Here is a 144,179-nt window from a genome sequence, read left to right as displayed (position 1 = left end):
ACTAAAAGCAGACGCATTTTACTGAATAGTTGACTTTTTACAGTCTCATGCTTAAAAAAAAGTAACTAGTTTCAGTTTTTGATCACATGGTTACTGAAAACAGTTGACTGTGCACACACATTACAACAGCAAGCAGCAATCGATTTTGTTTTTTTCCAGCAGCCAAACGAATCAGCAGCCGCCATGTTTCAGTTTTCAACTCTACCGAACTGATTACACGACTTCAGCAGCAAAAACATTTCTGTGTGTGCTGCTTACGCATTGTCAGTTTCGAGTTTTGTTTTTCGTACTACGCAGCGTAACAAAAACTGCTAGCTCGACTGAATAGTACGACTGGCTAGTTTGGCTGGTTGCATAAAATGTGTGTACAACAACACACACTTTATGCAGCTAGGTTGAATCGTATGATTTTTTGGTTTTTGTGTTTACATATCACAGAGGAAATTTAAATGTTATTATTGTTAATAGAAATAAATAGGAAATTCTTATATTTATTATATCTTAATTAAAAATACTAAAAAATAAATTTAATAAAATTATTAATTAATAAATTTAGAATAAAAAATTATTGATATTTTTTTTATTATATTTTATATTGACTAACACAGTACAACATTTTTCAGTCCATTGCGCGTGAAAGTAGCCCCAAAAATAAGGACTTCTGTATCATTAGTTTTGTCAAGTTGGCTGCCATAATAATTTAATGGTCATACGAATTTTTTTCCTCAAGGTGGATTTTTATCACTTTTTCTATATTTTACCACGGTTATATCTCGTATGGAATATCTCTTTTGTGGCTGAAGCAAAGTTGTATATATTGAATAGTAGAAGAAAAGTACGGAACATACCTACCCGAAAAAGTTGCATCCAGTGCCTTAAAAATCGCAAAAATTAAAATTTTTACAAATTTTTCACCTTTTTTGCTCAATAACTGGATTACAAATCCAATTATGGACCGAACACCATGAAATTAGGTCGTGTGATTTGTGTTTATATGAAAGTTATTTATCATGAATTTTTCTTGTATACCATAATTTTTAACAGATTTATTCACTTTAAAGTGATTTTCGGAAGCGGGGCTTATATGGGAGCTATGAATAATTATGGACCGATCATAAACAAATTTGGTACATATAATTTTCTCGGCACAAGGACGAAGCCTGTTGAAGTTGGCTGAAATCTGTTCATTATTTCACCTAGCCCCCATACAAATGTCCTCCCGAAATTGGACTTTATCGGTCATAAATGTTTAATTTATATATGTATCTACACAAAATTTCGCTCCAAATAAGTTTTATATATACAAAATTCATGTCACCAAATTTTATTATGATTGGTCCATAATTATTCATAGCTCCCATATAAGACCCGCATCCGAAAATCACTTTAAAGTGAATAAATCTGTTAAAAATGATGGTATATAAGCAAAATTCATGGCATTTTTGCGATTTTTAAGGCACTGGATGCAACTTTTTCGGGTAGGTATGTTCCGTACTTTTCTTCTACTAAGGAGTGAGATCGAAAAATTCTTAACATACATATATGTTTATAAAAAAGAAACCACTAAACTTACAGCTTTAATTTTTTTTTTATTTGATTGAAATTATTATTACAATTTACAAAAAAAAATATTTTTATAGTTTTAATCACTAGTGATGAAATTTTGAACCTTTTTCGGAAACCCTTCCATTAACGTTTTTATAGTGCTTTCTGTCACTTTGCTCGAACATGTAGTCCATCTCCGTTTAAAATCTACCACACTTTTGGACACCTTTTTTGTACTCTTCAATTCTCTTTTAACAAGAGCCCAATATCTCTCCACTGGCCTTAGCTCCGGGCAGTTTGGAGGATTTGCCTCTCTTGGTACAAATACCACATTATTGTTCTTGTACCACTCAAGGGCTTGTTTGCCATAGTGACAGGATGCCAAGTCAGGCCAAAAATAAGTGGACACATTATGAAGTCTTATGAATGGAAGCAGCCTTTTTTGTAAACATTCCTTGATGTAAATTTCGGTATTTATAGAGCCCGTTGTAACAAATGAGTGGCTTCTTTTGCCGCAACTGCATATTGCTTGCCATACCAAGAACTTTCTGGGAAATTTTGTCTGCTTTTGGGTCCTAAACTTTTCTTCAACATTCCCTCGAGCATCAGCAACATAAAATTTTTGACCTGGAAGTTGCGAAAAATCTGCCAGAACATACGTTTCGTCATCCATTATGCAGCAAGAATATTTTTTTATAAAACTTGACTTCAATTTCCGTGCTCTGTTTTTGGCCTCTAAATTTTTAGTAGCGTTCCTGTCAGGAACTTTTTGAGCCTTGTATGTTTTTAAACCTGCATTAGCTTTAACTTTTCGTACCAAATAGTCCGAGCACTGAGCTAACCGGGCTGCTTTCCTACCGGATGTGTTGGGAGCTCTTTTGAAAATGCGTTCTATTTTTTTGGCTTTAGAAACATCATGTGGACCATTCCTTCTACCTGAACCAGGTTTTCTATCAACTGACAAGTTCTCCCGGTACTGTTTAATAACATTGGAAACAGTTTGACGGCAGACCTTTGTATGCTTGGCCAACTTTTTGTAAGACCAAGTTGGGTTTTGTTGAAAATATTTAATAATTTCAGTACGCACTTTTTTCTGGTCACTCATTTTAATCAGATTAACAAAAAAATTAATATAATTGACATTACACATAATAACTGACATGTTTTTCAAAGGTAACTTGATCAAAAAAAAATTCAAATAATACTTGGGTTAAAAAATGTAATGAAAAACGTGTGTTAAGAATTTTTCGATCTCACTCCTTATTCAATATATACAACTTTGCTTCAGCCACAAAAGAGATATTCCGTACGGTATACGAGATATAACCGTGGTAAAATATAGAAAAAGTGATAAAAATCAACCTTGAGGAAAAAAATTCGTATGGCCATTAAATTATTATGGCAGCCAACTTGACAAAAAAAATATATCAATGTAAAAAGGGTATATTAAATAACTTCATTGAAATAAAAATAAATATATTTTAAATGAGAAATAAAATGTGAAGTGTCTTCTTATTCAAAATTGCATTAAAACTTTTCTTGTGTCTAAAATTTTACGGATTTTATTAAGTTTTTTCCTTCTCCAGTAAATTAACAAAAAATCGAGTTACGCCTTTTTTATATTAAGCCATCGATATGTAGTAATTTTATTTATTAATTTAATTTTTAATAATGAAAAATTATGAAATTTATAAATGTAATGAAATCAAATTTAATGTTAATCGAATATATATATGCATATTGAATTTTTTTCTGAAAAAACAAGAATTTTGCATTTATCTCTATTAACAATAACAATACTTAAATTTTCTCTGTGAAATGTAAACACAAAAACCATACGATACAACTTAGCTTCACAAAGTGTATACAAAAACAAATTCTAACCAACCAGCCAAACTAGCCAGTCGTACTATTCAGTCGAGCTAGCAGTTTTTGTTACGCTGCGTAGTACGAAAAACAAAACTTGAAACTGACAATGCGTAAGCAGCACACACAGAAATGTTTTTGCTGCTGAAGTCGTGTAATCAGTTCGGTAGAATTGAAAACTGAAACATGGCGGCTGCTGATTCGTTTGGCTGCTGGAAAAAAACAAAATCGATTGCTGCTTGCTGTTGTAATGTGTGTGCACAGTCAACTGTTTTCAGTAAGCAAATTGTTGAAATTGAAGACTTAAACTTTTTTCAGTTCAGTCGTTACATGAGGCTATTTATTTTGGTGCTGAATATTAAACCCTGAATATTTGTGAGTGTACAAGTGTATTTTTTCTAGAGTAAACTAAGAGTCTTAGTAAAAGTTATGTTAAGTTATGTTTGTCTTAATTTTACTGTTTTTGTTATTGTCGTTGCTATTATAATAATTGTAGGCTCATAATTCGTGTTGGCATTTAAAAGTTGTCGTTTGATTTTCGTTTCATTTTCTGGGGGGAGTTTTGGAGTATTTTAGACTTTTCAGAGGCTTTGTTGTTAACAGAGATAATAAAATCTACGATTTTTATTCGGGAACTTCATAACTCATTTAAACAGGAGAGGAAGTGGGTTCCTAGATGTGTCTAGGCTCTGCAAAGGTCTGCTTCCTTTGAAATATTTACCGCAGAGCTGTCTTGGATCTTTGGAATATGTTTGTTAATGGGCGAAACTTCTAATAGAGGATTCGACGAGATAAACGATTCCAATACAATTGGTTTGTTTATTGTGTAACATGAACAATTATATTTGCTGGTGGAGTTGAGGGAATTTCTACAATTTTTACTTTAGACGGTATAGGGTTTTCTTCGCCAGCTTCATCATCATCGTTGTCTTCAGCTTCTACTTCTTGATCTTTCACCTCTTCTTTCTCGAGAGCCTCATCTACTTCAACAACTTTTTGATTCGAGATCGCCTGCATTGCTGTTTTCCGAGGATAATACCACTGTTTTATTTGCCGATTGTTGTTCACGGTTATTACATGACTTATCGCATTACAAGGGCCTTGGATGTCATTGAACGCAGTTTTTGCACTCGTGAAAAATGACTCCAAAACATTTTCCTGGTTTGGTGCTATGAAACTCCGATTTACGGACGGGAATAAGTTTTAAATACCAAGACCCGAAACATTCAACCCAACACCGTCGATACTTAACTCTACTTGTCTTCTTCATAGGAAGTCCATTCCTTAGATAACTGGCTCAGCTAAGTTAGGTAAATCCGATGCCAGCAAATGAGTTGGTTGTCCGTTGAAATTTACGCTTATCTGGTAAACGTTCACTTTCTCGATACAAGTTCCATTCGCTAATTGTACGGCTCTATGCCTTATACGCGGACGAATATGACTTTTCTGGAGATATAGTCGCAAGATTTCACCTAAGTAAGTTAATGTAGAGCCTGTAACTATTAAAGCTCTGATCGGTAAGTCATTTACGATTATGGAGAGGTAATAACGACCGTCACTTCTTGTCTCCTCTTTCGCTAGAGGAATAGACTCGGGAAAATACGTCGTCCTTTCCACATCTAGAGTAGACGAGTCGTTGGCCGTTTTTGCATTGTGTTCTATAATGCCCTTGTTTGCACCACCAACAGGTATTAAGGATCACTACCATCCTTCATTACCATCAGACCCCATCTTCTTATGGTGGAGATAACATCGCTATCACTTGGTGAACTTTGAAACGTATTACTGGGTACCTTAGATGGAACTGGTTCCTCATTAACGGGTTTCCTCTCTTACTCTAATGCTTTCTCCTCCAAAGTTTGCAGTAAATTTTCCGATGAAGCACGTTCTCGCTTCCTACGAATCAACTCTCCCAGTACACGTCTAAATTGATCTACTGTTGCTCCTTCCATTTGTCCTTTCTTAAGAGGTAAATCCACCTGACCTAGTCCGTTTGAAGGGTATAAGAATTTCCAAGACTGCTATGGTGGTTATTCTTTGGATCCACTAGATTCGGGTTTGGAGTAGGGTGCCTTTTGATGTAGTTTTTGTTTCCATCCGGGGTATGCTTAGTCTGTACAGTTTTTTCAAAGGTCTGCATCCTTTGAAATATTTACCACAGAGCTGCCTGGAATATGATAGTTAATGAGCGAAACTTCTAACTTCGGTGAGAAGCATTCAACAACAATAATCCATTAAACAATATGGGTTTAACAACTACATTAAAGATCCAATTGATACCTTTCGGTTCAATACCCCATTTAGTACCAATTGTCCTCTAGTAGAGTAGATGGCCTTGTTAATCCTCTTCTGAATATTTAAGTTCCAGGATAATATTTTATCTAGGATGATGCAAAGGTACTTTGCATTATCCCTGATTTCAAGATTGATTTCATACTTTTTGTACCTCTTTGTTGCGTATTCTCAGGGCTCACACAAAAACCACTCGAAACACTCCGCCTTATTAATGCTTTTCTGAATATTCAGGTTCCTGGATAATCTTTTATCTAGAATGATGCCGAGGTACTTTTTATTATCACTGATTTCAAGACTGATTCCATTTAGTATTGGTGGTCTAAAGTTATCAATTTTGTAAACTTTGTACCTCCATGTGAAGAGAAACAGTTCCTTCTTTTGGGAGTTCACACCATAGAGAACATAGAGCGGAAACTCGAAAAAAACTCAAACAAAAAAATTACTCAAAAAAGTTACACATACGAGTGTTGTTTTTGTTTTCACATATTTTTTTAACTAATACATTCTCACCACTTACGTTTTTGACAACTGAGTTAGGTCTTTGACAGGAGAGTTTCCGCTCTATGTGTTTTCTCTATGGTTCACACTAAGTCCACTCCATCAGTTGCTATTTTTAAAAAATTTCAGTTTTAACATTTCTTAAATTAAAAACTAAACACACATTTTCCCTAGACTCAGTAGAGTAAGCTTAATAACAAAATTTAAAGTATGTATTTTCATTAAGGTGAAAAATTATCATCCATAATTTGTTTTCTCATACTTCTAGCTACTCGTTTAGTCAGGTCTAGTCATTGGGGTATAAAAATAACAATTTAAATATAAAACTGAACTCCATATGTCCTTGGCTTAAGCAAATTTGTTGCCTCTAACTAATTTTAATTTAAGAAATTCTAAAATGTGTTCCTTGCTGCTCATAATATTTTATTGGCGAATATATTTTGTTGTGCCTTTTTGGAGAGTTGGTTGTTTGGAACATTAGACTATCACTTCCTATGGGCTGTCATCATAAATCTAAGTCTTTTTGGGTGATGTTTAATTTTCTCCTAGTAACATACATATATGTGGGTTTCACCTTATTTAAGTCTTAAGTTTATGGTTTAATATTACTATCAAACCCACCATAGATATAACAAGAACTCCTTGTAAATTTTGTTTTACCAGGCAGTCAGTTGTGAGAATACCAAGAAGAAAAAAAAAGAGCAAAGATGGATCGTTATCGTTTAAAGATAAGTATTTTAAAATGTTTTAACATTTCTTGAAGTCGTTGTTAAATTATGTAGGCAAAATGTGTGTGTGTGAGTGTCTGTATAAAAGGTTTCTTTATCATAAATAAATGTTGTAATTTGATTATGGCTTTTGGTTGTTAGGCAAGTAGTAACCCCTGAATTGTAGACTGCTGTATGGCTTTTCCATATGGTTGTCTGTTGGCTGTGTTATTTAGTGTTTAGTCTCGAAGAAGTTGGTATTTTTGCTTCTATGAAGAAAGACCTGAATGGAGGTGATAAAATATTTGGTTTTTTTTCAAACATTCTTCTTTGAGTAAAAAATGGGCAAAAGCCTAGAAAATTATATAATTTTTAAGGCAGCATTAGAGGCAACTTGTAAGAAAATTAGGCAAAATAAATGTTTAGTGGTTCATAGAAATATTTAAAAAGGTCTTGTTCAAATTTAAGAGACATTTATATTGGAATTATTAAAGGCAGTTTTAAAGCAGGAGTGATATTTATTAATTTCAAACAAAATATTAGTTTTGCTTAATAAAAATATTTCGAAAAGTTAGTTAAAACAGCTAAATAAAATTAGATATGTTACCCTAAGTTTTTACTAAAATTTATTATAAGAGCTCATCGTGTGAAACAAATAATTTAATGTTTTTCTTAAGAATTAATTAAAATTCTTAATTAAATACTCCAAGGAAAACGTAAATAAAATGATTTTATCAACCATGTATTTAAACTGTCAGTTTATGGATTTTCATACAATTGCATAAATACAAATGACATACATACGTATGTACGAAAAAAATCTATTTAGAAGCATTTGAAATCCCTAAGCGCCAAAACTGTATAGAATTCTATATGCATTTGTATGGTTATGTAGTAACCCAGCAGTTAAGCAAGTAGTCAATGTATCCTTTACAGACAGTAATTGTCACTAATGTTTGATCACTTGACTGACTCCAATTTATGTATTTTGGGTAATTAAATAAATAAAATAAATTAAAGAAAATAAATTTAATGTGTCTCTTTGTAGTGTAGCTACAAGTCAATTGATTACTTTATACATCCCAGGTAATTTAGCGTGAAGACAATTGTCACTTAATTGTCTCTAAGTAATCTAGAGTGTGCCTGCCGAAATAAGGCGTAGAAGAATGCATGATCCAATAGTCATCGGAGGAGACTTCAATGTCTGGGCACAGGGTTGGGGTAGTCGGAGAACAAACACAATATGAAGTCCAGGATGCCTTTTCAAGGCCAGATGTTGTCATCGCAAACAGAGGGGAATGTAACTTTCCACACTCCGATTTCGAGAGACTAATAGACAATTTGGTGAGGGGGGCGGTTCATCGGAGGAAACTTCAATGCCGGAACAGTGGAGAACAAACATAAGAAGAAGAGCTGGATCAAGGCTGGATGTTGTTCAGTTCTAGTTCAGTTCTAGTTCAGTTCTAGTTCAGTTCTAGTTCAGTTCTAGTTCAGTTCTAGTTCAGTTCTAGTTCAGTTCTAGTTCAGTTCTAGTTCAGTTCTAGTTCAGTTCTAGTTCAGTTCTAGTTCAGTTCTAGTTCAGTTCTAGTTCAGTTCTAGTTCTAGTTCAGTTCTAGTTCTAGTTCAGTTCTAGTTCTAGTTCAGTTCTAGTTCAGTTCTAGTTCAGTTCTAGTTCAGTTCTAGTTCAGTTCTAGTTCAGTTCTAGTTCTAGTTCAGTTCTAGTTCAGTTCTAGTTCAGTTCTAGTTCAGTTCTAGTTCAGTTCTAGTTCAGTTCTAGTTCAGTTCTAGTTCTAGTTCAGTTCTAGTTCTAGTTCAGTTCTAGTTCTAGTTCAGTTCTAGTTCAGTTCTAGTTCAGTTCTAGTTCAGTTCTAGTTCAGTTCTAGTTCAGTTCTAGTTCAGTTCTAGTTCAGTTCTAGTTCAGTTCTAGTTCAGTTCTAGTTCAGTTCTAGTTCAGTTCTAGTTCAGTTCTAGTTCAGTTCTAGTTCAGTTCTAGTTCAGTTCTAGTTCAGTTCTAGTTCAGTTCTAGTTCAGTTCTAGTTCAGTTCTAGTTCAGTTCTAGTTCAGTTCTAGTTCAGTTCTAGTTCAGTTCTAGTTCAGTTCTAGTTCAGTTCTAGTTCAGTTCTAGTACAGTTCTAGTTCAGTTCTAGTTCAGTTCTAGTTCAGTTCTAGTTCAGTTCTAGTACAGTTCTAGTTCAGTTCTAGTTCAGTTCTAGTTCAGTTCTAGTTCAGTTCTAGTTCAGTTCTAGTTCAGTTCTAGTTCAGTTCTAGTTCAGTTCTAGTTCAGTTCTAGTTCAGTTCTAGTTCAGTTCTAGTTCAGTTCTAGTTCAGTTCTAGTTCAGTTCTAGTTCAGTTCTAGTTCAGTTCTAGTACAGTTCTAGTTCAGTTCTAGTTCAGTTCTAGTTCAGTTCTAGTTCAGTTCTAGTACAGTTCTAGTTCAGTTCTAGTTCAGTTCTAGTTCAGTTCTAGTTCAGTTCTAGTTCAGTTCTAGTTCAGTTCTAGTTCAGTTCTAGTTCAGTTCTAGTTCAGTTCTAGTTCAGTTCTAGTTCAGTTCTAGTTCAGTTCTAGTTCAGTTCTAGTTCAGTTCTAGTTCAGTTCTAGTTCAGTTCTAGTTCAGTTCTAGTTCAGTTCTAGTTCAGTTCTAGTTCAGTTCTAGTTCAGTTCTAGTTCAGTTCTAGTTCAGTTCTAGTTCAGTTCTAGTTCAGTTCTAGTTCAGTTCTAGTTCAGTTCTAGTTCAGTTCTAGTTCAGTTCTAGTTCAGTTCTAGTTCAGTTCTAGTTCAGTTCTAGTTCAGTTCTAGTTCAGTTCTAGTTCAGTTCTAGTTCAGTTCTAGTTCAGTTCTAGTTCAGTTCTAGTTCAGTTCTAGTTCAGTTCTAGTTCAGTTCTAGTTCAGTTCTAGTTCAGTTCTAGTTCAGTTCTAGTTCAGTTCTAGTTCAGTTCTAGTTCAGTTCTAGTTCAGTTCTAGTTCAGTTCTAGTTCAGTTCTAGTTCAGTTCTAGTTCAGTTCTAGTTCAGTTCTAGTTCAGTTCTAGTTCAGTTCTAGTTCAGTTCTAGTTCAGTTCTAGTTCAGTTCTAGTTCAGTTCTAGTTCAGTTCTAGTTCAGTTCTAGTTCAGTTCTAGTTCAGTTCTAGTTCAGTTCTAGTTCAGTTCTAGTTCAGTTCTAGTTCAGTTCTAGTTCAGTTCTAGTTCAGTTCTAGTTCAGTTCTAGTTCAGTTCTAGTTCAGTTCTAGTTCAGTTCTAGTTCAGTTCTAGTTCAGTTCTAGTTCAGTTCTAGTTCAGTTCTAGTTCAGTTCTAGTTCAGTTCTAGTTCAGTTCTAGTTCAGTTCTAGTTCAGTTCTAGTTCAGTTCTAGTTCAGTTCTAGTTCAGTTCTAGTTCAGTTCTAGTTCAGTTCTAGTTCAGTTCTAGTTCAGTTCTAGTTCAGTTCTAGTTCAGTTCTAGTTCAGTTCTAGTTCAGTTCTAGTTCAGTTCTAGTTCAGTTCTAGTTCAGTTCTAGTTCAGTTCTAGTTCAGTTCTAGTTCAGTTCTAGTTCAGTTCTAGTTCAGTTCTAGTTCAGTTCTAGTTCAGTTCTAGTTCAGTTCTAGTTCAGTTCTAGTTCAGTTCTAGTTCAGTTCTAGTTCAGTTCTAGTTCAGTTCTAGTTCAGTTCTAGTTCAGTTCTAGTTCAGTTCTAGTTCAGTTCTAGTTCAGTTCTAGTTCAGTTCTAGTTCAGTTCTAGTTCAGTTCTAGTTCAGTTCTAGTTCAGTTCTAGTTCAATTCTAGTTCAGTTCTAGTTTAGTTCTAGTTCAGTTCTAGTTCAGTTCTAGTTCAGTTCTAGTTCAGTTCTAGTTCAGTTCTAGTTCAGTTCTAGTTCAGTTCTAGTTCAGTTCTAGTTCAGTTCTAGTTCAGTTCTAGTTCAGTTCTAGTTCAGTTCTAGTTCAGTTCTAGTTCAGTTCTAGTTCAGTTCTAGTTCAGTTCTAGTTCAGTTCTAGTTCAGTTCTAGTTCAGTTCTAGTTCAGTTCTAGTTCAGTTCTAGTTCAGTTCTAGTTCAGTTCTAGTTCAGTTCTAGTTCAGTTCTAGTTCAGTTCTAGTTCAGTTCTAGTTCAGTTCTAGTTCAGTTCTAGTTCAGTTCTAGTTCAGTTCTAGTTCAGTTCTAGTTCAGTTCTAGTTCAGTTCTAGTTCAGTTCTAGTTCAGTTCTAGTTCAGTTCTAGTTCAGTTCTAGTTCAGTTCTAGTTCAGTTCTAGTTCAGTTCTAGTTCAGTTCTAGTTCAGTTCTAGTTCAGTTCTAGTTCAGTTCTAGTTCAGTTCTAGTTCAGTTCTAGTTCAGTTCTAGTTCAGTTCTAGTTCAGTTCTAGTTCAGTTCTAGTTCAGTTCTAGTTCAGTTCTAGTTCAGTTCTAGTTCAGTTCTAGTTCAGTTCTAGTTCAGTTCTAGTTCAGTTCTAGTTCAGTTCTAGTTCAGTTCTAGTTCAGTTCTAGTTCAGTTCTAGTTCAGTTCTAGTTCAGTTCTAGTTCAGTTCTAGTTCAGTTCTAGTTCAGTTCTAGTTCAGTTCTAGTTCAGTTCTAGTTCAGTTCTAGTTCAGTTCTAGTTCAGTTCTAGTTCAGTTCTAGTTCAGTTCTAGTTCAGTTCTAGTTCAGTTCTAGTTCAGTTCTAGTTCAGTTCTAGTTCAGTTCTAGTTCAGTTCTAGTTCAGTTCTAGTTCAGTTCTAGTTCAGTTCTAGTTCAGTTCTAGTTCAGTTCTAGTTCAGTTCTAGTTCAGTTCTAGTTCAGTTCTAGTTCAGTTCTAGTTCAGTTCTAGTTCAGTTCTAGTTCAGTTCTAGTTCAGTTCTAGTTCAGTTCTAGTTCAGTTCTAGTTCAGTTCTAGTTCAGTTCTAGTTCAGTTCTAGTTCAGTTCTAGTTCAGTTCTAGTTCAGTTCTAGTTCAGTTCTAGTTCAGTTCTAGTTCAGTTCTAGTTCAGTTCTAGTTCAGTTCTAGTTCAGTTCTAGTTCAGTTCTAGTTCAGTTCTAGTTCAGTTCTAGTTCAGTTCTAGTTCAGTTCTAGTTCAGTTCTAGTTCAGTTCTAGTTCAGTTCTAGTTCAGTTCTAGTTCAGTTCTAGTTCAGTTCTAGTTCAGTTCTAGTTCAGTTCTAGTTCAGTTCTAGTTCAGTTCTAGTTCAGTTCTAGTTCAGTTCTAGTTCAGTTCTAGTTCAGTTCTAGTTCAGTTCTAGTTCAGTTCTAGTTCAGTTCTAGTTCAGTTCTAGTTCTAGTTCAGTTCTAGTTCAGTTCTAGTTCAGTTCTAGTTCAGTTCTAGTTCAGTTCTAGTTCAGTTCTAGTTCAGTTCTAGTTCAGTTCTAGTTCAGTTCTAGTTCAGTTCTAGTTCAGTTCTAGTTCAGTTCTAGTTCAGTTCTAGTTCAGTTCTAGTTCAGTTCTAGTTCAGTTCTAGTTCAGTTCTAGTTCAGTTCTAGTTCAGTTCTAGTTCAGTTCTAGTTCAGTTCTAGTTCAGTTCTAGTTCAGTTCTAGTTCAGTTCTAGTTCAGTTCTAGTTCAGTTCTAGTTCAGTTCTAGTTCAGTTCTAGTTCAGTTCTAGTTCAGTTCTAGTTCAGTTCTAGTTCAGTTCTAGTTCAGTTCTAGTTCAGTTCTAGTTCAGTTCTAGTTCAGTTCTAGTTCAGTTCTAGTTCAGTTCTAGTTCAGTTCTAGTTCAGTTCTAGTTCAGTTCTAGTTCAGTTCTAGTTCAGTTCTAGTTCAGTTCTAGTTCAGTTCTAGTTCAGTTCTAGTTCAGTTCTAGTTCAGTTCTAGTTCAGTTCTAGTTCAGTTCTAGTTCAGTTCTAGTTCAGTTCTAGTTCAGTTCTAGTTCAGTTCTAGTTCAGTTCTAGTTCAGTTCTAGTTCAGTTCTAGTTCAGTTCTAGTTCAGTTCTAGTTCAGTTCTAGTTCAGTTCTAGTTCAGTTCTAGTTCAGTTCTAGTTCAGTTCTAGTTCAGTTCTAGTTCAGTTCTAGTTCAGTTCTAGTTCAGTTCTAGTTCAGTTCTAGTTCAGTTCTAGTTCAGTCAAGAAGGCAAAAAGCGGCGAAGGCAAGGAAAGAAGGTACTGCGCTGTCATAACACTTGATATTAAAAATGCTTTTAACACTGATGGAAGAATATAGTTGATAAATATTAATGCTCCAGAGTAGAAAGTAGCTACTTTACACACCAGAAGTAATCTATTGTAAAGTTATCGGAGGAATGTTTGTTTACGAGCAATCGGTAATTGCACTGTCCATGAGATGTTTTTTTAACTGACTATTTGAGATCAACTTGCAACCATAAATGTTAAAAAAACTAGTTATGCAGCTGATCAAGTAACCAGTTAGGTAACTAGTAGGGAAACAAAATCTATGTTACCCATATGTCTCATTGTAATCCAAAAGGTTGAATTGACCCTTGCTTAGGATATACACGTATTAAAATAACTAGTCACGAAGCTAGTTGTCACTCTAAATGAGAGGTAAATCAATAGTTCGGGATAGTCTCCTAGAACTGTTGGGATATAAGTATTTATAATTACATATTGTATTTGTTTAGTTAGAACACGACTGTCATTTCAACGTTTTCTATTTATATTTGTTTTACCTACCCTCCTTCCCAACTCCATCGCCGCCACAATAGTCTCTATAGACAAATGCAATTAAAAATTGCATTATTCTACAAGTTGGTTTTGTAAAGGAAGTGAGAATGAGAATATGAGAAAACAAACTGAAAAAAAGAGAAAATTATTTTTCTAATTACAGTTATTATTATCATCATTATTATTATCTTTCTTTATATGACTTTGTCAAAAAATGAAAATCTGAGTACATTTTTATTTTATTTCTTACTGTTTGTGTTTTGTCTGAAAAGGTTCAAGGAATAGTTTAATGGTGTTTAAATGTTGGCTATTGGTTGTATTTTAGTAGTTTAAGATGCTTAAAAATGACTTCAGTTATAAATTTATTATGGTTAAAAATATTTTCTACAGAAAATTTGATTATTCGCAGGATTTTCAACAGAAAATGTTCGTTCGCATTTAGAGAAACAGGCAGTTGATTATTTCAATATCTTCTATAGAAAACTTGATTTTTTAAAGAGAAATTTATTTTCTACTAGCTCATCATTAAAATTTCCATGATTTTCCATTGAAAAATTGTTTTTCATTGAATACTCGATTTTTGAAATTTTTTAAAACTTGATTATCGGCTAAAGTTTCTATAGGATACTTGAACAAATTCGAGATTTTCTATAGTTAACTTCAGCAACCATAAAATTTGTATAAGAATACTTTTACAAACGAATTACTTTCTATATTAATCTTGGATCGATTGATGTGGATCTTGGATTGTAGTAGAATTTTTTAAATAAAGATTCACGATTGATGAAATCCATGATTTATACAAAAACATATTCACAATTTAAGTAAAATTTTTATTAAAAAAGATACACGATTGATATAGATTCTTAGTCGGAGTAACATTTCTACTTAAAAGATTTACGATTGCTGTAGATTCTGGATTAAAATAAAATTTACACTTATACAAATGCACGATTGCTGTAGATTCTGGATAAAAGTAAAATTTTTATTTGAAAAGATCCATGGTCAGTAGACCGTACCACCTTACTCGCCATACCCCCTAATATGAAGTATTTCAGCAAGGTAGTTACGAAACATTTTTTTATTTTTTTTGCCGAATGTTCTGTAAATGGAAAAGATATAATGAAAAATGTAAAATAAAAAGGCATCCCCTACTTTCGGCAAAAGAATAAAAAAAAAATTTGTTGGAAACTGCCTTGCAGAAATACATCATATTAGAGGGTGTAGGGGGAACTTTTTTTTGAGGTACGGTCTAATGGTCAGTGTACAGAGAAAACAGATTCGTTGTGATGACCAAATTTGTGGCCAATAGACAGATTATATTGGTCTGGCAAAAGAATGTAAATTGAGAAAGAGGAATTATAAAACCGTTACAGACGTCCGAATTTCTGTTTGACCAATGACATGGATTGCTGTTGTTTGTGTCTTATTCCCATAGACCAGCAACTTAAGAACCCCACGAGCTCGGTTACCATTTCACGTCTCCTCCACGTGAGATGACCATGCCCTTAAATTGCTCCTTCTGAGTGCCCAATGAGCTGTGTGACATGTAGCGCCATCCTATTGAAACCGCCTGTCGTTGGTGTCCATATCATCCAAAGGAGTTGGTATTTATCGACCTATAGAGCTCGTCGTTGACGGTGATGGCCTGGCCAACGTTTCTCTGAAACAAATATGGACCGATGACATTGGATTGGTATCGTCCCAAATTCGACAATTTTATTTGTTGACGTACGAATTTATCCAGAAATGGGACTCATCGTAAAATAAGCGAAGCGCGCGGAACGTTGCACGAACAGAAAACCCATTTTGATGAAACAATTTTGTCAGACCATGGTGATCTGGCAGAACAGACTGAATAAATGACAGCCAATTCGACAGATGTAGATTGAACAAATTGACCGCTATCAACTGTCAAAGTTCGGAAGATCCTATTGGAAGACCCTTCAGAGAACTCAAACATCCTGCCAAGATTTCCTATTTGAAAAGTGCCATTAGAAGCAAAAATAACTGAGCTGGTAATAGGCAGTAACCAGATATAAAAAATCCAAGAAAATGTTGAAAATAGTTTTTTATTTATTAAAAAAACAAAATTTTTATACTCTTTACAATGAGTGGCAAGGGTATATATAAGTTTCTCATTCCGTTTGTAATTTCTACATTTTTTATTTGGGACCCCACAAAGTATATATGTTCATGATCGTTATAGATATTGAAGCCGATATAGCCATGTCCTCTGTATGTTGAAATCAACTGTCTGTCTGTATGTCTGTCTGTATGTTGAAATCAACTGTCTGTCTGTATGTTGAAATCAACTTTCTGTAGGCCTCAAATAACTTACATACATGATTCATACATCAATATATCGGTAAGTCTTCCGTCTCGGTTGCTATTTAAAATCGTAAAAATCGGCCCACAAATAGCTGAGATAAAAAAAAACGTGACAACCTCCATATATATCAGAATTACTAAGTCATTAATATAGACAATATGGATATCTAATGATAGATATTTTAAAGTCCATTGCAACGATATATATAAGACTATAGTAATTGGAAAAAATATTTTTTAATCTTTTTTTTAGATCAAAAAAATTTGTTTGTCATAAATTCTTTTTCCAAAAAAAAATTTGGAAAAATCATTTTTAAAAAAAATTATAAAACAATTTCGAAAATAAAATTTAAAAAAAAAATTAAATTTAGTTTACCTAAAACTATTTAAAAAAAATTGAATTCTAAGTATAATTTGGTGAATGGTAAATAAGATTCGGCACAGTTGAATATAGCTCTCTTACTTGCTTTTTAATATAACGCTACATTATTTCCCTAAAGCAAATTAAAATTTGTCAATCAACTACAATTACATCTCTTTCAGATACTTTATTGATAAAAATACATTTTAATGTTTGAACTTAAACTCCAGTAATATTATGTATTAAGATTTAAGTATCAGCTGTTTAAATTAAGTTTTCTGCCACACATTGAAAATTATCAGCAAGAAGATGCACCAAAAAAAAAACATCTTCTAACACATTTTTCAATTCTAATCAAAATCTGTTACTTTTGAACTCGAACGTATGCTGTCGTTTGTACACAAACATAATCAACATACATATTTAAAATACATGCAGTAATTTTAGCTCAATACCTTGAAAAGAAATGAATTTTTCTTTAATCACCCACCTTAGCTGTGGAAAAGGCGGTAAAGTCACAGCAAAGGTGTTTTGCTTAAATTTTGCACTTCACTTCAAAATCTCAAGGAGGTTGGGGATTCGTGATACAAGTCATTGCTAAACGTTGTTGTCATAATATTCATGTACTTTGATCGGAGGAAAAGGGCGGTTTGAAAAGATAATAGTTTGAATTACAATGGAATATTTCTACTGATTTCAATATTGATAGTTAAAGATGATACTATAATTTGAGGATAAATGTACGCGTTTGTCAAATAATTCAATTAAACATTTAACAAGTGAATTTCATTATTGCTGGTAAAATTTTAATGTGAATATTTTGTTATAACAAAACACTTCCTTCTGATTTTCCCTTTGTGTATTTGATTTCGCAAAAAAAACAAAGGTTGCACATTTTGTGCGATTTGCATATGCATACTTGCTTGTATTTTTGTTTGCTATAGAGGGAAGATAAAATATTTATGTTTTTTCTTACTTGATTCTCTTTTTTTTTTGTTCTTGGAATTTTAAATTCAAGTGGGAATATGTAAATTTGTGCAGTTCCATGAGGGGAATGTATACACTGAGCTGAGCTGCAAACACACACACGAAAAGCTCCCTAAACAATTGTGATGTAATTATATGCGACAGTTAGAATGCGTGTTAGAAAGTGTGTTTGTGTGCATGTGAGCGAGCGATAAAATATGTTACCGTTTAATTTTGTTACGCAGCAGATAAATGACAATATAAAGTGTTGCAATTTAAAGTGAAACATTAAATTAGTTTTTATTAAACATTTCAAATTAAATTTAATTAAATGTTCGAGAATAAATAAGGGGTGCATTACAAGATACTAAGCGTATGATTGATGTTGATTAAAAAACAGTAAATTAAATATTACTCATACGTATGGTTTTAATTTTATCATATAAACAAAGTTACTTCATGCAATATTCTGATTTGAATGGCATTTTTTATTATTTAAGATTCCCGATTCAGGTAGATCCACGACTGAAGTAAAATTTGTACTAAAGAAGATCCACAATTGAAGTAGATCCTTGATGTAAACTTTGTAGTAAATAATATCAATGATTGATATAGATCCTGAATTGAGGTAAAGTTTGTACTAAAACGATTTATGATTGGTGTACGTCTTGGATTGAAGTAAAATTTGTACTAAATAAGATTTATGATTGATCTACATCCTGGATTGAAGTGAAATTTGTAATAAAATAGATTCAGGAGTAATGTAGATCCTGGATTGATGTAGAATTTATACTAAAATAGATTCATGATTACTGTGGATCCCCGATTGAAGAAAAATTGTACTAAAATATATTAATGATTACTTTAGATCCGGGATTGAAGTAAAATTTGTATTAAAACAGATCCACGCTTGATGTAGATCTTGGCTTGATGTAAAATTTGTACTAAAAAAGATCTGCGAATCCACTATTATGAATTGAATTAAATTTTGTACGAAACCAGTAATATTCGGTTGTGACGAATCTTATGCCCTTCATCAAAATATACTTTAAGACAATAATTGATATTTTAAGATGAAATATTTTTTTTATAAACAAAATTTTAGTAGAAAAAAAATGATCGTTAAAATTTTTTTTTTTGGTAAAAAAAAATTCGATTTAAAAATATTTTTCGATATTTTGACTCATTGCTGTGGCGTTATACGTCGATGGAAAGATCTTTGAAATATCTGTAGTTAGATATCCATATTTTCTATATTTCTCAGCCATTTATGAACCGATTTTCTCGATTTTAAATACCAACCGAACCGGAACTATAGCAGATATATTGATGTATGAATCATGTATGTAATTTATTTGAGAGTTTCGAAAAATTGATTTCAGCAAACAGATGGACAGGAGAACAAGGCTTTATCGACACCGCTATCTGTAATGATCCATAATATTTATACTTTATGGGATCGTAAATGAAATATGTAGAAATTACAGACTAATGGTGAAGGATATAAAAATATCCACGATTGATATAATTCTTGGATTGAAGTAAAATTTGTACATAAAAAGATCCAGGATTGATGTATGTATATTCTTGAAGTGAAGCGTTTCCCAGAAAGAGCGTTCAATATCGAACCAAACAAATAGTAATCGGACGGAGCTAGGTCTGGACTTTAAGGCCACTTCTTTTTAAATAGTTTTAAACAGGTATGCCCGAATATGGTCTAGCGTTGTCATGATGAATATTACGGTTTCATATCTGGCAGCATATTCTGCGAGTTTTTAGGACAAGGCTCACTTCAAATACACATCGAAAGTAATGATTCGGTGCAAAACTGATTTTCTTTTACAGCGTTAAAGTTGCATTTCAGACATACCAAATTGTCTTTCAAGGTATCTTAGCTTTAATTTGTATAGTACCCAATTTCCCTGCTGGCTGATGAATCCAGTTGCTTGTAAACGTTTTTAGATCAATGATTTTGCAAGCTCTTATTAAGTTTGACAACAATCTGCATAGAGTAACGCCTCCAATTCTTGGTCTTCAAACTTGTTTGGCTGCCCTGGGCGAAATTTGACTTCCGTGTCAAAATCACCACTTCTGAACAGCACAAACAATCTTTTGCACATTGAAACCGATGGAACACATTCACCATAAGCTTCGGTGAGTAAAAACGTAACAATATTTTAAAAGATTTTTGGAAAAAAGAATAATAATTATGTTTGATTTCATATTTATTTGTATATTAAATCTAAAGAAAACTTTAATATCAAATCTATATATATACAACAAGTAAGGAAGTACGGTCGGTCAAGCCCGACCATATAATATCCTACACTAAGTAAAAGAGCAAAAACATTTTTCATTTAAAATTTCAATAATTTATATTTTTGAGTGACTTTCGGAAGGGGGCCTTATATGGGGGCTATGACCAATTATGGACCGATCACCATGAAATTAGGTAGTGTGATTTATGTCTATATTAAAGTTATTTATGTTAAATTTTGTGTGTATACCAAAATTTTTAAGCGATTTATGCACGTTATACTGATTTTCGGAAGCGGGTCTATATGGGAGCTACGACTAATTATGGACCGATCATAACAAAATTTGGTGACATGAATTTTGTGTATATAAAACTTATTTGGAGCGGAATTTGTGAAGATACATATATAAATTAAATATTTATGACCGATAAAGTCCAATTTCGGGAGGACATTTGTATGGGGGCTAGGTGATATAATGGACCGATTCCAGTCAGTTTCAATAGGCTTGGTCCTTGGGCCGAAAAAGTAATATGTACCAAATTTGATCGAAATATCTTCAAAATTGCGACCTGTACTCTGCGCACAAGGTTTACATGGACAGCCAGCCAGCCAGCCAGCCAACCAGACGGACGGACGGACATCGTTTAATCGACTCAGAAAGTGATTCTAAGGCGATCGGTATACTTTAAGGTGGGTGTTAGACTAATATTTTTGGGCGTTACAAACATCTGCACAAACGCATAATACCCTCCCCACTATGGTGGTTTAGGGTATAAAAATGAAATGGTCCATGTATATAATGACATCACTTGAGAACGGCTGGAGTGATTTGGCTGATTTTTTATTTATTCGATTAGAAATTTTCAGGAGATGGTTTGTAAAGAAAAAAAATTAAAAAATTCCGTGTAAAACTCCGATCTTTTTTTTAGTCCAGTCAACTGTAATAAAAAAGCTCCCTAAAGTATGCAGTACAAATTTAGATATTTTATTTGCAAATAAATAAAAACAGGCAGGTGTATGTGGGTTGGAGAAACTTGAAGAACTAACATTAGTAAATGCTACCGGGCGAAGCCTGGGCGGTCAACTAGTATAAAATAAAAGTGAAATATTTGAATCATAATTAAAATTTATTCTTGGATGATATTTTGATTTGCTTAATTTTTGGCGAATTTATTTGAATTTAGAAAGGGTTTTAGAATGAATTATAAATTACTTTTGTTTAATAAATAGCGAAAATTACATTCACTTTGATCTAGTGAATTCAAAATTTATTTATAATTTGCTAAGTAGTTTTAATATTACACTTACGTATACTTAACATTAATTCATTTAAATAAATCATATACGCCACATAGTGAGATCTATGGAAAAAAGTTATAAACAGGGTAAATTTAAATATGCACACAACAATTTAAAATAAGCAAGCAAAAAAGCTAAAAAAACATATGCAGAAAAAGAATGGATATTCATAGGAAAAACCAAAAATAAAAGTTTAAATTAATTTTTATTGTATGAAAAGTCACCATTGCATTTCTCTGTGAGAAAAATTAGCTGAAATGTGCCCTTCAGGACTAGGATGCCGCTTAGTAGTTGCATTTAATTCATAGAAATTGGGTCTAATCACTTAATATTAATGAAAAGCCATTTATTTTTATATAGTCCTGAGCCAAGTCTACTGCTTTTTAATTTTTTTTATTGTATATAAAATAATTCCTAAATCACTGAATCATAAAAACTTTAAATATTTGTTTTATTTAATTAATTTTTCCATGAAATCAAAATTCAATTTAATTTTTCTAAAGTCTTTAAAGACTTAAAGGAACAAAAATTTACATAAACTTAATCACCTGGTCTTCTGTTAAATTTCATTTCCTGCTACAAAAAATAAGAAAATCTACATCTACATTTTGAAGCCACATCCTCCGCATCTTAAGCAAAAAAAATAAAAGAAAACCAGAAAATCCTATTTCTTCTTGTACAACTATTTTGAATACATTTTGAACATGGTCACGTATATTTAACGTCATTCAAATACACTTAATCTTACAATCACACACGAACGCATTTAAACACTTGCATATATACAAACATACACAGAAACACAGACGGACGGACAGACAATCACTACAAAGAAAAATAACGGTCTTTAAGTTTAAAAGTTGTTCTCAAGTGTTTTTTGTTTATTTATTTACACACGCACCACTCACAGACACAGTTCCACATAAAAGGCAACAAACATTTACTAAAGCAGAGAACAGGAAGAGAAAAAAATACCACAAGATGAAATAAATATTTACTCGTAAAACACTTTTAAATGTCAAGGTAATTTTTAAAGTGTTTCCGAAAATTTAAAACCAGTGTCACAGAAACTGTTTTTAAATCTTAAAATAATAAAAAGCGGCTTTTGAACTTTCTGAAAGAAAGTTTATAAATGTTTATTTATTTTAATATTTTAAACAAGTTTTATTTATATTCAACCTAAATAAATATTTTACACAAACTTATTTAGAGGAAGAGCAGTGTCAGCAGATTAGGGAGTGAGTTAATGTTCAATATGACGCCACTTTATAATATTCTTGAATGCTATATTTTTTTGTTTATTATTTGAAGGGTAATCACCCCTACCTACTTTGCTTGCCAACTATTCAAATGTGTTTTTTATAAAAGTTTGTCTATTTATATTTCAGACATAATATTTCTTTACTTACACACTCCTCTACTCATATTTGTATTGGAGTTCATATGTTTAAACTCATATTCGTTTCCTTGTTTTAGTTACATTTTGAAAACGTGCTGCTGAATCAAATGTGATGCTCAAGCGTGTGAAAATACCAAAAAGACGTGTTACAACCATCAAATGTTTATTATGAAATGATGTTTAAAGTATCAGGAATATGATATGATACATACAACTGCTTGCTATATTTCTATGTATTTTATTATATTTCTTAAAAAAGGATTGTGTATTTTAAAGGAATATATCCACAAGAAAACATTATAACATTTGTCGTTTGTTTGTAAGTAATTGAAGATTTTATATGGTAAATTTGTTTTATTTAAGATTTTATGAGAATTTGACTTAAAGAGGAAATTAAATTGTATTTGTATTTGAATGCAACTATAACTATACTGCTGGTTTAAAGTTGCATCATGTTTTTAGAATGAATTGTAATGTACTATTGTTTAAGAAGTAGTGAAAAATACATTCACTTCGAATTACTTCCAAATTTTTTTTTCTGAGTAGTTTTAATATTACACCTACGTATACTTAACATTAATTCAATTAAATAATACGTATACGCCACATATTGCTAGCTATAGAAGAAGTGGTTACAAACTGTTGCAAGTTTATATATGCACACAAATTTAAAATAAAAAACAAAATGCTAAAAAAATCGGAAAAATATCCACACAAATATTATTCTATGGATATCGGAGAATCATATGTATAGGAAAAAAATGAAAAATAAAAGTGTAATTTAATTTTATTTGGTCTGTTCAATAACAAAAAACTATTACGAATTATCACAAATTGTTTATAAATTTTTCAGTTTTTCAATACAAATTTAAAATTTTTGTGTGAATATTTGTAATAATTCGTAATAGGTTTTTGTTATTGAACAGACCAATTGTAATAAATTTTTTTACAAAGAACAGTAAAGTGTTTTTCCACATTCTAAACTAAAATTATATTCATTTGCTATAAAAATAAAATGTTTTAAAAAAAAACTTTATAAAATGAAATTTTATGACAAAAATTATTTTTTTATTTGTATTTTTTATTTGGTCCTTATTTCCATAAGGACCCAAAACTATATATTGTGGGATCTACAACCAATACTCAACCAATCAAATGTCTGGTTGTGACTAAAAAACTCAAAAGCAATGTTTTCATTAAATAAAATGTAGTCGATGTGTGAAATATGCATAGTAGGGTATTCATTCGACTAATGATCGTTCGATTGATCGAATAATTTCTTACGAATAATTATTCGAACAATTTAAAAATGGCCATTTTCGAATAACGAATAATTCGAACAATTTTATGTAGAATAATCGAATAAAACGAATAAATGTTCATATATATTTAAATTTATTAAATTGCTTAAAATTTTTCATAATTTCAAATTTAAATAAGTAATAATGACTCACAAAAATTGTACTGTTTCTGAAATTCGACAAATAACTAAAGACAAAGGGACCTTCGATCACTGTAAATGAGTGTTCCTTCTATAAATATTACTGCAAGAAGTTACAATTCTAAAAAAAAATCTTTCAAAATTTTTAACTTAGGACTTGAACCAATGAAAATAAAAGGTACGGAATAAAATATTTGTTATTTAGCTGGCGAAATATTAGAAGAATCGCAATTAATAATCAAAATATTAATTTAGATTATAGTGAAGTTGAATGTGATGGTGAATGTGATTTTGAAACGGTCGTCGAAAGTGATATTGAGAATGACACTCATAATGATTACATTGAAATAGATGAAGGCCATGATCTTAAAATATATGTATATAAGTGACCTCAAATTAGCCACGTTCACTGACAATGATATCAAACTTTGGACAGATTCCCTTTATTATGTAATTCCCCAAGACCACTTTATTAAGCAAAGATTCGGCAACGTTGAAAGAGCTTGATGTATAATACAATTTGTTATAAATAATTTAAAAAAAGTGAATAATTAATTTATTAAGGAGTTAGTTACTCAATTTAAAACCCGAATTAATGAACGACATAAAAAAGTCCTTAATACGTTTATATTGTATTTGAATTCAGGATCATGTCCAACTAGCTCAAATTTTTTAAAGCATAGCTCCAAAACGGAAACTAAAGGGTTTGCTAGTCAATTGTTGTGTGCAGATTGTTCGGGAGTTAATCTGATCAGAATATTTCTGTTGAAAATTTAAAAGTCCATCTTTTTCGAATGTTTTTTAACATTATCAATACTAGAATTGTTAACTTTAACGTTATTTTTTGTTTTTCCTTATCAATAAAATATTAAAAATCCGACATCACAACTTCATTCTTCACTTTTTTTAAAAAAAATTTAAATTATTCGAATAATTCGATTAATTTTAAACGTGTGATCGAATTATTCGAACAAGTTAAAATCTCTTATTCGAATTATTCGTTTTATTCGAACAAGAGAAAAATCGAATAATTCGAATACCCTAATGCATAGGTAGTGATGGCATACGTAACCAAAGATGAATTATGTTACCTCACATCCGTTTTTAGCCTAGTTCAAAGACACAGTCAGGAGCACTTCATAGTTAGATTCTTAGAATAATTAAATCACTGTAAACTATATAAATATAAGGGCGGCATGAAATAACCCCCCACGAAATAACACCCCGAAAAATAAAATAAAATAACCCCTCAAAATTTGAGGCCTTATTTCATATGCAATAAAACTCCAATTTTGAAAATGAAATAAGACCCCAAGGAAATGAAATATGACCCCAACGAAATGAAATAATACCCCGTTATTGCGATCTTACTTCATATGAAATAGAACCCCAATTTTTAAAATGAAATAAGTCCCCAAATACGGTGAATGTGATCCAAAACAATCACCCTAACTATAAAAGAAATTTTAAAGTTAATTTTTGTTAAAGTCGACTTTATTTTAAAATAGAACTTTTGTTTTTTTCGTACTATAAGAAATATTACAAAAAAAGCATTCAAAACATTTTCTAACACATGCATTCAATTAAATGAAAATATTTTTCAATGAATGTAAAGAAAAAAAAAATTTCAACAATTAAAAAAACAAAATGTAAATCAAAGTTAAAAACAAAAAGTTTTTTTTGAAAATAATAAAACAACATTTTAAATTATATTTGAAATTTGTTTTATGGTACGAAATTTAAAATAATTGTCAACTTTATGGACTTAAAATTGAGTTATGGTGAATGTGTTTCATAGGCTTCAATTTGTGCGGTTCAGAAGTGGAGAGATTTTGACACGGAAGGCAAAGATCGCCCAGGTCAGCCAAAAGCGTTTGAAGACCAAGAATTTGGGGCATTAATCCATAAAGATTGTTGTAAAACTCAACAAAAGCTTGCAAAATCATTGGGAGCTACTCAAGCAGCTATTTCAAAATATTGGCGAGCAGGAGGATTCGTCAAAAAGTAGGGAATTTGGGTACCATACGAATTGAAGCCGAGATACATTGAAGGAGAAAATATCACGAATTTTACGAAATATAACTTTAACAGAACCACAATTTTCGTAATTGTTTTTCATTAGTTTAATGAGATTTTCCATTAAAATTTAATTTATTGTAACAATTGCCAATGCATGTACTACTAATAAGTCTAAAAACTAAATGTCAAAGCTATCATATGGTTGGCATTGCCACAATTGAAAAACCAAGTTTTTGTTGAAAACCCCTGTATTATGAGCTGCTGAAATCTAGCCAAACCATCACAAAGAACTTGTATCGAACGCAACTGATTCGTTTGAAGCGAGCATTTGCCAGATGAAATCGTTATATTAAATCATGACAACACTCGGCCACATGTTGCAGTACCTGTTGAAACTATTTATAATGAAGTGGTTGGGAAGTTTTGCTTTACTCGCATTATAGCCCAGACCTTCCGACTATAATTTATTTCGATCAATGCAAAATGCTCTTACTGGGATACGCTTCACTTCAGATCAGAGTATCTTGATTCGTTCTTGGCTTCAAAAGTTGAGCAGTTCATTTAGCTCGTAATCTATATGTTGCTAGAAAGATTTAAAAAGGTCATAGCTAACTTTGAATAAATTTATATTGTATAAATGTTTCAAAATAAAAGCTAACCATTTTAAAAATCCCGCATTTTTAAGTCATGGACCCAATATATAGAGAGAAGGATGATGCAAAGATTGATATAAATGAAAAAGAAGGAAGATCTATCACAATCATCGGTAATATATGCCCCTGATTCCCTTTGTATACATTTTGATTTTTTCTAGGTTGCTACCAGATATTTCCTCAATTCCATCGGAAGGACTACACAGGCATATAAGTCAACGACAATAATATGTTCTATTGTCTCTATTTCCTCGACATCCTCACACATATTGCTAAAACTAATTCTGACTCTTATCAGGCAATGATCCATAATTGCCCCTTCTATAATTGTAAGGCTAATTTTGTCCAAACCTAAGAGTAACTTACTACCTGCAAGTATTGTTATGTTTGCTTTATCGACTTGCGGCTCACATAATGGCTATATCCCTATAAAAGTGACAATTAATTGGAAATTTGTTTGCATATGATGCGAAAATTGCATATTAATCCTTAATACCAAAATATAAAATGATTACGTCTAAGAGGTGCATAATCTATGTATTTTGGACTCATACAAACGTGGTCATCTTACTGATCATGTTCATATTTTACATTACTTAGTAATATTGCCAATGGAATATCACTTGTTGCTTGTAACCAAACATAATTTATATAACCAATTCCCTTTGCATAAAATCAAATAATCAGAACTTACTTTTATTACAAATGCTAAACTAAATAAAGTATCCCATTTACATAATTGATAATAATTTTGACACCTAATTACCCCTGAAAAAAGAACAATAAAATCCAATTAAATGAATTTATTTTACAACTGATAGCATCACTCGAATTAATACAACAACACATGTTATCAATTTTCACTTAAATTCGTTAAGCTCTTTCCGGTTTCCTTTTCTCCTTTCGCTTTCTTTTTTGTGTAAAAACTGTTTACATACAAAAAAATGGTAGTCGTAGACTTGTAAAATACCTGAACATGCATAAACAGTATTTAAGCTTTTTATGGTTCGTTACTTCTTAAAGAAGTGTGAAAAATTGAAATTATTTGTCCTGCGGGATTTACTCACACTTTTTTTTGAGCCGTTTTCGCACAGTGCTTTTTTGTTGTTGGTGTTCTTTTGTATGTAAAGGGTCTTGCAATAGTTACAACCGAAATGCATTTGTCGAATAGGCTGTCCTTTATTCCGTAAATCAACATGGATGGATATAGTGTTGCACGAAAATGACATGTGTTTGCTCAATGGGCCCTGGTGCAGTTGGAAACTGACCCTAATTTTCATCAAAAACTCATATTCAGCGATGAGGCCCATTTCTGGAAGAAAAATTACGTCAACAAACAAAATGTTCGGATTTGGGGCGATACCAATCAACATGAGATCCAAGAGCGTCCAATACATGCCGAAAAAATCAATGTTTGGTGTTGATTTTGGGCTAGCGGCGTCAGCGGATGAATAACGGCGATCGTTCTAGGTCACCAACTTCATTTGTTGGGATGATATGGACAATAATGTGGTTTCAACAGGATGGCGCTACGTGCCACACAGCTCACGCCAAATTGGACATTCTACATGAGCGATTTGAGGGCATGGTCATGTCACGAGAAGGTGATATCTGTTACGCGCCGGCTAGAATCTCGAATAATAAAAATTGCAAACAATTTCTAGCATATTCAAACATACATAACCGAACAAGATCCTACAATGGTTAAGGGGCATGAAAATGTTAACCCGCTAGCTCTATACTATGTATCGTTGGTTCTCAACCCGAGTCTTGACGCGTAAACACATAACATACTCTCACACCCATAGAGTATGCAAATTGAACAGAGAATAATTTAATTAGAAAAACAAATTTTAAGAAATGAGTCTATGGCGAGATGGTATGCCAATTAGGGTACATTGTTCCCTCCCAACTGTTCAAAAACAGACACCTATGACAGATCTAATACCCTGAAATTGAAATCTGTCCCTATAATAGACATAATTTTTAAACCATACTTACATATATCCTATAGCTATCTTTCCCATACTAATTAATTTAGAGTTTCATTTTCTTAAAAATCAAAATTAACAAATGTTTATTAAATTAAAGGGGAAAAGAATAATGGTATATAATAAAGACATTTGATCGTTACTCATTGAGTAAAACGTTCATACTAAATTAACAATATTTAATTAGAATGTAAAGAGTATTGTTTTAAATTTATAATTCGGACTATGGGGACAAATATGAATCGGACTGACAAAATAAGAATTTACAAAATAGGAATAATATAAAAGAGATAATCAAAAATAAATAATAGAGAGAAACATCACTTACAAAAACATTGTTTATTTCATTCCACTTCGATTGAGATGATGGGCCCAGCAATCAATGAGTGTTGTTGTTGTTGATGGTGATCTCTGCTACTTGTAAAGAATTATTAGTTTTTTATGATATTTACATTTTTTTACAAAATAAAGAAATAAAGATAATAAAAAAACTTAAGTAAAAAGTAAAGATATATTGTACACTCGAAGTGAAAAGTTAGTTAATTATAATTATATTATATAAATGAAAGCAAATAATGATTATGACTAAATATCCAAATTCAAATAATGAAATGTTATAAAATATTATAACATTATATAAACTAGGAGAAAATAGTTAGTAATTAATAATATTGAATTCAAATTTAATTACATTAAAATTTAGCAATAGTGTATATAAATATAAAAAAAGTAATTATAATAAGATTATCATTATAGATTTGAAATAGTTCTTAAATTCTAAATTATGAAAATGCAATTTAAATATAATTAATATTCAATAATATAATAGTTATAATAATATGTTAATAGATATATAAATGATTTATAGTTTTAATTAGTGAATAAAGAATAGTTATAATTAGTTAATTAAGATTAGGTTGTAAGTATTTTAAATAATTTTAATTAGTAAACTTAAGATCAATTGTATATAAATGAAATAGATATAATTAGTTAATCTAGTATAGGTTTATAGTATTTTAAATAGTTCAATTGTAGATTTTTAATTAGCAAATTTAGAATAGTTTGTAAATATTTCAATAATGTAATTCATTTTAAGGTAAATTGATTTGATTTAGAGTTGACAATTTGCATAAATTTGGATTTATATGTTAGAAAATTTGTGCTAAATACGAGTATATAATGATGTGTAATATTTTATAGAAAATTTTGTGAAAATCAGAATTTGATGATTTTGGAGATGTCACTTATATTTGAATAGACTTTTGCCTTTGGTGAAAATATGGATACTTTATAGTTGTTAAATTTTGGTTTCTATCGGTCAATATGATGTGGACTTTTGGACGTTTTATACCATGTGGTTTTTGCTACTTATGCAAATTGACGTGAATATATAACACCTACACATGGTTCCACATGTAATACAAAAATGATATCGAAATAGATATATGTCAATATAGCTTTTCCAAATACACGTGTGCAACTTCTTTTGTGGGATTTTAGGTTAAGATCGAGGTGGTGTGTTACACCACTAGATTCGTGGGACCTTTTTCCTAGGTTTGTGGGACCTTTTTCACCCAGTATAACGTTGATGTGATACACAGCGCTCGCAAATGTATGAAAAGAGGCTCCTTGGAGAAGGAAAAATGGTCTTATTATCACTCGCGGACAACGTTTAACAATAAACTTCTTACCTTTTGAAAAAATCACTTTATGATTTAAATATTATATTATTGTGGCTTGATTACACAATTTATATTAATTAAATTTAATTAATTTGATTAATGTCACTATTTTATTTTATTTAATTGACTATAAAAAAAAACTTTGAGAATATGATGGTTAAGTTAAGCACATATTTAAAAGATCTTTATTACTTGTTGACTATACCACACTTTTCTTTGTAATGATCTCAACTTGACAACGATAGAAATATTTAATATTGTTCTTAATTGCGTTTTATATTTGTCAAGGAGACTTTAATGACAATGGAAATATCAATAAATCCCTTAAGGTGGAGAAAGACAGAGATATTACCATAAAAGGAATGAAGTTTTTAGAGTGTAACACTCTCAGTATAAACATACATACGTATATAAATATCTACATGCAAATATATGTATGAACTCATGTTCATTTAGTTACTCTTTCTCCCGTATTAAAAGAATTTGTAGCATGCTAGAAAAATATTTGTATTAGAATAAATGAGGTATAATCATAATAAGTAAACCACCCAGCGAACAATTTTTATCAGATACAATTTGTTATATGTTTTCATTATGATTTATTTTCTCTATTTCTATACAAATAAAAGCATAAAAAAAATCATTATCTTACAATTTGCAAAGGGAAAAAAAAACGTTTGAAATAGGTACATGAAACAAAATTCGCAACAAAACTGCTTCGTTCCGAAAATATACTATTTTTAGGACGAACAGTAAAAAGATTTTGTTTAAACGATTTTGTGCAATTTTTATTATTCGTTTGTACACGTGGGGCACGACCCACAAAAGCCGTGTAAAATATCATGTTCTCAAATCTGAAGTATGGTATTTGCCAACATATTTCCCTTTTAAATCTTCTATGCCATATAGATTGTTACCAATTTTTTTGCTAATTTTGCACTTAACGAATTTGGGCATGAATTTTCGATTTATCTGCTTTGACGTATTGCTAAGAATGTGGTTTTTTCTATATACGGTCTGGCCCACCTGGAATTCTATTGGCCTACTCCTCAGGTTATATGTTTTCGTGGCTTTCTCATGTGCAGTGTTTAAGTTTTCTCTAATTCTCTCTCTTATTTTGGTCAATTTGTCAACATTCTGTTGCACACTAAAATCTTCACCAGTCAAACATCCTATTTTCTCCAAAATTGTATATGATGAGCCATGCTGAATCATGTTCTGACCAAATGCAGCATAGTAAGGGGAACACTTAATCGAGGAATGGTAGTCGCTTCTCAGAATTGCTAAAATCTGGGGAATGAATTTATCCCAATCTGAATGTTCTTTGTGGTCCTTTAAAAAACATCGAATTTTAGTGATAACTTCTCGATTAGCCCTTTCGGAGGCGTTTGAATGGGGTGCATAAAATCCTGTGGTAATATGTTGTATTTCGTACAGCTTAAAAAAATCAGACATTTCTCTTGATATAAATTGTTTTCCGTTATCACTGTGCACATATTTCGGAACGCCATATGTTGGAAATATTTCCGTTTGAAAAAACAGGATAACGCTGGCAGATGTGGCCGATTTAAGTGGTTTTAGAAAGATAAATTTTGTTAAATGGTCCAAACAAATAAAAATTACTGAGTTTTTAGCTTTCGTGAATGGATATGGTCCAAGAAAGTCACAGTAAAACCTTTCAAACGGTCTGTTTGTCACAAATTGTTCACCCATAAGAGGTCTCGAAATTTTATTTGTGGATTTAACACACTTGCATATGTCACAATTTTCAATAAACAATTTAACGTCCTGTACCATTTTGGGCCAAAAATACTTTTGCCGTATTCTGGACAAAGTCTTAGCGAAGCCACCATGACATGAAATGTTTGTGTCATGTGCTAATCTTATTATATTTTGGGAAAGTGATTTTGGAATCCAAAGACGCCATAATTCATCTTCGCTTTCTTCGCCACTTTGCCTAAACTTAACCCTCTTCAGCACATGATTCCCTGAAATCTTAAGATCTGGCAGTAAGTCTCTATTTTTGGAGATAGTTTCCCTTAGGTTTTTGTATTCTTCGTCATTGAACTCTGGGGACAATAGATCAATTTCAAATGCTATGTCAGTGAGTGTCACCTCGTTGACATCCATTCTCGATAGGCAATCTGGTACCACATTCAGAGAACCTTTACGGTGTTCAATGACGAAATCGTATCTTTGTAATTGAAGACTCCAGCGGGCCAATCTTCCGCTCAAATCCTTTTGTGACATGAGCCATCTTAAGGAGGAATGGTCCGTTACTATACGGAAAGGGAGTCCATCAATATAAGGACGAAACTTCTTAACACACACTATTGCGGCCAGGCATTCAAGTTCCGTAACAGTGTAATTAGTTTGTGATTTGCTCAATTTCTGAGAGACATATGCGATTGGGTGTTCTTTACCATAGTCATCGTACTGAAATAAAACCCCACCAACTCCAACTTTAGAAGCATCACACTGTACAATGAATTCCTTCTGAAAGTTAGGCTGAGCTAGTACAGGTGCGCATGAAAGGGCTGACTTAAGTTTCTCGAAAGAGCACACTGCGAGATCTGTCAAATGAAATGGTTTCTGCGATTTTCTCAAGCAGTCCGTTAATGGACCAGCAAGATCCGAAAAATTTTGTATAAAGGACCTATACCAGTTGGTCATGCCGATAAATCGACGTAACTGTCTCGGTGTTTTCGGCAAAGGAAAATCTACAATTGATTGCACTTTCTCAGGATCTACTTTTAGGCATCCGTTACCAACTATGTAGCCTAAATACCGAATTTCCTTTTGGCAAAATTTACTTTTACCGACATTAATGGTCAATTTGGCGGTCTTCAAACAGGAAGCGACTTCGGACAAAAGTTTCATGTGGGATTTAAAATCTGGGCTACATACGAGCAAGTCGTCGAGATATACGAAAACATTTTCCCTCATACGCGAAGGAATGACCTTGTCCATGAGCCGACTCATGGTTTGTGGCCCATTACAAAGCCCGAATGGCATATACTTGTAGTGGTATAGCGGTTTTCCCGGAATCGCAAAAGCCGTTTTCTCTTTTGAAGATTCGGTAAGTTTTATTTGTAAAAAGGCATCCTTAAGGTCGATCCCACTTATAAAAAACGTGTCTTTCAGCCTACTTAACAAACCATTAATGTGTGGCAAGGGGTATGAGTCTTTTTTTGTAACTGAATTCAGTTTTCTACAATCTATACACAACCTTACCTTACCCGGTTTTTGTACCAAAACGGCAGGAGAACACCAAGGCGAATTCGACTCTTCTATTACTCCCATACTTAATAATCTGTCAATTTCTTTATATGCTTCTTCCTGTCTCGGTGGTGACAGTGGATAATGTCTACATTTAATTGGGACAGCATCACCAGTATCAATGTGATGTTCCAAAAGATCTGTGCAACCTAAACCGAGTTTTTCATAAGATGGGAATGATAGAATTGTCTTTTCGAAAATCAATTTCTCTTCTGCAGAAAGGTTATGAAGATTGTCATTATCGCTTGAATCAGCACAACGCAACTCGGAAACATTATATGTAACACAAGGAACTATTTCCGGTGCCAAAGCAAATTCTCGCCAAAAGTCAATTCCGAAATACGCATCCTGACTTAATGATGGGACTAAATAAAAATTTATATTTTTGGTAACACCTTTAAAATATATTGGTAAAGTACATAATCCAATAACATTCTGTTTTGCATTATTAGCAGTTCTAATTGATGAATTCATAGATTTGTATGAAATATTAATTTTTCTCAAAAATTCTAAGCAAGATTTCCCTAAAACGGACACATTTGCCCCTGAATCCAGCAGTCCAACTAAAGTCTCGCTAATAACATTTACCTTCGCAAAAGGCCTGTCATCAGTACCATGAATAATGGTTGATTCCAACATTTTCCGAAAATGCCTTCGCTTTTTATACCGAAGCCTACATTTAATTATCTTGAGCTTGGTTTTCTTTTTTAACGAGTACTTGAAATTAACATTAGGTAAATCAGTTTGTGTAGATATGCAATTTGTTTTTCTTACTGCAGAATTTTCAGGAATGTTATTAGAATAATTTAAAATGTTAGAGTCTAGTTTAAACTCGGGGTTTTGTGGGATGGACGAGTGTCCCCGGTAGCCAGTACGCCCATTTTGTTGTTTCCCTGATTGTGGTTGTTAGGACACTTTGGTGTCAATACGCCCTTATTACCACATTTGAAACAAAAAGATTTCTTTATCTCTTCCGGACAATAAATGTACGAGTGCCCATATGAAGAGCAATTCCAACAGAGAATTTTTGAGTAATCATACTTTGATCTTCTCTGTGTAAAAGTAACGGCCTCAATTTGAGGGTCTGAAAAATCAGAGTCCTCCGACTCGGATAATGAAGCCTCAATCTCATTTACGTTCCTAGACGATATTGCAGGATTTTGAAATTTAGTGTCCCTTATTACTTTCTCAGCCTTTCTAGCTGTATCACGAAATTGATTAATGTCTATTGAATCGGCGTTAAACAACAAAAATCGTAAATTGGAGTTTAGGTTTTTCTTTAAAATATCTATAATTGTCACATCTGGTAAGGGATTTTGAAGTCTAAGATTCATTGATGTAATCGCTGAATGAAAGTCATCATATGACTCCTTCAATTGTTGTTTACGTAAAGACATTTTCAACAAAATGTCATGGTCAGACTCCAAATGACCAAACTCTTTTGTAAGAGCATGACGTAACATAGGATATGTGACACTTCTGTTCTGTCTGGTGAAAAGCCAGTACCAATTTTCAGCCTTTCCTTCTAAAAGGACATGAAAATTTGACAACAAGTGTTCGTCTGAGCACTTGGATCGGGAAGAAAGTGTTTCTACTTTAAAAATGAAATCGGCAACTGACCCCGAACCATCGTACGAGATTTTCCACTTTTCTAGCTTTACGTTGTTGTCTATATTTCGGTATACGTCACTTTGGTTATTCGAAGATCTATTAGTATTTGAAATGGGTGTACCTGAGTTTGTATAATTATGCGGTAATTCTGGTGGTCTAAATGCATTTGATTGATTAGTGACGCCAATTTGAGAAATACTGTCTCTTATTGAACTAAGCTCTTTTCTGAACTCTTCTCGAGTATTTCTCATTGATTGTTCCATAAGAGCTATTAGAGAATCAAAAGGTGTACATGTGTTTGAATTTATATTATTGTTTGAAACTATAGGAGCATTGTTATCTTGACCCACAGGTAGTTGATATTGGGGATTTGTAACAATGTTTGGAACTGTGTCCGAAACTCTTCCACAAGGTGGAACAAAAACATTTGCATTAGCGGATAACTCTGGGTTGTCCATGATTGCAATGTCTTGAAAAAGTGAGGATGAAGGTAAACTACCTGAACTCTGACTTCTTTCTACAAGTTTCTGTGCAGATGTACTGGCAGAATTATTGCTTAACCTATTAGAGCTCTGTGTCCTTTCTAAAGAAGCCGATTTACTGGCGGAAAATAAATTCAAACTATCTGAGCCCTGAGTTTGCTCGACCGGTTGATTTTTTTGCAATGGTGTATTGGTTTTTGGGGAGTGTAGAACTTTTGGTTTCGGTCTGGGTATATTGTCTTGCAGTTCTATGGAAATGTTGTTTCTAGAAGCAGAAGAACTTCTTGCACTTCGCCCTCGATTACCAATATTGCTTATATTGCCACGAGCTGTATTTCTCGTATTCATTACGATTATAAAGAAAATTTAAAAAATCTAAGTCAAGTATGACAAAGATATAAAAATGAAATCACGTAAGTCGTTCTTTACAAAGAAAAATCATAAAAATACCAAAATTGCACGCAATTAAATTTATTATAAAAAAAAATTAGAAGAAGTTTACAAAAATATAAAAATGTAAAACAAATTTGTTTCAAGAAAACAAAAACCCACAAAAATTTTCAAAAATAATCAAAGTAAATGTTAAATTTTCAAAAAAAAAATCAATATATATTGATACTTTAAGATAAATATTTCATGTGAATAATGGGAAAGATAAACTATAGAATAATGTTTATAAGGGTTAAAAATCATGTCTCAATTGAAAAAAAGTGCAGCGTGATTCTATTATTTTTATACAAAATCACGGATCTACTTATTCACAATTATATTCTGTGCTATAAATTGTAATCTACAACATTAACTACCCTGATATAAGTAAGTCTAACGGACTTTACTACTATCTACAGCATATAGAGCTTGACTGTATTAAATGCAGCAAGATTTAAATTTATAAATTCAGAACTCTTTAAAACAGACAAACTACTTATGGTTGGTAATTAATATCTACTTCAATACTAAATTTCTAATGTCGCAAATAGGTTCAGAGATTTTGTTATCTATAAGAAACCTATGACTTACATAAAAAAAAAATCGTATTGATAGTAAAATTAACAGGAACTTTACTATTTAAATACTGAAACCAACTTGAAATATCATTTAATTAAAACTGTTTATTCTATCACCATAAGATTTTGTTTTGGTGCTATAAAAACTAAGCCATATACACTTTAAAATTATAAACTCTTTTTTTTATGCTTTTGTTGGCCTTACAAAAGCCTTTACGTTGGGCGCCATATATGTTACGCGCCGGCTAGAATCTCGAATAATAAAAATTGCAAACAATTTCTAGCATATTCAAACATACATAACCGAACAAGATCCTACAATGGTTAAGGGGCATGAAAATGTTAACCCGCTAGCTCTATACTATGTATCGTTGGTTCTCAACCCGAGTCTTGACGCGTAAACACATAACATACTCTCACACCCATAGAGTATGCAAATTGAACAGAGAATAATTTAATTAGAAAAACAAATTTTAAGAAATGAGTCTATGGCGAGATGGTATGCCAATTAGGGTACATTGTTCCCTCCCAACTGTTCAAAAACAGACACCTATGACAGATCTAATACCCTGAAATTGAAATCTGTCCCTATAATAGACATAATTTTTAAACCATACTTACATATATCCTATAGCTATCTTTCCCATACTAATTAATTTAGAGTTTCATTTTCTTAAAAATCAAAATTAACAAATGTTTATTAAATTAAAGGGGAAAAGAATAATGGTATATAATAAAGACATTTGATCGTTACTCATTGAGTAAAACGTTCATACTAAATTAACAATATTTAATTAGAATGTAAAGAGTATTGTTTTAAATTTATAATTCGGACTATGGGGACAAATATGAATCGGACTGACAAAATAAGAATTTACAAAATAGGAATAATATAAAAGAGATAATCAAAAATAAATAATAGAGAGAAACATCACTTACAAAAACATTGTTTATTTCATTCCACTTCGATTGAGATGATGGGCCCAGCAATCAATGAGTGTTGTTGTTGTTGATGGTGATCTCTGCTACTTGTAAAGAATTATTAGTTTTTTATGATATTTACATTTTTTTACAAAATAAAGAAATAAAGATAATAAAAAAACTTAAGTAAAAAGTAAAGATATATTGTACACTCGAAGTGAAAAGTTAGTTAATTATAATTATATTATATAAATGAAAGCAAATAATGATTATGACTAAATATCCAAATTCAAATAATGAAATGTTATAAAATATTATAACATTATATAAACTAGGAGAAAATAGTTAGTAATTAATAATATTGAATTCAAATTTAATTACATTAAAATTTAGCAATAGTGTATATAAATATAAAAAAAGTAATTATAATAAGATTATCATTATAGATTTGAAATAGTTCTTAAATTCTAAATTATGAAAATGCAATTTAAATATAATTAATATTCAATAATATAATAGTTATAATAATATGTTAATAGATATATAAATGATTTATAGTTTTAATTAGTGAATAAAGAATAGTTATAATTAGTTAATTAAGATTAGGTTGTAAGTATTTTAAATAATTTTAATTAGTAAACTTAAGATCAATTGTATATAAATGAAATAGATATAATTAGTTAATCTAGTATAGGTTTATAGTATTTTAAATAGTTCAATTGTAGATTTTTAATTAGCAAATTTAGAATAGTTTGTAAATATTTCAATAATGTAATTCATTTTAAGGTAAATTGATTTGATTTAGAGTTGACAATTTGCATAAATTTGGATTTATATGTTAGAAAATTTGTGCTAAATACGAGTATATAATGATGTGTAATATTTTATAGAAAATTTTGTGAAAATCAGAATTTGATGATTTTGGAGATGTCACTTATATTTGAATAGACTTTTGCCTTTGGTGAAAATATGGATACTTTATAGTTGTTAAATTTTGGTTTCTATCGGTCAATATGATGTGGACTTTTGGACGTTTTATACCATGTGGTTTTTGCTACTTATGCAAATTGACGTGAATATATAACACCTACACATGGTTCCACATGTAATACAAAAATGATATCGAAATAGATATATGTCAATATAGCTTTTCCAAATACACGTGTGCAACTTCTTTTGTGGGATTTTAGGTTAAGATCGAGGTGGTGTGTTACACCACTAGATTCGTGGGACCTTTTTCCTAGGTTTGTGGGACCTTTTTCACCCAGTATAACGTTGATGTGATACACAGCGCTCGCAAATGTATGAAAAGAGGCTCCTTGGAGAAGGAAAAATGGTCTTATTATCACTCGCGGACAACGTTTAACAATAAACTTCTTACCTTTTGAAAAAATCACTTTATGATTTAAATATTATATTATTGTGGCTTGATTACACAATTTATATTAATTAAATTTAATTAATTTGATTAATGTCACTATTTTATTTTATTTAATTGACTATAAAAAAAAACTTTGAGAATATGATGGTTAAGTTAAGCACATATTTAAAAGATCTTTATTACTTGTTGACTATACCACACTTTTCTTTGTAATGATCTCAACTTGACAACGATAGAAATATTTAATATTGTTCTTAATTGCGTTTTATATTTGTCAAGGAGACTTTAATGACAATGGAAATATCAATAAATCCCTTAAGGTGGAGAAAGACAGAGATATTACCATAAAAGGAATGAAGTTTTTAGAGTGTAACACTCTCAGTATAAACATACATACGTATATAAATATCTACATGCAAATATATGTATGAACTCATGTTCATTTAGTTACTCTTTCTCCCGTATTAAAAGAATTTGTAGCATGCTAGAAAAATATTTGTATTAGAATAAATGAGGTATAATCATAATAAGTAAACCACCCAGCGAACAATTTTTATCAGATACAATTTGTTATATGTTTTCATTATGATTTATTTTCTCTATTTCTATACAAATAAAAGCATAAAAAAAATCATTATCTTACAATTTGCAAAGGGAAAAAAAAACGTTTGAAATAGGTACATGAAACAAAATTCGCAACATATCATGCTATTTGACTCCGTTAACCTTTTTCTTGTGGGGTTTTCTCAACTCACAGGTCTTGTTTTATTTAAATTTAAAGACAGGAAGCTCTTAATACAAGACCCTTTATTACATCCAAATGCATAAGAGTATAAGTAAGAGTACGGCCACAATGGTATTTTAAGTTTTCATTTATCTACTCACCGTTTCTGTAGAAAAGCCGGTACACAGTTGCTTTCAAACTTTTTTTTTGTATATTTTTTGTCTTTATTGTGTTTTATTTTTGAGGTTGTTGTTGGTTTTTTTTTTTATTTCCGCTGCTGTTGTGTATTTATACAGTTGGTTTTTATTTTAAATATTTGAATGTGCTCTTTTTACGGTATAAAAATTGCGGTTATTTGGTCTATTTGTTTTTGTGAATGGCTGTTTTGTGCTGGGGTTTTCTTTGTTTGTAGTTTTTTTTTATATTTTTTTTGGAGACACTTGGGATTTAAATAATAAAAATATGAGAGTCTATTTTTTATTTGTTTTTAAAAGTGTGGAATAAAAAAAAGCTGGGTAGTATGTTTTTGTTTTTTTTTTTGTAGGTTTCTAGGTATGATGTTGAATTTGTTAACATTATTATGATGACAGGTTAATATTAATTTGGGTTTTTGTTATTATTATTTTCTTTCTATTTACCTTAAAATTTCACTTTTATTTGAAAATAAAGTTAAAACATTTTTATAAGAAATTTAGCTCATGGAAAAAGAGTTTAAAATTTTTAATTATTTCAACTCTATATATAGATAAATTATTGCTTCTCATCGATATTATTGTTTTAATTTTGTTTTGTTTTATCCCAGTTATATTTGGCAGATGTTTGCAAAAAAAACTTTTATGATAAAAGTTTTCGCTGCTTTTTAATTTAACAATTTTTTTATTGCAATTTCTTATTCAGTCGACATTTATTGTCATCCAGTGAAGGTCACTTTTTTGTTATTTTTGCATGGAAAACAAGCAAAAAATCAATATTAAACATATTGCAAAAATATATTAAAATAATAATTTAAGAGTAAATAAATAAAACAGCTATATATGGCTAAGGAGACTTTTAAGTAACCTTCAATTTAGATTTTGTTTAAATAAAATGTTGCGTTTTAGTACAAAATACTATAATTAGAAACCGATTTTTTTTATAACACGGCAGTCTTAAATAAAAACGTGAGCTATGCCGAATCTTATATACCATTTACCAAGTTATACTTTAAAACAAATATTTTTAGCTCAACAAAATTTTAGTTTTTTTTTTTTAAATTTAAAAAAAAAATTTTTTAAATTTTTTTTGAATTAAAATTTTTTTTATTTTTTGTAAAATGAATTTATGACAAAAAAAAATTTTTAATGAAAAAAAAATTTGGGTTAAAAAATATTTTTTCCGATTTTGACACATTGTAGGTTCAACTTACTATAGCCTTATATATCGTTGCAATGGTCTTTGAAATATCTATCATTAGATATTAGGGTATTCATTCGACTAATGATCGTTCGATTAATCGAATAATTTCTTACGAATAATTATTCGAATAATTTATAAAATTACCATTTTCGAATAACGAATAATTCGAACAATTTTATACACGAATAAATTTAAATATATATGATTTAAATTTATTAAATTGCTTAAAATTTTTCATAATTTCTAATTTAAATAAGTAATCACAAAATTTGTATTGTTGCTGAAGTTCGACAAATAACTAAAGACAAAGGGACTTTCGATCACTGTAGATGAGTGTTCCGATAGCTCCTTCTATAAATATATAAATATTACTGCAAGAAGTTACAATTCGAAAAACAAATCTTTAAAAATTTTTAACTTAGCACTTGAACCAATGAAAATAAAAGGTACGGAATAAAATATTTGTTATTTAGCTGGCGAAATATTAGAAGAATCGCAATTAATAATCAAAATATTAGCTTTGATTAAAATGGAGTTGAATGTGGTGGAGAATGTGATTTTGAAACGGTCGTCGAAAGTGATATTAAGGATGACATTTATAATGATTACATTGAAATAGATGAAGGCCATGATTTTAAAATATATGTATATAAGTGATGTTACTTAAGTGTTGCAAAATATTTAATAAATCGAATGATAAACACAAATATTGCAAAGTAACGTTTTGTTCCAAGCATGGAGTTCGTCTTATACATGATTTTGGACATCGTTGAACATCTTTGTCTAACATGGAAATAAACTTTTTGCGTATTTGTAAATGCGTCAATCATGCACTGCCTGACTTCAAATTAGCCACGTTCACTGACAACGATATCAAACTTTGGACAGATTCCCTTTATTGTGTAATTCCCCAAGACCACTTTATTAAGCAAAGATGTGGAAACGTTGATAGAGCTTGATGTATAATACAATTTGTTATAAATAAATTAAAAATAGTGAATAATTAATTTACTAAAGAATTAGTTACTCAATTTAAAACCTTAATAAATTAACGACATGCAAAAGCTCTTAATACGTTTATATTGTATTTGAATTCAGGATCATGTCCAACTAGCTCAAATTTTTTAAAGCATAGCTCCAAAACCGAAACTAAAGGGTTTGCTAGTCAATTGTTTTGTAGATTGTTCGGGAGTTAATCTGAGCAAAATATTTCTGTTGATAATTTAATGATGGACTTTGTTTTCAAGACTTGAATTGTTAACTTTAACATTATTTATTGGTTTTCTTTAACAATAAAATATTAAAAAACCGACATCAAAACTTCAATCTTTACTTTTTTTAAAAAATGTAAATTATTCGAATAATTCGATTAATTTTAAACGAATTTTTTAAAAAAATTTAAATTATTCGAATAATTCGATTAATTTTAAACGTGTGATCAAATTATTCGAACAAGTTAAAATCGAATAATTCGAATACCCTATTAGATATCCATATTGTCTATATTAATGACTTAGTAATCCAGATATATGTAGGTCAAAAATAGGCCAAAAATCGAGGTTGTTCCGGTTTTTTCCTTATATCTCAGCCATTTGTGGGCTGATTTAGTCGATTTTTAATAGCAACCGAGCTGGAAAAATTCCTGTTATATTGATGTATCATGTAAGTAATTTTTTTGGGGCTACGGAAAGTTGATTTTTATATACAGACGGACATGGCTATATCGATTTCGCTATCGATATACTTTGTGGAGTCGCAAATGAAAAATGGAATCACAAACTTATACATACCCTTGCCACTCATGGTGAAGGGTATAAAAAGGAAGCAGAATTGTTATAAATACGGTAGTAGTCTTTAAAATAAAGAAACGGTAGTAGTATTTAGTTTAGAGATACTGTAGTAGTCTATAGACACGTTAGTAGTCTAAGGACACGGCAGTAGTCTTTAGTATAAAACACGGTAGTAGTATTTAGTATAAATACACTATAGTACTCTGTAAAGATACTCCCAGCAAAAACTTTACTTACTTAGTAAGCCAGCAAGTAATATTGACTGAAACACTACTTACCTTTGTTCGAGATTTTTAAAAAAAATCATGGGTCAAGCTTACAAATGTACTTACAATCAGTTATGAAATAAGTAGTAAATTCACAACAAGAATATGTAGCTAAAAAAAACAAAAAAATATTGCCTTATGTGGGAATCGAACAGTCACATTATTTGCTTGTGTTTGATAGTCAAGCTGCTAACTCACTGCTCCATGTACGAGTTATTTTATTGGAAGTTAACAATAGTTTTAACATCAACATATAAATGAATATGATATGAACAAAAAAATGAATGGCTTTGACTGGTGGCGAACCACTAACCTCCCGTTTTCCAGTCAAACACACTAGATAGCTGTGCTAAATGCAAAAGTTCATTACCAACCTGTATAAAAATAAGTACTTATTCTAGTAAATAAAATAATGTGCTGGGTAACCACCACTCATTACAAAATAATGCATAACATAACTAGTTATCATTACAAAAATTCACAAAATTTTTGCTGGGCTGTAGTAGTGTTTAGTATAAAAACAATTAAGAGAGCTATATTCGGCTGTGCCGAATCTTATATACCCTTCACCAAATTATACTTCAAAATACAAATTTTAAATATTTTTAGGTAAAGAAAATTTTTTTTCACAAAGTTGTTTTTTTTTTCAATTTTTTGGAAATTTTTTTCTTTCGAAATGTTATTTAAATTTTTTTTCTTAAAATTTCTAAAATTTTTTTTTTTAAATTTCAAATTTGAAAAAAAAAAATTTTCCGATTTTGACCCATTGTAGGCCAAACTTACTATGGTCTTATATACGTTGCAAAGGTCTTTGAAATATCTATCATTAGATATCCATATTGTCTATATTAATGACATCGATATGTCAAACATCGAGATTGTCCTGGTTTTTTCCTCATATCTCAGCCATTTGTTGACAGCTTTTTTCTGATTTTAAGTAGGAAATATCTCGAAGGCATGTCTGACAGAATTATTGAAGATTTGGATCCCGAAGATATCTGGGGTCTTCAGAAAATTGATTTCAACAGACAGACAGATGGACATGGCTTATTCGACTCCGCTATCATAATATATATACTTTATATGGTCGGAAAATTATATTGTGGAAATTACAAACGGAATGACAAACTTATATATACCCTTCTCAAGAAGCTGAAGGGTATATCAAGGTAGTACTGTTTAATATAAAGACTTGATAGTAGTCTTAAGTATAAAGACACGGTGTAGGCTTTAGTATAAATACGGTGGTAGACTTTAGTATAAAAACAGTAGTAATCTTTAGTATAAATACTCGATAGTAGTATTTAGTATTAAGGTAGTCTTTAGTATAAAGACACGGTAGTATAATGACACGTTAGTAGGATTTAGTATAAAGACACGGTAGTAGACTTTAGTGTAATGACATAGCAGTAGTCATCATTACTACTGCCGTGTCATTATACTAAAGACTAATATCGTGTCATTATCTAAAGACTGCTATCGTGTCTTTATACTAAAGACTACTAGCGTGTTTTATACTTTAGAATAATAAGGCACGATATTAGTCTTTAGTAGAAAGACTCGGTAATAGTCTTTAGTATAATGACACGGCAGTAGTCTTTAGTATAATGCCACGGCAGTAGTCTTTAGTATAATGAAACGGCAGGAGTTTTTAGTATAAAGACAATGTGTAAAGACACGGTAGTAGTGTTTAGTATAAAGACAAGGTAGTAGTCTTTAGTATAATGACACGATAGTAGTCTTTAGTATAGAGACACTGTAGTGGTCTTTAGTATAATTTCACGTTAGTAGGATTTAGTATAAAAACACAGTAGTAGTATTTAGTATAAAGACACGGTAGCAGACAAAATTTTATAAATTACAAAAGCAATGATAAACTTTTGACAACGGTTTTATTGTGATGGAGTAGCGTATCAAAATAGAATAAGCAATAAACATAACAAAAAATAATTGTGTTTAAGTGATTTTAATTAATTATATACATATACATATCAACATCAACAAATTAATAATAATAATAAGGACTGGTTTCAGTCAAGCAAGTGCAAAAAGCAAACAGCAGAAAAGATTTAAATATAAATTTTAATAATGGAAAATTAAAATTTGCACAAAAAGATGAAGCTGCTGTCTAATCATAATGCAATTCAGATATATGAAAGTTTTTGAAATCACAGTTCCATACATTCAACTTTAGCAAGTATTGCTAGAAAAATTTATAAGTTATCATGCTACTATGATATACTCATCAGCGCATAACTCGTGTTATTTTATAAAAATATTAATAGTTTTTAACAGATATATTTTGTAGCATTCTGAATATATACATATGTATGTATATAAAAAAATTTTAAAAATCCTAGCAACACGACAAACTGAAAAAATAACAAATTTCTACAAAAATACTATGAAAAAATAAAATAATTTATTAAATTAAATGCAGTTTGCATAAATTATTATTTATTTATGGTATAAAAATACCAACAAAAAAAATCGGATTTAAATGCAATACAGGCATTATTTCAATCACATCGCATCACAATAAGCAAATAAACACAAAAACATTTAAATCAATACATTTATCATGCAATGACCATTGATTTCAATCAACTTCTCTACCACACTGGCACACAAACACTTTAATACAATCAGCAGCCATAATTTGCTACAATGTCATCATCATAATCGTCATCATTTAAATCATCATCGCATTAATTGTATTCGACACATCCATCCAATCACATAATACAATATAATATTTATATTCATGGATACAATGTTGTAAATTAAGCGATTTTCAATAAACCAAAAAAAGCAATATTTCAGTTGGAGTTTTTTTTTGGATAAACCTGCTTGATAAGTGCGTTTCACTATAAAGTCATCTCAATTAAATTTTCTTGAAAAAGTCTACATTTATCTTATGATTTTACCAACTATTAAGGCAAAGTGATCGTTGCGACGTTAGAGCTGATGCACAAGTGATCGCGCTTGAGATTATTTTTCATCAAGTATGCAATTTCAAATATGCAATTTCATGTTTAGTGTTCTCAATTTGACATGTAATGTGTGTGACTAGTAAACATAAGTTGTGAGTAATCGAATCAGTGGAAATTGTGTTTCAAATTTGAATTTATTTTCAAAATAAATAGTTGACATTACTGCATGAACACACCACTCACCGTTACACTGTACGACAAGAGTCAATTGATAAGTATTTAATCAAATTAAATACTTTTTTGTTTTTATTATTATTATTGTTATTGTTTTCATTATTGTTTGTTAATGTAAATTGTTAATAAAAACGATTATACAGATTTATTTATATACTCTTACATACATACAGACATAAATTAAACTTTTCACATATGCATACTGTTGCTGTTTTTGTTTTTAATATATGAATGTATATTTGTTGATGTGGTAATATTCAATGGCAATTAAAAAAATGCTATCACTCATTAAAAAAAAAACAGCAAAATGGCAAAAGGGTTAAACTAAATATGACTAAAGTTGTTATTGTTGTGACCTGCAGTTAAATCCATTATAGAGCTACTTAATGGCAGCTGGAATAATATAATGTATTATATTTAAATTATTATACATTCGTGTAATGATTCAATATGTTAAATTCAAAGGGACGAAACTATGAAAATATTAACAAAAGACAAGTTACTAGGGGTGGTGATAGATTGGAGATTGATTTGGAAGGAAGCTATTGAACATGGGTTAGAAAGGTTAGTTAGAAACTTTATACTAATGACTCCATCGTCTTTATACTAAAGACTCTAACGTTTTTATATGACAGACTTTAACGTCTTTATACTAAAGACTTACAGTCTTTATACTAAAGACTTACAGTCTTTATACTAAAGACTTACAGTCTTTATACTAAAGACTTACAGTCTTTATACTAAAGACTTACAGTCTTTATACTAAAGACTTACAGTCTTTATACTAAAGACTTACAGTCTTTATACTAAAGACTTACAGTCTTTATACTAAAGACTTACAGTCTTTATACTAAAGACTTACAGTCTTTATACTAAAGACTTACAGTCTTTATACTAAAGACTTACAGTCTTTATACTAAAGACTTACAGTCTTTATACTAAAGACTTACAGTCTTTATACTAAAGACTTATAGTCTTTATACTAAAGACTTACAGTCTTTATACTAAAGACTTACAGTCTTTATACTAAAGACTTTTAGTCTTTATACTAAAGACTTTTAGTCTTTATACTAAAGACTTTTAGTCTTTATACTAAAGACTTTTAGTCTTTATACTAAAGACTTTTAGTCTTTATACTAAAGACTTTTAGTCTTTATACTAAAGACTTTTAGTCTTTATACTAAAGACTTTTAGTCTTTATACTAAAGACTTTTATACTAAAGACTTTTAGTCTTTATACTAAAGACTTTTAGTCTTTATACTAAAGACTTTTAGTCTTTATACTAAAGACTTTTAGTCTTTATACTAAAGACTTTTAGTCTTTATACTAAAGACTTTTAGTCTTTATACTAAAGACTTTTAGTCTTTATACTAAAGACTTTTAGTCTTTATACTAAAGACTTTTAGTCTTTATACTAAAGACTTTTAGTCTTTATACTAAAGACTTTTAGTCTTTATACTAAAGACTTTTAGTCTTTATACTAAAGACTTTTAGTCTTTATACTAAAGACTTTTAGTCTTTATACTAAAGACTTTTAGTCTTTATACTAAAGACTTTTAGTCTTTATACTAAAGACTTTTAGTCTTTATACTAAAGACTTTTAGTCTTTATACTAAAGACTTTTAGTCTTTATACTAAAGACTTTTAGTCTTTATACTAAAGACTTTTAGTCTTTATACTAAAGACTTTTAGTCTTTATACTAAAGACTTTTAGTCTTTATACTAAAGACTTTTAGTCTTTATACTAAGGACTTTCAGTCTTTATACTAAAGACTTTTAATCTGTATACTAAAGTCTATACCGTATTTATACTAAAGACTATAACGTCTTTATACTAAAGATTCAAACATGTTTATACTAAAGACCCTAATGTCTTTATGCTAATGAATTCTATTGATATATTCTATTGGTAGATCTATATTGATGTGTTTGTCCAGGTAAATGGATATTTAACAACTATCCATTTTTTCAATATTTCTCGACTTTCTATATATGCCATATTTTCAAAATGTTTGATTATTCCTTTACCTAATAAAAAATTCACTGCTGCCCTTCCTTGTCCCATTTTTTTCTAGAGGTCAAATTTTTAAAAAAAGACATTGTTTTACAAAAAAATTAAGAAATATATTAAAACAAGTAAGAGCGATATATTCGGCTGTGCCGAATCTTATATACCGTTCACCAAATTATACTTTAAAATAAAATTGTTCAATATTTTTAGGTAAACAAAATTTAATTTTTTTGGTGAAAAAAAAAATCGGGTTAAAAAATATTTTTCCCGATTTTGACCCATTTGTAGGTCCAACTTACTATAGCCTTATATACATCGCACAGTGGGTTCAATGGTACCTAAAGTGGCGATTAATTCATAGAAGCCGTAGTTTTAAAATATTATATTTTTTATTGATGTTTTTATAAGCACATAAAAACACAGCATTTTAGGGGTCTTCAGAAAATTGATTTCAACTAACAGACAGACAGACGGACATGGCTTAATCGACTCCGCTATCTATAAGAATCCAGAATATATATACTTTATAGGGTCAGAAATGAAAAATGTAGAAATTACAAACGGAATGACAAACTTATATATACCCTTCTCACGAAGGTGAAGGGTATAAAAAGTTAAAAATTAATTTTATTTAACTGACCAGTATCTAAGACTTTTGAGTAGAACGAAGCTCTTGATGACTATCTGTGATATTGTACAGAATTTGTTACATAACATGTGATAAAATTGAACTGGAATAAAATTCAATGTAAAGAGAAAGCAGACGATTAAAATGAGCAACTGAAACAGATAAGGATACAAACATAGCCCATGAATGCATATATCCAGGACTTGATTGTATAACTACACAGAGAAAACATATTCGTTATTGCAACCGAATTTGTCGCCAATCGAATTTTGTCGGTTGCACGTACTATCTCAGAATTCGACTGAAGCAACTGAATATATGGTACGAGCACAAATCAATTGCTGAATTAATGGTACACGCAACTATTAAGAATTAAGGACTGATATGTAGGTAGGGGTAGCTAAAATATTTTTTTTATTTTAAGAACAAATTATATGCAAATGTATTTTTTCCCAATTTATTTATTCTTAATATATAAACATAATCTTAAGATTAAACTAATAATTTTTAGTATTACAATGAAACAAATGATGCAAATATTCAGCTATTCTTGTCGACGAGAAGCTGATAGTGATTTGTAAAAGTCAAATTAACTGATATTGTTGGGTTTCTATTCAGACCTCAGTCATGTTGTTAAATTCCAAGGCAAAGTTGAAAGTAGAATAAAAGCAAACAAGCACCATTTAAAAATACAAGCGGATTTAAGAGATTCTCGTGTTCTAAGTTAAATGAAGGTCCCAAAGATTATTAGACTCCGAAAGATAAATCGTACATTTTTGTAAAAAGCAGCAATTTTCCTACGGGGATTTCTTAATGGAGTCCATATTTACTTCCATATATTCCTTGTTCACATTAAGGCTGATAGTGATTAGAAAAACTCAACCATATGTATCTCTTCTATTTGGAGCTCTCCAAATTCATCCAAATTTACTAGCATTTTTTGATGCAGGAATTTATTTCCGTGTTAGTAAATCTGAAATTGATTTAAACACGTTATTAATACATAGTTATATTCACGATTTTAAGAAAAGATAAAGCTAATATACTTACCCATTCATGTCCATCAGCTAATTTTAAATTTTTAAATTTAAAATTCAATAAAATTTATCGTATTTTGTATTTTTCATTTTCAATTTATTTTATTTTAGAAATGTTATACAAAAATGTCAGACAATTTTCTGTCGGTTGAGAACACCGAATTTGATTTTCTTAAATCATTATCGAATTTTCGATTACATGAACTAATAATTGGAAATGAAGTACATATTGCTGAATTATAGTTAATTATTGTAGACGAATTCATAACATACAGTTTATTTCATATACATATTGGTTCATCTAACTAACATTAGAGTTGTTAGTACCATAATTCGATTCAAATTAGCCCTTTTCTATTCATAACATAGAAAGTTAGTCGAGTTTATAATCTTTTAATAATAACTATAAAATTTCAGTTCATTTGATTAACTGATTTCCAATCGATCTGTTTTCTGTGTGTAGATTGGTAAGGGATAAGATTAAAATTCGATGTGGAATCATTAAAATCTAGAGATATCAAGACATTGAAAATTGAAACATGTGAACGTAGAATGTAAATAGGTTTTGATTTTGGGTCATATCTCTTTAAGATGTAAATACGTTTACGAAATTAGGATATTTGCAGTTGGAGTAATGACTGGAAAACTTTCGCCTATAACTATTTATAGATTATTTGGGGTATAAATCAATATTAGTATGAATATCCACAATAATACAGAATCGACAATAGCCAAATATAACATTGTAAACTGATCTAATATGGGGAAATAATAGGATATAGAGTCTAGTGATGCCTTTCATTCTCGATCAGTAATAATGATCTTGTACGTACACTCAGTTAACAATTGTGTGAACCTGGAGAAACATGCTATTTTAAAAGTTTGAATTTCGTTGTCGTTGTTGAATGAAATGGTTGCCGCAAACATATATTTGTTTATTGTTACCACAATCGTATAAATGGTTAATGTGACTTTAATATAGTTAAAAAACTTGTAACAATATTGAAATGGTTACAGTAACCATGCCCAACTATATTTTTTCTTTTCGTGTGCACATGTTAGTTCGCTGCTTAATTATTATCAGTTGATACTTAGGGTATAACAATAAGTTGTATAGTATATTTTGTTTTGTTTCACAACAATCTCTTTACAGTAGGATTATTTATGTAAAAATAAAATTACTAAAGAGGATTATAGTACATAGACTAAATACTAAATAAATTTCGCATTCATAGTAATGTAAATTTAATATATTTAATCAGTTTGTAATTGGAATAGTTTAAGAACTGCCAGTTGCAGTTTCTCAATTTTTCACACACAAAATTGGTTTGCTTTGGAAACAGGGAATATCCAATATCTCAAATATTTACAATGCCATAAATCTGATAATATCAACGTTAATCTTTACAAAATACCATTTCTGACAAACTTTTAATTATTTCAAGAGTGCTTTTAACATTCGACACAACATTACAATTTTTGTTAACATTTTCTTGACTCGAACTCATGCCTGTAAACTAAAGATAACCGAGCAGGAACATGCAGTATTTAGTTGAGTAATAAAAGGAAACTTATTATAAGAAAATTACTTATTTTTTTATTGCTACTTATAAACATGATACCAAAATAAAGTCATGCAATAATTTATAAAAAAATACACCATCACATACATATAAACTTATAAATATGACAACATTTAATAAGCTGAACTTAGTCGACAAAAAGAAAAATCACCCAACTACTTACAAATAGGCAGCTTGTCTTCTCTTTTTTTCTACTTCAAAAAACACTTTATAAAACAGCATAAGATGCAACAACGTTTAAGAAGAAGTGGTGATATATATTTTTCCCAAAAGTTTTTTAAGTTGGTTGGGTGCTTTTGCTTGTAATAATATTAAAACAGACAATGCCCAAGAACAACTAACATGTAGACCAACAGACATTCTGGTAGACAGTGAGACAAACAGGAAATAAAGTTAAGTACCAAACGGAAAATAAAGCTGGTAATAGTGGTGTCGAATACATGTGTGCAAATAATAGTAGATATGAATGTTTTTGTCTCTATGTGCTGGCGGTATTTTTTAGTTATAAATGTTGTAATAAGACCTTCTTTTCGTAGGCAGAAATAACTTCAGTTTGGGTATGTGCTTTTGTGTGTTTCAGTGTATGAATTTTCTGTTTACGAAAGTGTGCACATTATTTATGAGCAAAACTTTTTCACAGCTTATCTGATCAAGCTGCATGTAAAGTTAAGAATGAGTTGAAAATATGTATATGGAAACCTACAAATACATGTCTATACGTGGAAGACTTATGGCTGAACTGGAAAAGTATATTGTAACGGAATTAGTCGACTTTAGAAATGCTTCTCTCAGTATTAAACAAAACATCCAGAGTAACATGTTTTATATAGAGATCCTGTAAGGTTTTTTATAGAAAACTTTAGACTGTGTGAGACACACGGGTCTAGATATTTCTGAAGACTATTGTACACGGTCTTTATGCTAAAGACTACCACCAACTTTATTCTAAAGGGTACTACCACTACACTACCACTGTCATTGTGCTAAAACTTGAACTCTGTGTGGTTAGGTTAGGTTAGGTTCCATGAACATTCACTCGTGAGTCCATTAAAAACTGATCCCATTGTGATACCCAAGAAGTAAACTGCGGGGTATTTATAATACGTCGCACAGTGGCGCCCGTAGAACAAGTGAGGTTGCAAAAATTTCATGTGTCCCTAAAAAATATTGAATAAACCTGTTTTACAGTAAATTGTTCAACGATTTCAAAAATGCTACTCTTATTAAAATTTTTGGTTCAGAAGATATAGCCCTGCAAAGTTGACTGATTTTCAGTTTTCAAAAAAACAGACCATTTTTAGGTCATTTGTTCTTTGATTACTCCTTTACCTAATGCAAAAAATTTCCAGCTGCCCCTTCATGCCCCATTTTTTGCTAGAGGTAAAATTTTGGAAAAAGATATGGTTTCAAAAATGACATATGACCGTGAAAAACCAACCAAAATTTTTTTTTTAAAATTTTTTTTTTGTAATCTTTTTCAGAACCGGACATTGGAAGAATAGGTGGAACAGAATAGGTTTCGACAGCTTCTACAGTAATCGTTGTACTGTAGGCTTAGTCTTGTATCATGTGTCCCGATTATACAATGTCCTGCAAAGGAAACAATTAGCCACATTTGCTCACTACGGAATTTCACAAGTAAATTCGTCCTACCAGCATCATAAACGGGCCAAGTCTTGATCCTCTAGCCATGTTCCACAGAAGTAGTAATAGTAAACCTCCCTGCGGGGTTTCTCGATTAGACACTTTTCAGACACTAATGCCACCTAACGTATACATAGATGATTCCCAAGTCCATCCATCGCAGATAGGATAGAATCGGGTCTGATGTTATTAAAATCTCCTTCAATATCAAGGAAGGCAACAAGTGAAATACTAATTATGTGATAGCAACTCTTCAATGGAGCCAACTAACGAATGTAAAGCTGTTTTCCACAGATCTAACCTTAGTGTAGGCATGATGGGATTGAGAGATGAGTTCCGTCGGAATAGTCATTTTTAAATGTACCAATCACCCTGTATAGTGTTTTCAACAGGAATGATGCAAGACTAATCGGTCTGTAATCCTTTGGTGTGTGTCACCTTTCGGATTAAAGACGACTTTATACCTCGTCCACCATATAGGAATATAGGTACGTTAGATCGTCATCCGGCTCTGAGGATTTAAATGGGTCAAAGCTTTTGATTTCCCAATGGATTCTTTCCCTATTAACCGGAACAACAGTGTCAGCAGCCCCATCCAGGGAAGTGAGTGTCAAGTTTGACCTCAAGTGTCTCCTTACTATTCAAAGTCCATCTACCACAGGGTTTATGAATATGGCTTTGTACAACCGCAGAGGTTGATAGAATTTCACGTAATCGTTTAGTCCTTCCACGCCGCTACAGAAGTCCTTTTCACGTTTCTCGTAAGGTTCTTAAAGTTATTCAATTATAATTTGTATGCTGACCAGTTTTCTAACATCTTTGCCTCATTGAACAGTTTACAGCACGTCCTTCTGGCATGTGCTATCTTAGACTTCCATCAAGGAGGCTAATTCCTCCCTCTGCGGATGGTCGGCTTGTAGGCCAAATTAGTAGCTAATTGACACGTTTCTTTTAGTGTTTCCACATAACCTATATATATATCCTACTTTTAATAGCGGGCGGGCAGGGTAAATACCGATAGAGTATATCACGTTGCAATCTCCCAGATGATTTTCCCCCTATTTAGAATGGTTTATCACTCATGTCTATTAAACCAATATTGAAATCAATATATTAGTGATCAGAAAAGGTGCAGTTGCTAGAGACATCCCAATTAGTAATCATACTGTGGTGCTCAGCACTCACAAGAGTTAAGTCTAGCTACTCACTTCTATTCGAAACAATGAAGATTGGTTCTGAATCTCTATTTACTACTTCCAAACTACTATTAAGAAAGAAATTGAAAAGACTCTCACCTCTTGGATTGGTGTCGCTGCTAATCCATATAATGTGGTGCGAGTTGGCGTCAGCACAGATAATTAAAGGTATCCTGGACTCATTCGCATTTTTCACTAAACTGCGGACAGCATTATTTCACGGATTATGCGCCATGTAGCTGGATATCAGTCATATCAAACTACCTTCATTCATGCGACTGTATCTTCGTTACTGTAATCAGACAAAATAAAGATATTCAAAGAGATTTTACCCAGAATTCAGGATCTAATTTTACCATTCGTCTTTAGCGTAGTAGAACTGATGAATCCAAGGTTCCTGGACCATGATAAACTCCTCCTCTTTCTGAGCAATTCGGAAGAGCAGTGCAGCGGATGCTGCTTTAGAGTGGTGAAGATTAATTTGGGTCAATCTCACCATGATCTACGGTGACGTCGGCGTCCTCCTTGTCACAGATCAAGATATAAAAAACTTTAGATCGGTGTATCTCACGACACCGTAGATGAGGCGTCCTCGTCAGCCACCTCGTCCATCCGAAGGTATCAACCATCTCGGAGGTAGAGTTGGTATCTACAGTGTCGGTTGGAACTTCGGTGTCGTAAGATACACCGATCTAAAGTATTTTATTTAACACTTGTAACATGGAACAATGATTTTAATATTTATATTGTGAACGATGAAAACGAGGACATATTGCCGGCAGTAGAATTCTAAAAAAACTTGTGCTGCAGTTTGTCGGCAAGAAAAAAAGTATAATAACTTCAGCATACGTGTTACATCCCCTTGCAGCAATTTGTATATGAAGTGATTATCACGGTGTGAAGACAAAATTTCTATAAATGAAGAAAAAAATCCGGCAAAATTATTGCTAAACATTTATCAACATTTTAAATTGTTGAAATAATTTTGCTTCAAATGTTGTCTAAATTTCTAGAAACTATTTTTGATTAGGGGGAGGAAACAAATATTTTTGATGAGATATTGGACCATTTTAGATAGACAAAAATTAAATGGGTTGTATTTCATCGAGGTTTAAATTAAAATATTATTAAGAATGCTGTAAAATTTCTCAATTTCAATTGTATAAAACTTATTAACAGTGATAATAAATTATAAAATCTTACAATTACTATCGAATTTAGAAATTCAAAAATGAATTTCTTTCATTGATATTTTTCATTACGTCCCTATATTAAATTTTTTGTTTTTTAAGTGCAGTGAGTCCTAGATTATCCGTGATTCGATTAACCGGCAACATCAATTAACCGGGAACGAAAATTTAAATATTTTTGGATCGATTTAATTTTTTTCCGGGATTATAAGCATAATTTTTTCGATTATCTTTAAACAATCCATTTGAACAATGTGAATAAAACGAAAAAGGGGAATTCCCTCGCTTGCATACGATGATTCGGAAGCATTTACAAAAGTAGATTTTTCTGTTTATGAATGGTTCAGGAAGGAAAGATTTAAAGGAACTCCAATTTCTTTTTTTCAGCGAAGAAAAGGATAAAATATTTCACTAAAAATTAAATAAAAAAGCGACATTTTATTCACAAACTTAGTGCAGCAAGAGAAAAATATGCATTGATTATATAGCTGCTACAATTTTCGTGGAAAAATTAAATGAATTAATATCAATGAAAAAACTAACCAATGAGATAATGGAGAATAAACAGACATTTTTTGAAATTGTTTACATGAGAGCAGTTTGCCTTTATGCTGAAAACGTTATTGTGAAAGTTTGTCCACCAAATTGGACGATATTGATCCAACTGATGAATCAGAGTGCAATATAGAGCCGTAAATGTCATTATCAAAAAACTATATGTATTAAAAAACTACTTAAAATTGGTGATCAATTAACCGGGAAAATTGATTATCCAGAATGCTCCCGCTCCCGACCATTACGGATAATCGAGGTCTCTCTGTACTTGTAAACAATTTAGATTTTTCCTATAAATTTATTTTTATTAAAGTTGTAGTTTTTTTCAAAGTTGTCTGGCAAAAAACATTGCACAAAAGGTCATGTGTTTATTTTCACACATTTCCATGCTAGAGTCAATCAATTTTGCAGAAAAGTAACAGAAAATTATATCTGCATAAATTTTCTTATCAACATCAGACACTTTGTTGCCAAATGTTGGGTTTATTGTGTGCATTACATGGGGAAGTAAGCGAATAAATTTTAAAGATTTCTTGGGTATTAAAAAGAAACTTCAAGAAGATATGATTACAAGTGGTAATCTGCAGTAAACATTAGTTTGGTTTTTGACTTCAATCCGCAAAATTATTGAAGGGAGACCAATTTTGTAATAGGCAATCGGTAATGAAAATTATGCATGATTATGCAGAGCGTATACTTGATTTAAAATTAATTGTTTATTAATTATACGCACTGTAGGGCAGTGAACAAAAGTAGATATTAATATCATGATAACTTTTTAAATAATGTTTAGATTGCTACTAAATTTGAATTGAAGTTAGAAGAGGATATAAGCTTTCACAATATTAATTGAAGATATAACAAATTTAAACTTAACAAGATCTAAAGTGTGCTAAATTTCCTAGCCTCGGCCAAATAGAATGAAATACAAATATTGCAGACTATTATTATTTGACATAGTTTTTGCATTTATAAGATTTTCCTTGGTTTCCTTCCCCTTTATATGACCATTATTGTATATGTAGGTATCCGTAATGGCAAACAATCTATTGCAGTTAAAGTTTACAATTGTTAAGGAAAATATTTGTTTTTGTTTACTTACTTATATTCTTCTGTTTATTGTCTGTAAATTTGTTTTGCTAAATTAATTGGCAAAAATATTTTTATCATAGATTTTCCATAAAATATGCAAATTGTTTACCATTTAAAAAGGAATTTTTAGTAAATGGATAAAGGAATTAAATGAATAAAACTATTAAAATTGTAGTAGATTATTTAGGTGATCAAATAATACCATACATACAAATTTACCTTATATAAATTTATTTTAAACATCTCAAGATTTTAATTTTTAATCCCTTCATTGTAGTTCCCTACGGAATAAATAGTTTAAAAATATTCCTTTAACCATAAAATATTTTGTATTTTTTTTTTAATAAAGAATTTCTTTCCTCTTGTCCTTTTATGAAATGTGTCCAAAACATTTGAAACATGTAAAAACATTAGGTCTGTGTATCATATACAGAGATTTAAAGATTTCCTCTGTTTCATAAATGATAAGATCAAAGGTTCCTTATGAAAAAAATCCACACTGTTTCTCAAGTATTCTATAAAAATCACACTCTTGTAGTCTTAAGTATAAAGAGGTTAGAGTCTTTAGTATTAAGACGTTAAAATCGAAAGTATAAAGATGTTAGAATCTTTAGTATAAAGACATTAGAGCATTTAGTATAAAGACGTTAGAGTCTTTAGTATAAAGACGTTAGAGTCTTTAGTATAAATACGTTAGAGTCTTTAGTATAAAGACGTTAGAGTATTTAGTATAAAGACGTTAGAGTGTTTAGTATAAAGACGTTAGGGTGTTTAGTATAAAGACGTTAAGGTGTTTAGTATAAAAACGTTAGAGTCTTAAGTATAAAGACGTTAGAGTCTTTAGTATAAAAACGTTAAAGTCTTTAGTATAAAGACGTTAGAGTCTTTAGTATAAAGACGTTAGAGTCTTTAGTATAAAGACGTTAGAGTCTTTAGTATAAATACGTTAGAGCCTTTAGTATAAAGACGTTAGAGTCTTTAGTATAAAGACGTTAGAGTCTTTAGTATAAAGACGTTAGAGTCTTTAGTATAAAGACGTTAGAGTCTTTAGTATAAAGACGTTAAAGTCTTTAGTATAAAGACGTTAGGGTCGTTTGTATAAAGACGTTAGAGTCTTTAGTATAAAGACGTTAGAGTCTTAAGTATAAAGACGTTAGAGTCTTTAGTATAAAAACGTTAAAGTCTTTAGTATAAAGACGTTAGAGTCTTTAGTATAAAGACGTTAGAATCCTTAGTATAAAGACGTTAGAGTCTTTAGTATAAAGACGTTAGAGTCTTTAGTATAAAGACGTTAGAGTCTTTAGTATAAAGACGTTAGAGTCTTTAGTATAAAGACGTTAGAGTCTTTAGTATAAAGACGTTGGAATCTTTAGTATAAAGACGTTAGAGTCTTTAGTATAAAGACGTTGGAATCTTTAGTATAAAGACGTTAGAGTCTTTAGTATAAAGACGTTAGAGTCTTTAGTATAAAGACGTTAGAGTGTTTAGTATAAAGACGTTAGGGTGTTTAGTATAAAGACGTTAAGGTGTTTAGTATAAAAACGTTAGAGTCTTAAGTATAAAGACGTTAGAGTCTTTAGTATAAAAACGTTAAAGTCTTTAGTATAAAGACGTTAGAGTCTTTAGTATAAAGACGTTAGAGTCTTTAGTATAAAGACGTTAGAGTCTTTAGTATAAAGACGTTAGAGTCTTTAGTATAAATACGTTAGAGCCTTTAGTATAAAGACGTTAGAGTCTTTAGTATAAAGACGTTAGAGTCTTTAGTATAAAGACGTTAGAGTCTTTAGTATAAAGACGTTAGAGTCTTTAGTATAAAGACGTTAAAGTCTTTAGTATAAAGACGTTAGGGTCGTTTGTATAAAGACGTTAGAGTCTTTAGTATAAAGACGTTAGAGTCTTAAGTATAAAGACGTTAGAGTCTTTAGTATAAAAACGTTAAAGTCTTTAGTATAAAGACGTTAGAGTCTTTAGTATAAAGACGTTAGAATCCTTAGTATAAAGACGTTAGAGTCTTTAGTATAAAGACGTTAGAGTTTTTAGTATAAAGACGTTAGAGTCTTTAGTATAAAGACGTTAGAGTCTTTACTATGAAGGCGTTAGTGTCTTTAGTTTGCAAAGATTAGAGCGTTTAGTATAACAAATCAGCAAACTTTATTGGCTCCATAAAAACCGAGCCTTCCTATTATACAAGTGTCTGAACAAATGTATAAATACCGCAATATTAAAAACCACAAAATGATACAGAAAAAAAAGTAACGAAAATATTAAACCACATGCCACCAAAATGTACAAGAACATTTTGTACATGAAATAATATACAGAATATTTAACTGACTGCCAGCCAAAAAGGAGTTTTTTCCAAAAGTTTTATATGGTCGCGACAGTGGATGAGTTGATTTCAGAGAAATTAAAAGAAGCTTATAGAAGAAAAAAACTAATAGTAATAATAAATTTAATTTGGTTTCAATTTAATGATGGTTAAAAATTGTACTATATAATGTTGAACGATTGAGTGCAGGATTAAGGACATTAAGGGCAGAGCTTTAGCTTTAAGAACTGTATTTCTTTTAGTTCATAATAAAATCAGGTTATTAATGGTATATGTATTATTAAGAGAGATCTGATTGGAAAGTCTTAAATTAAAAGAAGATTTGATATGAATAAATTATTCCACTTTTGAATACATTTTCTTTTAATTAATTGCTATGCCATAGATTTGTCTTTAAATTTTAAACAATCTAATATCAAGTCACCTTAAATTTTAAACATACTTAACAAAATACATGTCATGGCAACACAAACAACACAACTGACAAACAATTAGTTGAGAATGTGACATGTTTATTAAAAACCCCAAAAAGAATTTTAAATATTTTACACTAGTAAATCTTTCAATACAAGACATACACACATTATTATCTCGATGTAATACTTTTACTTCACACATACATAGATTAATATATACCAACACCCTTACACACATCTACGTATCAAGACAAATAAAGTTTTTGTTTTCGAAATCATTTGAAAGGAAACAGTAGTGATTTACAATTTTCATTATAAATAGAAATGAACAAAACAATAATAGAGCTTTAAACATCTAACATAAACACATACATATATTTACATTTGTATATGTATACGCATACATATTCAGCAGTATATAAATATGTACGTGTATCTGTGTTGTATTAGTTTTCTTAAATAAGCCCACATTTACAAACATTCTAACTCCCATTAACCATACCGGAAGTTGTTATTTTCTACAACAAAACACCACATACGACAGTATTGTGTCAAGTTTTTGTTATTGTCATTATTTGTTGTTATTTTAACTATTGCTATTTCTTCTAGGAAAAGGCGTTATTTGTTGTCACAAACAAATATCACTTACTATTGTACTTATGCACATTTGAGGGGTGTCGTAGAAGTGTTTCCAAACTAATATCTTTTTAACTAACATGCACCAAATATACAAATATTTTACAAGTTTTAATATCGAAATAAATTTAGTTTTATAAGCTTTACTTATTTATTGAATCTGCCTTTTATAGACCCAACAATAAGTATTTAAATCTTAGAACTAAAATTAAAACAAGTTGTTTTCTGACAAAAGAGCCTTCATAAACAAATGGCATTCATTTTAGCGGATTGGCAGATCTACTCAACGGTGACTTGATCGGGTTTGGCTCTGCACAAGTAGTTTTGTAAGCTGGTTGGGACGGTTTTACAGTTTTACAATTTATTTTTTAAGAACTTTCCTTTACCAGTTGCACATCCAAGTCAATTTGAATGTTTTCATTTGATGACATGGTGTTCCCGTTATGGACCTAATAATTCTGGATTAGGCCCTCTGTATAAGATCAATAACGATGTTGCCAGCCATTCCCCATAATTAAATTCCATAACTCCTAATTGGTTTTAAAACGGTAAATAGAGCTGCAAGAAGAGATAAAAGAAAGTTACTAGAATGGCTTTCAATGTCGGCAGAAGAGGCGACAAGCCAAAACAATATGAGAAAACAACACCATACGATAAACTGTCTCACCAATCGAAATTGTAACGGGACCCAACAAGTCGCTGATAGCAGTGGTGCACTATTAACAAATAATAATGCAAAGACACAAAGATGGAGAGAACATTTCGAAGAAATTAGTAACGTCGCCACACTACTGAGGACAACGAAATTGAAAAGAACAGTCCTCCAGAAAATATCCTAAGAATATCAAGCAGGCCCCCAGTGTAACTGAGATAAAGCAAGCCATATGGAAGTTAAGAAATACAGGGCAGCAGCCGAGGATGTTATACCAGCTGAAATTCTTCGGGTTGACATCGAAACCACAGCAAAACTTCTACGACCGCACACATCACATCACATCAGTCTGGGAGGAGGAAAGGCTACATCGAACTCGTAAGTATGGTATCATCGTTAAGTTACCGAAAAGTGGCAACTTGAAAGATTGCAACAACTGGAGAGAAATTACTATGCTTAACACCATATACAAGGTACTAGCAATCAGAATACAGTAAAGGATTCAAAGTAAAATTGAGATATATCAACTAGATCAAAATGCATGTTTCCCTATAAATCAGGAAAACGCCCTACTTATTATAATAGAACAATCCCTTGAATGGCGTACTCCCCTGTACCTACTGTTGGTAGATTTCCATATGGAAAGAATTGAGAAGAAAACGGATACCTCATCAGAGCTATGTACGAGGATTCACTAAATAGTTGGATGACATCTTGAGCAAAGAAGAGGAATAAAATGGAGTCTGTCACGTTAATGCGAGGGTTTGGATTATGCAGATGATATCTGTCTACTCTCGCATAAGATATCCAACATGCAAGCAAAAGTAGAAGATTTGGAAAGATTAGCACGCAATGTTGGACTTGAGATAAATATCAAGAAAACCAAAGCTTTGAAAATTAACAAGCTATCTAGGCAGTACAGATGTAAATAATAGGCATACAACCACTATGGAGAAACTTAAAAATATCCAGGCGAACCAAGCTTAGAATATTTATCGCATGTGTAAAGTCTACTCTGTTGTACGGAAGTGAAAATTTGTTAGCATCGAACACCAGAAGCTACAGGTATTCGTCAACAAGTGCCTCAGAAATATTCTGCCCTAATAACATCAGCAACACGGATCTCTTGAACCTTACCATACTAACATAAATAAAACGTAGGAAATGGAGGTACGTAGATCCGCCATACTATCAGAAAGAATCCTGACAATATAACAAGGATGGCGCTAGAGTGAAATTCTCGTGGCTCAATAAGCCGTGGTCGGTCAAAGAATACATGGAGATGAACTCCTAGACTCACTCCTGTAGCTCGTTTCTGTATTTCTTGCATCGGAAAACTTCTCACATGAAGTATGAAACAAAAAATTCCATCGTTTCTCGATGTGCAAGAAAAAAGTGTTTCTGTATTTGAATGCGAAAACAGACAACACAGATTCTGTTCTTACTGGAATATTTCCAGTAATTAAGTGTCAAATGCAAGACAAGAAAGGCTAAAAAAAATTAAAATGCCAAAATATAACAATTGTGTTTTATTGATTGTCATCATTTAAATATAAAACAAAAAGTATAGTGTGGCGCTTATAACTGCTGAATTTAAAAAAATAATTTTGAAACACATTTTTGTGTACTTACATGTGTATATATAATTTGTTTATTCAAACTCTGTGCTACTTACATTTTCGGCTGATTTGGGTTCCATATTTATACATATATATACAATAATCCTGCGAGTCGACATTAATCATTATAATTTTATTGATGACATCAACAAATCTTTCCTTTACTGCACTCGATTTCAGTTTCAGTGGGTTTTGTAAGTTTTTTTACTATTAAACTTTGTAAACCATCAGCGTTTCTCTGATTCCTTATATCACAAAGAATATTGCACCAAACTCTAGAGATAAATTATGATATATCTGTGTCTCATGGCGATCACCTGGAGATTTCCATATTGTTTTATGAGTGTTATTATGTGGGAATAACGATCCTCCAATTCTGAGATCATTATTCAGGAATAGCTCCATTTTCGCTACATACCCCTAATGAGTGTATGCCGATTATAGACTCATAATCTCTATTATCATTCTCATCCTTCGGGATGGACTACAGAGTCTTCTCCAACATATTGTAGAACATGATTGATTTAAATAATGTTTTTGATAGTGTCAACAGGAACTTACTATGGTGTACATTCGAGAAGAATGCCTTTTTAGCTACATATTGTTATACAAATACTTTTAAGTTTGCCCTCATATAAATCTCCCTTCTTCCATGTATGTTTCTCCCTCTCTCTTTGCCTTTATTATTCATATGTATTGTGAATACAGTTCTCAACAATTCTAGGGACCTTTTGTTCATTTGTGTGTGTATGTGAGATAAATTCTAAGTATCTGTGTGAGTGTGTGTGCTTTTGTAAACTCCTTGTAAGTAATTCAAGTGTTCTTAATGAACTTAATCGCGTATGTTTATTGCTTTAAATTTAAAATTGTCATCACTTTGTCATTTTGTCACACTTTCCTTTATAATTGTCATTGTGTCTTAATGTATTGTATGTGACTTTCTCTCAATTGAGCGTGATTGTTTGTGTGTTTGTGTCTGTATGTTGAATAGAAAGTGTATGTTTAAGTGTGTGTGATTGTATATTGATTTATATCCTGAAAAGTTGTTTTTCTATTGCAAGACATTTTATTAATGTATTCCGTGTGCTGGTTGGTGTTACTTTTGAAATTTAGTTCATGAATTTTAATTTATATGCAATTACACACACTTGAATTTGTAGAAAGATTGAGATTTTAAATAGTTAATGATTCTTTTTTTTATATAGGCATGTATATGTATATTTAAATGGGAATAACATTAAAGCTGAGGTTTATGTCTTAAAGTAATGAAAATTTATAAAAATAGAAAACTAATTGAACAGAAACTTAAATAGTAACTAATTTTCCATAAACCGCTGTCCATAATGCAATTATTTTAATATTTGTTATTTGTTTCAATCATAAAATCAAATAATAATTAAAATTTTTCCATTAAAAGATTTTACTTTTTCAATCACAGCATAAAAAATCCTTACAATTTTCGAAAAACCGCAAGTCAAGTGTTTTTGAAGTTGTCGTTGATATTTGTCTATTATTTTTCACAGAAAAGGACATGAAATGAAGTTGTCAGGCAGCATAAAAAGCGAACTTTTTGTTGTCCCTTGTTCCAATGTAAGACTTCTATACCAAACGATGACAACTTCAAATTGCTAAAAAAAACAACAAAGAAACAATAACATTAAAACAAGGAAACAGTCAAGTAATAGCATAGCAAACATATACAAATACCAATGAAAAAACAACCAAACTAAAAAAAGAAACATAAAAAACCAGGCCATTTACCACAACATGTGCCAACTTAAAAGCCCCAACATAGAGGGAACAAAAATAAACAACATGTTCATCTCATTCTTAGAACAATATCTAATATTTTTCAAATACATACATCCACTCAGGAAACAGGACATGCACTTACACACAGTTAAATGAGTAAAGAGGACGACAAACAGCAAACAGAAATTTCTAAATGGTTTTAAAAATATTTTTGTAAAATCTTATTTGTTTTATCATGGACCAAAAAACAACAACAACGAAAACTAAAATTAAATAAAATTTTTGTTACAACAACAAAAGATAAAAACAGAAACAAATAACAAAATTTTTCTCATACAAGACAAAATCTCCAATGACCGAATTGTAATGGTAACAGATGTACAAGTATTCTTTTTTTTATTATTTGTTTCCATCTTTTATTTTGCTCCATTATTCATAGACGTGTATTGTTGTGATGGTATTTGTTATTTATGTATGTGTGTTTTTGGGAGGTATTAGTATTTCAATAACAGACTAATGTTGATAACAATAAAAGTTTCGAAGACTTCATCCTTAATAATTTAAAAACAAACAAAAAAAAAAATGAAAAATGTGGTTCTAAGCTGGTACTTTTAGTGAACTAACTTATGATATTTACATATAACAAAGGATCAAAAACTTAATTATTTTGAGCGGCATAACTTTTTGAAGTAATGAAATTCTAAGGCGATCTAGCTATGTCCGTCGGTCTGTTTAAAACACGATAGGGCCCAAATACTCTTTGTTGACAGGGGTTTTTTGGTATTGAAAATGTTCAATATAGATCCATGATTTCACCTAGCAACATACTAATGTCCACTCGTAATACTGTTTGAACAGTCATCATCATCATGTTGATTATGCGGCAATACTGTAAGTATTCTGAAATTATACTGTAAAGTATGGTGAAAATCGGGCAACATTTATCTCTAGTCCCCATAGAAGGACCCCCTCAGAAATTGACTTGAAACTTAATATAACACTCTTAATTGTTTGAATTGAGGTTGCTCCCTATATTTAAGCACAATTACAGAATAATTTGTCCAATTTGTTTAAAAAGAAATCTAATTCAATTTTGCACTTATCGGATGTTTGAATATCCAAAGTGTTTAAAAAAAAAATTAAATTTGTGTCCAAATCAGTCTTCACGCCAATCAATAATATTTAAATTTTTAACCCTTTCCCTGTCCAGTGCATCACATATGATTCACAGCAAGTTTCTTTCACACGTCCGTGCATCACATATGATTCATAAATTATACTATTTTTTAATTAACAAAAAAAACTTTGGACGTAAGACATAAACTTTTTTGTATGGGGACAGGCAAAGGGTTAATCCGCATTTAATATTTATTTGATTCGAGAAAAAATTTAAACTTTTTGAAAATTTTTTTGAAAATGTAAAATTTGTGATTAAGGTATTTATAGACGGCAATACTGAGTATTAATATTGGTCAAAAACTCAAGTATCATAATACAATTTCATAGTCTAAACAAAAATTTTATTAGATTTTCAAAAAATACAAATGATTTTTTTGATTTACGGTCGGTATTCAAAATTTGTTTAAAACAATTCAAAAACTTCTTATTTTCATATGTATCGGATATGTATTTTTAAATACAAATAAGGCAAACAAAAATGTCAAGAAAATATAAAATAAAAATAAAATTTTTAAGAAAAATATCAATCAACAAAGATTTAAAATATTTGTAATACTGTCGTGTAAACAAGAAATGTATTTTTCGAAACGATTTCTTGACATACCGAATGATTTTAATAATATTTTAAATTTGAAAAGTGTTAATACTCAGTATTGCCGTCTATAAATACCTTTAGGAGTATGCATGCCATTTTATGATTTTTTATATCCTTCACCACCCCATAAAGTTTATATTCTGGATCGTTATAAATAGCGGAGTTGATATAGCCATGTTCGTCTGTTTGTATGTTGAAATCAACTTTCCGAAGCCCCCAAATAACTTACATGCACGATTCATACATCAATATCTCCGGAATTCTTCCGGTTCAGTTGATTTTTATACTGATATATAAGGAACAAAACAGGACAACCTCGATTTTTGACCTATATCTGGATTACTAAGTCATTAATATATAAAATATGCAACAGTGTGTATCAGACCATATTAAGTTGAACCTACAATGGATCAAAATCGGAAAAATATTTTTTAACCCGAATTTTTTTTTCAGCTTAAGTTTTTTTTTTGCTAAATACTAAAAAAAATTGAAAAAAAAAAAAAAAAATTTTAAAAACAATTCGAAAAAAATTGTTTTCCAAAAAATTAAAAAAAAAAAATAAATTTTATTTACCTGAAAATATTTTAAATTTTTATTTTAAAGTATAATTTGGTGAAGGGTGTATAAGATTCGGCACAGCCGAATATTGCTCCTCCTTATTTTTTTTTGCTCAAAAGAAAGCTTATTTGTTTTCCTTGAAGACCTGTTAGATTGCTTAGGGGGATGCGAATGGAATATCTATCAAAATAAATAAGAAACTCAAGACATAAAATGTTTGACTTTATTTTTTTTTTCAAAATGGGCCCTTTTTTATTTTTATTTTTTGGTTCAAAATAAAACCTACATTTATTAATTTCAGAGAAGTTTTCTCATACCCAAGTGATCATTCAAAATTGAAACCACTAAAGTCACGATATAGTCTGCTATCAATGGCTGTCAAACACAAACTAAAGGACGCATTTTTTGGGACATTCAAAAATCAAAGGAGAGTCTCCTTCAATCTTATTATATTAGGATACGAGAGCTTTGATTGGTGTTTTCCACGTAGATATTACCGGATTCTTCTTCATCCAAAAAATTCTTGAGCTAATAGTCGTTTGCTGCTTTTAATCGTAAGTGTAGACTGAGATCGGAACCTGGTTCTGAATTGGAGGTGTGTTTTAATCACCCCATTTCTTTCCAAGGGTTATCTCACAAGTATAAAAGGCGCTTAGTGCTTTTCGAATTCTCAACATTATGCATCCACGATAGCTATAATCCAGAATTGGGCTTCTCTCGAAACTTCCAGAACTATACCATCTTAATTGACTCCACGAACTTCTCCAGGGTTCTTGGGTTAGGGCTACAATAACTTACACGAAACGCAGCAAGTCTTGATTAATCTGAACTGCTCTCTGCATCCTCGTTTAATCGTCCAATCCTCCCTGCCAACTTCCCTATTTTAACGCATTATAAATATTCACATGACTGTTCTGGGTTGATGATGTCATTGAAAATACTGTTGATTAATCTGCAGGACTTCCAGCACTACTATAAAGGCGTCCGTTGCAGATTTGAAGTGGTGTAAATTAAAACTCAATTTTTATCCAGAAGTACTTATCTTCGACCTTGTTGTGAAAATGAGCCTATATATTAAAAACTAATAACTATAATCAACTAATGTTGTTGATTGGCAGGGGCTGGGAATCGAACCCAGGCCGCAAATACCATATCAAGCTTAATGATCAAACTCGCTAACCAATTAAGCCGCAGTAACAAATTTATCTTTAAAGCCTTAACCGTTTTGTGTCGATTTACTACCGTCTGTCTGTGAGCGGTTTCGAGTCACTGGGTTTTACTTCTGTCTCTGTTCGGAATTCGGTTGTTTAAAATTATCGAAATCTCGTGGAACCTCTTTATTTTCGGAGTCAGTCTGAATGCTATTTGTCTTAGATTAATCAATCTCCTCAGTCTTTGATTGCTATGTGCTGGATACTGAATCCTTTTCAGCTATATTCTGCGTCGTATTCATGCTTAACTATTTTACAGAGATTTTGTCTATATTGTCGATAACTAACATGGCCTTGAGGTATTTAAATTTCAGATTATTCTGCTGACCCTTGATTTTTAAGGTCAGCTGCACTTAAAACAGTTGCCACTGCCTGAGAAGATGACCACTGTCGAGGAATCTTTTGTACATTGTACTTTAAAAGCACACAAAGTATACAAAACTATAACGATATAATATAAAATGTTATTTTTTTTACCACTTTTGAATAGCTAGGGAACCTCTGATTTCAAATTACTTTTGCTGATTTAAAGCAAGTATGTTTAAGCAAATAATACTCGTACTACTATTCAAAAACAAAAATATACTTATATTTAGAGCATATATGAACATAAATATCTTTATTCTTTAGAAAATAAAATCTGCAGTTTGTTTTTTATTTTGGCAAAAACAATTTTATCATTGACACTGTATAGTTTTGCCATTGAAGTTGTTTTAAAACAACTATATGTGTGTGTATATAAGTTTATGGATGATTTTATTTTGTTTTACAGTTAGTTTTTATGATAAAAGTCCCCAAGAGACATGTTGAAATGTAATTAGTTTTTAATTTGTAAATTTGTATGGTTTTGAATTGAAACCTGTACTTATTTTTTGTTTAAATTATTTTTTTTAACATGATTTTTATAAAAAAATTAGGGTGTATATGGAGAACAAGATAATTTTAAATTGCTTGTCAGTTTTACAAAATTAATTGAATTTGAAAAAAGTCCTTTTGCTTAGTACTTGATATATTTACCAGAAATGACCTCATGCAACTAATGAATTGTAATTAATTTTTTGTTTTGTGTAAACATCTAAAAACTACATTAATCTTTAACGGGAAACACTTGTTTTATTTCCTAGAGGGGAGTGAGAGAAAAACATGAAAAGGAAACGGAAACCAGAGCTAAACAAGCAAGTAAATGAAATCACACAAAAACGCAACTGAACATTATTTTTATTTATTAACTTAAGCAGCTCAACTTCCTTTACTTACACCACTCAGCCAGCAACAAAACACTTTAATTTATGAGCTCTTATTAAGATAATAGAAGAAAAGCAAACATGAAAAGAAATTAGTGGGGGGATGGGAAAATAATACAAAAAAACGATTTCATTCTCATGATGCTGGTCATTTCAGATGTGAAAAAAAACATCTTACAAATTCTCTTATGGAAAGACATTGGTATTAACGGAGTACCAACTATTTTTTCATTTGTTTTTTGTAGCATTACTTCTTACAAAAGTTGGGTATATTTAGGTTTTTGTTAGAGAGGTAACAAGTGAATAAACACTGTAAATGTTTTTATACTAAAGCCTGTAACCGTCTTTATACTAAAGCCTGTATCCGTCTTTATACTAAAGCCTGTAACCGTCTTTATACTAAAGACTGTTACCGTCTTTATACTAAAGACTGTTACCGTCTTTATACTAAAGACTGTTGCCGTCTTTATACTAAAGACTGTTACCGTCTTTATACTAAAGACTGTTACCGTCTTTATACTATAGACTGTTACCGTCTTTATACTAAAGACTGTTACCGTCTTTATACTAAAGACTGTTACCGTCTTTATACTAAAGACTGTTACCGTCTTTATACTAAAGACTGTTACCGTCTTTATACTAAAGACTGTTACCGTCTTTATACTAAAGACTGTTACCGTCTTTATACTAAAGACTGTTACCGTCTTTATAATAAAGACTGTTACCGTCTTTATACTAAAGACTGTTACCGTCTTTATACTAAAGAATGTTACCGTCTTTATACTAAAGACTGTTACCGTCTTTATACTAAAGACTGTTACCGTCTTTATACTAAAGACTGTTACCGTCTTTATACTAAAGACTGTTACCGTCTTTATACTAAAGACTGTTACCGTCTTTATACTAAAGACTGTTACCGTCTTTATACTAAAGACTGTTACCGTCTTTATACTAAAGACTGTTACCGTCTTTATACTAAAGACTGTTACCGTCTTTATACTAAAGACTGTTACCGTCTTTATACTAAAGACTGTTACCGTCTTTATACTAAAGACTGTTACCGTCTTTATACTAAAGACTGTTAACGTCTTTATACTAAAGACTGTTACCGTCTTTATACTAAAGACTGTATCTGTCTTTATACTAAAGACTGTTAACGTCTTTATACTAAAGACTGTTACCGTCTTTATACTAAAGACTGTATCTGTCTTTATACTAAAGACTGTTACCGTCTTTATACTAAAGACTGTTACCGTCTTTATACTAAAGACAGAAAAATTTAATTTCAGTTTTATTTTTATAGTGTCATTAAAAGTCTACTTGAACTGCTTATTTATTCTTCTTTTGGCATCCAAATAACAACTCTACTTAATATAATAAACTTGGCTTCTTAAAGGAAACAAGACGTTGTTGAAATGAGGTCGAAAAAAACCCAAAAAAAGAGGAAAAAAAAAGTTAAACCGAAAATGTGTGCGATGTTTTACTTTTATTAAGTGTTTGAGTTTGTGGGTGAGCGTGATTTAATTGAAATCAATTAACAATAATGAGTTGGTCATTAAAAGCGGATTATGTTTGTTTTATATATTATAAACGAGGAAATGTTTATGCTTGTGTGTTGTGTAAATGTATAAAGTTTCTTTCATTTTGACTTAAGCGGATGGAGAATTTATAAGATAAATCACAACTTATAAATAGTTTGTATGTATAAATATTTAATACATGGAAATAATTTCGTATCAAAGGAAAGTTTAAGATTTTAAATTAATAAAGGAATGAAATGGTTATTATGACTGTTTTTGGCATTTAATTGTTTTTTAATGAGATATGAGTTGGGTGCTGAAAGTCTTTTAGTTATTTAAAGGTTTGAAACATTATTTTCACAATAAGAGATTGTTGAGCATTATTGAATACAGATAAATCGAATAATCTTGTCTCTGATTCAATTAAAAAATGGTCAAAATATCATGAGAAAATAATAAATGCTTTGAGAGTATAAATTTTACCTAATCTGGTTGGTTTTGAATTGACAAGAATATTGTCCATATTTGACAAATCTACTAAATATTCTCCTTTACAGTTTTAAATTACTTTCTTATATTTATGCTCACTATCAAGAAGGATGTATATACATGCTGGATCCTCGTAAGATTCGAAGAGGATCCAGCTATGTCCGACCGTCTGCCCGTTGGTCCATCTGTCTATCTGTTGAAAATACAATAGGGCCCAACCGAAAGGACTCTTTTGCATTATCTTCTGTATTGCGATGAAAAACATGTCTTAGTGTTATCGATTTCTGAAGTGTAAAGATTAAAAATTATTTTTTTTTATCGAAATATTTCATTTCGCCCCAATACAAATTTTGTAATAATCAAAGGAAATAGCTTTTGCTTCAATTATTGAAAGTATTTAGCTAAAAATACTTCGTTGCTTGTAACTTTAAATGCACTTACAAACAATTGCCTTGAATTCTTCAGTAATCCGCTGAAATTGTATCACATTTACGACAATAATAAAGACTGTGTGTAAATATATGTAAATTACAGCAAAAAAAAGTACCACTCATACATGGACCAGGCACGCATTTGGTAAAACTGATAAATGACTCTGTATAAACAACATTGACTGGCAATTACAAACAACAAATTAACGGATGTTAACAACATTCACAGAAGAAAAAAAACCAAATGGTCCTTTTAACACCCCAACTACCCAAAAATAAAACAACAATGACGTTACAGCAAAACCAAAAAAGAAAAACAACTACAAATTAGAGAGTAATAGAAAAAAAAGGGACAGAGATTTTTAACCATCCTTTAGTTACACACATACAGATTTTAACACTAAATTTACTGTCATACCGCTACTTTCAGACACACATTTGCCCACATAGTTTGTAGTATTTATAGTCGTACTAAAGGACTCGTACTGCTGCCAACTTATAATGTATGATGGCTTATGTACATTAAAAAGCCTTGTTAATACTAAAATTGACTTTTATATAAAAATTGTGAACAAAAATAACAACTAGAGAGAGAGAGAAATAGAGAAAATAAAAACAACTTGTATCTGACTAACAAAATGTTGCAGCTTGTAATTTAAGTACTTAACATGAGTGTGCTGCTGGTGTTTGGATAAAGTTGTGTTGATAAGTTAGACAGAAGGGGAAGTATTCTAGATAAATTACTTAATTTGAGATTCCTAAGGATTGCAAGTTGCTACATTTAAAACGAGTTAGGTGCTTCTTATAGAATCGGAGAACTTTGAATTGAAATAAATTAGAAAAAAACATTTACTTGGCGTAACTTGGAGGTCAAATTTTCACACACCGTTCGCAGTAAATAAGGCTGCAGATTTATCTGCACAGACCTGGGACTTTACATATCCCCAGAGAAAATAATATAATAGCGTCAAATTACATGGATGTTAACAGTTCCGTTTCTTGAAATCAGTCGTTCGCCAAATATTTCTATCAGTAAATTAATTGTATCTTGTGTTTAAAACACATGTCGGAATTTTGAACGTATTTCTATAAAATTTGCGATATAAATGTTTTTTGGCCTCAGTACGAAGCCTATTAAAACTGGCTGAAATCGGTTCATTATTTCACCTTGTGCCCATACAAATGTCCCCCAGAAGTAGGACTTTTTTTATCATAAATCTCTAATTTATATAAGTATCCACACAAATTCTTGCACAAATAAGTTCTTTCAGATCGATTCATAATTGACTATAACTCCCATATAAGGCCCATTTCTGAAAATCACTTTAACGAGCATAAATCTCAAACAAATTTTGGAATTCAAATAAAATTTCAAGTGAACGAATTTTTAAAATCGGTGTCTTCCGCTCAGGATGAAAATTGCACCAAGGTTAGTCCTGTTGGATAGTAATTCGGGGACAATTTTTTAACTATATTGGTGAAGAACTCTCTGAGTTCAAACTGATGTTTTTTATCATCCATTTAACTTATTATTTACTGTTCTTAGCTAAATAGTTTAGATAGCAATTTCTTCAATATTTCGAAAAAACCTTTTTTTTTTTTTTTTTTTTTTTCCAAAATGTGACCTTTTTTATTGCAGAGCTTTTTGGCGAGTTGCATATCTATCAAAATAAATGTCTTTCAAAACATAAAATTTTTGCCTTTTATCACTTTATTTTTCGACATAATCTTCTTTGAGTTCATACACTTTGTCCAACGTTTTTCCAATTTTCTTATACCTTCCAAATCTCTTTCCGATGAACCATTTCTTCAGGCTTGCAAACAAGTAACATTTACTCAGGGCTAAATACTGTGAATAGGGCGTATGAGGGAAAAATTCGAAACCTAATGGATTTTTATCATGTAAACTGAACATGTGTGCGAAAAGTTTTCTCATACCCAAGTGATTATTCAAAATTTAAACCACTGAGCCATGTGAGATGACCACTACTTCCATAATCTCTCTCAATTTCAAAATCCGATTGGCCGACATCATATTGAGATCTTTTTCAATTGTTTCGGGTGTAGAGACCTCAACTGGACATATTTCTTTCTTGTACGACCACAAAGAAATTCAATAAACCACTTTTTTACCATTGAAATTGATGGTACCGGGTTCCCATAATATTTGTCAAGCTTAATATTGGTTTGAGTGATGGTTTTTTTCTGAAGAAAATAAACTCACTTTTTTCCATTTTATCCTTTCCATTTGATCAAACGCACGGATTTTCTTTCGTGAATTATATTTATGAATGTTGTATACACGCAGAGAAAAAATATGGTTGGACATGGTTACGACAACTATACTATGTTCTCTGTAACAATATATTGCTGTCGTAAACATATAATTATTGTTTTAATTTAATTTCAACAATATTATAGTTACTGTAAACGTTTATATTTTCATCGCAATTATAAATATGAATATGGTTTTCGAACAACTAAATAATGATAATTAGGTAAACATATTATTTTTATGTACAACCATTAAATGTTAAGTTTATATACGCGTAGTCATAATATGTTTAAGATGCAAACAAAATATGTTTACAGCAACTATATAATGATAAATAGGTAAACATATTATATTATGTAGTCATAATATGTTTAAGATGCAAACAAAATATGTTTACTTTTAATAGTCTTTTTTCCAACCATTTGTGAGTGCTGGTGTTTGTCTAAGCTGTGTTGTTTTTACAAGTACATTTTGAGTGTATGTAATTCCCATTCGCTCTATAGTTTTATTTGTATATTATCTTTAACATTCCTAGAGCGAATAACAATAAATTTGATTTTATCAATAATATTTTAATTGTGAATTTAGTACTTTAAAACTAAATCCTATTAAAATTTTGTATGTCCAAAAATAAATATTTATAATAATATGATTATTTTGGATCATAATATGATTGTTTTGGGTCAAAATAAGATTTAATTGGGTCATAAATATGATGACTCTGGGTCATATTATGATTGTTTTTTATCATAATATGATTATTTCAAAACATATTATGATTGATTTTTATCATAATTTGATTATTTCAGAACATATTATGATATTTTATGATACTAATAATGATCATAATATGTTTTGGACTACAAGCAAAAATCTGATCATAATATGTTGCTCTTAGTTTATGGTTACCACAACCATGTTTTTTCTCTGCGTGTAGAAAGACTTATTCCTATAGTATAGAAACTAAACAGTTTTGCGATTAATAATATTGGTAAATGATTAAATATTTCTTAAATGATTATTAATTGCAAAATTGTACAATTTCTTTAGTATTCAGAAAATCATTCAAATATTAGTTGTTATCAAAACTACTGACAATAAACTGCAAATTTAAAGTCTTGAACTTAATTTAATATTTCTGCAAACATCTTTAAATATTAAACTAAAAAAGTATGAATGTATGGTCCAAAGGCAGGAAAATTGGGTACCATACGAATTACAGCCGAGAGACCTAGAAAAACGTTTTTGCATGTCCGAAATCATTACTTGCAATGAAAAATGGATCCATTACGAGAATTCAACGTATAAGAAATCGTACGCACAGTAGCGCTATTTGACAAAAACAAAAATCACGTTCTAAAGATACGCCATCCATTGTAAATTCCGCGTTTTCATGTCATACAACCAATAAAAATCGAATAACTAATTACAAAGATATTCCTGCAAACATACTTGAAGATTTTTGATTATTTTTACGAACGAAAAAGAATTTAGGTGCCAGTGATTCAAAGAAAATTTCAGAGCTAATAGAGTACTCTAAATAGAAGATGAAAGTGATATTGATATAATGCACAATTAACTGCATACAATCCATATAAAAACTAATTTACCTGGCTTAAAAGTAAATAGAACAACATACGTTTACTTAATATTTGATACTCTGCTATAAATACATATTACTCATACGTCTGATTACTTATAATTACAATATTCCTTATTTCTATATTCTTTTAATCAGCAAAATTTAAAAACTTTTTACATCAACTTTTGAACTGAATGAGATAAAAAGTTTAAAATTCGATAGATAATTGATCAGCCTCTGAAATGAGTATTTTAACGCTTTCAGCCACGCTTTTTTGTGTATAAGTTTAAAATCAAAACAATTGGTTTCGTATATATTTTTGAAATCGAATATTTTTGACTAAATTTTCTGACCAAACAACCGAAATATCAAAGTAACACTGAATTCGATGAACAATAAACAGTTTGTGCTTTTTTTATTGAATGAGTGAATGTCTTTGTAAAAACAAATTTTTACAATATTTTCAAATTAATATATTTATCTAACCAGAGCACCCTGAAAATTAGTATTTAGCAAAATGACAATAGATGCCAAGAAACTATGTTTTAAAGACTATAGAAAATGTGGTTAGTAAACCACCAAACCGCAAAGAGTTAAAAGGGTTATACGCCTTTTAGGTGTCAACTTATCGGTTAGCAAATTTGAAATTTGTGGAAGAGTCAATTTTATGGGAAGGAAAAAAAAAATTCGTTACATTTTTTTTTTTTTTTTAAAGGCTTAAATGATTAAAAATTATTCCAAAAAAGATTAGCGAATTTAGATATTTTGAGTTTTTATATAAAAAATTGATTTTTGGTCCGAAATATGAGTGATCACAGATCGATCTACTTTTCTTGCTTAAACGCTTATTGGCCAAGTTATTAGCGAATTTAGATATTATTGGCCAAGTTATTAGCGAATTTAGATATTTTGAGTTTTTATATAAAAAATCGATTTTTGGTCAGAAATATGAGTGATCACAGATCGAGCTCCTTTTCTTGATTAAACGCTTATTGGACAAGATATTAGCGAATTTAGATATTTTGAGATTTTATATAAAAAATCGATTTTTGTTCAGAAATATGAGTGATCACAGATCGAGATCCTTTTCTTGATTAATCGCTTATTGGCCAAGTTATTAGTGAATTTAGATCTTTTGAGTTTTTATACAAAAAATCGATTTTTGGTCAGAAATATCAGTGATCACAGATCGAGCTCCTTTTCTTGATTAAACGCTTATTGGCCAAGTTTTATCGATTTAAGCTATTGAGAGTTTTTGTAATCGAATTTTGTCTGAAATATGATTGCTCACAGACCGGTGTATTTTGCTCGATTCTCAATATTGGACACGAACCGGATGATATACATCTGAAACTATAAATTAAATGGAGAAAAACTGCGTTTTCAGTTTTTCATTTCGTGATTCTGTGTCTCTTTTAAAGGACTTCAAAGTTTCGAAGGAGAGAAATTTTGGCATGTGGTATTCTATATTTTGATCTTTAACGCACTATTTTTTTGAAAGGATAAAAATTTTGAAGAAAATGTTTGACATCTTTTGATCCAGAGAGGATACAATAGAAATAATTCCAAATATTTTTCAACCCTTCTTAATCATTTCACGCCACATTTGGCATAGTAGGATGAGCAAAAGTATTTTAAAACATTTTTCTAAAAATGTGCTCCTTTGAAAGTTTGAAGTCCTTTAAAGAGGACACAGGATCAGGAAATGAAGAACTAAAAACGCTGTTTTTCTTCATTTAGTTTATGGTTTCAGACGTATATCATCCGGTTCGTGTCCAATGGATTTTTTCTTCTTTTGTCGGACGGTGTTATGAGCTGCTGAAATCTGGTCAGACCATCACAGGGAACCTCTACCGAACACAACTGATTCTTTTGAAGCGAGAATTGGACGAAAAACGACCAGAATATTCCATCATGACAACGTTGGGCCATATGTTGCAATAGCTGTTAGAAACTATTTACAATGAAGTGCTTATGAATATTGCCTCCACCGCTTTATAGTCCAGACCGTGTCCCGTGCTACTACTATTTGTTTCGATTGATGCAGAGTGCATTCTCTGGGATACTCTTCACTTTATAACAGAATATCCACTATTGGCTGGATTCGTTCTTGGCCTGAAAAGGTGAGCAATTCACCATTTTTAAGTCACACACCCAATAAATACGATGTTTTAGTTATAAGTTTTCAATATATTGTTTAAAATTCAGTTAAACATGACAGGAGCACTTCTCTCTAGGAATCACTCTATCAGCTACATACACAGCGTACATGTTCATGTGATGTATGTGTATATTTGTTAGGTGTTCGGATGGATGGTAATGGTATCCTTTAGCTAATTGGATTCTTCTTTGTGTGATACAATCAACTCGTTTGTTGGGATGTATATGAGTACGAGTGTGTGTGTGATGTCCTGTGAAATTCCTGCATGTGTGTGTGTGTGTGTAAACAGGAAATAAATTGAATGCTACTGTGTTGTTTACTATTTTTGTTGTTGTAGTTTCTGTTCGAATGATGTTATATTTTGTTGTTGCTGTGTTGTTAACTGATACCTGGGCATCATGTTAACGGTGTTGATACCAAATAAATGACAACGCAAAGTTTTTGTTGCAAATACTTTTAAACAAACACTTTAAGTGAAGTTTTAGTGGCTGCTAAATGATTTAGTTAAATGGAGTTTAGTTTAAGTAGTTGGCTGTTAGATTCAGTGACTAAAACTTTCATTTATCTAAAGTGGTTAATTTTAAATTGTTTATAATTTTTGGGCAAACAAATTTGAGTTTTTTAATTTAAGAATTTTTATAACTTTTTTTTAAATTTCTGTATTTTGTTTTTTTGTATGTGCTTCAATTCAACTCTATATTTGTTGTCTAATTAATACAAATGGTCTACATTAAAAACAACAAAGATTATTTTGTATCTGATTGCTATTTTCTCTTTTTTTTTTTGTTTAGGGGGGAAAAACTTTTGCTGTAGAATACAGCAACCCAAGCAACTAAACAAGCAGGCAACTTACAAACAATTGTTTGTAATGTTGCAAAACTTTTCCCATTTAAAAGAAAAATATTCCAGCAGAAATGAACAAAAAAAAAAAAATAAAACTGAAATACTTTTTTGTTGTTTAAAACAGTATTACTACTACTTTTTGCCATAAACAGCTAAAAGAGAAAGAAAATTAAAAAAAAATCATCAAACTAAACTTTGCCCGTTTTTTTAAGCATAGATTTGCTGCTGTTATTGTAGTTGTTGTGTATTTTAAAGTTTGCCATCAACACTGCTACAAACAATTAAGTTTTGCCAAGTATTTTAGTTGGTTTTTTCCATATTGTATGTAAATGTTGTGTGGTGCTGTTAAGAAGATTTCTTTACATTTCGTAAAGTCTATTCTGTTTATTGTATTATTATTTAGAGAATGCGGTTAATTTGTTATTGTTAATCAGTTAATTGAAATATATGAGCAAAACTTTACATTTATTTCCAATTGTTTTCTTTTTCTGTATAAAAAAGTAAACAAGTTAATTTGCAGTTAAAATTTTATGTAAAAAAGTTTTTAAATTTAGCTGATTAAAGGTATATAGAAATAGGGAAAGTTGTGATTATAAGTAATCAGGTGTATGAGTAATGTGTATTAATAGCAGAGTATTAAATAGTAAGTATACGTATGTTGTTCTGTTTACTTTTAAGCCAGATAAATTAGTTTTTACTTTGATTGTATGACATTTTGTTGTTGCTCAAGGGATGGCTACTATTAATCTATTGAATTGTGCATTAAATCAATACCATTTGTCATTCATTTTCTACTGAGAGAAACAATTTATTAGCTCTGAAATTTTCGACTGGCACCTAAATTCCTTCTTCGACCGGATGAAGGTGGTGATATATCTTGCACGGTCCTAAAGTTCAAGGTTAATAAATCATACAAAAATCAGAGTGGGACCATGAAGGGATCGCGATATAATGAAGATTTAGTAACAAATTGATATTACACCGTACGACACTCAATATTAGACACGAACCGGATGATATACGTCTGAAACCTTAAATTAAATGGAAAAAAACTGCTTTTTCAGTTTTTCATTTCGTGATCCTGTTTCCTTTTAAAAGGGCTTCAAATTTTCAGAGGAGTACATTTTTAAAAAATGTTTTAAAATACTTCTGATCATCCTACTATGTCAAATTTATCAAGAAGAGTTGTTAAATATTTCGTATTATTTTTATTTTATCCTTTAAGGATCAAAAGATGTCAAAAATGTCCTTTAAAATTTTTATCCTTGAATAGCCTTTTAGATTTCCAATAATTTTTTTTTTCAAAAAAATAGTGAGCTAAAGATCCAAATATTAAATACCACATGCCAAAATTTCATCCTTCTATCTTCACTACTTAAGTGTTAAATAATATTTTAAATTTGCATTATTTGATTTTTTATATTTTATTTTAATATTTCATTCGAAAAAAAAATATAACAAAAACTGTTGTGAAAAGCAACGAAGAATACATTTTAATAAACAAGTAAAATGGTATAGTCGGGCAAGCCAGACCTTATGATACACTACACCGAGTATAGGTTTCCAGGCAGCCACGAAATGAAGAAAAGAAGAGCAGCTCAGGATATTAAAGGATACAAATTTTAAGGACATTTTTGATATCTTTTGATCCTTGCCGGATAAAATAAAGAAAATACGAAATATTTTACGATTCTTCTTGTTATTTTGACATAAATTTGTTATTGTTGGATCAGCAGGAGTATTTTTAAATATTTTTGGAAAAATGTACTTCTTTGAAACTTTGAAGTCCTTTAAAAAGGACAGAGGATCACGAAATGAAAAACTGATAATGCAGCTTTTCTTCATTTAATTTATTGTTTCATACGTATATTATCAATTTTCGTGTCTAACGTTATTTTTCTCTTTTTGTAGTACGGTGCACCGTACTACTCGGTGTTATAAATAATCAGGCGTATGAGTAATGCGGAATTATATCAGAGTATTAAATATTAAGTACACGTATGTTGTTCTATTTACTTTTAAGTCAAGTAAATTAGTTTTTACGTTTGCTTGCAGCAGGATTCATACAAAAGCTGGAAGGAATTGAAGATAAGAGACCTTGAAAGACGATTTTGTATGAAATGCTTGAACGCTACAAAAAAAAAATTACACCGAATTTATTTTTGCCATGAAAAATTGATCCATTACGATAACCCAAAGTGTAAGAGATCGTATGTGAAGGCCGCCTTACATGTGGAATCGACACCATAGCCAAATATTCGGTGCTCAGGTAATTCTCTGTATTTGGTGGGAGCAAGAGGGTCCCATCTATTATGAGCTGCTGAAATCTTGCCAGACCATCACAGGGAACGCCACATATTCGTTTGAAGCGAACATTAATCGAAAAAAGGCCAGACATGAAAACGTAATATTCCATCATGAAAACGCTCGGCCACATGTTGCAATACCTGATAACAAGTATTTAGAATGAATTGGTTTCGATTGATGCATAACGATCTCTCCGGTATTCGCTTCACTTTGGAACAGAGTATAAAATATTGGCTTGATTTATTCATGGCCTCAAAAGATCGCAAAAGTTCATACCTAACATTGACTAATACTTTGAATAAATTTATGTAGTACAAATGTTTCAACCTAAAGGTTAAACATTTAAAAAAAATCCAGAATTTTTAAGTCATACACCTAATATAATTGAATTTGTTTAATTTTAAGTCTGTATTAAGTCGATAGTTGCGGTCATCGTATGGCACGTGGTGCTATCCTTTTGAAATCACAACTTACCCGGATCAATTTCATCTATATTTTCAATCAATAAATCATCGCAGTAGAGATTTCTATTGACGTAACTCAAGCTACATCTTCAATTTTCAAGCGTCCAGTTCGTTTGACAGTTAACCCTTTCGTAAGTTCTATGGGGCTTACAAAAACACCTTTTACATATTAATGTTACCAAATTCACTAAGGCTAGAATAGTTAAATTAAAATCGTAAAATTCAGAAGATATCAAGAAAACTTACTTGTCAGCGTATTCAGTATTCATTCCTTTTCTTTTCTTAAGTCCAATTTTGCTTAATAGCTAAAGACACATATCAGATATATTTTGGAATATAGAAAAACCATTTCATTCCCTCAAAGCTTTGCAAAGGTTGAATTTCAACAATGCTGAACAAATTGTAACAACTGTGTCAAAATGTGTGTTGTTATTTACATTAGAGCAGCTCTCATTTATCTGTTGTGTGAAATATAGGATGATATTTGCGACTTTGATTTTTCAACAGAATTTGAATTAGACGCCATATGGGCAATTCCACGAGAATCGCTACCACGACTGAAAAAACAAAAACCCATTAAACTTTTTTTCAACATGATTTCAATAGAAGAAAATAATAAAATGTTACTATGTGAAAGTATTTAGATCATATTACAACATTTTAAAGAAAAAAATAATAGTTTAAACCATAGAGAAACATAGAGCGGAAACTAGAAAAAAGCTCAAGCAAAAAAATTACTCAAAATAATCACATAATCACAAGTGAGTTAGGTCTTTGACAGCAGAGTTTCCGCTCTATGTCTATTATCTATGGTTTAAACGGTTAGCTTGTAGTAAGAAATGAATTTGACTCTATTTGTTTTTTTTTTGCTATTGTCAAATTGTTTATTGAAACTAAATGTATATTTTCTATTAATTTTTTTAGTTTTTGTACACATATATTTACAGAATATACATATATTGTTTTATTATAAGAGAAAAATCTCTCACGTACGGTATGTCACGTACGATATTAAATTTTAATTATTATAAAATCATCCAAAGATTGTTTTTATTTAAATTTGACGGATTGTAATGGAAAAATATTTCGTTTAGTGTAAGAAATTAAAAGAAAACATAACGCCTCTCACGATTCGAATATTTTCGTATATTTCTACATGTACCTCAAAATGAGTTCCGTTTTATGTCACGTACGATATACCCTTATTTCGCTCAATATTTTATACAACAATATTTCGAAAGAACTTTTTATTATTTTAAAATATAGTACCCTCTGAATATAACATAAAGACCAAATTATTTTTCATATACACTCAGGTCTCGTTTTATGCGATAGATTCGTTCCAAAAAAAATCGCATAAATTGAATTCGCATAAAACGATACTCTAGCTTCATAAAAAAACTAATGATTCATTCCAAAATTCTGAAAAACCGCATAAATTCAGATTTTTATTAAAAAATTAGAACAAAATCGCATAAAAAAAAATTAACAAAAATATATTTATTTAATTTACTTAAACAATAAAAACAAAATACGTTAAAAAAAATAAACAAAAATATTTATAATTACAAAAAAAGTTAAAATGATCCAATAAAAAAAATGAGCTAAGGAAATTCTGTAAATATGCATGATTAACCTGAATCATTGAATAATTGTCTGCATCGGTTTGGAATTGGTTCAACGTCACTTTCATCACTAGATGATATAATCATATTGTCATTATATGGTAAAATAAAATTTTCATCACTATAATTAATCTGGTGAATAGGGGACGAAATCGAAGAATTTTTAGAAGCTTCAATTGCTTCTTTTCTTGCGAAATAATTTGTCATTAAACTTTGGGATTTTGAATTTTTAAGTTGCTTATGCAACTCTTGATATCCGGAAACAGATCAGTCAGCCCGCGATGAATCTTAAATTCTCTTTCCGTATCTGAATCTATATTAAGAATTTGATTTTGTAAAAAACATTATATCAGTGATGCAAAATTGGTTTAATTTACAAATGGTAAAAAGGTAAGGCCCTTAAGGGCTCGGTTATGTAAATGAAGAATTAAAAAAAGCTTTAAAAACCATCTAAAATTTCAAAATCTTTTAAAATTCTAAAAAAAATTTATTTAAAAATCGCATAAATTTGAATCCGCATAAAACGAGACCTGAGTGTACTCTTATTTTTGCAAAATCTATTCCACTCTATAGTCTTATAAATGTCACGTACGTACATGGAATTGCCCATATATAAAATTGAATAACGTTAAATAAACTCGTTTGATATTAATAAACTTCATTATAAAAAAACATATTCGGTGTAACATTTATTACTTATACGTCTAAATTCATTATTTTTTGCAGAATTTCATCACAGATACCTCTTTTGATAGGTTATGAAATTAGATAATTTCAGAACCTTTCATTTTCTGTTTCATGTGAAAAATGGCCGCCAGGTGGTGGATGTTGGTAAATTCTGAAAAAATGTAGACCTAACACTCCTGGATAAATTTATTGGTTTAAGGATCAAAAAGGGGATTTTCGAGGGTAACATAAAAATAACGGTATCTTTTCAGTAGAAGAAACATTGTTTCTGATACACCAGAGATTAATTTTCTACAATAAAAAAGTTCTTTTTCTCAAAAAGTCGATTTCGAGATATTGCTACGTATACGTTGTAATTCAATTTCAATTCAATATTAAGTATTCGTATGCATGTTTTCCAGTTTACAGATCCAATCCTTTACATTTTTGTTTACATTTGTGCTACAACTAAAATATTTAAATTGTTTTAATTTCCAGCATTTCGAAATAAACTAAAAAAATACTTGATTACATGTTGTTAACAATAAATTTTGGTTGTACAGAAATACAAAAAAAAAAACAGAAAAAATAAAGCTACTACAACAAAGACATCAATCGATAAATGATTTAATTAAAAACATAGTTGAGGTCAAGTATAAAAAATGTTATGTATTTGCAGTTGCAAGATAATGCAGATAATTGAAATCACAAACATTCCTTATTAATTAAATTTGTTAAATGCCACAGTAGGTTTCAACTAGGCACTAAATATCCTGCAATAAAAAATTACAAAATTTTAGCAAATTTGTAAACAAGAATTAAATTTACTAAAAAATATTCCTCTTTAAAATGTATAACAAAACTTTGTACTTAAAACCAGCTACTAAAGGTATTTAAAACTAAAGTTTTTTCTATTTCGTTTCCTATTTTTTTGTTTGGGTACTTTGTTTTCTTTTCCAATAGCCACAAATCAAAAAAAAAAAAAAAAAATCGAAAAAGTTTTCTTTCTTTTTTTTTTTTTTACCAAAAAAAAAAATACTAAAACATTCCACAAAAACAAATTAATACAAATAGTCTGCTGGCTGGCTATTGTGGTTTGTTGAAAAGAATTCCCTGTAAATCTAAGGGAACCAAAATAAAATAATCTTTAAGTTTTCTTTTCTTGTTCATTTTTAAGAGTTAAATCTTTTTAAGTTTCCTTTTTTTTTTGAAAACATCATTGATGATTTCTTGTTTTTTTCTTGTATGTTTTTTTGGGGAAATTGTTATTGAGATTGTCGAATCACTTGCCTTATGGTTGTAATACTGTTTAAGTCTTTGCTGAAGTGTTATAAATTATTTATTGATATTTTTTTTCTTTAATGCTTTGAAAACTTCCTTAACACTATTTGAAGGAAATGTTTAAAAGAATTTGAGCTCAATTTTTTTTTGTAGGAAATAGAAAAAAAAATAATGTTATGGAATAGAAAAAGTTTTTAATAGATTATATATTTTGTTGGTAGTTTTGGGGTAAGTGTTAATACTTAGACTTTATTGTTGTAGCTTTTGTCATGTACAAAAGTTAGTAGTTTGCAGAATATTCATTTGTGACATCATAATTGATTGATATTGTGCGTTTGTCTTCATATATTTGAAATCAATCAATCAGTCAGAACAAATATCGGTCTTAAAATGGCTAAGGTATAGCACAAGTTTAACCAAAAGTAATCACTTTTATAGCAAAAAGCCTTTTTAGAAAGAGCTTTGTTTTTTTAGACAATATATAAGTAAAAGAATAATTTTTCATTTAAAATGTCTTGTTTTCTAAAACGATTTTAAAAGAAAGATTCCATAAATATTATATACAGATTTTGATAAAGTTTTGTGTATTTAAGCTTATTTTGTTTATAAATAAGTTTTTTTACAAGATTTTTTTAGCAAAGGCTTTTTATAAATAAGATTTTAAAAAAGGCTTCTTCTAAATCAGATTTTAATAAAAGCTTTTTCTAATTATTTTTTTTTTCAAACGGTTTTTGTATTAGCATTTTACAAACGCCTTTTCTAAATAAGCTTTCTGCATAAGATTTATCTAAAAATGTTTTTTCTTAATAAGCCTTTTTCAAAAGCCTTTTTTAAGTAAAAATTTTTTTACAAAAGCTTTATTAGAATAAAATTCTAGCAAAATGTGTTGGTAAATAAGCTTTTAACTAAAGCTGTTTCTAAATGTGCTTACAACAAATACTTTTTCTAAATAATTTTTATTTGAAAGCATTTCCTAAATAAACTTGTTAAAAGTTAATTCTAATAAGCTTTACTAAATGTTTCTTACATAATACGGCTTTTATAAAAACTTTTCCTGAATAAAAAGGTTAATAAGGTTTTGAATAAGTTTTTTCTAAATATTTTTTAACAGAAGATTTTCCTAAAACTTTTTCTAAAATAATAGGTGTTTTATAAAAGCTTTTACTTAATAAAAGTGTTGATAAAAGCTTTTTATAAATAAGCTTTTAACAAATACTTTTTCTAAATGAGCTTCTATTAAAAGCTGTTTCTAAATAAGATTTTGTTAAAAACTATTTCTTTTAAGTAAAATTTTATTAGAATAAGATTCTAGCAAAATGTGTTTGTAAATAAGCTATTTCTAAATGTGCTTACAACAAATACTTTTTCTAAATAATTTTTAATTGAAGGCATTTCCTAAATAAACTTGTTAAAAGCTTGTTCTAATAAGCTTTTATTAAAATCTTTTTCCAATTAAGCTTTCAGCAAATGCTCTTTCTAAATAAGGTTTTCTTAAAATCTTTTTCAAAATAAGATTTTATTAAAAACTTTTTCGAAATAATTTTTTAACAGAAGCTTTACTAAATATTTCTTACATAATACGGCTTTTATAAAAACTTTTCATGAATAAAAAATTTTATAAGCTTTTGAATAAGCTTTTTCTAAATACTTTTTTAACAGAAGATTTTCTTAAAACTTTTTCTAAAATAGTAAGTCTTTTATAAAAGCTTATACTGAATAAAACTATTGATAAAAGCTTTTTATAAATAAGCGTTTAACTAATACTTTATCTAAATAAGCTGCTATTAAAAGCTGTTTCTAAATAAGATTTTGTTAAAAACTATTTCTTTTGAAAAAGCTTTTTCTAAATAATTTTTTAATAATAAATTACCTTCTATTAAAAGCTTTTTCTTAATAAGATTTTATTGAGAACTTTTTAAAATAGGATTTTATTAAAAACCTTTTCTAAATATGTTTTTATTAATAGCTCTTTCTAAATAATATTTTATTAAAAACTATTTATTTTGAAAAAACTTTTTCTAAATAATTTTTTAACAGAAGTTTTTCCTAAAAGTTTTTCTTAAATAAAAAGCCTTTTATAAAAGCTTTTTCTGAATAAGAATTTTGATAAAAGCTATTACTATATAAGGGTTTTCTAAATAAGCTTTTAAAAAAAAATGTTCTAAATAGGCTTTTATTAAAAACATTTTTCTTTTGAAAGAAGCTTTTTTTAAATAATTTTTTAACCAAAGATTTTTCTAAATCAGATTTTAACAAACACTTTTTCTATATAAGCTTTCCATAAAAGCTTTTTTATACTCCATTTACAGAAGCTTTTTCTGAATGAGAAATTTGATAAAAGCTTTTTCTAAAAAAGCTTTGGTATTTTAAGACGATAGAATAGCTTTTGTAAATATAATTTTTTATTTTTGTTCTGTTTAGAATTTTTTTTGGAAATAAGTTTTTCTGAAAAAGCTTTCTCTGTTTCTTAATAAAATTTGTATAAATGCTTCTGCAGGCGATTTTTTTTCTGTTTAGAAAATGTTTTTTGAAATAAACTTTTCATCAAAGATTTATTCGTTTTAAGTTTTTTTTAGAAACAACTTTGTTTTTTGAGTTGTTTTTGGAAACAATTTTGTTATTTAGAAAACCTTTTGCTCTTTTTAGATTTTTATTAATTAAGACTTTTTAAATATACTTTCTTTTCAATAAAATCTTTGTTCATTACAGATTTTTCATAAAAATCATTGTTCATTAAAGCATTTTTAACAAAAAAGCTGTGTTAGTTTAAGATTTCTTTAAAATAAGCTTTCAAAAGCTTCGTCATTTTCTTTTCAAAAGCTTTTTTGTAAAAGGTTTCTTCATTATAGAATTTTTGACAATAAAGATTGTTTATTAAAGCGCTTTTAACAAAGAGGCTTGTTGGCTTAAGCTTATTTAGTTAAAGATTTCAAAAGCTTTTCGTAAATAATAAAATTAAAGAACATTTTAGTTTAAGCTTTGTTTATTAAAACTTCATCAAAACTTGTTCACAAAATGCTTTGTTTCTTTAGGAGTTTTTACAGAGTTTTTTTTTTACTTTGGTTTATTTAAGCTTTTGCTTATTAAAGCTTTTAAAACTATTTGAATCAAAACATTTGCAAAGTTTTGTATAATAAAATAACCTTTTTAACCAAATTTTATATATAAAATTTATTTTTTTTTTAATTTTTTGTTTTCAGTAAATTTTGTAATTTTAAAATATACAATAATTTCCAAAGAATTATCAGCAAAATAGCTTTTCAAAGAAATACGTATTAATCATTTAGAATTTTGCTTAAATATGTAAGTACATGTCTACATAACACTCAAAACATATCCATTTTTTCAATATTTAAACAAAACTTTATTCCCACAAGATTATAAAATGAATGTAAAACAGTGTTAACATTGCATTAGAACTGTGTACAAAACAAATTCCAAAATCCACGAAAATAAATAAATAATTTTAAGCAATTAAATCATTTATGGCTTTTACATGATAACAACACACAACTGCTAACACATACTTGTATATAAGTAAATGATATTTAAGTATAAACATAACAGCAGTAAATAAGTAAAATATATAGAAATGATATACCAACACATACATAAATACATACAGAAATGCAAAAGTATTTATGCGTGTGTGCGCCTAAAAATTACCATATAAAAATAATGAATATTTTTAGCTAATAAATATCTATCCCTACTTATGTGTTTAATAGATAATTTTTGGGAAATTCGTGTATTTAAAACACAATTCAAACATATATGGAGTTAAGTAAAGGCGTATTAAAAACATTTGCTACAATTCAACATTCACTTTCATAAACTGCACAGATTTAAGCAAACATAAAGTCTCGTTTTAGCTGAAAATCGTAAAAATATATGGATTTTGAAATGAAATGAATCAGTGGCCATATTTAACACACACACAATGCAATAAATACAATAAACTAAATGAAAAACCACTAAAATCAAATAAACGCTTTTAGATATTGAACAGCCATTGCAATAATAACAACAACAACAACAATTATAATTGCAATAACAACAACAATGAGGGAAATAAAATAACACTTTATAATATTAAATCATGTAGGCAAACAAAATCAATATACACACACATTAATATGCCTAAACATATACATTAGGGGGAACCTGATTTAGAACTTTTTGTATTTTCAATGCTCCCAAAGTCTGAAAATGATGCTCTATCATCTAAAAACCAAATTTCAGTAAAGTCGAAAAACCGTTTAAAGCATTATTTCATATTAGCAAATTTTAATATTTGGGATTTAAAATTTATCGATTTTTTTGTTATATTTTAAATTGAAACATCTGAAGTGGAAAAAAAATAAAAATACGGAAAAATGCAAAATAAGAGCCACCCTAATATACATATGGTAATCATACCAATCACAGCAATAACAATAACAAAAACCTCATAAAACAATAATAAACAATGATTTTTAATTGATGCAATTGAATGTTTAAGCACTCGAGAGTATGTGAGTTATTGAGTTTGTGTGCTTACGAACGAATGTATGTTCGGAGTTTGATAGCAGCTATTTTATAGAGTTAACAGTGTGGAAAATATGAATTGGAAAAAAATTACATATCATATATTAAAGTGTAGGAAATTGTGTTTTCTTTTCAAAAATGTATACAATTTTTAAGAAGTAAAAAATTGATAGAAGACTTTTTTCAAAAATATGGGAATAAAAAATGGTAGCTGATTTTTTTGGAAAATTAAAATTTTTAAAATGCAATAAAAGTTTTGCTTATGAATCGTTTTTAATGAAATTTTACACTTAGATATACTCAAAATCAAAATGAGCAAAATCTAAAAGGGAAAAAGAAATTTGTGAATTGTTAATGACAAAACAAATGATATGTCATTGGAAATAGGACACTTTTCTACATATAGTTTGTATGTAGAAAAGTAACGCTAAAACATAAACGATATTTTTAATTTTTTTCTCATAAATTCTGATCTTGTAATGACACGACTCCGAAAAAGTCCAAAAAAAAATATAAATGTGCATCCACAGGATTCATCGGAATTTTTCGTGCCAAACTGCGGTACATCAACTTCAGATGAAAGCGATATACACGATAGTAGTGATGAAAATGATGCTTTCATATTAGAATAATTGTAAGATTTTATGTATTTTTAATTTTTTATACATATTACTTTTTATTCTTAAAATCACGTACAATAGGTACTTTTTCGCATTTATTCAAAAATTGGTTTTTTGGTATTTTTATAATAATTGGGTTGAAATCTTCTAGAAACCATCAAGTTAGCAAAATTTTTTTAATTTTTTTACTAAGTAAATGGGTTCTAAAAAAAATAGTGCTTAAAAAAACGTACAACACTAGTATAAAACGAAAAAAAATTATTTAATTTCAATGTGTAATTTGTTTATATTTAGATCAGGATTAAAATAAAAACATTAATTTATTATATTATATATTATTGTTGAAAATATGCATAAAAAATATAATTTTTAATTTTGTTTTAACAAAATGTACTTTTTTCATTATTTTTTAACAAAAGGTTATTTTTCCGATATTAAAATGGTTTTATATCAAACATCCTTAATATTTAATGTGGTGACTTATGGCAGTTAGATGTATCTATTGATAAGTAATAAACTTGTTACCATTTCCAGGATCATGCAGTTTTTTAAGGGTGCGAAATAAATAAAACTCAATTTCCCAAAAAATTTAAATAAGCGAAAAAGTACGTTTTATTCTAGGGCTCCTCAATATAATGTAATTTAATGTATTTTAAATGACTAATAAAATAATTAGAAAAATTAAAAAAAATTCCATTTTTCTTTGATTTCAGTATTTTTCACTTTATTTTGTTTGGTGGGTTATAATATTTTTACATATTTGAAATCTAGAGAAAATTACCTTTTCAATGATACCAATAACTTACATCAAAACCCAGTGGTTGATTAATTGACCCTTTTAACATATCTTTGTCCCTATGTGATATATTGGCGATATCGAGGTCCAGGCTATAAATAGAAAAAAGGTTTTAGGTTTTTGAAGGCAGCTATGCGATTAGAGAAAATGTTGCCTAAAGTTGAAATATTGATAAAATATATGTCTAATTTGGAAGGCTCTGGAAATCGAAGTTATACGAATTTTGATTTTATTTTGCATTTATAATATTTCCCGAATATTATATTCTTATTTTCTGTATAATTTAAAATTAATGTAAGTACTTTTTTAGAAAAAAAATGGCGAAAAAACGACGTTTCAAACTATTCTTTCCAAAGGATATTACCAAATTTGCTGTTAATTCAAAAAAGACATTTCAAGAAAATCAGGAAAGATTTGGATCCATTATTAGGATTAAAGCAGACTAAGGTAGGTAAAAAACTAAAATTTTAATATTTAAATGCGAATTACTCGTAAACTGTAGAAGTTAATACTTATATCGCTATAACAATTTTTTTGTAGATACAGTGTAAGCTCGATATTCGCGACTAATTAAAAACCAGACCTGTCGCGAAAACTGAATTTTCGTAATAACAGAACACAAAATTTTATTGAAAAATTGTATGTAATTTTTAACATTCGAATTGTTTTTTATTAATATAAGTACATATTTACATTTTAAAATTTTTTAAAGTAATTGGAGATTTTGAATTGCATTTTTGGGAAGTTATATTTTAAAATAGCAGCTGAATCACGTAGTTCATATAGTGCTGTTGTCGGCTTATCATCTTTCAAAGGCCATTGTATGCATATGTTTATCGATGTTATGTAATCATCCACCTTAATTTTGATTTCTTCATGACCACTATCGTATAAATCCTCGAATAACGAATAATCCGAATAATTTTATGTAGAATAATCGAATAAAACGAATAAATGTTCATATATATTTAAATTTATTAAATTGCTTAAAATTTTTCATAATTTCAAATTTAAATAAGTAATAATGACTCACAAAAATTGTATTGTTTCTGAAATTCGACAAATAACTAAAGACAAATGGACTTTTGATCACTGTAGATGAATGTCCCGATAGCTCCTTCTATAAATATATAAATATTACTGCAAGAAGTTACAATTCTAAAAATAAATCTTTCAAAATTTTTAACTTAGGACTTGAGCCAATGAAAATAAATGGTACGGAATAAAATATTTGTTATTTAGCTGGCGAAATTTTAGAAGAACCGCAATTAATAATCAAAATTTTAAAATTACTAATTTTAATTTTAAGATTAATTTGGAGTTGAATGTGATGTGACTTTGAAACGGTCGTCGAAAGTGATATTGTGGATGACATTTATAATGTTTACATTGAAATAGATGAAGGCCATGATCTTAAAATATATGTATATAAGTGATGTTATTAACCGCGTACGTAAGTATTGCAAAATATTTAATAAATCGAATGATAAACACAAATATTGCAAACTTAAGTTTTGTTGCAAGAAAAACATAGAGTTCGTTTTATACATGATTTTGAAAATCATTGAACATCTTTGTCTAACATGATAATAAACTTTTTGCGTATTTGTAAATACGTCAATCATGCACTGCCTGACTTCAAATTAGCCACGTTCACTGACAATGATATCAAACTTTGAACAGATTCCCTTTATTGTGTAATTCGCCAAGACCACTTTATTAAGCAAAGATTCGGCAACGTTGATAGAGCTTGATGTATAATACAATTTGTTAAAAATAATTTAGAAGTAGTGAATAATTAATTTACTAAAGAATTAGTTACTCAATTTAAAACCCGCATTAATGAACGACATAAAAAAGTTCTTAATACATTTCCAAAACGGAAACTGTTGGGTTTGCTAGTCAATTGTTTTGTAGGTTGTTCATCTGTTCAGAATATTACAGTTGAAAATTTAATGATGGACTTTGTTTTCGAATGCTTTTTAACATTATCAATACTTGAATTGTTAACTTTAACTTTATTTTTTGTTTTTCTTTAAAAATAAAATATTAAAAAACCGTCATCTAAACTTCATTCTTTACTTTTTTAAAAAATTAAATTATTCGAATAATTCGATTAATTTTAAACATGTGATCGTATTATTCGAACAAGTTAAAATCTCTTGTTCGAATTATTCGTTTTATTCGAACAAGAGAAAAATCGAATAATTCGAATACCCTAGTACATACTCAGCATTCTTTAAGGAGCACATTGCCACTTTCAGTAATGCGGTAAACCAAAGACTTGTAATTCACGTAATTTGAATCTCCACTTTTAAATTTTTTTAAAAACTCTAATTTTTGAGAAATCGTTGACTTTAAAATATGTTGAACATTTCCCATAGACATGAATAAGTTGACAAAATTGAAGATCAAAATCATCGAAAAATGTTAATATACCAAATTAAACGGGGATTTACCGTTTTTGTGGAAAGCTTACTCATACCCAAGCGATCATTCAAAATTGATACCACTGAGCCATGTGAGATGCCTATGGCTTCCATAATCCATAACTTAGTTACTTAGTTATTACAATCACATATATGATTGCTTCAATTATATGGAAGGTAACTTAAACATATTATGATTACCGCAATCATATACATAATTACAGTAACCATAATATTAATAAAAAAAACACGTACAACTATATTTGTTCTCTGAGTATAGTATTAGATGATTTTAATTGAGTTTTTGTAAGATAACTAACGAAAAACAGTATGAAAAACTGATTTTCCTAGGTCCCACTCAATGAAAACTAAAAATACCACTTTTCTTTATTGACAATATTGCAGCCGGCATTGAGCTTAACAACTTTACTGAACATAACTTTGCGATATTCAGACATTTAGATGGCCAAAAAGCATGAAAAAGGCAAAAAAGTTAAATTTTTTCTATACGATTCATACAAATTTCAAATCGATATATCTCGATTCCTGGACCTGACATTTATCGATCTAATATTTCCCGGTGGACAGAACCCCCGCCGATCACTGACCCTACTATTTGTCACATAGTGTTATTTAACTATTCGATATCATTCGAAATTTTTCTATATCACACTGTAAGTATGTATATTAATGTATACTTTTAAATTTATAAAATAATTTTATAATAATTGTTGGCACCTTTATAAATAATAAATACTAAACAACAGCAAAAACAAAAACTAAACACAAAAACAATTTATGGCAACAAATTATGGTTGGCAGTGGCTGTTACTGTTGTTGTTATTTTAAATGAAATCAATTAAAGAATTTTTGGTTTTTCTGTATGTCCTCAATTTGTTTTGCAATCAAAATTTTCATCAATCCACTGTCATTGTTGTTGTAGCCACTGACTGTGATGATGATGATATTGGGTGTTTGCTAAAAAGCTTGATGGTAAAATCTATTATTAGTTAATTTTGTTGTATCGTTTGCATACATAATTAATTGGCAGCAGCAAATAAAAACCAGAAAACTCAAAAATTCCAAAAACAATTTAGTAAAAAATTCCCAGCAAAACAAAAACAACAGCAACTGAATACAGTAAACAACAATAAGCAGCTTTTGTTAGAGTGATGTTGTTTTTGTGCTCTAGCATGAATGTTGCTGTAATAAAGTGTTGTTGTAATGAATACATTTTTGTGTGTATCGAAAGTAAAAGACCAATTTTGTGTTAAATATTTACTTTACGTGACAAATTTGCATGCAAATCACTTTTACTAACAGCACAACTGGAAATAGCAATAAAACAGAAGAAAAGGATATAAAGCTATTGAGTGTAAAAGAGATAGATAGGATACAGGAGATAGAGAGATTGATACCTTTTTTAGCACTAATTTAAAGGATTGTTTTGTTTTCACTTCAACTTCCTTTAGTCCTTTTTGGTGTTTTGGTGTAAAATTGATTTTCCGGTTTGAAAACTAATTAAAGTGTTTAAGGATTTTTGTTGATATTAATAATTAACTGAGGGTGAATTTGTTAAAAGGCTGTAATGAATTGATTTTTGGTTTAGTTTTTAAATGGAAGAGGGATATTTTTGTTTTTTGGTTCTATTTTTGATTTAATATTGACGCAAAGTTAATTGAAAGTATGGTTTTGTGGAGAAAATCAATAAATTTAACTTTTTGCTCTGATTGAGCTATTTTTATTTTTCGGCCCCTAGTTTTTCGATTCTTTTATTATTTTATTAATATCACCTTCGCTGTTAAAGATTATGAAAAGCACTGAAAATACTGCACTATTTAAAATATTTCTAGATAGGGGTGTTCTTCAGAGCTTATAAGTAACAAAGTAGACCCAATTACTTTTGCAACCAGACTCCAGATCTTGCCAATGATCCCCTTGCAGAAGTAAATTGTGACTGTCGTTTCCTTCATCCGATCCATGACATTCAGTGTGAAACCCAAATTAGTATCCAGTCGGATCACTGTGGGAGAAATCAACAATTTAGTGGCGCAAAATAAAAAAAAAAAACTTTCTAATATTTGATTTATTGTTATGTAGTTTCAATCTATAGTTGTTGCTGTACTTAAAAATATTTAATATTTATTAATAACTTCAGTGGTTTGGTTTTGACAATTATTTAAATGTAAAAAAATTTTCAGAAATTTTTTTTATGAAGAATTGGTTTCAAAGTTGTTGTTAAGCTGGATAGTACAAGGTTTTCTTTAAGTTGTATTTTTAATTTTTTTATGTAGATGGAATATGAGGCTTGGTAAATCAGAAAAATAAAAATATATTTTCCGCTATTTGTGATAACCAATGGCCATATTCTTATAGAATTTTTTTTTTTACTTTTTGAATTTTCGGAAGGTTGCCAGTTACTAATGCTGTGAGATGCAGTACTAATTTTTTTACCAATATCAAGGCTATATTATATACTACATATGCCGACAAATTTAGCTGCGAAAAAGTGCGAGGTGAATTTATATAATTTTTTTAAGAAATTATTATCGTTGGGACGATGTAAAATCTCGTACTAAATTTGTTCCTTATTTTTTTAAGATTGTATATAAGAAGTGTTGTTGGTAATTACATTATATAAAAATTAAATGTATGTTATTCTAACTACTTACAATTTGCTAAAAACAAATGCCCATATACCAAATTTGACTTAAAATTATGAGTCCTTTTAAATATGGTAGTGCATTATATAGATTAAAAATATAACATTTGCAAAGCGTTTTATGTAGAAATGCCAAATGGGGAATCCCGTTCCTGAAAATCACGGGGTTTTCGGGATTTTCCAAATCCCGTTTTTCATAAATAAATAAGGTAAATTGTAGTTTTATGTAAATATTAATATATTTGTTTTAACGCTTTGTTATATCAACATTGTCCAGAACTTCATCTGCAAGCTATAAAAAAGTAGAACCGTTATCGAAAGATGTTGTTGGATCCATTACTTCCTAGTGATTCATTAGACTCTGAAGACGACTAATTTAAATAAATTTTAAAAATCTCATAATAAAAATTCACAAAATTGTAACAAGTGTTAGGTAACTTAATTACTCTTTATTTCATTGTTTAATTATAACTAAATTATTTATAATAATGAAATAAAATCATTTCATAACTAATAATTGTTATTCGTTTTTAAAAATAAACTTATTAATAAAACTAAAAAAAGTTTAATTTTATATGAATATTTCGACCTATGCCGGCAATAGGGTAAATGTCCAAAATCTATAGATTTAAATAGTTACTTGCCATAAATAAAATTACTTATATAATTTAAATTTTTTGAAAGATATATTAAAATAATTTCTTACAATTGAAAATAGTATAGAATTTTCTTTCGAGGTAGTGTAGTTGAGCAGCCTCTCCCGCTCATTCTACTGAAGTAGCAGTACCCATTTTGCATTACTTTATTAGCTTACCTCCTTGCCTGCAATATTTCCATATAAATGAAATTAATTTGGCCAAGCGTTTAGAAGATACGAATTTAATTCCACTAAATTAGGGTTTTCTCCCACTGTGCGGATGTCTGCTATCTTGTACTTCATCGTGAAGAGAAGGAGTTCAATTTACAGAAATGTTTAGCAAATACACATTCCCCAGTCACTTGGATTAAGGTACTTAACCTCCCTGCGTTTTAAGTTACTAAAACAAATTTATCACTGCGTCTGCAATAAATATTCAACAACTTTACTGTCACAATTCTGGGATCATAGAACTTAATTCTGTGACAGATTCTGTTTAAGTAATGAGAGGAAAATCTTTTGTGGTAATTCTAGATAGCCTATAAATAAAGTGAATTATCTAATCTGGAATGTAGGTACTGAAACTGACACAAAACTAGCCACGTAACTGGTACATGGGTGGCATGGGGCAGTTATAGTTCGTTGTAAGCTCAATGTGGCGTGGTACAATTGTTACATTTTGAAGAAGTTACTTTTCTTCCTTTGATTCAGCTAATAAATGTTGAGTTCTTCGAGGTGATTCCAATTTTAATATTGGAGCAATGAATAAAACGAAATGTTTATTGATTTAAAACATTTATTTCCTCTTAAACAATATACCACCCCCCAGTTTAATGATTCTATTATTCTTTATTTTAGGCTTTAAGCACAATATTTTAAACATTTATTTAAATTTCTTTTGAATTTCAACTGCAAACTATTACTATTGCATATACTAAAGGTATCATCAGATTAACAGAATATTTGACTAAATAAACATGACCACTTACTTTAAATTTCAACTACAATACTATACTAAATTGTGGAGTTGTAATGGGATTGACAACAATTGGTCGAGAAACTCGCGTCATTTCGATGAGTCGAATCACGGCTGTATCCCTAGCTGAATCGAGATATCAACAGATTGGTAAATGAGGACTAGCGGAAAAAATTGTTAAATATCTTGAAAACCTGCAATTTATGGTACATAGTTCGGTATCTCTCCAACCTGGCTATGAAGGATGACAATAGATTCACTATTAGGTTTCCAGATACCACCAAATCCGACCTTTAAAGGTCGTCGTGTGTGTAATGACAGCTTCTTATTGGCACATTGAGAGTCAAGGCAAAACGAAGTATTGTTCACAAACTCTACAAATTTTAAGTCTCGGACACATCACAGCCTTCAACTCTAACTGAAGTTACAGATACTAGCAATGCAGCCATATCGTCCCAGGCGATTGAGCAAGATGGTATATCCATGTTGATGTTGTGACAGCTTGGTTTATTTCTGAAAACGGTTTTCAACAGTGATAATCTTTTTTTCCGATATCCCTCTTACCCCCTTCTGCGAAGACTAATGATACTTTTATCTTCCCTAACTGCCCAGCACCTAATACCAGCTCGTTATAATCCATAAAAATGCATAGCACCACCACATTATTAACAGCAATTGCCACAAAGATCTCACAGAGCTTAAGCAAGCAAAGGTCTTGTTAAATTCCTCGTGGCTCTAAACCTATTGCGTTCGACACTGTCATCTAGTCACACTCTTTCAGGGTACTTTGTAGCCCACAATACTTAACACCATGAAGATATAGAACGTAAATTATAGTTGAGTAAGCCAAGGAGATCCTAAAAGCGGGGTTCTATCACCACTCTTATTTAACGACCAACTATATAAAGTTTTAGCATCTTCACAAGTAGTGGCGATGGGCCACAATGCCGATGACCTATGCGTTCTCGTAAATGTTTATTTCGGAGAATAACACAAATTCTTTACAGCGTGTAATCTGCAACTATCACCAGAAAAATCTTCAGGAACACTTTTCACTACGTTTGGATGGAGTCGAAAATCCAACTGTAAATCTTCCAAACATATTAGATGGTACTTTTGACATCCTCTTTACCTCCTCAGTTCATGATATTGCAATCACGGACAAAGTGTAAAGCAGAATTAAGGTTCTCGGGATGCATACAAATTACCTTGGAACTTCATTTAAAATAAGGAAAATAAGGTCATACTGAAATAGTATTGGTGGGGTGAAATAAAATCGTTTCCGTTCAAATATAATAAAAAGATGGATAACAGTAATATTGGTCAGTAATATTCATTCGACCATAGACCAACTTTTTCTGGGATTAAGCTCTCAAGAATGAATGGGCTGCTTCTGCAAAATTTGGTAGTCTTATAACAGATCGCACCTATTTGCTATAAATTTGAGTATCGACCGCACATTTGATGGTCGACCTATGTGGAACCTAAAAGCTGTCAACGTTTTACCGGCGGAATATAGTATTTATCAATTCAAGTCAATCGTCATAACTTTTTTTTTCTCGGACCAGCACTCGACTAGGAAAATAGGTTATGGGAGGGAGGATTGAGGGAGTAGTGTTTGTGGACATTCGATTTGAATTTTCCTATGTTGAAAGTGATAGGAAAGACTTCAGGAGGAAGCTTATTCCACGTACGGACAGTACGGCTAAAGAACTGTCCACTGTCCAGTCGACAACGAATTGATGAGCCCTTGCCGAAGAACGTGTGTTGCTCAAAAAACTGCGGGTTTTGGGAACAAGTTCCCTAATTTCAGCAGAGCACATACCATTGTAGTATCGGTAGAACAGTGAAGCACAACCCCCATTGCGACGATGTTCCAGTGAGTCAATAGAGCTGGATACCCTACTGTCACTGATAAGCACATTCGCCCTCTCCTGTATGCGGTCGAGTAACTCCAAAATAGACTTCGAAGCACCGGCCTACACATGAGAGTTGTTTCCATTTTAAGTCGGTATAAATGGTGTAAATAGTAAGGAGATCAGATGGAGTGAAGTGATTTTTACACCATTTTAGAAAACCAAGGCACTTGAATGCTTCTTTCGACACTCGAAAAATATGTTTTGTCCAGCGGAAATCGCACTGAATACTCATGCGACCCAAACATAAAGAATTAAATCTGGACAAAGATGAGCACCAATAAAATAATATATGCTTTTAATTAAAAGTAATTTCAATGTCTACATAAGGTTTGAAATATGGATTTCTAAACAACAAACAATAGTAGATTCAAATATCTGACTTATTTCGTTAAATATTTTAACAATGTGAAGTTACCTTAAGACAACAGCTCGTACAATATTTAACGTTTTACGAATACAAGTACATATTTCTTTTGGTTTTGTTAAATTTTGCATATTTATCCAGTCATATGAAAGGTAAAATTAGAAGGGATTTTCTTTAGTTGCGTTGTTCTTTTTTTTATTATTCTCCTTGCATTTATTGTAGTTACAAGACTTTGGCAAAAAGCCAAAAAGTCAAAGCCGACAAAATGCCAAAAAATAAAGAAGATTGCACCTTTTGTAAAGATGTATGCACTTACCAGGGAGTATAAAAAAAAGAAAACAGCAACTAGAGTATTTGTAGTTTTGCGTGTAGTCCTAAGGGGGTAAAACAAAAATAGACTAAAGGAGTTTGAAGGAATAGAACAACGAAAGGACGCATGATAGGAAGGACAGTGTAGAAGAGTTTTATTGTCTTTTTCTTTGTATATCTTTGGTTAAATTTACTTTATAATCTATTGTTGTTTTTGGCCATAACCTTAAGAGTTTGTTTGTCTACCATCTCGCCATCATCAGCAACATCTTTGTATGTTTTCAAGATAGTAATTCCAAGGTGGAAAGCAAAGAAAAATATTCATTGCATTTATCCAAGTGCATTGTTTAGTGTTTAGTCTTTAGTCTGCTACGTTTAAAGTTCTTAGCTATTGTGTGGATTAAAGAATTTACAAATGGAAATGCTTTAATTTTATGCTGCCAGGTAAAATATGGTCATGTAGTTAGTGGTAGCTTAAGAAAATTATAGACTAAGACTTCCACTTTCTCTTCATAGTTACTCGGAACTGTTTGGAAATGTGTTGTTTATGTTAAAGGGTGTAGAAATAGATAGGGTAGATAATTTAAAGTCATTCAGTTAACTCAATATATAAATAATATCCAAATTTTAGGGATTTTGTATTACAAGACCTTGGTTTATGATTCCACCTAGCGAAAGACAGATCATGCAAGTTACCTTTAACAAGTCTGATACAGAATTTGAAGGAATCAAGTTTGTCTCTGTAGTGCAAATATTTAGTTATGGAATTCCCTTTCTCAACACCCTTTTATTTTCACTATTATTTCTTGGCTCCAACCATATTTGGGGTAAATATTTTGGCTTCTAAAAGCACAACAATTGTAAATCTCAAATAAAATCTATTGCTTTTGTAACTAGTACTCTTGGAAAAAACAAGGAATTTCTTACAAAAAAGATTTAAAATTGAAAATATTTCGTTTGCACTTCTTTACTTATTTATTTTTTTACTGCAACTCTCGTTTTCCTTTTTTGCCTGTCTTTTTTAAATGTAAAGTGTTTTGTAGAAAAGTGCTAGAAAAGCATTGTATATGTCTGTTTTTAAAGGAAATTTATATAAAAAGGCTTTATTCGTAATACGTTTATTTATGCAGCCATGATGATACAAGTTATTTTCACTCCATCTTACAATAATAAAACAAACCAAATATGAATATGATATCAACCGGCAGCATCTACAATACTAACGTCTTCGAGTATAATAAAAATAGCAAATACTCGTCATATGAAGGAAGAAGTTCTTAGTAGTAAAATGGTATGTAGGTTAAGTCCCATTAGGAAAAATGTTGCTAAACATTCAAAATCAAAAAAACATAAAATAAATCTGCTTTTCTAATAGAACAGACAGGACAGATCTTCTATAGAAAATGTTGTCCACATTAAGACAGTTCTTCTATAGAAAATGTTGTCCACATTAAGACAGATTTTCTATAGAAAATGTTGTCACATTAAGACAGATTTTCTATAGAAAATGTTGTCCACATTAGGACAGATTTTCTATAGAAAATGTTGTCCACATTAAGACAGATTTTCTATAGAAAATATTGTCCACATTAGGACAGATTTTCTATAGAAAATGTTGTCCACATTAAGACAGATTTTCTATAGAAAATATTGTCCTCGTTAGGACAGATTTTCTATAGAAAATATTGTCCTCGTTAGGACAGATTTTCTATAGAAAATATTGTCCTCGTTAGGACAGATTTTCTATAGAAAATATTGTCCTCGTTAGGACAGATTTTCTATAGAAAATATTGTCCTCGTTAGGACAGATTTTCTATAGAAAATATTGTCCTCGTTAGGACAGATTTTCTATAGAAAATATTGTCCTCGTTAGGACAGATTTTCTATAGAAAATATTGTCCTCGTTAGGACAGATTTTCTATAGAAAATATTGTCCTCGTTAGGACAGATTTTCTATAGAAAATATTGTCCTCGTTAGGACAGATTTTCTATAGAAAATATTGTCCTCGTTAGGACAGATTTTCTATAGAAAATATTGTCCTCGTTAGGACAGATTTTCTATAGAAAATATTGTCCTCGTTAGGACAGATTTTCTATAGAAAATATTGTCCTCGTTAGGACAGATTTTCTATAGAAAATATTGTCCTCGTTAGGACAGATTTTCTATAGAAAATATTGTCCTCGTTAGGACAGATTTTCTATAGAAAATATTGTCCTCGTTAGGACAGATTTTCTATAGAAAATATTGTCCTCGTTAGGACAGATTTTCTATAGAAAATATTGTCCTCGTTAGGACAGATTTTCTATAGAAAATATTGTCCTCGTTAGGACAGATTTTCTATAGAAAATATTGTCCTCGTTAGGACAGATTTTCTATAGAAAATATTGTCCTCGTTAGGACAGATTTTCTATAGAAAATATTGTCCTCGTTAGGACAGATTTTCTATAGAAAATATTGTCCTCGTTAGGACAGATTTTCTATAGAAAATATTGTCCTCGTTAGGACAGATTTTCTATAGAAAATATTGTCCTCGTTAGGACAGATTTTCTATAGAAAATATTGTCCTCGTTAGGACAGATTTTCTATAGAAAATATTGTCCTCGTTAGGACAGATTTTCTATAGAATATATTGTCCTCGTTAGGACAGATTTTCTATAGAATATATTGTCCTCGTTAGGACAGATTTTCTATAGAATATATTGTCCTCGTTAGGACAGATTTTCTATAGAAAATATTGTCCTCGTTAGGACAGATTTTCTATAGAATATATTGTCCTCGTTAGGACAGATTTTCTATAGAATATATTGTCCTCGTTAGGACAGATTTTCTATAGAATATATTGTCCTCGTTAGGACAGATTTTCTATAGAAAATATTGTCCTCGTTAGGACAGATTTTCTATAGAAAATATTGTCCTCGTTAGGACAGATTTTCTATAGAAAATATTGTCCTCGTTAGGACAGATTTTCTATAGAAAATATTGTCCTCGTTAGGACAGATTTTCTATAGAAAATATTGTCCTCGTTAGGACAGATTTTCTATAGAAAATATTGTCCTCGTTAGGACAGATTTTCTATAGAAAATATTGTCCTCGTTAGGACAGATTTTCTATAGAAAATATTGTCCTCGTTAGGACAGATTTTCTATAGAATATATTGTCCTCGTTAGGACAGATTTTCTATAGAATATATTGTCCTCGTTAGGACAGATTTTCTATAGAATATATTGTCCTCGTTAGGACAGATTTTCTATAGAAAATATTGTCCTCGTTAGGACAGATTTTCTATAGAATATATTGTCCTCGTTAGGACAGATTTTCTATAGAATATATTGTCCTCGTTAGGACAGATTTTCTATAGAATATATTGTCCTCGTTAGGACAGATTTTCTATAGAAAATATTGTCCTCGTTAGGACAGATTTTCTATAGAAAATATTGTCCTCGTTAGGACAGATTTTCTATAGAAAATATTGTCCTCGTTAGGACAGATTTTCTATAGAAAATATTGTCCTCGTTAGGACAGATTTTCTATAGAAAATATTGTCCTCGTTAGGACAGATTTTCTATAGAAAATATTGTCCTCGTTAGGACAGATTTTCTATAGAAAATATTGTCCTCGTTAGGACAGATTTTCTATAGAAAATATTGTCCTCGTTAGGACAGATTTTCTATAGAAAATATTGTCCTCGTTAGGACAGATTTTCTATAGAAAATATTGTCCTCGTTAGGACAGATTTTCTATAGAAAATATTGTCCTCGTTAGGACAGATTTTCTATAGAAAATATTGTCCTCGTTAGGACAGATTTTCTATAGAAAATATTGTCCTCGTTAGGACAGATTTTCTATAGAAAATATTGTCCTCGTTAGGACAGATTTTCTATAGAAAATATTGTCCTCGTTAGGACAGATTTTCTATAGAAAATATTGTCCTCGTTAGGACAGATTTTCTATAGAAAATATTGTCCTCGTTAGGACAGATTTTCTATAGAAAATATTGTCCTCGTTAGGACAGATTTTCTATAGAAAATATTGTCCTCGTTAGGACAGATTTTCTATAGAAAATATTGTCCTCGTTAGGACAGATTTTCTATAGAAAATATTGTCCTCGTTAGGACAGATTTTCTATAGAAAATGTTGTCCTCGTTAGGACAGATTTTCTATAGAAAATGTTGTCCTCGTTAGGACAGATTTTCTATAGAAAATGTTGTCCTCGTTAGGACAGATTTTCTATAGAAAATGTTGTCCTCGTTAGGACAGATTTTCTATAGAAAATGTTGTCCTCGTTAGGACAGATTTTCTATAGAAAATGTTGTCCTCGTTAGGACAGATTTTCTATAGAAAATGTTGTCCTCGTTAGGACAGATTTTCTATAGAAAATGTTGTCCTCGTTAGGACAGATTTTCTATAGAAAATGTTGTCCTCGTTAGGACAGATTTTCTATAGAAAATGTTGTCCTCGTTAGGACAGATTTTCTATAGAAAATGTTGTCCTCGTTAGGACAGATTTTCTATAGAAAATGTTGTCCTCGTTAGGACAGATTTTCTATAGAAAATGTTGTCCTCGTTAGGACAGATTTTCTATAGAAAATGTTGTCCTCGTTAGGACAGATTTTCTATAGAAAATGTTGTCCTCGTTAGGACAGATTTTCTATAGAAAATGTTGTCCTCGTTAGGACAGATTTTCTATAGAAAATGTTGTCCTCGTTAGGACAGATTTTCTATAGAAAATGTTGTCCTCGTTAGGACAGATTTTCTATAGAAAATGTTGTCCTCGTTAGGACAGATTTTCTATAGAAAATGTTGTCCACTTTAGGACAGATTTTCTATAGAAAATGTTGTAAACATTAGGACAGATCTTTTAGAGATTATGTTTTCTACATTGGGACGTTTTTCTAGAGAATATGTTATCTACATTGGGACAGATTTTCTAGAGAATATTTTGTCTGCATTGCGGCAGATTTTCTAGAGAATGTTGTCTACATTGGGACAGATTTTCTAGAGAATGTTGTCTATATAGAGAAAAATTTTTTGTGAAAAATGTTGTTCACATTGTGACAAATTTTTTTATAGAAAATGTCGTTCGCATTGTGACAAATTTTCTATATAAAATGTCGTTCACATGGTGACAAATTTTCTATAGAAAATGTCGTTCACATGGTTACAAATTTTCTATAGAAAATGTCGTTCACATTGTGACAAATTTTCTATAGAAAATCTCGTTAGACTAATATTTTTGGGCGTTACAAACACCTGAACAAACGCATTATATCCTCCCCACTATGGTGGTGTAGGGTATAAATAGACATATACTGTATGAGACCATGACAGGATGAATATATAGAAGTATCGTAAGGATACTTCATTGGTATTTATTGGGTCGTCCTTGATGTTTGTAGAGGAAGGCACGGTCTAGACATGACCAGAAGGCTTTAAGACTGTTACTCCATCTTGATATCAGTAGTGCCATAGCAATGATTGACTTCTCTTCAGTATTCTTCTCTGCATCTGCAAAATAAAGACAATCTCTGAGTATGACAGTCACGTGGTGTCCTTGGACAAAAGAATTGAAAGCTTTTCTATGAATGATATTTCCCTTAGACTTATATTCCAAGAGTCCTCTTTTTCATGCCTCATCGTCTATACCGTCTTCTATTTATCTGTTTATTTACTCCGCTAAGTAGCTTAAGACTTTATGTCAGTGTGTTCACTGTATGTGTTTATGTTATTCATATACAAAATCTTTCTTTTTATGTTTATATTATCCTGCTTATAGAAAAATATCAGAAAAAAACCAAAATGCATAAAACGACAACACAACACAAGGCAAGAAAACTATTTCATGTTTGCTTTCTCGTACTCAAATGAATAATAATATTGTTTATGAATACACGATTACATGTAAAGTAGTTGTAGTCCTTGTAATATATCTCACACGACTTTCCAAAAAAGGATATAGAAAGAAGTGTTTGAATGTATATGAACGAGAGGCTGTTGATATCGTTAGGAATATCTCATAAAATATGGGTAATAAATATATTTATTACTCTTATAACATTGAATTCAATAAACAGTTAAGATGCTGTTTTCAGTTTTTTGGAGGAAATATATAGTTCCTGGTAGAAAAACTTCATATCCTGTGTGTTTATTTTTCTGTATTTTGGTAATGTTAAGATTTATGCGAATAAATGGGTTTTTATTTTTTGATTAAGTGAATTTATCACATATAAAACTGCAAGTTATATGAAATTTAAAGTGTAATGAGGGGATGTTGCTGATTATCTTTTTAGTGCTGTGTGAATAAATTGCAATTTGTTTATGATGCTTTGTTTTATAGTATTTAAGGTTTTTACTAATTACTTACATTATTTTAAAAGTTTAATTGCTTATAGCAAATTTTCAGTTTGGTCTCTACTCAACAATAGTTTAATTGTTGATTTTGTAATTATAAATCTATTACAATCAAAAATTAATAATCAATTGTTGAAATTTCACTAAATCATAAGCTCAGGTGTCCAACAAATTTTCCAATCTTATAATTAAGTTAATTACACAAAAACAACACAAAATTCTAATCAAATACAATAAAAACTAAGCCCAAGAGAGTTAAAAATTAAACAAAAACTAATCAAGTTGACAAGAAATTTGTTTTATATACAAATTCTCAAGCAATAACAAACAATTCAATATAAGAGAAAGCATTAAACTACTTGGATCCTGGCATACAAACACTGAAAATTCTAATATAATATGCACTACATTTAAGTTAAAATCCCACGTAGTAACAGAAGTGGACAAACTTTAAAAAAACAGACCTACCAAAACCAATAAATGTTTATATTTGGTTTTAAAATCTCCCACTCTTTCCTTCTATCTCTCTATACTGATTCTTCCTTTGACGTTAGCTGGATTGTTTTTGTATAAAGTGTGTAAAGGATAATACAACAAATGTCTACAAAACAAAACATAAATGGTTTGTTTAGAGCAAAGCCAAAAGCAAACATTGTTTAGTGGTGTTAGAGAGAAGCCATCTAAATACTTGTGCAGACACACACAGATATAGTCAATCACCTACCAAATAGATACAATTCCACAGTCACACATACACAATGGTTTCCAGTATCACCTTAACTTGTATTTGCCGTTTAATTAGCAAACGACAGACGACAAACCCATAAATGCAAGATGATGATGATCAGACCCTGATGAGGATGATGGCGACGATGATGTTGATGATGACAACAAACAACATTGGTAGCAATAAAAAAAATAACAACAAAATACAGTGAGGGGCAATGATAATCATATTGTAGTAAAATAAATTTCGTACTAAAAGTGATGAATTTTCCACAGAAAATTTCCTGCATAAAGTGAAGGAATTTCTATAAAATTTTCTGTGAAAGTGACTTATTTTCTAAAGAACATTTCCTGCTAGAATTATCGGACACACAGTGACTGATTTTAGAAATTCAGTTCACAAAGTGGCTGATATATTACAAAAAATGTTGTGCATATTGGGACAGATTTTCTATAGAAAATGTTGTCCACATTGGGACAGATTTTCTATAGAAAATATTGTCCAAATTGAGACAGATTTTCTATCGAAAATATTGTTCAAATTGAAACCGATTTAGACCGATTTTCTATAGAAAAGATTGTCCACATTTACAGATTTTCTATAGAAAATATTGTCCAAATCGAGACAGATTTTCTATATAAAATATTATCCACATTTAGACAGATTTTCTAAAGAAAATATTGTCCGAATTGAGACAGATTTTCTATAGAAAATATTGTCCGTATTGAGACAGATTTTCTATAGAAAATATTGACCGAATTGAGACAGATTTTCTATAGAAAATATTGTCGAAATTGAGACAGATTTTCTAGAAAATATTGTCCAAATTGAGACAGATTTTCTAGAAAATATTGTCCAAATTGAGACAGATTTTCTGTAGAAAATATTGTCCACATTTAGCCAGATTTTCTATACAAAATACTGTCCACATTTAGACAGATTTTCTATAGAAAATATTGTTCAAATTGAGACAGATTTTCTATACAAAATATTGTCCACATTTAGACAGATATTCTATACAAAATATTGTCCACATTTAGACAGATTTTCTATAGAAAATATTGTCCAAATTTAGACAGAATTTCTATAGAAAATATCGTCAAAATTTAGACAGATTTTCTATAAAAAATATCGTCCAAATTGAGACAGATTTTACAAAATATTGTCCACATTTAGACAGATTTTCTATAGAAATTATTGTCCAAATTTAGACAGATTTTCTATAGAAAATATTGTCCAAATTTAGACAGAATTTCTATAGAAAATGTCGTCCTAATTTAGACAGATTTTCTATAAAAAATATTGTCCAAATTTAGACAGATTTTCTATAAAAAATATCGTCCAAATTGAGAGAGATTTTCTATAGAAAATGTAGTCCAAATTGAGAGAGATTTTCTATAGAAAATATTCCACAAATTGAGAGAGATTTTCTATAGAAAATATTGTACAAATTGAGAGAGATTTTCTATAGAAAATATTGTACAAATTGAGAGAGATTTTCTATAGAAAATATTGTACAAATTGAGAGAGATTTTCTATAGAAAATATTGTACAAATTGAGAGAGATTTTCTATAGAAAATATTGTACAAATTGAGAGAGATTTTCTATAGAAAATATTGTACAAATTGAGGGAGATTTTCTAAAGAAAATTGAGACAGATTTTCCATAGAAAATATTGTCGAAATTGAGACAGATTTTCCATAGAAATTATTGTCGAAATTGAGTCAGATTTTCTATAGAAAATATTGTCCAAATTGAGTCAGGTTTTCTATGGAAAATATTGTCCAAATTGAGTCAGGTTTTCTATTTAAAATATTTTCCAAATTTAGACAGATTTTCTATAGAAAATATTGTCGAAATTGGGACAGATTTTCTGTAGAAAATATTGTCCAAATTGTGACAGTTTTTTTGTAGAAAATGTTGTCCAAATTGGGACAGAAATCCAGAATCACCAGTAAATATAAATAAGTTTTTTTAAATTTCATTTTTATTATTATCACCCACTGTTCACCCCAACAGCTACAAAAAATCGTATGGCCAATGGGGCACAAGTTGAGTTGTTGTTGATACTGATGATGTTCGTTTGTTTGTTTATCGGTGATAATGATGGCGGTACTGGTGTTGTTGGATTTGGAGATGGTGAATCTGCAGCTACTCATACTACATCGCTGCATGGTCATGGAACATTGGTAATCAGAAACTGTTTTAATTATTCAAGGTTTCAGGTTGATGAATGGCAATAAACACAGTAGCAACAATGACAATAATAACAACAACAACAACATCAACTGAAAAAAGAGCTTCTCATGTTGCATGGTCACTATAAGAGTTGTGTTGGGTCCTCAGTATATTTCAGTTAACAATGAGTTTGTTAATGCAAAATAGTTAAAAGGAATGTTGCAAAAAAAAAAAACAGAATAAAAAAGGATTAAAATTTACCAGTTAACAAAAGTTGTGATGAGGCACTTGTAACATTTGTTTGTTTATTTTGTTGTAGCACATTTTTATATTGTTGGGTATTGCTAGAGATGCTAAAGATTGCAGTTGTTGAGGTAGAAAGAAAAATGCAATAAAAGAGTTAAATAAATATCAGGTAGAGGAATTAAACAATCACAATTGGTAGTAATTATTAAAACTTTAATATTATTTGTAAACATGAAACTGTGGGGTGAATTTTGGAGAAACAAGACACAATAGTTAACAAGTAAGAACACAAAATTTCAAATGTTAAACGTATTTTTCAATTGGCATAGAATTATCAATAAAATAATTATTAAAAATCTTTATACAAAAACCTTTGTTTAACCCACTGTCCATAGCCTTCACCTAGCAACAGTCACCAGCTGACCACCGCCTTGATTGTGTCATTAACAACTGCAAACATAGTTATTCAAGAAAAGTGAAAAGTGCGACACCAACTGCAACGATTAAGATCTTCTCAGAAAACAGAAGTGAAAATAAAAATTCTGTGAAATAATTTAACATTTTAAACTGATGTTTCTGGCAATGGAAAATAAAAACAAAATGTATAAAATAATATTTTAACACGGTTACAAAAAGACAGTGAAAGTTAATATTTATTGCCAAATGCATATGTTAATGAATTGTTAACAAAGAGGGTTGTTAACTTTAGTATAAATATGGAGATCAAGAAAATATTGTTTTCGTTGAGACTGATTTTCTATAGAAAATATTGTTTTCGTTGAGATTTTCTTCCTCGTTGATACTGATTTTCCATTCTCATTCAAAATTTCGTCCTCGTTGAGACCGATTTTCTATAGAAAATTTCGTCCTCGTTGCGACCGATTTTCTATAGAAAATTTCGTCCTCGTTGAGACCGATTTTCTATAGAAAATTTCGTCCTCGTTGAGACCGATTTTCTATAGGAAATATTGTGTAAAATGTAAAAACGCAAACGTTTAGGTCCAGATGTAATTGAGTTTATATACAGTCAGCTATATGCAAAACTGTTATGCCAGTTATAAAAGTGTTGGGGACAAAAAACGCTTATCGAATTCTTAATTTCGCTTTTGTTGCCTCCCTCGTTATATATTTATAAATTTAAATTCATTTTCCATTAGCAGCATTACCAGCTACATAAATATTCGTCCTTGTCCACGCACACACACATACATTCTGATGCATATTTGCGTGCTTTAAATATCCTGTAAATATTTGGTGAAATGGCTGAATGCCACGGTGAAGTTATTAAAGTTAATACGCATCCTCTGCTGTCACCAACTGTAGAATGCATAAGGTCTGCTCTCAGCCGGTTTATATGTATGTGTATTTATCTGTGTGTTGATGCTGATGTCAAGTAATATAACAAACAGTGTTGCAAAACTTTCAAGGTGACAATATATAGTATATAGGTGGGTAGTATGTGCGTATGTTTATTATCTGCAGCACTGCTATTATGATAATATTTTTTTTTTAACGATTTTTAACGATTTGTAAGTGGGGACAATGTCTGGAGGACAGTTGAGAGGGTAGTAACAATTATTAAAATTAAAATCGATACTGATATTAAATACTACATATTATAATTATAATTTTAATTTCGATTTAAGTTTACTTTTTAATATTAGGCGCTGTTATAGCAAGCGATCATCTCCTAATAATAGCATCCATCCGTCTAAAGGGGGCAGCGCCAAATGTGTTACAAAGTAGAGAGCCACCGAGACTTCTCTGTATTAAGAAATGAAAGAATCAAGAATTTCATGGAGATTTGGGGACTCCATTAGAGACTCTATGCAGTCGCCGAGTTTAAATAATGCAGATCAGTGACACATTCATGATTGTTAAATAAAAGCAGCTAAAAAAACTATTAGGTACAAGGAGAAGAGGAGAAAGATTGGATCTCCAGTGCTACCTGGATTTTTATTAGCGACAGAAAACAGCTAAAAAATTAATTAAACTCAGTCAGAACAAGGTCCCAAAAAGCCAGAGTTTATAATCCTCAGCTGATAAAATGGTGAAAAGGAGTTACAGAAACTATGTGCGTAAGCTCCCCATGGCGAAATTCACCCTGTGAAGGATTTGCTATAGAAAATTTCATTCACATTGTGAAGGATTTTCTATAGAAAATTTCATTCACATTGTGATGGATTTTCTATAGAAAATTTCATTCACATTGTGATGGATTTTCTATAGAAAATTTCATTCACATTGTGATGGATTTTCTATAGAAAATGTCATTCACATTGTGATGGATTTTCTATAGAAAATGTCATTCATATTGTGATGGATTTTCTATAGAAAATTTCATTCATATTGTGATGGATTTTCTATAGAAAATTTCATTCACATTGTGATGGATTTTCTATAGAAAATTTCATTCACATTGTGATGGATTTTCTATAGAAAATTTCATTCACATTGTGATGGATTTTCTATAGAAAATTTCATTCACATTGTGATGGATTTTCTATAGAAAATTTCATTCACATTGTGATGGATTTTCTATAGAAAATTTCATTCACATTGTGAATGATTTTCTATAGAAAATTTCATTCACATTGTGAATGATTTTCTATAGAAATTTTCATTCACATTGTGAATGATTTTCTATAGAAATTTTCATTCACATTGTGAATGATTTTCTATAGAAATTTTCATTCACAATGTGAATGATTTTCTATAGAAATTTTCATTCACAATGTGAATGATTTTCTATAGAAATTTTCATTCACAATGTGAAAGGTGGATTCGTTCACATTGTGAAGGATTTCCTAGAGAATATGTCGGTCACACTCTGAAGGATTTTTTGAGAAAATTTCGGTCACACTATGACAGATTTTCTATAGAAAATTTCCATCACAGTGTGACCGATTTTCTATAGAAAGTATCATTTTCATTGTGAAGGTTTTTCTATAGAAAATTTCGTTCATACTGAAGGATCTTCTATACAAAAAAATTACTAAAATTGTATCCCAACTTAGACTAATTTTCTAAAGAGAATTCCGTTTACACGGTGAGGAATTTCCTGTTGGGAATTCCGTTCAAATTCTGTAGAGAATTTCTGGCATTCAGGGACGAATTTCGCGCGCACAGAGATCACGCAACGATCTGCACAGTTTATTTCAGAGTAAAATTATTTTCATTGAATATATCAATAATTTCTAACAGTGTACGCAATTGTATTCAAATTTTCTAAAAATATGTTTATAAACATTTATAAACATAATCCCTTAAATGCAAAATATTATTAAAAATAATTCAATTATAATAAAAACTATTATCATGGACTTATTACTAAATACTTTCAATATGTCTTTATACATAAAATACCACTTAATCTAACAGGTGGATGGGAATGGCTATACACAGACAAATATAAAGCTTTTCTAAATGTGTATAAGTTGTGTAATTATGTTTATGTGGCTGTATATGATTGTGAATGTCAATATAAAATAATGTCATTAGAAATGTTGCTATTGTCACTGTCCCAACGATTGCTGTCTGCTGTGGGATATAAAGTCCTGCTCGCATTTGTAGAGTTGTGTTGTTAAAGAGGCTTAAGTTAAATGGGAAAACTTCCAAATCAATGAACTGTGTATTAACTTGCATACGAAATCGAAACTAAAATCAATTTTGCACAAAAATTCAGAAAAAGGTATTTTTGTAGGTAGTTGGAGAGTGTTTTTGTGTATTTATATTGAAAAACATGTGCTAGTGTCAAGCAATAAGTTTGAACACATTTAAACTGTTTCCCTCTACTCACTCACAATATTAATATTAAGGGCTTGCGACTGATGACAACATAAAATAATAATGTTGGACAGGAAAACAGCAACAATGAGTAAAAGGTGAAATTGTTATGACCAGTATCGTCAGCATCTACATAGCAGCATGCGGGATACAGGGACAAATTTAAAACAAGATACACGAATAAACATTTGTACAATTTTTTACAATTATAGCAACTTATAAATGGCTACATGGTGAGGAGTGTGTTGATTTCTTTTCAGTTTTATAGTGGGGTTATAAAGGAAGACTACATAAGCTATATGAAAAATAATTCCGAGTACTTATTTGTAGGAAAAATATAATAATTTGTTGCAATCCTTCTTTTCATTTACTTATAATGTACGAGGGTAGAATTGCTGTCGTATAGTTAATTGATTCTGATGAGTTTCTGTATCCTGCACATAATTGTTTATAATAACTTTCATATGCGAATTATATTCCTTAAATAATATAGTTGTTATATTTGTGCCAGATTGTTTTAATAATTCAATGAATTTTAAAAATTTTCTTTAAAATGCTTAAGTATTACAATTACACCTCGCATCCTATTTTAAAAGGATTCCGTTGCTGCCATAAAATATTAAAGAGTGTCCAAACACATCAATTACATATGGTCTGTAGATTTATGTTTTTATTATTCATTTCTTTTATTTCTGTTTCTCTTTTTCTTTATTATTTCTTTTTTCTTCTTCTGTTATCATTATGATTATTTACTCACTTATTTATATTAGGGTGGCTCTTTAATTGGACTTTATCTATTTCTGGTACTCCCAAGGTATAAAACTTTAACATATCATCTAAAAAACAAATTCTGAAAATTTAAGCAAATTCGGATTATGTTTAGAGGTAGCACCTTTTTTTTGGAAGAGTCTAGTTTTGGGTCAAAGTAGCAATATTTTCAAAATAGTTCAAAATTACAACAGTTTTTATGGCCTCCATCAAAAAGATGGGAACATATTGATCGTAGAACCAAAAAATATATATATTCTGCTTCCCTATAAGATTCTAAGCTGTTTTGTCCATCTGTTGTTGGCTCGTTGGTGCCTCGAAAGAAGGATGCAAGGAGACAAATTATTCCCTGTTGATCTAAATTAAATGGTACTAAAAATGGCAAAAATCGGTCAAGCAGAACCAGAGCGATGAACCAAAATGTAAGACAACCTCCAAAAATTTTGCTATTTTCGTGTAGAATATTGCAGATCATACCATGAAATTGAGGGCTCTTTATTGCTATGATAAGTGTACAAATTCTGTTTTAAATAGTAGGAAACGATCTATTATTTCTTCCAGCCCCCTTACAAATTTATTCCCGGAATATTGCTCTATTGGGTGTATGAAAAATTTTTACAACATAAATTTATTCAAAGTATTTAACATTGTTAGCTATGACCTTTTCCCATCTTTCTGGAAACATATGGATTCCGAGCCAAAAGAATTACTCTTCTTTTCAAAGTGAAGAGTGTCCCAGAGAGAGCGTTCTGGATTGATCGAAACAAATAGTAGTCGGATGAAGTACGGTATGGACCATAAAGCGGGTGAGGCAAAACTTCTCTACCACTTCATACTAAATACTTTTTAATAGGTACAACATATGGCCGAGCGTTGTAATGATGTAATATTACGGTTTAATGTCTGACCGCATATTCTGTGCTGTGATCATCTGGTCAGATTTCAGCAGCTCATAATAGATCCTTTTACTCTCATCAAGTACAGAGAATTACCTTAGCGCCATGGATATTTAGCATTGGTGTTGATTTGGCTAGTTGGAAGGGCTTCACATACGACCTCTTACGCTTCGGGTTATCGTAATTGATCCATTTTTAATGATTCGGTGCAAAAATTATTTTCTCTTATAGCGCTGAAACATCATTTCGGACATGCAAAATCGCCTTTTAAGGTATCTCGGCTTCAATTCGTATGGTACTCAATTTCCCTGCTTTTGGATGAATACGCAAACATTTTGAAATTACTGCTTGAGTAGCTCTCAATTATTTTGCAAGCTTCTGTTGAGCTTTACAACAATCTGCACGAAGTAATGCCTCCAATTCTTGGACTCCACACATTTTTGGCCGGCATGGTGGATTTTTTTCTTCCCTATCAAAATCACCACTTCTGAACCTCACAAACCACTGATGGAACACATTTACCGTAAGCTTTGGAGAGCAGTCGGTGTACTTTAGCGGCACTTTCTTTAAAATTCTAGAAGTAAAGCAAAACTTTCTTCTTATGACGCTATAATGTTACAAAATTTGACATTTCGAAGTAAATTCCGTATTTTTGAGGCATACAAGTAAAATATATTTTTCCCGAGTTTGATTTATTGTATGTCTGAATGACTATGATGTTATATACGTCGCACAATGGGGTCAAATGCCCATTTTTACGGATTTATTAATATCTCAACAACAATAATAGCGACGCACGCAAAGTTTACGTGGGTAGCTCCTAGATCAATCCGCATATTGTAACACAATTTTAGGGATATAGGAGGGAGAAGTCAATTACCCAGCACATAAAATAATTATTAACTGTGCTATATCTATAGAACTACAATAGTTATGCACATTAAATTTGCTGCGGAAGGCTATACGAGGGTGGAATCTGGTTCCTCCCATATAAATGAATTATTAATTCTCCTATATCTATAGAACTACATCAGTGAAACAATCAATTTATGCATGTTATTGATAAAAAAACTACCATTATTTTAAAATTATATCATTATATTAACTAGTAATGGGAGGTTGAATAATAATGATCTTTCCCAATACCTGCAACTCAAAGACTTCGGTTCCTGCAAAGTTTAAATGTACTGCATTAGAATATATATACCACAATATTTAAAATGAGACAATATAAAAGCTACAGATGTGGACGTGAGTGATAACTGGCTAACGATATAAAACTTTAAAATTCTCGCTTACGCTCACTAACATGATATTTTTATTAAGATAAATTGCCTGCTATTGGATGACTTCATATTAACCACAAGAAAAAACATCGAATTAATCACAAAAAAAAACTTTTAAACAAGGATATACAAGCGTGAGTGCGTGAGATTAAAATGTTAAAATCCCGCGTGCTATTCGTTCACGATTAGAAACTCAACGGATGGAAAACTTAACTAAACTGAAATAAAGAAAAATAATTGGTAAAAGTTTATTATTGTTTATCTCATTATAAGACAAGAATATAGCCACGTCCAGGCCTGACTCACACGTGACTCTCGTATTATTAATCACAACACTTGCACATCTCTTATAAAACGAAAAACAATGACAATAACGACAGCGATAAAACGTTTAGCAGAATCGCAAAGTGCTTTTTGTTGGTAGACTTAACGGGTGAAGCTGTTACTAATTTACATATAACTTTTGAGGCGCAGCTATACGCAATCTAATTTTTTCTGAAACAACGCTTAACTGTACAGGCTTTTAAATTATATTAAATTCTCTGCCCAGATTAGCCCAGCTAATAACTTAATGTCTATTTGAACTGGTAAAATAATATTTTTTTTGCACTTCCAATATAAAAACTAATAACAAAGCCACTTCCACAAAAAACTCAAATTTAAATTTAACCAAAACATATCAATAAATACCCGAACTTGATGGTTGCATAATTAGATTTGTTAATTTTTTGAAATTACCTATTCCAAATAGTATTTATTTGCGAAATTTTTTTATTTTTTTTATCACTTTTTTAGGTTTTTTTCTTACAATATGTAATTTCAACACGTGACTATAAAAATACCGTTTCATATTTCACATTAATTTTTTGGCTGTTGATGTAGAATTTTATGCTCTCTAAGCTGGTACTTTCAGTTTTCAAGATACTTAAAATTTGTTTTTTCAATTAATCCGCAAAATTAGTATGTTTGGCCCCTCTGTGCGTCGTTTGATAGGTCTTAGAAATATCTATCATTAGATATCCATGTTGTGTATATTAATGATAAAATAAGTAAAAAACCGAGGTATTCGTGGTTTTCTCCTTATGTCTGAGCCATTTGTCGGACGATTTTCTCGATTTTAAATAGCAAGCGAGCTGGGACTATAACAGATATATTGATGTATGAATAGGGTTCCTAATTTCCCGGGAATTCTTTTCATTCCCGGGAATTCTCGCGAAATTTGTAATACTAAATTAAACCAAAAACAAATTAATTTTTCGAATAAATTATCTTATAAATTTACCATTTAAAGTTTTAAAATTTAGTTGTGGCACTTGATCAGTATTTGTCAAACTTATAGTTTTAATCGTTATAAAATCAACAATTCTATTGTTTAATTAAAAAAAATTATGAATTTCGACTATGATAAATTTGTAAAACATGCGTAAAAAAATTACAAGGTAGTTTTATTTATATTTTTTTTTTGACAAGAAAGGGGATTTTTGAAGTTTATTTTATTTGTAAATATTCAGTGCAACGTTGCCACATTTAGAAAAAGGTTATAATACTCCGAGAAATTTTCCATGAAATATGTGTAGTATGTAACAGTTCACTGCAATTTATATTTAAAATAAATAAAAAACGGATTAATCTAAGACGTGTGCCTTTTTATAACATATGCCATGACAATTAAGTGCTGCCCGAAGATAGTGATACCTTTTTCAATCAGACTTTAATAAAATGGATGTTTTTAAATTTATCAGAGGAATTCTAACGTTGCCCCAAGTGTTGCATCAAAAGGATTTTGTGGTCGACTTTCTTTTACAAAACTAGACTGTGCTACAAACGTGCTACTGCAGTCTTTACTAACTACTTTATGTGTTGGCTAGAGATTTGAGAGAAGACTTTTATCCCTATTTTCAACGTGTCCTGGATAGATTAATATGTTTGCTCAATAGTCACGATGCTAACCAATTGGAGTGGACTTTTAGTATGTTTTACTTATCTATTTATGGTTCTTAAGCCTTATTTGAAACGCAATATAGGCTTTGTCTTCAATTGTATACCACATTTGCTGGACGAGAGACGCTATGAAGAACGTGTTACCAATTATGCCGTTTGTCATTTATTGCTCGAGATGTTCGTGATTATGGCAAGCTCCTGGAGTTCATATTGACAACTATAGAGCGTAAAAAAGCTGATAGTGTGCAGGGCTGTGGTAGTTTATTAAGATAAAGCGTGGCGTAAAGGGACAATTCCATTGCATTGCAGTTCATTTTAGAATCTTTGGTGGCGGATAAGACGATAAAACCACAACAGAGCCAGCAGTTGAATGATATAGTGGAATATCGTCAAATATTCCACTGTATTATTCATCATACCAAGTATCTGACAGTTGTCCCAATGAAATTGTCTCTCAAATCTTATTAAGAGATTACACAAACGGTTGTACATTCGTAAAATTGTTCTCTTATTCGTGGAGGTGCAAGAGGTTTGTGCCGGCAAACAGCTTTGTGATTTAGTTGCAGATATAACCACAATCAAGCATAAACTAAATCCATATGCTAACGATACTCAGGAAATGAAAACCTTGGCCAGAATTGTGTTGCTGCTCAATACCTTGGATAAACGCACAATAATATTTTGAATAAAATATTTTTTTATTTTATTTATATTTGAAGTAACTGTACTTCAATTAAGGCAAAAATCGGATTAAGTTTAATGAATATGGTAGCTTTGTTTTAGATATAAACTTCAAATTCCCTTTATTGTCAAATGCTTAATTAGGTTGACATAAAGAGAAAATGAAACTACCTTGTATTTTCTATATCATGCGTAGATATGTAGTTTCGAATGAGAATTTATTCAAATCCGATAGTAGATAAACAAATTTAAACCACTATTATTGTTATTATTTTCTCTAAATATGAATATTCTTAAAAATTTAAATTTTAGGCACTCTAATAATTCCTTTAAGAACATGAAGAATTCTGTTATTTTGACAGTAATGCTTCTTTGTCAAATGACTATATCTTGCTAGTATCGAAATAATCTCCGGTTATAATAGAATAATTAAATTAGCAACAAATTTGACCATATCAACGAATCTGAATATTGTAACATTAAGACGAAAACTTTTAAAGAAATTCCCGAAAATTCCCGACAAACATTTCCAGAAAATTTGCCAAAAAATATTCCCGGGAATTCCAGGGAAATTTTTACCTCGTAGGAACCCTATGTATGTAAGTTATTTGGAGGCCTCGGAAACCTGATTTCAACAGACATACGAACATGGCTATATCGACTCCGCTGTCTATAAGAATATAGAATATATAAACTTAAATTGAGCAACCTATAAACGTTATCCATTTTTGCTTAAATTCAGATTGTTTAGATAACGATTTATAGAACTTGGAAGTATCGAAAATCAAACAAGTACAAAATAACGGCCTCCCTAATATACATACTTGCCAGAGTTATTTGGTAGAAAATTCAATTTATATTTGTACTTATGCACATAAACTCGTCATAAATATTCCTTATGACAAGTAAGGAACCAGGTAATGTCACCATATCATGACATTTGTTACATTCTATAAGCAAAACTCTAAAAGTCAGCAGGTATAATGCCTTACAAAGAGATTTTGTTGAAGTAGTTTCATTTGAAGATGATACAGTTTGAAATTGTAAATTCCTTCTTAGAATTTCACCTGCAGTTACATAAAAATATCGGAAAATATTCAGCTAATTTGTCAATAGCTTAAAAAATGTGGTGGTATGACAATATTTTATGATTTTCAAAGATATTACTCATATTTAAAGCATTTCATCCACTATGTGCCTTAACATTTGATCATAGTAGTGCTTTAAAACTTCGTTGTTAACTTAATTTCTTACATAATAAATATATTTTGTCAATAGTTTCTTACATTGTGGGGAAGAATGTTACATTCATATGTTTTTGGGGTACTTAAATTTAATCCTTTATTTCGAATGGATCGAAAAAAAAACTGGGGGAAATTGAAACAACAATATTTATTTTTAAGAGGAATTGATGATGTACAATGTACATGTGTATGATATGAAATGTTATTAAATGAAATTACTCATAGTGTTGTATAATCGTTAATAATTTCAGGAATATACAAGTTAAAATGGGTTGAAAAAGTATTATTCTAACAACTCGACAATCTTGATTTGATCGGGTCGATGATCAATTCTTAAGTAGATGGATCAATAGAACTGGATTGGTAGCATTAGAAGAAAAAGCCCCCTTGCAAGGATACATGGCAAAGCAGGCAACGAATTTTGTATAGCCAGTAATAACGAGGAAGAAGAGGAGACAACTGAACTCCATCTCTGCCATTGTCGTGCATTTGGCTACTAAAGATATTGACTGTTTTGTCGACAAATACTTATTGAAAAGAACTGTCTTTTTAAGCGTGATACAAACAAGATTCACACTTTCTATAGAACAACAGGATGTCTGAATAGTGATGGCGACCAAGAAACATATGACTATAGTACCATAAACCACGGACAATGAACAAAATCGAATAAATTTATGTTAAATTATATGCTGCAACTTCCTTTATTTTCTAAATCAAAATATATCGAGAACCACAGTCAATTCAGTATAAGTAATTTATATGCATTTATATAACTAACGGATACCCAGCGTATGCTACGACGCTAAAAATTCTTTATTAATAGAGGGCTTTTATAATAAACTTCTTTATACCATATTAATGTATAAAGAGTATCAAAAAGAGGAATATTTTTAACCCCTCATACGTTCAAATTTCTTAAAAGTGACAAAATCAATTTGAGTTTTTTTTTAGAAGAACTACAATTCCATTTAAATTCAATTTCTTAGATATGCTATACAAAAAAATACTAAAACTGGGGTTTCGCCTTTTTATTTATTGCATAAATTTAGACTAAGTTCGACTATTCGTGCTAGCTTCATTGGTTCGGGAGAAGCCAATTTTACCCATTTTTAATCCCTTAAAATTCGAATTTCCAAAAACCACTACAAACAAAATTTTAAAACTACAAATTTTTAAAAGTTTAAATTTTGGGAAATATGTTTGTGAGGGAAAATTCGAAAATCGGCTTTAGAATGGACCGAATGAACCTAATGTATGATTTTAGGTCTGTAAAACCATCCTCAGAAAATGTCCATTCCAATGTAACGGGTTTGGAGCTAATCAGTTGGATGGTTTCACAGTCTATAATGGACGCAGGTAGAAAAATTTTTTGTATTTTATATAAGTACTAGCTGAACCCGGTCCGCATTGCTGGCCCTTAGAATACATCTGTTTTATATTGCATTTCGATCTCGATTTTAATATACAGTGTCGGATAAAGTCGTTAATCCAACCTTCAATGTTAATACATGTAGTGGCAATTCAGCTGGTTCCAAGGAATTCAAAAATTTAGTATGAAAATTTCTTATTCATGCACCTAATATGCAAGAGTAAACAAAATTGTTTATCACATACCGAAAATCAAAAATCTAACTTTACACTGTTACCCAAGAAGCTTTTCTGAAGATTCCTTGAAAATTTCATCAAAATTGGTCCAGCCATTTTTGAGTCCATACGGAACATATATACACACATCCATTTTTATGAAATATATGCCATTAGCGGTATAATGTTAAAATTGGATTTTTACACGCCCCTCCGCACACAGACCGAATATCAAATATCTGACTATACAGTGTTAACCGCTGGGCAATTCTGAAGATTCCCTTAAAATTTCATAAAAATCGGTATTTCAGGTAAAATTATTGTCGGGAATTCCCGGGAAATTTAAATTTTTTTCCCGGGAAAAATGGGAAATTTAAAATAAATTAAAAATACTTTAATATGACATCTCTGCTTGATGAATGGCTTGTTCCAAATATTAGTGGAGGTTTTAAACACCATTAAGGATACAGTAGAAGCATTAAGCCGAAATGAAAGCATAGGTGATGCTATAATGAACACACTTTATGAACAGCAGTTATCTTAAAATTCTACGATTTCTCAAAAAACGCTTCATTCAATTAAATTAAACCTAAAAACTTCAACATTATAAGATAAATTATAATATAAAAACACAATGTTAAACATTTATGGAAAGCAAATGTATGAACGTCTATTTGACCACAATGTTCCCGAAATACAAATGGAGCAAAATTTTAAAAATCAATTAGAATATTCAATCAATATTGAAAAGGAAAGCTCTAATAACGATAAAGCCAACACATGTTTAAAGCGAAAGAGTTTTCTCGTCGAAGGACTTATTGAATGCATTAGGAATTTTTGACAAATCAATTTTTTAAAAAAATAGTTCTATGACGGACATATATTCACAATATAGAGTACTTTCTATAGCAAAGTAGCAAAAGAGCAGTTTAGCAGAAAACAAAATACAATATAGAACTACTTTTTTACTGCTTTACTCTTTGTAAACTATGTATATGAGGTAATTTTGAATTTCATATTTTTGTTTTGAAATGAAATTAATTTTATTTTAAAATATGTATATTTTATATAAAAAATAGAAAAATCAAAAGAAAGAATCTAAAAAGTGCATTAAAAATCCCATTAACATATTAATCGACATCGAATTATAAAGATACGTTCATAATTTATAAAATTTTGTGACACTTAATTGCTCTTTTACTCATGAATACCGCTAATATTTAATTTTATAGTAAAAAGTGATCTCCAAATATTTTAACAAACTTATTTTGGTTTTATGTGGGTACAATTGAATTGTAATGTATTTTTTTTCTTTTTTTTAATAAAATCACACAATTTTATAAAATAATTTTCTTTTTTACTTATTTTTTTAGTTAAAAAAACATGAAATTTTTCATTCCCGTTTCCCGGGAAATTAAATTATCCGGGAAACCCCAAACCCTAATTATGACAAACAAAATTTATCGCCCTGTGTAATATATATTGGGGATTTCATGTTAAGTGAACCAATGTTTGAAATCGATGTCTTCCGATCGGGATGAAATTTGCACCAAGGTTACTCCTATTGGATAGTAATTCAGACACAATTTTTCAACAAAAACTCTCTGAGTTAAAGGTGTCAAAATTTGACATTTAGGCCAAACAAGTATTTTTCACATCCATGTAACTTATTATATATTTTGATAACTGTTCTTATCAAAATATTTCCCAAATAGTTCAGATACTACTTCTTCAATCTTTCGAAAAAATAAAATAAAAAATAAACAAGTAATAGAGCTATATTCGGCTGTGACGAATCTTATATACCCTTCACCAAATTATACTACAATACTTAAATGAAAATTTTAAATATTTTAAGGTAAACAAAATTTATATTTTCTATTCAAAATTGTTTTTAATTTTTTTGAAATTTTTTTTTTTTTCAATTTTTAATATTTAGCGAAAAAAAACTTTTGGTGAAAAAAAAATTCGGGTTAAAAAATATTTTTTTCGATTTTGACCCATTGTGCTTCGGAAAGATGATTTCAACAGACAGACGGACATGGCTTAGTCGACTCCGCTATCTATAAGGATCCATTATATATATACTTTATAGGGTCGGAAATGAAAAATGTAGAAATGACAAACTTATATATACCCTATATAAAAATGTTTGACATTTTTTTTCCAGAATCAAAAACTTTGTTTAACCTCCTCTAACTCAGGGAGTTCTTGGCCGATCTTGTTGAAAAATTGTATCTGAATTACTATACAATAGGACTGATCTTGGTGCGGAAGACATCGATTTCAAAAGTTGGTTCACTTGACATGAAATCCCCCATATGTATCTATGCAAAAATTCTATGGTACTGCTAAGCGTATGATTAATATTCTACAATAATATTCCTCATACGACATAGGTGCATGTACTCACATGCAATATGCATTAAAAACAATTTAAAAATCAAAATTTTAAGTTATTTCTTTGCGCTACATTAAAACTCTTGTCATTTAGTTGTTTTTCTCCTTTATTTTACTTAAACGAGTATGAAAAACAACATGTTTATCAAAGGTCAAATCTATACACAAGCGAAAAATAATAAAAAACACGCTGACAAATGTTACAAGAAAACAAAAAATTACAATAAACGGCAGATTTCTTTTAAGCCCCAAAAATTGTTAAACTAAAAAAGCAAAAAAAAAAACGACCGCAGGTGTCAAATGACAGCTAATCCCAACATATTTTTACATTCTACATAATGGCAAGCATTCCACGAAAGCTTATCACAAAAAGGACATCAGGTGTTTAGGGTTTTTTGTCGTTGCCTGCTCCAACTTTCTTGTATAGAATATACAAAAAGCGGTTTAAATATTTTAATGAAAATGTTATAAAACACTTTACAGTTAATTGGATTTTTGTAAGCATTTAAATAAGCGTGAAAAAGAGGACTAACACACAAAAAACTTAGTTGTGCACATTTTAGCATACAAACTGATGATTATCGTAAGTGTATGATATGTTAGGATGGAATTTTTGTATGTTTTATGGTGGAATTTTGGATGGGTTTAAAACGAATTTTGGAGTATGCTACACGATTTTGGGGATAGCTCTTCTCAAGGTTTGTTCAAGGCCTGATTGTAAGTAAGGAAATTATGTGTCTCCTTTGTAAGATTTTACTTTAAATATCTATGAACTAAACATGCTTAATTTTGTAACGTAGCGGCATTCTATAATGAAAAAGAGGCTGGTTTTGTTACAATTTAACCATAAAAGCCACAGAAAGCAAAGAAATACATGAATAACAAAAGCAACAAACAAAAAATTATTAACAATTTGCGGTCAAATTTTAGTGTTTATTTTAACACAACAACAGCGGCAGAATTATACCAGCAACTACCAAGCAGCCAAGAATAAATTTGCTCCAAAATTTATGCAAATACAGGGGACTTAAGTAAATGTTAAAAATATGTTAATTTTTTTTTATTATTATACTCAGAATGAAACAGAATGAGTAGCATTTGCTGGTTAAGCGTGAAGATTTCATTACGGCAAATTAAGTGAAAATTAAATTTTAGAATGGTGGATTAATGGTCAGCGGTATGAATAACTCGCACAGTCAACTCAGTGATTCTGATTAAGCGGCTGAATGTATTAAAATTAAAATACATCCATTGCTGCTACACAACACAGCGAACGGCAGTGAAACCGTGAGTTTTAAGTGCTTATTTTAATTTAAAATTTACATAAATAATTTTATGAAAATACCAGCCAATAAGTAGAAAATAAGTGAATGCAATAAAATAAAGAGGTAGTTTAATGCTTTTAATGCTGATCCAACAGGATTTATGTTAAAGAGATTGAGATTTAATATATGTATGTTTACTTTTTAATTTATTGGTAGTTAAATAGTATTAATTAATTTAATTTATTTGGTATTAATATAACGAGGGAACAAAATAATTGAAATTTTTTCTAAAAATATCCTATGACAATAACGATCATTTTAGTATTTAATTTAAAGGTGATCTAATGGTCTAATTCTATCCCTTGAAAAAATATCAACTATAATGGTTGCATTGTCGTATCTACAATACGAGGAAGACGAACCTTTATCAGGTGCAAGGGAGGAAGACATGATTTCGACTTAGGTTGTGATCAAAATACATATCATAACTTGTGAAGTAGTATCGTTGTAAACAATAAAGCTGAATTTGTATTAAACATTTTGTCGACTAATCTCAGTATTTTCCATTTTTATTCTGGTAGTTTTCGGTTCTTTTTACAACATTCATGAGTTATTTAAAGCTCTCGTTTGAATAAATAGATAAAAATAAAATGCTTTCAAAGGTTTTTTTCATATTTTGTTAAAAAAAATTGGGGGGAAATCTATTTTTGGTAAAAATAAAATAATTTTGGTGAAAAAATTAAAAAATAAAAAACATTGTGTGAACATGATAAGAAGAGACAAAATGACGACATTTTGAAAAATATGATTCACAGAAAAAACTATATTTCAATTCAGATATTACAAAAATCAAATTTTCTGAAAATAAGCGAATTCACTTAATTGTGAATAAATTCGAAAATAATTCAACGATTTTTATGGTCGATACCTCTTTTTTTTTCTATTATATGTGGCAATAAATCTAAACAATTTCTGCCGCTTTCGATTTTTCATGATTTTTTAAACAAAAAAATTTGATATTTTCACATAAAAAATATATTTTTTGCTTCAATTTGTTATTATAACTCCAAAACTACTGAGCCTATTAAAAAGCAATATATATGTGCAAATTTGAACATAGCTCGGGAAAAGGGTTTTCAACATTCAATCAACCGAAAGAAGAACATTAACTACTCAATTTTATGTATATCAAACAAAAAAGTTAAGTTTTGTGATAATGAGCGAATTCACTTAATTGTGAATAAATTCGAAAAGATTCAATCGATTTTTATCTTCGATATCTCATTTTATTGTTATTATATGCGCCTTTGCGACAAAGTAATAAACCTGAACAAGTTCTGCCGTTTTCGATTTTTCATGAGATTTTTAAAACACAAAAATTTCATATTTTCAAGTAAAAAATATATTTTTTGCTTCAATTTGTTATTATAACTCCGAAACTACTGAACCGATTAAATAATAACAGATTAAGGGTTATGTAAATTCTAACTTTTCTAAGTTTACTGCAATAATATGGGCCTAACCCTTTTTAAGTTATCATAGATTATGTGGAGAAACATCTAAAAAAATTCTCAATTTAAAAAAAAAAAAAATTTTTTAAATTTTACCATTTTTGTACTTAGGTAACTGTTGACCTGTGTTATAGTAATACAATTTAAAGAAATATTAAGATATTTTTACCGATCTACTTCTAGGGATATTGGATAAAAAAGCTTATTTCTAATATTTAAATTTTGAATTTTTCTACTGAAAATTGATTAAAAGTAAAAACCGAAGAATAATTGTCGGTTTCGGATTTAGGTCTTGAAAAACCGCGGTTTCGGTTTCGGTTTCGGTTTCGGTTATAACCGAACACGAAACTCTTATATATATACCTACATAGATATCATAATTATAAATTATAGAGAATATACATAGAGCGGAAACTCTCCTGTCAAAGACCTAACTCAGTTGTCAGAAACCTAAGTGGTGAGAATGTATTAGTAGAAAAAAACTATGTGAAAACAAAAACAACACTCGTATGTGTGATTATTTTGAGTAATTTTTTTGTTTGAGTTTTTTTCTAGTTTCCGCTCTATGTTTCTCTATGTATCAAATTGGTTTACCCAAAATCTTAGAGCAGTGCATCAGCGACAGTTAAGCCTTCTCAGATACTCGGTTTGGTTGTTTTTGTTGTAAAGTATACAATTTTCTAATATGGGGGGTCCTGCATCGAGGTCAAGACCAAGAATTGTGCTACTTCAACGAGGTTGGTTCACAAATCCATTCGACTAAGTGAAGTAGGATTGGCTGGTAGTTGAATATGTGGGGGTATAATGGGGATCCTGATCACATGCTGGGCATACATTTGGTACGGCATAATCTATGCGATACCAGTCATTGAGCCTGTTGCTCCATCCTAACCTCTTTGTTCCAGAGCTACTCTAGTTTTCCGCAGCAGGCTTTTCTCCTAGTCTGCTATGGGTGGCATGTCCATTGACATAATGTCCATGGACCTTATGTCACTCCAAAAGATGACATTATGTCCATGGACATTATGTCATTTTGGTAGTGTCATAATGTCCATGTGTAAAGTGTCGTAAAGTCCATGGACATAATGACACTTTTGGAGTGACATAATGTCCATGATATTTAAAAAATAATTTAAGTATTTATGTTTTAATTTAACTTCTATCGAATTTACCGTTGTAAATTTAAAGTAGTAATAAGAGGATAGCTGCGATTTTTAGTTATCTGTTATCTAAATTTTGTGGAGTTCAGACATCACAAATTTAAAGTTTAAAAAAGTAAAAGTGTTAAAGTGTTAAAATGGGTAATGTAAAATATAAATATGAATTTAGGAATAAATTTGACAAAAAAAAGAAAGTTCAATAAAAAATTTAAGAACTTTCACTTCAAAAAAATACTTTTTAATAATTTATTTTTTACTTTTGAAAGTGTCATAATGTCCAAATTTTGTTTAGAAAAACTAATTTTTATAAAATGTTTGATCCTAGTAACAGTTTAAATTTTCATATATTAGAAAACTTCATGTAGCGAAGCCGCCTGCCGCGTTCTATGGAGGAGAAAGTCCGTAAGAGCGGCCGTAGGCCGCCACGCAGAAAAACTTTATTTACAAAGACATGTTTTTTGTACTCAGTAGCATGACGAGCAACTATTCGGTATCGCAGAAAAAGGTATTTCTTATTTGAGGCCTGCGGCCGCTTTTAGGGGCTTTCTCCTCCATGGAACGCGGCAGGCGGCTTCGCTACATGAAGTTTTCTAATATATGAAAATATAAACTGTTACTAGGATCAAAAATTTTATAAAAATTAGTTTTTCTAAACAAAATTTGGACATTATGACACTTTCAAAACCGCGGTTACAGGATACTGCATGAATGTTGTACTTTAAGGTCGCCCACGGTGGCATGTCACAGTGTCCAATGACATAATGTCCATGGACATAATGTCACTTTATGGGGTGTCATAATGTCCATGGACATTATGTCAATGGACACTGTGACATGCCACCGTGGGCGACCTTAAAGTACAACATTCATGCAGTATCCTGTAACCGCGGTTTTGATGGCGTCTCTATGAATGTCGTTCAAAGCTGCCGTGTACGAATTGCGATCCAATGGATCCTGCACATACCTTTGTATATTTTCATAGTATAGCCTCGGCTCTAGCTGTATGATGTTTAAGCTGGATGACTCCTCTATCGACTTTCAAGAGACACTGTTTCGATAACGTGATGTTTTGTTTTCTTACTGCAAAAATCTAAGTTTCCTCGTGTAGATGGTGTTCCAAGGTAATTTTCATGCAGCCTGTGACAGTCCTATAGGCAGCATTTTGGTAGCTTTAAATATTTCTTCACTGGGTGTCACTCAGCGAAGGTGACCATAGTGTTAAAATGGAACAGCAAAGTTTACCACTGACTGACCAATTGTCATATCCATTCCCTAATTGCAGCCGGCTAGCGCTTTGAGAACCTTATTTCTACTTCGCAATTTATGCATGATTATGCATGAGGTGAATAGGCTGTCAAAGGTGACTTCCAAGAAGTTTGTGTGGCGCACTCCAAGGTTCGTGTTGCTTAAGACTTCGTTGGAGATCACATAAATCATCGATGATGTTGATGAACCATAAACTCCGTTGTGGTATATCGTACAATGTTGGAACATGGAACGTTATGCATATAAATAGCTATTAACTGCCGACAGGAAAATGGACACCATTTAATGGATGTTAATATTCATACTTAGCTAAAAAATTATAAAATTTCACTTAGGATCATGCATAGGAGAGTATCTCTTGAAGGCAACTTTTTTGGATATATGTATAAGGTAGATTTAATAATGTGAATCTATCTTCTATACTTGACTACCTTCATAATATAAGGACAGGTTGACGGATAATCTGTCAGATGGAAAACATTGTATTTATAGTTTAGATATGTGGCGCATAATATCCTCCCTCTTATGAAATCATATATGGGAAAATCCTTTTTAATCTTGGCAACCGAATACTCAAAGTCGTTCCATATTCCAATGACAAATTTCATATATTCAGTGCTGAGCAGTTTTTGAGTAGATTAATATTTACGTAGTCTCATTCTTGGTGGGTAACCTCCAAAGTGGCTCATTGGGCTTCTTATCCGAATGTCAAGAAATTTTATATTTAGGCTTCTAAAGACCTAAGGTCATATAAAATATCCTTGCTCATTGTCAAGTATTTTTTTTTACAGATGCAAATTTATTTTTCTTTATGCATGTAGTTATAATTCTAGCAATCCCTATCTTTGGAAGATCTATGTTTAACCGAAGCAGAGTATTCTTATCATTGTTTTCAGAAGTATTTGTATATTTCTTACTACAGTGTAATTACTTAGAAATAATTTTCATAAATATCATCAATACAAACAATTTAAACACTTTAAAATCTCTACAAATAAAACAAATATTTAAGTAGATTCAAACATAATCTGCTTCATTTTAAATACAATTCAAACAATTTGCCAAATAACACAGATAGATATACACTGGCATACAAAATGACAAAAAGCACAAATTGAATTCCTTTTAATTTGTTTCTATAGACAAACCAAATCAAATCTAAACTGTCTATTGAAAATAAACTCGCATACATAATGCTATAACCAAAGGACTTCTTGTACAAAATAAACAATAATAAAGTCCTTAAGGTTGGGTTGGTTTTGGGGTGGCTGGCAGTTTTTGGGGAATCAAAACATACAGACAGTAATAATAATAATAATCCATAAAGTAATACCACTAATAGGATTCATAATAAAGGATAACATGCCATAAATAATGGGTAACAAATTTTCTTTATTGAAAATCCAGTCACGTACAGATTCAATTACTTGTTGAACTTTTTTTTTTGCAATTTTCATCTTCTTATTTTCTTACGACTGCTGTTGTTTGATTTTCTGCCGGTTTCTATTCTCAAGCTTGTCATTTCTAATGGAGTGGAGGGAGAGTTAGAATAAATAATATTTTGTTGGAGGGGAAATGTAAAAATCTACAATTGAAATGGAAACAAGTGAAATCATAATTTTGTGTGTTTGTAAGTTGGAAAATGAGTGTGAGTATTAATATAGATATTATTAAATGGGCTTGGATTGCGAGTGTTTTTGTTCAAATGTATAAAGATAACAAACACTGTTTCAAACACATGCCAATTCATATAAAAACATGTCTTTATGGAAACATGTGTTAGAAAAATTGACAAGCTGTTCAAAGAAAGAAATTTAAAACGCATAGAATTAAATTGCACTCCGCAAATAATGATTTTTTGTTTTTTGTTAAGAGATAAAAAACTTTATTTTTGACGAGAAATATGAGCAATCATAGATTTTGTTATTTTGCCAATAAACTCAATATTAACCGTGTTATATCCCAGAGTTATGTTCTCATACATCATAAATATTTTAGTTATATAGAAATCTAAAAAATTTTGATCAAAATAAGTTTTGTGTATAGTTGTTGTTGTTGTCCAAGGAATTGTTCAACTTCGACTGCTTGGATCCATAAATCCACTAGACGTATTGAAGTAAGGATGGCTGGACAGTTGAATATGTGGAGGGTGTCATGAGGACCCTGACTACATGCTGGGCATAAGTTGAGGACGGCACAGACTATGCAGGATCAGAAGGCATTAAGCTTGTTGCTCCATCCTGATTTTAGTTGTGTCAGAACGACACTTGTTTTATGCGGCAAAATCTTATCGGCATCTGGTATCGGTGGTGGCCGACATTCATACGTTATCCTGCTATCGCGGAATTGATGGCATCTCTATGAATGTCATTCATAGCCTCTGTATGCTCTCCTCGTAATTTCATTAGTTCTGTCTGACATGCCTAGGGGGAGACTATAACTGTGTGATGTTGAAGTTTGGATAACTTCTCCGGTGATATTCCAGAAGAAACTGTTTCGTCAGCATGACGTTATGTTCCTTGATCGGTAGAACCTTAGATTCTTCGTGAAGGTGATGTTCGGAGGTAATTTGGTGGCGACCGTCACAGGCTGCATTTTGACAGCTTTGAATATTTATCCACTGAGTATCACTCAACGAAGGCGACCACAAGGTTTCTTTGTCCATACCCTAAGTGCTGCCGGCTAGTGCCTTGAGTTCCTTGTTCCTATTATGCAATTTATGCATGATTGCAGTGGTGTACGTTGAGGAGATAAAAAGGCTATCAAAAGTAACACCATATATTTTCGGTTGGTTCACTGACGGAATTTGTACACCGTCGACCAGGATGCCTAAGTTGAGTTTTAACTCCTTCGTCTAGGTGGTGAAGAGTGTTGCCGATGACTTCGTTGGTGTTAGCTGCAGGTTATGTGCATTAAAGGAATTGTGGATTTCGTTGTGACCTTTCACCAAAATGGTGCAGTCGTCCGCCACTCCCTGTGGGGGCATTGGGAATTTCGATAGGTAGAACAAGATAGAACAAGAGCGCGACAGGACCCCGCCCTGAAGGACTCCTTGTTTAATTCTACGGGGTTTTGAGCATTTGTCTATAAACTCCACGAACGACTGCCTGTCACTCAGATAGTTTACTATCCATCTCTTCGTATTTTTAGACATTATGGACTGCAAGATGTCATGTAGGAGTGTGGCGTGACTGAGAGTGTCGAAGGCCTTCGTCAGGGCAGGCGGATAATGCTGTGGTGACCATCTGATGGTAGTTGACGGGTCAGATGGGGGATGAGAAGAGCTTCGAGGGTCTTCTCTAGTGATGGCAGGAGGGAAATTGGCCTGTCCCTCGCTCGCGATTTTCCCAGGTTTTAAAAACGGAATCACTCGACCCATTTTTCAGGCTTCTTAAGCTTCTTAATGACAGGTTAAAAGCCGTTGTCAGGTACTCGACTCCCCGCTTGCCTAGGTGCTTTAGCATCAGCATGGATTTTCCCTCAGATCTTATTGCATTTGAAGGCTTAGCTGCATTGAAGGCTTCTGCAACTTCAGTTCGTGTATAAAGTTTTGGTGTGTCCGCGACTAGAAGATCATGTAGTTGGCGAACAATATTTCTTTTCGCTTTGTTTCTGTCGGGATGGTATTTGTGAACTTAATCGTGAGCCTGTCATCCTTCTTTTTCGAGTTGGAGAGAGACCGAACTGTAGACCACAACTTCCCAACTCCAGAACTTAAGTTGCAACTCTTCAAATGATCCAACCATTTGTTTTGCTTGCCCCCACTAACCAACCTGCTAATATCGCGGTTCAGCTGGGCGATCCTAGGGTCGTACTTTGGATTTCATAACGCTCATCTGAGAGTCCCGTTGCTTTTGCTGGGAAGTGCGGTCGCACTACTGATATTCGTCTAGCAGGAAAGAAGCGAGCGATGAAACTTCCTATCTGCTTTGTGTACGTTGGAGGGAATCGGTGGACCATTAAAGATGCGGTTGGTAAATTCTCTGAAGCCGGGCCAGTCTGCTTTCTTTTAGTTAATGTAAGTTCGGCGTTCAGAAATGATATAACCGTTTGGTCTATCCATACAAACGATTATGGGTAAATTGTCTGATCCCAGAGAAATAATTGCAGGACTCGATATGGTGATATGTGGCGAACTAGCGCAATTACCCATAATACGTGTGGGGGCATCATTAGTAAGTGTGAAAGAGGATTCGCCAATCTGTTACTTTAGCGAAGCTCCTCTCTGGTCTTCCCCAAGACTTGAGTGTCAGAGCTGATGTTGAGCATTGAACTCCGCTAGGACCAAACGTTTATCACCATCCAATAAGGTCCTAATATCGGAATGGTAGCCTGTTGGACAACTGGCTGCTGGCGGAATGTAGACATTATTGAGCTCCAACTCCGTATCTCCCGATCTAACTTCAAGACGTTGGTCTCTAGAATTTAGATCGAGAGAAAGAGCTCTGCAACTGCACTGTGTTGTATATGATAAATGCGATGTATCCGTTGAAATATATGGTCAAAAGCGTACAAAAAAGAGGTAAAAATATGAAAATGCTTCTTATTGTATAGATTTTGTATAAAATGGAGTAATATGAGAGATCATAATTTTTTCTATTTAAACCATCACTTAAAAAATTATAGCCAATTATAGGTTCATTTTCCAATGATTTCACACTGTGTAATCTACAATAGCCAATAATTGCCTCCAACTCCTTTGTTACCATTTCGCAATAAAAATCCACTTGTTCCTAGAAATGTAAAAAAAGATACATAAATAATTAATATAATTCCACAGGTATTTAATAGACAACTGATTAATGAATTTACTTGCGAAAAAACAAATTGCTCAATTAACATAAAATGTTACTTGAAAAAAACAGCAAATTCAATATATGCAAGAATAATTTAAAATGTTTACAAAAAATTACCCTTAATTTACAATTAATTTAATATATATGTATATTGTTTTTATTTTTATATTTATTTTTTGTTATTGTTATTTAATTAATTGTTTGTTTGTTATTTTAGATCAAACACATTTACACAGATCCCCACGCCCACAGAAACACACACATTGCTGTGATTTAATTGCCTGTTAATGTAATTTATTGTTAATAATATGATGGAGAAAAAAAAAATAATGTAAACAAATTAAATTAAAATACAGCAGCAACAAAACAATCTACCGTGTTAAATAAACAATCATCAATGGCTACAAACGGCAGAGCTAAACGCACACACATTCAAGCTCCATTTAGACGGTTAGTATAGGATAAAATTAAAAAAAAAAATGAAAATCATGGTATCAAAAACCCGTGTATATGAACACAGGCCATTAGTTTGTAACCAAAACTAATGTATGGATAGTGCAAATAATTTAAAATAATATTAATGTTTAAACATTTGCACTCAGATGCATAATATGTTGTGTGCACATTATATGTGAAACAAATAGTTTCAATTTAATGTTGTGTATGTCCTTTTGGATAATGTTTTGTTTTGTATGAATGATCAAAGAAATTAAAAACTGGATGCAGTTCATCGGAAACAAAGGTTTAATGGAAAAGGTAGAAATAATTTAAAAAATCCTTGAGCACTTACTATATATTCCATAAACAATAAAATATTTTGTATTGATCGACAATTAGCTATAGTTCTAGAAACGGGCATACAATGGAAAGGACGATACGAAGGACATCTGAATTTATATATAAAAGAGAGTTTGGAAAAGTGATTGCTGTCATTTATAAGACATCACACATCTTATACAAAGTTTTTTCCAGATCTGGCAAGTTGTCATTACTCAAATACCACTGTATTGAGAATAAAATTGATGTTATACCAAAACTTATCAATCCACCCAATTGCCTAAATCTTCGTATAATCGAGATTGTTAAACGTAAATTAAAAAAGAGTGCAGGTACAATAAATAACCAGATTTTGATGAGAACAAACTAGAATAAATATGCTGGGGAAGTGGGAAGAAAATTTGTGCAGCGGTTGATGGGAGGTATTAAAAGAGAAGCTAGAAAATGTATTTGAAATAAAGACACATAAACTTCCAGTTATATTATTTTCAAAGCTTAATAAATTACCTTTAATTTCATGTATAACATGCTAACATATGCTGTTTCATTTAAAAGTTATGGTGGCTTTAATCCGTTCCGATTTTAAGAGGCCACTGCTTTAAAATATGGTAGGAACAAAAGAGTCCTATTTGTTATGAGCTGCTGAAATCTAACCAGACCATCACAGGGAACCTTTACCGAACGCATCTGATTCATTTAAAGCAATCATTGGCATTGTGTTAAAACTAGGAAAATAGGTTATGGGTAGGAGCATAGAAGGAGTAGTATTTGTAGACATTTGATTTGAACTTTCCAGGATGTTTATTCCACATACGGACGGTACGGCTACATAACGAATTTTCTCTGTAGTGTGTTGTGCGATCCCCCGCTGATGAACGCGTATTTCGTAAGAAGCTATGGGTATCGGGAACAAGTTCCCCAATTTCTTCCGAACACATTCCATTATAGTATCGATAGAATAGTGAAACACAACCCACATTGCGACGATGCTCCAGATAATAATTAGAGTTGGACACCCTACTGTCGCCGATAAGCACCTTTGCCGTCTCCTGTACGCGGTCCATACATTAGAGATGTATTCCATTTTGGATTGGATATAAGTCGTGTAAATAATAAGGAGATCAGATGGAGTGAAGTATTTCTTACACCGTCTTAGAAAACCGAGGCACTTGAATGCTTCTTTCGACACTTGAAAAATGTGTTTTGTCCAGCGAACATCACACTGAATTCTCATGCCTAGAACATCGAGATCTTCTGATTCCTTAATATTTACACCACCTATAGAAACAAATGAAGATACATGATCTGTCGTGCGTTTGTGTATTAATATACAACATTGAGTCTTATGTGCATTAAAATCGACTCTGTTCGCACAAGCTCATTTAGCGATTACCACAAGATCTTGGTTGGATGTAACATTCATGTTTTGCATCATTGCCCTAATCTCCGAAAGACTTGGCCTATAGTTGAATGAATATAAATGGCAAATGTTCCAGGGTTGGATATTTAACTTAGAAGGTCATTTAGAAAAATAAGGAATAGAGTAGAATAATCAACAGAGCCTTGCGGTACTCCTGAATTAATTTTGAACTCGTTTGATGAGACCCCATCTACAACAACTCGTATAGTTCGATCACTGAGAAAGATCGATAGAGCTGAGTGGAACTACACCATTTTTCCGATAGGAAGGCAAGAAAGTCCCCCGTAGAGGGTCCCCTACGAAAACCGTACTACCGGTCACTAAGTAAATTGTTCGACTCTAGATATTTCACAAGATGGTGGCTAACCATACTCTCCATAACTTTGGAAGGTGCTGAACTGCTATTGGTCGATAATTTTCAGGATTGTTAGCAACCTTCCATTATATAGGAAATGCTCCAGCACGGTATAATATGCTGAAAAGGCTTGCTAAAGGACGCGCTAGCTTCGAAAAATACGAGGTTTGTCAATACGAGGTCGCTTCGACTCTACTTGATTGTTCGCACGCAGTGAACTAACACGCAAACCATATCATCCAGTCCAGAAGACTTTTTTATATTGAGATCCGCTAAAACCTTTGTAACTGTGCTAGCGCGATAGAATATAGTCGGTGTAGTTACTGATACTCTTCCAAGCTCGAGTAGTGGTTGATTACTTTCCTGTATATTCGAATTATTTGCAAATAATTCAGGCAAAAGGTTAGCTTTCCATTTAAAAGAGTAGAAATTGAGGAACTATTATCCTTTATTCTTTTAATGAATGACCAAGAGCTTTTGGTGTCCCGGGGAGCAGCAAGATCTTTGGCTCGGAGGCGTTGCTCGTGTAGAGATTTTTCACGTCTCAGCACTATGGCACACTAAGATCTCGCCCTTTTGCGCAGCTATTCAGTTTTGCATTTTTGATATCAAGCTAGATTCTGAATGCTTCCTCTCTGGATCTGATTGCAATTTTGTAATTTTGATTAAACCAGGACTTTTCCATAGATTTAGTCGAAATTTTCATTGTTGGAATGAAGGTCATCATAGCTGAGTTGAGTTCAGCCCAACGAGTCTATTCGTAAATAAAAGTAGAATGTTTCGTAGCTGGTTGTGAAACGTTACGAAGTTCGGAGAGCGAAAAGGAGACGGAAATGGTACAATGATCCGAGTTACCAAGATGTGAAAAAACATCTACTTCATACTTGTTAGGGTGTGAAGTTAGTAAAAGGTTGTGTTGGTGCCCATCAACCCGTTAAACATGTGTTGGTTCATTCACTAGTTGTGCAAGGTGATCATGCGCCTCGAACAACTATTGACCTTCTGTGGTTGTATGACTTGAATGTCGATTCAAGTGATTTCAATGAGAAGATTGAAATCACCAACAACAACAATTTCACTGTTAGTACAACTGTCAAGAATCTTCGTTATGGAGTCGGAAAGGTCATCATAGCTAGATATAGTAATATCCCTTTCCGCGTTTGGACTTCTGTAGAGAAACCCGAAGTGCAAACAGTGTGCCCTGATTTTTAACCTAACCCAGAAACAGTTAAATTCTACATCATACGTACTCAATGATTGCTGGTACTGGTACACAGCTCCATTGCGAATGAAAATTGCAATTCCTCATTGGAAATTTAAATGCGATAGAAAGTGATACCCTGGTATCTGAAAATCCTGTGGATCAGCATTCTGAGATACCTGCATTTGACATAAGGCGAAAACGTCCGGCCTATGGAAACAAACTTGAGCATACATGGAGAAAAAATTTGCCCTTAATTTACGTATGTTGCAAGAGTGAAGCCGGAATCAACCTGTCATTACAATAAGAGGAAATTTCAAATAAATTGTCTATTTTATATAAATTGTATATTTTATATGATATCGAACATCAAAGAGTTAATTGTTGTTAAAAAGACTGCGTAGTCACCAAGCTGTCAAACAAAAATTAATGCAATGATACCAATATCATGTAGGGAAAAAGAGGAAATTGTTTCACAATGACGCTAATAAAACGAGGCTATAAAAGCCCTGATCTGCTCATTGCGAGAGAGAACGGTCATAGTGCTATAATATCATAGCTAACAATAACCAATACTTCGAGTAAATTTACACTGTACAAATGTTTTAAAATAAAAGCTATAAATTTTTAAAAAAATCCCGCATTTTTAATGTCGGGTAGATCAGATAGTTCATAAAAGGCAGTTATTCCCATGAAAATCATTTGTGGCACAAGAAGGGTATAACACCCTGCTCCTCATTCTTTAACAGAAATCATTTCACTCAATACCCGATCGCTGCGCCTGTGATGCAATGGGACAGTGTCTAGTTACGATTATCATAGATATCTACACAGAGATGTATATTTCTGTCATCGAAAGCAACGAGGTACTTCTCAGTTTCATGGCAAAGTCTAAATATGTAAAAATGAATCTATTGAAATCCGTACTCTATCAAAATTACTGGAAAATTCTGCAACACACTTGAATTGTTCATCCAAAAGAATGTTAGATACATAGAGAATAGACATAGAGTGGAAACTCTGCTGTCAAAGACCTAACTCAGTTGTCAGAGAGAAAACTATGGTGAGAATGTATTAGTAGAAAAAACTATGTGAAAACAAAAACAACACTCGTATGTGTGATTATTTTGAGTAATTTTTTGTTTGAGTTTTTTTCTAGTTTCCGCTCTATGTTTCTGTATGGTTAGATACATAGAGAAAACACATAGAGCGGAAACTCTCCTGTCAAAGACCTAACTCAGTTGTCAAAAACCTAAGTGGTGAGAATGTATTAGTAAAAAAAACTATGTGAAAACAAAAACAACATTATTTTAAGTAATTTTTTGTTTGAGTTTTTTTTTCTAGTTTCCGCTCTATGGTTAGATATTTAAAAATTAAACATCATTTAAAAAATTATCATAAAATTATTTAAGTGTAGAGTGCAAAAATATATTAATGTTTTTGCACACATATTGATTGCAAATTGTTTAAATACATACAATAACAAGAGAATGGATTTTTATAATTGTTGTTAATTTGAATAAAGTGTGAGAATGTAAGTAACTCTTTTATACAAACACTTAACCCAGCAGTTCTAGGAGACTGTCCCAAACTAGTGATTTAACCAATCATTTGGGATGACAACTAGTTACATAAGTAGCTACGTGACTAGTTATTTTAACATATGCATGTCTTAAGCAGGTGGTCAATTGACACTTTTTGTTTACAATGAGACTGTCTGATAGCTGGTCCAAAGTAGATAATGCTCTGAATTCATATACCGGTTAAATAGAGTGAGTTAGCTTAAGCTGGGTTTCCGCATACATCGTAATGGGCGCCGATAACGAAAACTGAAACTGAAAAACGTTGGTGTTCGTCACCGTCTCGTTTCTGAATAGATTTCGATTCAGTTGGGTGCGTTGTGGCTAGGGTTTTTAATTTCCCGACCTTTTTTGATTCCCGGGAAACGGTAAAATTTTTCTCTACATTCCCGGGTATTCCCGAAATATATAATAATACTGTAAATTATGACTATTATAGCAAAATTTCATATAAAAAGTTAGTGTTATAATCTTAATCCGTAAATAAAAAATGTTAGCCTTTCATTTCACTAATCCATTCCCAATATCTAATTCTTTAGCTTCTATCAAAAGCTTCATTTAAATTGAATTAATTTTGAAGTTAATTAATAACAGAATTTATTCCAACTTTGAATGATTAAATTTTTGTTGATTCAAATCTACTACAAATTGAGTTAAAATGTTTTTTCTTCATTCAGTTTTATTTAGCTTTTAATCATTTTCAAAATGAATTGAAAAAAATTTCTTAAGCTTTTAGTAAAAGAAATGAATAATACATTTAACTGAATAGTTAACAGATAAAATTTATGTTGATCTCGAAAATTTCCACATTATTGGATTCAAAGGTGAATTTTTATAATACAACATCTGCAAAACACATTCATTATAATGCTGTCATTGTTACCAAGGACTATTGCTGTGTTTCCTTTCAAGGCCAAAATCAATTCTATCAAAAGAAGGGGACTTTGTTCTACTAGTGTTTTCTGGAATAATTCGCAATGGTCAATCTTGGCATTGAATATTATTCACCTTTATTTCTAGATCGTGTAGTTTTCCATATGCTTTTTTATATGTTCATTCGAAAAACCCCAAATAAATAATAATAATAATAATAATAATAATAATAATAATAATAATAATAAGCAGTCTATTATTGCCTAGATATAAAAGAAAAACTGTAAAAAAAAACTTTTCACTTTTTTTTAAAAAAAAAAATAGAGTTCTAACTTGTTTTCTTTGTAGTTTCGTCAGTTTTTAATTCCCGGGAATCCCAGGGATTGGGTAGTAAAAAATTGGCAAAATTCAAGGGAAATTTGTGCCGGAAATTCCCGGGATAAAAACCCTAGTTGTGGCATAAAACAGAAACGAAATTATTTTTTAATTTTGGATGTCGCACATTAAATAGAATTTCATTCTTTTTGAAATAATCTATTATTTTTTCCTCTTCCAATAAAAAAAAATAAATTTTTTTATTCATTTTGATTTTCTTTAAATTTGAAATAAAAAAATAATTAAAATAATTTCGTTCCTACAGCAACGAAAACAACCTACTTGAAGTAGTTTTCGTTTCGGCCCCAAATTACAGATTTTTCGTTACTGATCGGTGCCGTTTCGATCCCAATTTTCGTTGTCGATTTCTGAAACGATCTTTTTTTCGGTGCAAATGTATGGAATTTCGTTTTCGGTGCCGATTACGGTGTATGCGGAAACGTAGCTTTATTTAATTAGATACAAAACTAGTGATTTTAGTCAGTTAAAAATATGTATCCTAGATAATTAAAAACCCGATTGCTTGTAAAAAAACGTTCCTCCGACCACTCTCTAATAAGTTATTTTAAGTGTAAAAATAATTACTTTCTGAAGTGCAGTACAAAAAAATGTTTAAGGTGCCTACACTCTAGATTACTTAGTGACACAAAAGTGACAATTGAACTCACGCTAGATGACATGAGACGTCAGTATGCTATAAACTGTATGAGAATTATATCAACACAATTTGTATAAAACCAGTTTGTACGAATTACTCAGAAAAGAGTGCAGTACGAAATAAATGTTTAAAGTAACTACACTTTAGATTACTTAGAGACACTTAAGTGACAATTGAATTCACTCTAGATTACCTGGGATGCATAAAATAAAAAACTTACTTCTCTCTGTGCTAACAGAGCATCTATGTGTCAAATGAACCAGAATATATAAAATGGAGTTAGGCAAGTGATCAGACAGTAGCGACAATTACTGTCTATAAGGGATACATTGACTACTTGCTTAACTGCTGGGTGCTATGACGTATATTCATACATCTGTGTATGAGTGATGTTGATGAGTGTTGATGGGAAAAGATCAAAGTACTAAAATGTACAAACTGTTGAAAAGAGTAATAAAAATAATTAAATAAAAGCGATTTTGTGCAGAAACCTACACTAAGAGAATGAAAAATAAAAACATTATGTGATCGGATTTTCGGATTTGACTGCTCTTTGAAACAATTTATAACGTGAGTGTATGACTAAGAGGTGGGAAATATACAGTTGCAAGGAGGAGTAGAGCATTGTAAATAAAGGATCCAATGAATTTATCTTAAACTAAGTTCTGTTTCAGTAGCAATTTTCAATATACCGTCCGTCAATTTCTTTGTTACTCCCTGTATATTTTTAATATCGAACTTAAGAATTTTTAACTTTATTTCGAGGAAAAATATTGCATTCATTCATTTGTTTGTTTGTTTCAGAGAGTATTTAAGCCAAATGAATTCTTCTGCCAAAAATAAACTGAAAAAAAACCAGCCAACAAACGGACAAACAAACAAAAAAACGCAATAAAAAAATATCATCAACAACAATCAATCAAATAGCAGGAGTTAAAAATACTCCTACATTTAGTTACGAGGTGATGCTGACTGCCAGTCTGTTTGTCTGTCTGTCGGCATGCTGACTTTATCTGTGCGCGGCCTTCATTTATTTATTTGAATGTGAATGTGTTTGTTATACAGTTATTCGTATCTTTTGTAATGTTCTCTTCTTCATTTGCGATTTTTTAGTTGGATTCTGTATAGATAGATGTGTTTTATTACTATTTGCCGAATGCCAGTAGTATGGGATGGTATGTATGTGCAGCATTGGTATTTCAAATTGATTTTTTCTCACATTTGATTTGATTTTGTGTGTTGCACTCAGTGAATACAACAACAACAAAAACATGAAAAAAAAATTGCATAAAAGTCAAAATTTACCAATTCAATCAAAATTGACATGACTACACAAACAACAAAAAGTGGTAGAAATTCAAATAAGAAAAAAAAGAAACAAAAAATGTTTTCAAATTGAATGAATCACATCAAAGTGTTGTTCAATATATTGAAATCAATTAGAGAGTGTGGTATTTTTTAAAATAAGCCGCAGTCTTTTATTAAACCAGAAAACAAGGATTCAAATGAATAATGTTTCCTGTTTTTACCATTTATTTTTTTTGTTGTTGTTATTCTCATTCTATTTTCCATTAAATAGACAAAGTGTCAATGGTTAAAAAGTATTTGTTTTTGCCTCTGTCATCTTTCCTATCACTATGTAGATTTCAGATTTATTTTTTAGTTCGCATAAAAGGATTTAATTGATTTTTATGTTAAAAATATTTTTTTAGCCAGAACTGTTTTATACGTTTGTTTTTATGAATATATTAAAATTGTGGTCAAATATTTGAATTTATTTTATTTTTTTTGTGTGCTGAACAACAAATTGATACAAAATTATTTTATATATAATTTTTTTTTTGTTATTAAAAATTTGTGAAATATTTGTATGCTGTAGATTTCATTGTTTTAAATCATTTCATATTTTTTTTTTATCATTTTAGTTTGTTGGTCACTAATTTAGTCAACATTTTTGACAAATGACGGACAAAAATAACAGTAAAACGGTATATTGTATTTAACCCTCAGATGCGCAGTTGCTCTAGCCAGGCTTAGTGTGATGTTTGTTCTTTTTATACCCTTCGCCATGAGTTGAAATCTGTATGTTGAAATCAACTTTTCGTAGCCCCCAAATAACTTACATACATGATTTATACACCAATATATCGGGAATTCTTCCGGCTCGGTTTGACAAAATCGGCCCACAAACGGTTGAGATATAAGGAAAAAACCGGGACAACCTCGATTTTTATACCCTACACCATTGTAGTGGGGAGGGTATAATGCGTTTGTGCAGATGTTTGTAACGCCCAAAAATATTAGTCTAACACCCACCTTAAAGTATACCGATAGATTTAGAAGCACTTTCTGAGTCGATTAAACGATGTCCGTCCGTCTGGTCGGCTGGCTGGCTGGCTGTCCATGTAAACCTTGTGCGCAGAGTACAGGTCGCAATCTTGAAGATATTTCGGTGAAATTTGGTACATATCAGGGATTAAGCGTATTGAAACTGGCTGAAATCGGTCCACTATTTCACCTAGCCCCCATACAAATGTCCTCCCGAAATTGGACTTTATCGGTCATAAATGTTTAATTTATATATGTATCTCCACAAATTACACTCCAAATAAGTTTTATATACACAAATTTTGTTACGTCACCAAATTTTGTTACGATCGGTTCATAATTAGTCATAGCTCCCATATAGACCCGCTTCCGAAAATCACTTTAACGTGCATAAATCGCTTAAAAATGTTGGTATACACACAAAATTCAACATACTTAACTTTAATATAGACATAAATCTCATGACCTAATTTCATGCTGATCGGTCCATAATTGGTCATAGCCCACATATAACCCCACTTCCGAAAATCACTCAAATATATAAATTATTGAAATTTTAAAAGAAAAATGTTTTTGCTCTTTTACTTAGTGTAGGGTATTATATGGTCGGGCTTGACCGACCATACTTCCTTACT

Source organism: Calliphora vicina, chromosome 4 (genome assembly GCF_958450345.1).
Source record: "Calliphora vicina chromosome 4, idCalVici1.1, whole genome shotgun sequence".
Lineage (NCBI taxonomy): Eukaryota > Metazoa > Arthropoda > Insecta > Diptera > Calliphoridae > Calliphora > Calliphora vicina.
The sequence above is the reverse complement of the archived record's forward strand: the minus strand, read 5'-3'. Positions refer to the sequence as shown.